Raw genomic sequence first — 144,179 nt, 5'->3', positions numbered from 1 at the left:
AAATGTTTCTGTGTTGTCTGTGCTGCTTTGTGAGCTGCTAATGCAGTCTGTCCCTACCCATGGTAGGACTTGCTGGAGCCTCCCCCAACTGTGGATCTGAGGAGGCTCCTGTCCAACCCCATGTTTTTAAGACAGAACAGAGACTGACCTCAGTTCTTGGCACTCTTAATAACAGGACTCTTTCTGTTTGCTGTTTAGTTGTTGGGGTTTTTTAATGATACCTTCATCTGCGTGTTGCTTGGGTCAGGAGGCGAGCGGTGGCTTGGTGGTTGAGCGGTTCAGCGTGTGCTGCGTGTGTAGCCCTGCAATCTGGCTATCACCACATCTTCTCTGTAGTGCTGGGAATTCCTTGTAGATAAGAAGAACCGAGAGCTGGCAGAGAGGTACCTCCAGGAGCCTCTCATGGGTCAGAGGATGAGAGTTGTGCATGTCCTGGGAGATGAAAAGGCAGGAGGGGCTCTGGAAAGAGGAGAAATGGGGAGGTGGGTGAGGGCAGGCAGTGCTGCAAGGCTGGCAGGGGGACTGAAGCTTTCCGAGACGGGGAGGCATGAGGAGAGAGCAAAGCTGGGGCTACAGTTTGGGGAAAGGTCTGGCATTCTGATATGAGGAGGCCAGTGCTCAAAAGGGCTGTATAGGGGAGGTGGCAGGGAATTCAGGGCCTGCCACTGCAACCAGCAACATCCCAGGAGTCAGAGCTGATGGCCACTGGGCAGAGTGTGGGGGGCCAGCAGCATTTTGGCACAGGAAAGCTGATCCAGTGCAGTGTTCTAGCAGGGAAGGCGAGATATGTGGGGAAAGCCTGACCAGTCAGGAAGTAATGCTTGTAAAACCTGGTGGTAGACTGAGCACTCTGTATCTGAAGACTCAGCCTGCCACTGCAGTGTGTCCCTTAATTAGTTATCCAGGAAAAATACTTCCTTTTGAGAGTATTTCAGAATACAGATTTGGAGGATTTTTTCTTTCTAAGATATTTTGTGTTATTAGAAAGGAAACTGGTGACAGATGGGGCATGGTACCGAGAGGAACTGATCTCTTCCCCAGGTCTGCAAGCAAGCATCATGGAGCTGCAGAGTGATGTGACTGAACTGAGCAGCTCCCCTTTGCAGTCCAGGAGATTCTACTAGTGTTAGGGAAGGATCCTCGGTTGAATACAGGAGTGATTGGAAGTGAAGTACTCACTTTATCAATAACTTGGAGCCTGATCTTTGTCAGATGCTTGTATTATATGTGGCTGATTTGGTGGTGGATCTGACTCTCCCAACCTCTGTTGGGAATTTTTAGCCTATTGCTGGGTGTTGGAGGCAAAGGTTTGCTCTGGAGTGCAAATGGTGTCTGGATGGCAGAACACCAGAAGATTTCTGAATATTTTGCAGCCATAGCTTTCTAGTGTCCCTGAAAAGAAGACAGGACTTTTCCTCTCTGTTTTTTTTTTTGGATACAAAAGGGATGGTGACACAGGTAGGTAAAGGCTTTGGTAGAAGCCACTCATGGAGCAGGAAGCAGGGCTCACATCCCTTGAGTTGAGCTTGTGGTTTAACTAGTCTTGCACTTAATTCCTTCTGTGAAGGTAAGGTCTCTTTGTGTTCTGGCTGTGGAAGCACCAGGGCATCCTCTCCTGTGCCATGTGGTCACAGGCTACACGAGGCAGAGCAAAGGAGGGGATTTGCACCCATAAATTCTGATGTAGTGTTGACAGTTTGCAGCTCTGGGCCTCTATAATTAACTGGGAGAGGTGGCACGCACTCTGAAATGTGGGGTGAGATGAGGCTGTGTTGGACTTAAGCTCCAAGTGAATCTCTGAGGTTCTGTTGGGGGGTTTTGCCAAGGTCTTGGTGCCAGTGTCACCTTCTCTGTGTAATTCCCCCACCTGCTTAACTTGACTCACTCCTTCCTTCTCTCATCCTTTCTTGCTAGATGTTCAGCTGTCCGAAGCTGTAAGTCGGCAGTTGTCAGTATTCAGACTGGATGTCCTGATCTCCAGGCGTTGGCAGCTGGCTAATGCTGGCCCAAAGTGCTGTAGCTATCAGAATTTGAAATACTATTTGCAGTAGCCTTGGTTTAACAAAGCACTTAAGGTGCTTGACTAGGCACACCCTGAAAAGGAAATCTGTGTTGAAGTGCTGTACCTTATCTGGGACGCTTACCTGAGCTGAGGTCAGGCTGATGCAAGGGCTCTCGTTTCTCTGGAAAGCCAGTTTGTCGACCCAAGAATGCGCATTTTTCACGGAATCATTTCAAGGCTTACAAATCAGTGGTGGTGACTGCCGCAGGTCCTACAAGCCCTGTCCCTTGCACAGTGATTGCTGGAGCAAGGCATGTCTGTCTGTTAATCCCAGTCTAACCATTGAAAGACTCCTGAAGGAGCTCAGCATAGACAAAAGCATTCTTTCTCCCCTTCTTCCCCCTCCGGGGACAAGTGATTGTTTTCCTTGCAATTTAGTGCCAGCATATTATCCAGATGGATTTACCTCTGTCTGAAACAAGGTGTACATGTATTTTGGAGGCGATCATTACCTGCTGCCTTGGTTTTACTGCTGCCTTGTTTTGTCTAGACAGTGCAGAGAGCTGCAGGGAACTTGTCCGATCTGAATCCTAAGACCTATTTTATAGGCTGCTATTAAAATACATATCCTCGCACGTAACCATCCTGGGGCCGGGTTTCTTGCCCTGCATGTGTGGCAAGTGCAGAACCACTGAAGAAGAAGAGGCAAGCTGCTGTTCTTGCCATACCAAACCCTATGTGGACCAAGCCCAAATTTCAGGGCAGTCCTTTGGTAGAAGGCAGCTTCATCCTTCTTGGTAGGGGCATTTCAAAACTGAAGTTTCTCTTCCTTTTCTTTGGGCTCACAGAGAAGTGTTTCTCTAGAAACTCCCGAATTCCCCTTTTACTCCCCACCGGAAGGAGCGGTGGGCACAGGCAGGAGGTGGCAGCGGTGGGGACACTGCCTGCGAGGGGAGGCTGGGGGGGTTTGTGGGGGAAGAGGAAGGAGGCTGGGAGAGGCCAGAGCTGCTTCAGAGGGAAAGTGCCTGAGCCCAGTGATTCCTCAGGGGGCTGTGTTAGGCAGGGGCAGCCTGGGATGCTGCAGAGGCACCAGCTGCTGGTGTTTGTGCTTCAGGTGCTGCTTTGATCCTCACTGGTGCCACTCCTGAGGGCCTAGCTTGTTTCGGAATAACCACTTATGTTCTGCTTTCATTGACGGTTTCTTTTCTTCTCTGTCCCTCTTCTCCTCTGCCTTTCCTCCTAGAAATTTCGAGTAGATATGCCAGGATCAGGCAGTGCTTTTATCCCTACGATCAACGCCATCACAACCAGCCAAGACCTGCAGTGGATGGTCCAGCCCACCGTCATCACCTCCATGTCAAGCCCTTACTCTCGTTCGCACCCCTACAGCCACCCGCTGCCCCCGCTCTCTTCGGTGGCCGGACACACAGCCCTTCAGCGTCCTGGTGTCATCAAAACCATCGGGACAACAGTGGGACGGAGACGAAGAGACGAGCAGGTAACCACAGTGGGGAGAGCAGCTGAGGGTGCCTTGAAAACAGATGTACAGGGATTCCCCCCTGCCCCCTCTTGGGATCTCCCAGCCCCAGAAGGGAGCACTGAGGTCTGTCCCCGGCACTGTACAGGTGCTGGGGTTTCTTAGGGTGCCGTAGAGCGTAAGCTGGAGACTGACTCTTAGTGCTGCTTTCTCATCGTGTGGCGAGATTTACCCAATCTTCATCAAACGCTTCGCACCACCGGGCCGCATTGTGGCTCGGTTTCAAAAGCAGGTGAAACTCTGAAGTCGAGCCCTGGGTTTCAATTTGAGTGTCTCTGCTGCTCCAGGCAGAAGAAAACCTCCAAGCAAGCAGAGGACCTTTCATGTAGGTCCTTTACAAATCTGACACCCAAATGACATCACTTTAGGGTTTTCTATCTGCTCTGTGGCAGCTAGCATTGCTCCAGTCTCAATTCGTGTGATACCCCCAGTACCAGCCAGCATCATACAGGGAGGAACAGCCTCTCTAGAGCACCTCAGCTCTAGCAGCAAAAGTCTCTGAATATCCGGGGTCCAAATCCACGTTCCCACTGCAAATATGCAATTGCTTGATCTTTTTGCAGAAGTGAGGTGGGGATCCTGTAAGAGATTTTTCTGCTTCAAACCCGGTGGTATTTTCATAACTGAGATGGGGTGGCTTGTACCACTGCTGCCCTGTGCTCAACCTCCTGATGAGATTATCAAGCCGGCACCCTGGATCTGCAGGGAGGTAGACCAGGTGCAGGCACCTCATCTTCTGGAGATCCTTTCAGCCCTGTCGATCTCTTCTTAGTTGATCTCTTTCTTAGTAAGAAACAGCCTTCCCCAGGGCTGTCTGGTGAACAGCTATTCACACTGCTAGGCTGATTTCTTTTTTTAAAAAAATATATCCGAATAAACTAGATCTCCCCAAATTGTTTCCAAGCAGCAGTTGTGTGGGTTGCTGCAGAGCAGTGTACTGAGACGCACTGCACACCCTCCATACAAGAGCACACACTATTGCGTGAGGGCTGTTTCCAATAAGTCTCACCAGCCCTACTTTTACTTCCACATCATCTGTTTTGATTCACTGTCCGATTATTTTATGTGAAGTTGCTGTCTGGTTTAGACCTAAGCGGTTAAAGTCAGAGTTTAGCAGTATCTCTGCACAGGGAGCTGGTATGGGTGCACTGAGGACCCATTTTTGGGAGGAAGAATGGGGCAGCCGTGGTGGGTCGGTACGTGCCAGCCCTTTCCATCAGCTGGAGCTATTTCCCAGTTTCCTGTGTGCAAGGCTGGTGTCCAAAGGCAAGGAAGGTCTCACGAGAACTGGAGGAATAATTAGCAACAACTAATTTGTTTGACAAATGCTGCCTCTGTGTTCACAAATTGGCCGTGAAGAGATCACCATATTCTCTGCTTTATTTGTTGTTCAGAGTTATTTGCTGAAGGATGCCTGCCAAGCAATTCCTGGCCTGTGGCTTGTTTGCAAGGCGTTCATTGTGGGTCATTCAAAGCCAAGTCCTTTTGATTAGACACGTGCTAAGGCAGTACCCGGGCACTTTACCGTGGCTCTTTGGCTCAGGTTTCCACTGTTGGTGCTTTGAACACCACATCGGAGTGCCTTTTTGGAAAACATTGTGTAACACTTTATGAAAAGAGCCTGTTTGATGAATGTTCCTGACAGTGAATGCACGTATTGGGCTTGGACAAGCTATGGATAACGCGTACAGCAGGGGCACGAAGAGTGCCAAATCCAACTGCTTTCAAACAAGTCCAGCAACCACTGATGGAATATTCCTTTTTAGACCTGGTAAAATATTAAGAACGTCTAGATTAGGGGTTTCAGGCCTGTCTGAGTTATTTTTTTTTTTTTTTACAAGGCAGAGCCTCTGAAACAGATAATTTTAAAGTGACTGAAGGCCCTGGGAGGAGAAATTTTGCTCCCAACATATTTCAATGAGATCTGTGCTTCTGAAGCATGAAAGGGCTCTTGAAAACTGTGCACAGAGGCCCCAAGTCAGCATAGCTTCTGTGTGCATACTTAGTGCTTTGCAATACTGTAGATACTTGTGTACAAATACATTTTTACCCTGCACACATCTGGGCTGGAAAGGGAGTGGGCAGAGCTGTAGAGGGGAGAGTGGGGCCTGCAAGGGCTCCTTACTGGGAGAAATATGCTGCCCAGCAGAATGAAGGTACTCTCCACCCTAAAATGGAGCACTGTGATCTGCTGATGGAAAAGTTTTTGGGCCTAAATCCTGTGTCTTGCAGTCCTAGAAGTGCTTGTGTTGCTCAGTGAGCATCCAGGGGCTCGCATTACATGCAGGTGAAATCACCAGCGCAGTTCAGATCCTGAAAAAAGCAGAAATGAGCAATCTGAATGCCCAGAGGCTGAAGTAAATTCACTGAAACACCAAACATCAAAATTAAGTAGATAGAGGAAGCCAAAACAACCCAGACTGAGGTTAGAGTAAAACTAACAATAAAAAGAAAAGCTGGTAAAAGGATGAATGTCTCATTTGCAACATGTAGAGTCCATGAAGATGTTAAAACCGAAAGCTTCTGTGAAAAGGGGTTTCTTTCCATTCTCTGCTGGCACGTGCTGTGAGACCTGACACTTGCTTTGCAGGGTGTCAAGGTTTCACTTTTGTTTGCAGTCACTAGCCCAGAGCCCCTGCAGCACACACCAGCTTGGTGAGGCTGAAGTCCAGGGCATGAGGTTGATCCCCAGCGGAGGAGGATGCACAGCTGAACGTATGCCCCGAATCCCCGTGGTGGTCTGTTTGCGCCGGCTCCCGCAAGCCACGTGCTGCAGCGGAGAGCTGGGCTGCACTCACCCTGTCCATGTGCTGCTCTACTGGCTCCCCGGCCTTGGCAGAGGCACAAACCTATCTGCTGCTGCGGGGATTTGTAAAACCTTGTCTCAAACCCCAAAAGCTAGGCATAACTTGACCAGATCTTGTGGGCTCCTGCTCACTTCCTCTGTTTCGCAAGAGCGTAGCTGGATGGATTGCTATGGAATTGCTCCTGATTTACATCAGTGAGGATATCAGCTGGCCTCAGGAAGCCCTTGGTATCACTGGAGCCTTGCCTGCTGATGCAAGAAGCAGTATGTTATCTAGCTGAGTGCTCAAAAATCTGAGGTCAGATTTTTGAGTAATATAAATCATTGTTGCTTCACGGGCTCCATGGGAGCTCTGCTGTTTTCCCTGTCTCCCCCTCTACCCCATCCCCGACCTTCAAGCAAGCAACTATTATTGTGTGGGAAACAGCAGATACTTTCTTTCAAGAAAGAGGCACTTACAACATCATGCTCTGGTTTTGCTTAACGTACCACCCAAGTTGTGAAACAATCAGAGCATCTTTTATCTGTTTGGCCTTGGTGCAGATTCACTGTCCTCTTACACAATCTTCTCCCTGCACCCTGCTCCATCTTCTCCTCACCCTTCTGCTAAGATCTAGTGCAGGCAGAGATACTGTGTGCTTTCATCTTCTGCTGACATCAGTGAAGAGGGGGAGTGCTCAGCATCCTGCTGGATCAGGCCTTTTTCCTTTGCGTTGCGGTTAAATCCTCACAAACTTAAAGGAATGCCTTCATCAGATCTGATTGTAGATTTTCTTGGCACTTGCCCACAGCTGTCGCCTGAGGAAGAAGAGAAGCGAAGGATCCGGAGAGAGAGGAACAAATTGGCAGCTGCTAAGTGTCGTAACAGGCGTCGAGAGCTAACAGAGAAACTCCAGGCGGTACGTGCTCTGCATACATTTCTCCTTCCTTGTCTCCTGCCCTTTGGACCAGTTCGAAGGGCATTGTTCTTCCTCCACTAGCGTGTTCAAGGAAGATGCTTCACAGCACACTCTGCCTTCCCCTTCCAAGGCTGCCCAGTAGCATTGCTCCCGCATCAACAGTGGTTGGAGGATGAGGAGGACTTGGGCTTGGAGCTCAGGACCCTAAATTCTCCTTGCTGAGTGTCCAGAATGTCCTAGGAGCTCTCTTTGCTTCTGGCTTCCCAACTAGCATGAGTCCGCTTGACTCTGGTCTTCCATCAGTGAAAATAAAGGTGCTGTGTGCCTCAAAAGCAGGCTCTAAGGACAAAAGCACTGAAGAGGAAGGCTCATCTAAAAGCAGTAGAAAACAAGGCAGATGTTATGTGTACCTATCAAAGCTACATCCTTTAGGCTTAACCTTTCTTTGGGCATGGGGCGGGGGTAACTGCCATCCTTCAGAAAGGAAGCACTGCAGAGACGTGTGCCCTACTGCCGCAGGGGTAATAGTTAGCTAAGACAGAGAAGGCAGGGCTGAGCGTAGGAACCGAGGGGTGGGTAAGGGACTGGTTGAAGAGGAGGCAAGGATGGGTTGTGTTGAAAGAGGCTGAAGGGAAAGCTCCAGTGCTTTGCTCAAGGACCAGCCTGGGGCTGCTTTTATCCAGTGATCTTGTTAACAAGCACAGCAGCAGCAGTGAAAGCACACCAGTGAAATGTGCTTCTGACTAGAATTCAGGAGGTGTTCTCAGTTAGGGGAGGCAGGACATCCTATAGAAATGTCATGACTAAAGTAATAGAAGTGAGAGGAGTGCAAAGTAGGAAGTCATATCCTGAAGGAATGAGGGTGAGTTCTTTGTGAAATTACGAGTTCCTCATATGGGAAAGCACTAATTGCTCACAGATTGACTATGAGCCATCAGTGCTATTGTGACCATGGGAAAAGTAAATGTATTAATCGTAGGATGCATCAAGGGGTACATCCAGTGGAGACAAAAGTGTTAGTCATTTCGGCAAGAGTCAGGCAAGTGTCGGACCTAATCTGGAATACGCGCTACAGAAAGAAACATTTTAGAGATTGCTATACACTAACTCTTGTCTAAGTGAAAAGAATATGATTAGCTCAACACAAAAAACAGTGAGAGGAGATCTGGGTCCTCTCTGCTAAGATATCTGTCAGGCAGAGCAAGAGAGAAGACTGAAGTCACGGGCCAAGACAGAATGGCAGAAGCTGGCCATCAGAAAATTAGGGTGAGTTTATGAGAAGATTATTTGTAACCCTTAGTTTGGTGAAGTTTGGGAATAGCCTACTAGTAGACACATGAAACACAAGATGCTCAACTGGCAATGACCTAGGACCTGCTTGGCTCATGAAGAGTCTGGGGTGTATCTGTCTGTGCCAGATGGGACCTGGACTTGATGGCCATGGTCCAGGTGAGGAGTAGTTCCAGAGCCTTTGGTATTTATTTATTCCCCTTTTGTCTGCAGGAAACTGAAGTGCTGGAGGAAGAGAAGTCAGTGCTGCAAAAGGAGATTGCTGAGCTCCAGAAGGAGAAGGAGAAGCTGGAGTTTATGCTGGTGGCTCACAGCCCTGTGTGCAAAATCAGCCCCGAGGAACGTCGGAGCCCACCATCGAGCAGCCTCCAGAGCGTTAGGACTGGAACAAGTGGAGCAGTGGTGGTGAAGCAGGAGCCTGTGGAAGAAGAGATCCCATCTTCCTCTTTGGTCCTTGACAAAGCCCAGAGGTCTGTCATTAAGCCCATCAGCATTGCTGGAGGTTTTTATGGGGAGGAGGCACTCAACACTCCCATCGTGGTGACCTCAACACCAGCCATCACTCCTGGCTCCTCCAACTTGGTGTTCACCTACCCCAACGTGTTAGATCAGGAGTCTCCTCTCTCCCCTTCTGAGTCCTGCTCCAAAGCTCACCGGAGGAGCAGCAGCAGCGGGGACCAGTCCTCGGATTCCTTGAACTCTCCCACCTTGCTGGCATTGTAATCCCCCTGCAGTCCCCCATTTTGCCAGTGTGTTACATCCACCCACAATACCATGGGGGGAGTCCCCCTCCATGGGATTAGAGACAGGCACAGGATCGTTCAAGCACAAGGGCAGCAAGAACAAGGATGGGGAAGTGCTACAGCTCCAGGAAAGAGAGTGAGGACCAACGCCAGCTCCCTGGAGGCAGGCAACGGCAAGGGTGGGACTGACATGCCAGGACTGTTTGGAGAGGGTGCTGTTCCCTCTGTAGGGACTGCCTATGAAAACCTCTTTGTGGCCATAGTGGACTTGGGGAGCACTCCTGGCTGGAACTGAAGGCGAGCTGCAGGCAGTTGCTAGTCATCCCTTTCCTTTGTGGATTGATCTGATCAGTTGTGCTCTGTGCTTAAATCATTCTGGTTAGTTGATCTTGCAGCTTCTCTCTTGCCCTCTCTCTCTCTCTGCTTATCATTTCCGATGTTGTTGATCCCATTACATTTCATCCAGTTGCTCTGAACTCTAAAGGCTTGTTAGGATCTTTCCTCTTGGGAGCGGCTGCGGGAAACATATAGGTTGCCCAGACAGGAGGGGGACAGCCGGGAGGATGGGGAGAGAGGGGGATCAAGAGGAGCCCAAGAGCTCAGCAGCTTGTAATCTCTAGGCTAGGGCACAGAGACTGCAGGAGGCTCATATGGAAGCCTTTCTCTTTTAAAATGTGGATACGTTTGTCTCCCTGGGCTCCTCAAAAAAACAAGTTAGCATCTCAGGGCCAAAGTAGCATCAAAAGCTGCTGGGCTGGCACTTACCAGTGTCTTTGGCAGGGTTTTACCCTGGTTTGCTGGATATCACGTCTGCTGCTTGTTGTTTACTTTTCCTGGGCTACCCAGTGTCTAGGGAGTATTGCATCTTCCTTCCTATCAGAGCTCCTGACTCAGAGCTCTGAGATTCTCCCCTCCCCTTGGGCATATTTGCAGAACATGCTACCGAAAAAGAGAGGGCACCACGTGTCTATAAATCTAGGATGGAGACAGGCAGCAGCTAAGGGGGTGAAACTAGCTGGTTGTACCCTTGCTGACTTTTTCCTTGTTGGGAAACAAAGCAGCATGCATCCACCAGCTCTTACTGGTAGGTGTTGTTTGCTCAGAGATTCCCAATTCTGAGGTTGAGGGGAAGGTAGGGGGTCCAACCTCTAGCACAGCACAGGCCACAAGGCACTCCTGATGAGGCAGGAGTGGCATGTTTGAAGTGCTGACTTCTTTGAACTAGAAGAGAGCTGTATTAGCCATAAACTCTGGCAAATGATAAATCGACAGCAGAGGAAAATTGATTAGTGTTATTTGCACCTCGGTCTTTGGCCTCTTTTTTTTTTTTTTGCATTCTAATTGATCTGGGGTTTTTGGTGTTGATTGGCCTGAAGACAAAAAAAAACAAAGCAGAGGGCTCTTCCCCTAGCCCTGGGTCCTTGTCTTCTCCAGCCTTAGGGCTTGGCTGCTACTACTAAGTGCTCACAGAGGGCACAAGCTCTCCAGTGCTGATGTTCACTACTGAAAACAGTAACATGTATTCCTACTTGGGGCCAAGCTCAATCCCTGTTGATGTCAAGGCACTGACAAACCATGACCCTGTGCACACTAGGATTGCCCAGCTTGCCAGCTAAGCCACTTAGGGGATGGCTCTTTGGTCCTGCCTGTTGAAGCTGTGGTGGCAGCTATTTATTTTGGTGTGATATTTTCTTGTTCTTTTATATATTTTTTCTTTTTTTTTTTATTTTTTAAAGTCAACTGAAACCAGGGTATTTCTTGGTCAGGCTGGACCTGGAGAAATGCAATATACAATTATAGGGCCAGTCCTATTGAGATGCAAAACTGCTGCAGTTGCCACCAACTCCACTGGAAATTAATAGGGCTTAGTCTTGTGGAAGTGGACTTTTACTCAGAACTGGCTTCCCTCAAACCCTGGCCACTGCCCATTCCTTGAGTTATTTCAAAGGGACACTACTTTTGGCTCTAAAGGTAGACTTTGTTTTTTTTATTAATACTATTATTTTTAAACCCAAGTATTTACCAAACCTGCCAGAAATAAATATATGAGTGATATTTTTGCTTCATAAAGCTGATTGGGATTCTTTTCTTTATTGCTTAAATGCTTACATCCTTATACCGGTGCTAGAGGTTTCAAACTGAGCTTACACGACACGTAAAATTGATAAAGGAGTTCTGTTGTCCTTACATATACATCAAAACTTACTTTTCAATAAAGTAGACCTTAAATTTCCCATAGATAGCACAGAGGATTCTCTTTTTCCTCAGGTTTTATGTAGATTGATATCACTTTAGGTGAAACTGCTGCTTCTCTGTCTCAATTTTGCCAAATGCTTGCTTGGGCCGGTCTAGGTTGAGAATCTAAAGCTGTTCAATAAAATGTCTCTGCCTGTCATTTCCACTCATTTTTTAGCAGAATGCAACACTGACAAGTGGTGAATCCTAAAGTGATACAGCTACTTTTGAGGTTAGCTGACCAGTATTTCTGTCTCCAGGCAGATCAGAAACATCTATCCCTTCTAGGGGTTTTAGGAAGTCAGGTGCCTCCTCAGACCTAACTGGTGGAATAACAAAAACCTACCTTTGCTTTTGGTCACTGAATCATTGCCAAAAGGAGCTGCAGCTGGTCCTTGCCCACTGCCTCCTGCCTGGTCATTGACCTCAGACACAGGATGAGGTGCTCCCCTTTCCTGTCCTGTGATACTGATACTATGTGAAACTGCTTAAAAAGAGGATTATTTTCTACTGTTTGGAAAAAGCCCCTAATACCTTGTGCCTGCCCATTTTGTCCCTCAAATCTCTCAGAGGATGTCTGTGATGGGATCGTTGGTTCCTGGAATTTTGTATTTTGTGGATCAGCCTTACTTTTGTTTGGTTTCTGGCAGCCAGGTACAACTTGAGCTCTGCTGCTGTTTTGGTCTGGCTCTGCATTTTTTTTTTTTTTGGTGTGCTCTTTGGGAATTGATTGTCTTCCCTGTCCCCAAAATCCTCTAAATTTAGTGTCTCCATGTTCTGCATGTAATGGGAGTGTGGGAGCTGTTATAACTAGCGCTGACCAAGAGTTGTTGAAGTCAATAGAAAAAGACCCAGGGAATTTCAGCTGGTATTGGGTCAACCCCCTAGTGACTGGCTCAACAAAGCCTCTCATAACATCATAAATTAATCAATGCCAAAATGGGAGGAGCAGTAGCAGCTGCACTGAAGGAAACATTCAGCTTCCGGGTGATGTTTGCCATTCCAGTTTTGCCCTTATTCCTCTTCCCCCCCCTCCTAGTTGTGGCATTGCCTTCATATATTCCTTTCTAATAGATGTGGAGACTGGGTAAGTCTCAAACTACTTGTGATGTGATGGGATTCGGGACCAACATGCTGGGGACAGTAGCTGTCTGTTGCATTTTTTATAATTATTATTTAAATTATCTGTTTAGTTCATCTGAACCTTTAATTTTGCTGCTTACTGTGTGTAGGATCCACCTGGCCTTCATCCTAAATGAAAAGAAAAAAAAATGAAAACAAACTTAAGACACCTCCCTTCTCCCTGGTCTCTTACTATTTATTGGCAGGCAGCCGTCTTGTGCCTGCTCCAGCAGATCTGCCCGCCACTAATTTAACATCCTCCCAACTCACATTCTTGGTGTTTGGTTGTTGCCTTTTTTTTTTTTCCTTTTTGGTGTTGCCTTTTTTTCCCATTATAAAACAGACTTCTGAAATGTAAGAAATCTTACTATCATGACACAAGTTCATTTTCATTAGGAAGGCCAAGTCAAACATTTTAAGAGGTGGGGGGAACAATCTAAATTTTATTTCTTATTTATTTATCATGTTTACATCTTTTTTTTTTCTGTTTAAGACTTGGATATAATAAAGAAAGCATTAAAAATACTTCAATCTTCTTTTTTTAGGCTAATAATATTTTTTTTTGATTCCTTAAATAAAAGATTCTGGGTTTTGTTGTTGTCTGTATAAAATGTAAAAAGAGATATGTTTCAAAAGATGCATTATCATTCCTCTGTGAACAGTAGGTGGAGTTCAGGACAAATCTCAGAATACAAGATAATAATAAAATCCCATCCTGTTTTACTTAATTGTTCCCCTCCTATCCTGTATGATTAAAGGGTTATTCCACTTTCTTGTTTGTGGTTACTTGATGTTAAAACCATAATAAAATGTGTAGAAAATAGGTATCCAATTGTTTTTGCTCAGTGAGAGGATAAACTGTTGTATATATCTTGATATACTGTGTAGTTCAAAGTAACATCAGTAAGGGATAGTGCATCTTTATTAGAGCGATGTTACTCGTGTCACTAAAGTCTACTTTAAGATCCTCAGATACAGAAAGGGCCTGAATCTGATTCCACTCTCCTGGGGCCACACTGAAAGCATCAGTAGCATTTTGCTGCTGCAAAGCGGGAGTCAGAGGTGGAATCAAGCCTCAGTGATTAATAGGCGACCATGGGGATTACTGAAGGTTTGGGGGCACCATTATCTTTTTTTTTTTCTTCAAAAGTTTTATATCATGGTTTTTCTTTTTTATTGTTTGTCTGCAATGAAATAGTTTCTGCCAAGGAGGTTCTTAAAGATGACTGCTGAAGTGGGACCTTTCTTTGCTCCTGGTGATCTTGATATAGTTCTTTCAGTCCTGAAGAATCTCAGCTCTGAGGCATTCTCTCTGCTGTTGTCTCTTTTCTGTTCATGTTATTTTACTGAATTACAGGCCTACACTATTTGCACTAAAACAAAAAGCTTGTTAGAGAAAGCTTGCTGCTATGAAAGAAAGAACATATTACAATGGTTTTGCTTTTACAATTTTAACTGAGTAGCATTTTGTAGAATAAAATCAATTTAGACTGAAAAGAAAAAATGACTTTTCTTTTTTCCTCTGCACCTTCTTTCCCCCATACTCCTTTCTTTTCATCCAGTTCCTTGGTTGGTATGATATTCCCCTCTTCTCTTTTGGTGCTCAGTTGTAATGATTGGCTATATTGTTGACTATGCTGCTGAGAGTTATGACACTTGTAAATCTCGTTTTAATGACATTGTGGACACTTTTGTATAGCAAGAGCTAACTGGAGTTCTTCTCTCTGTTAATTGAAGTCATTAAAAAGCTCCCTTTGCCATGAAAAATTAAAACCTCGCATGTTCCTTCAATATGAACAAATGGGTACAGCATTGCCAGGTGCCCGGTTGTAGCACATTTCAGGGCTTTTCATAAAAGCCGCTGCAATCCAGACAGCTGTTAGCTGCAACAATGGTAAATGGGGCAGAGGCTAGCAGAGCAGCCCACCTGGGCTAAAAGGCAAATAAAGCGCTAATCCTTTCATCTTGGCTTCAAAAAGGAAAGGGATAGAGGTAGAAAATTCATGCTGAGGTGACTTTTTTTTTTTTTAAATCCATCTCCTCAGCCAGAAGAACTCAAAAGCTGCTCTTAAAACGTGGGCTGGAGAGCAGGGTTGCTTCACTGTCAGTAAGGAGGAAGTTAAGATGGAATTCCCTTGCTCACCTGGGGAAAGCTCCAGCCCTGGAGTGGAAGGAACTCAGATACATCAGGTTGGGAGTGGAGGATGTCATATTCAAATTAAAAAAGAAACAGTGGTGGGGAGGAGATAGGTGAGTCATGGCTAGGCAAGCTGGCACCAGACCAAGCTGCTCCTTACTCATGGACTTCCTTAGGAGTAATGTCTGCTCTGGTTTCCTGCTGTTCCCTTTCCCTCTTCTTTTTTTTTTTTTATTTTTTTCCCCTTCTTTTTTACTTTTTTTCTTTTTTTAATCCCTGTGTTCTCACAATGTCATGGGGAAGGAGATGAGAGATGTTGGAGTAAGTTACATGGCTAGAGTATGAAACTACTTGTGAAGTCATGGGGAATACTGAAGGTATCAGTCACCAGAACTGGGAACACATGCACATGCCTGTGTGAAATGAGCTCAGCTGCCAGGAATCCATATTGTAGGAAAGTTGACACGAAGTCAACATAGGTTTTGGGCTGTAGAGCTGGAGCCAGACTCGGGGTTCCCCAAAGGGTCAAGGATGACAGAGGAGATGAGGGAGAGCCTATGGGAGGCTTTTTCTAAATGTGTTTGCCTTGGTATGGCTCAAGGAAAAAGCAGTTATTCTGGGCGGCGTGGCAACTACAAGCAAATATACCAAAGGACACAGGAGCATCATCTCTTAATATCTATCTCCTCTGGGACTCGGGCATGGAGGAGTCCCCGTTTGATCTCCTGCACACAAGTCTTCTCTAAGGGGAGTGCCTCCAGGATTTCCTGCCTCTAGAAGGGCTTTCCCATTACACTGGTGTACAGAGGCATCCAGCCTCGATTTTGTCAAACCAGCTCCTTTGGCAGCATATACCTCCTCCGCCCCCTCCCAAAAAAAGGCTAACGGGAGGATATGTTCTTGCTTGCCTCCTGCCAACCTGAAGTGCTCCCTAAGCTCCTGTTTGCTGACAGCGCCCTTTGGAAAGGTTTAATATTGCTTGTCTGCAAATGCTGGTGGAGAGGCCAGGCCTCCCACTTGATTTTCTCCCAGCACTGTCTGATTGCAACTGCCTTATATCATCATTAGCTACCAGACCCTGGAATGTCCACAGCAGTTACTGTAACTTGGTTTTGAAGGATAATATTGCACAGCAGAGCAAACTGTTTTCTACCATTCTTCTAGATGTGGGAGGTCAAATTCTACCACATTGACATGGAAATTATGTTTTTCCCAACATCCTCATCTTGTTTTAGATCACTTCACATAGGGAATTTCCCCTCCTCCTGAAACAGGCTCACTCTCCCTCCACCCTACAATGCCCTGACCTTGTGATGTGAGTGAGAGATCTGTGTGTTACCACAGGGCATGCAGAGTCCTGCTGGAAGAGAGATCACCCATTCCTTTTGCAAGAAAGGTTGTGAGGGTCATCTGCGCCAAAACCTCTTCCATCAGGATCAGCATACAACCCAATGATGTTTTCAGTGTGTACAAGAATTAAAAGAGCTCCCCATTCTTTTTTGCCTGTCCCCTTCCCAGGATGTGAGACTGATCTCTGGACTTTCCTCATGGTCACATTTCTTGGTGATTGAAGAACTGGCTACTCTCTCTCCAGACAGCATCTGTGGGTAGCCTGGTCTTTTTACATGGAGGGGAGACCCCGTCTGAGACAGAAAAAGCAAGAAAAAGCTTTCTTTATGGCAAGAAAAAGCCCAAAGGAGTGACCTGAATATATCATACTAGAGATGTGAGTTGTTCAATGAAGGCTTTTGGTGTTTTTTTCTTTCACTTTTTAAATTTGGTCTAGAACCTGGAGGAACACTGTAGAAATTCTGCAGCCAATGGAAAGAATAAGTGTGTGTTAAATCTGAAGAAATCTTAATGGCAAGCAGAGCTGGAGTGGGAGTGTGGGGGAAAGGAGAGCATCCAGAATGCTGGTTCGAAGTGATGTTTCCACTATCATGTGGGAAGGATGTGACAGAGAAAAACAGTGACATAGTTATTGCATCAGATACTCCAAAGTGGAAAAAATGACGCATTTAAAAAAAAAACCCAAACCCATACTATATGGTCCTACTCCTACTGATGTCTGTGTCTCCTGAAATTTCACGTTGTCATAACAAGAGTTTTCTGCTCTGTCTCACCTGGCACTAGTGAGGCAGTGCTTGGCCAGTGTCAGGACAGTGGACAATGCAGATGGATTATCAGCCTGGGTGGAAGCTGCTGGCACCCTCTTATAAGGCTGAGGTTTAAACAAAGGCTTTTCATGCATGTTCCAGTGAGTGAGATCCAGGACACTGGATCTCATCAAGGCTTGCCTTGATGAAGACAGGACAAGGCTGGGAGGAGAGGCTGAGAGAGCTGGGATCATTTGGCTTTGAGAAAAGAAGACTCAGGGAGAATCTTACTCAAGTGTGTGAATACCTGATGGGGGTGGGGAGCAAAGGAGATGCAATCAGACTCTTCCCAGTAGTACCAAGTGACAGGATGAGAGGCAATGCCCACAATTTACAATAGGGGACATGAAAATAACTTTTTCATTGTGAAGGTGGTTAAACACTGGCATAGGTTGACCAGGGAAGTTTGTGGAGTCTTCATTCTTGAAGACATTCAAAACATGACTGCACACAGCTTTCAGCAATCTGCTCTAACTGACCCCACTTGAGCAGAGGGGTGGACTAGACACTCTCCCATGGTGCCTTCCAACCTCAACCATTCTGCATTTCTGCTTTTGATTACACAGAGTCCTGAAGGACCATATTGCAAGCATATTTCTTTCCCCCTTGCATTGCTATCTCATTTGAACTCTAGAATTCCTTTGTACTAAATATCAGCCTTTTTGATGCTGGCTATGCAAGGTCAAACAGATAAGGATTAAGCTGGGAGGAGGATGTCATGGCAGACAAGAATGTAAACTGTTCATCCTGCTGCAGTGTGAGTCTCAGATTTCCCTTTTTATGCTCCATTCCACAGACTAGCATGGGGGAAGAGAGGGAGACAGGCCTTAAATGGCTGTAATCTAGATCCTGCATCCCCCAAATGACTGTGCAACTCTGCAAGTTCACAGGCAGTGCCAGGAACTGTTGCCTACTTGCTTTTTGCAGGCTCTCCTACCATTTTTCCTCTCATAGACGGAAGTTGTTTTTCAAGTTCCCTGGAAAGGTAAGTAAGGATATACTGCTGATGATCCCAGGTGAGCTCGTGGGTCAGGCACCATCCATCAACTGAGCAAAGACCTCCCCCTGGCTCCTCATCCCCTTTCTGTAACCCTGATTGGGCTCCCAGACTCAGGCAAATTCATCAGTGGCTCCCCATGATGACATACACTCCTGCTGGTGATTAGTGATGTGAGCAGCCACAGCAGGAGATGCTGGGTTTGGGCAAGGAGAAGAAATAGGTCAGTTCTTTTCCTTTGGGTAGATCAAGTTATTCAAGCACTGGATGCTCTAATTCGCTAAATCCTGTCTCAGTTGCTTACGTCAAAGTACCACTCTGAAATGTTCTTCACTTAGTTTTGAAACTGTTTGTCTCATGTTAATGAGGATACAGCAGCAGATGCCAGCCTGTGGGCTTAAAAGAAAACTTACATGCCAGAGGCCCATGAATGTCTCTATTAATCCAAGGGGAAAGGTGAGCTCATGACCCCTCCACATCTAAGGCTGCCCCCTGGTCTAGCCAGGCACAGCCCTGTCCTGACACCTCAAAGCCAGGGCTTGGGGTGGGACATCAGCACCAGCAGCAAACAGCAACATAGCCTTGTGCAGCAGCAGTCAGCAGCTGTAGCCTTTGTTCCAGGCCAATGATGGCTTAGAAGGCTGCAACCCTCTGCTCCTCCCTGGCTGCTACAGGTCACAGGAGTGATGGGAGATGTTGGCTGCCTTTTGTAGCCTCCAACTGAACATTGTGTTTGGGAGCCACAAGGACTGTGATTAAATCTCTACTCTGAGCAGTGTTCTGAGGCCATACTGGTATCTAATTACATTCCTCACCTCTGGCAGCTGGGGAAATGAAGAACTGCCTGTGACACTGCCTGTGGTAAAAGGGAGGGAATAGGAAAGGAGAGTGATGCCTTCAAAACATCAGCTTCAGGTGCTTCCCTTGACCTTGGGTGTCCCCTTCTGTCAGCACCTGCAGCTGGGATGGGTGTTCATCCTGGGGTGATTTTCCTCCCCCCTGCTCTTGTTGTCCTGGTGGAGGTGGGGGCTTTGCAGAGGCTGCAGTCGCTTGTGGCTAGGCTGTTCCCAGGCAGCTGCAAGGAACAAAGTTGTACTGTGGTGACACGGAGCAGGAGCTGTACAGTGAAGGTCTTGGCAACTTGAAGTCCTCAAAGACACATCTGACTGTAGCAGTCCCTGATTGCATGGACCTGCCTATCCTAGAGGATCCTCCTGGGGAATTGCTCCTGTAAGTGTGGCTGGCTGCCTTGGTAGGGTAGGTCTATCCTCCACCCCTGGTGACTGGTTCCAATTTTGTTTTTCTTTACTCACATGGCCCAAACTCTTGATTTCCCTGTACAGCTGCTGCCATTTCTCTGTTCCCCAGGACCAGGAGCTGCTCCACAGGCACGTTCCTGGTGACAGGGAGGGAGGCAGATGGTTTCCACCGCAGGGCTGTACAGAGGACTGAATCCTGTGACCCGGTGCCATAGGGAAGAAAGTCATTACTAATCCCTACCATACAGCAGCTCTGCCTGCCCAGCAGGATCAATGGCGCCATCTCGGCCCCATTATGTTGACTCTGAATCAGCAAGGAACGCCAAGGAGCTGGGAGGAGAGGGCTCCTCCCTGTGTGGGGTACTACTGCCTGCCTGTGGGACAGTCAGGTCCTCCTTTCCTCACCCATGATTTTGGAAGCGGTGGTGAAGCGCTCAGTGCTGCTTAGGCCCACAGTCTAGCCCAGACCCTAGAGGAGTACAAGCAGGGCAGAGACCTTGCTGGGATGCATGCCAGGTTCACTAGCCCCAGGATCATGGGGCGAGAACAGGAGCCATACACCCTCCTGGCTGAGGCCAACCAGTTCTTCTGGAAGGTAGAGGAAGTGGATCTTGGAGTCATTTTCAGGGAACAAGCTGGTGCTGGGGAAAGCAGGGATGCTGCAGCTGCCTCCTTGCCCCCAAGTTCACAAAAGGCTGGGAGTACAGCATTTAGAAAAGGGTCCCAGTGAGAACTCACCCATCCATCCCTGTGCTGCTTGCAAAGAAGAAAGGCAATGGCTTTTCAGACTATACCATTTAAGGAGTTCCCCAGCTCAGTGAACCTCAGTTGACCTCAGGGTATACTGAGTTTCCAGCTCAGCAGAGCAGCATTTCAGTGGAAAGCATGCTGCCCAAAACTTCCCTCCTCGCATCTGGGGAGAGGGGGGGCTGCAGGAGGGTGGGCAGCAAATGACAGCACACAGGAAAAAAAGGTAATCTTCATTACTGACTCTCAGATGTTGCCAGATCCCTTCCTAGGACAGATGTTACAGACCATCTTGAATGTGAAGCAGCTTCAGTAGCTTTTGGCAGGCCCTGGGTCAAGGGAGATGGGAGGGCGGCAGGCCCACAACACCACTGGCTGCTGCATGTTGGGGCACAGGAGCATCGCCCCAGCAATGCAATGTTTACAAAGTTGAAAAACATTAATAACATGCACTATGCTCCTCCTGTTGTTTCAACAAGATCAAGGTGTGTACAGGAGAGTGTGTGTGTATATACATGTGCACACACACGCACTCGCTGCGGCTGGCGTGGGATATCGTGCAGTGCAGGATTATTCCAGCCAGGCTGCAGTCAATACTGACAAATACAGTATACGTCCTGTCTTGCCCACAGCAGAGAGGGAGCTGTGGCAGGCCTAACGCTTTCCTCCCTCTTGTGAAAGACCTGGGGTGTTTTGAGCAGTGTGGGGAGCACAGGTCCCAATTGCCTCAGGTCCCAACAGTGCATGGTCTTGCTGCTGCACCAAGCCAGTTGGAGGGGAGCGAATCCCAGCCAAGCGCCTTCCTCGCCGCCAGTTCACCCCTCCATGCTCTGCCCGCTCAATGTGCTGCAGGAGACAGGGGTTCAGTGTAAGAAGAAAAAAAAAAAGAAGAAAAAAAAATAGCATGTGAGATCATATAATTAAAGATGGTATCAGAATGTCTAATTAGGATGACTGAGAGAACTTGGCTGGGAGACGCAGCCAAGAGCTGAGTTAGTGTGTTTGCCAGTCCAAAGCTCCTTAACAGTAATTAATCCTTAAATGTCCAATTGTTCAGAGTTCAAGGAAACACCTCCTACTACTGTACTTTGTGTTCCTGTTAAGCAAGGAGACACAGCAGGGCGTGTGCCCTTATTCTGTAAGAGCGACACGCCTAGGGGTGTTGTTAGGAACTAGACCGAAGGTTGAGTATAATTATTAACTACCTAAGAGTTCCCAGCATTGCACAATTACCCAGCCCGCCTTGCAGCTGTGTGCTCGCCCCATTTGGGTTTTTGTTGTTTTTATTTTTTTCTTTTTTTTTTTTTTTTTAAATAGAAATGCTGAGCTTTAGTGGTGCATATGCAAAAATTATACTGCTCCCCTTCCAGTGTCTGTCATGCCATTGGATGCATGTAGCAGAGGGGGATGAGGACAACATATATACCTGTATACATACTGTATGGCAGTCAGTCAGTGCTCTTCACTGAAACTCAATAGGCTTATTTACATCAGTTGCAAATTTGACCCAGAGATTTTCCCTTTGTTTTGATGCTGTCAGCGACTCTTGCATTAGCATAAAAGCCTTGGCTATTTACTCTTGTGGGGGTTTTCATTCTGTTTGCATTTTTGAGGTGAGTTGTGTTGGGTTTTTTCCTTTGTTGATATTAAGAGAGGGGAAAACTTGGAGGAAAGAAATGTGGGTTTGACATGGTAGGTGAATTGATCTGCTCGTCCTGCTACAGGTCTTCTGCTGTTGTTGCACCCTGATTCAGGGGGTCACTGGGATGGTTTAGAAAGGGTCCTCAGGTGTGGGCAGCTGGCACTGCCTGTGGAAGGCAGGTGGGCTTAGAGGTGCCACTGTTTGGTGCCTTCAGGAAAGCCCAACTCAGCAGAGGCATCACAGCTCACTGGCAGATAGGAGGGGGTATTTGTCATTTCCTCAGGTGCAGCATCATCTTTTAAGTTGTTTCTGTGTTTTTTATCCTCTCCCATCTTTTTTTAATTGACCCTTTCTGGTGGGCGTGGCAAGGGCCCAGCTGGGAGCTGGCTGGCCAAAGTCGCTTCTGCAGGGGATCATTAACTCGGGCGTCAGCCAAGGCCATTTAGTGTTTATAAAACGCAGACAATTAAACACTGTCGCAGCCCTGCAATGCTATAATTGGAAAGCAGACTGTGACGATGTCCACCAAGAGGGACTAGCTCCCCAGCATTGAGGCGGGACGGGCGGGCAGGGCCGTGCCATCCTGCCAGCCCAGCCAGACTCCAACAGAGCCACTCTGTGCAAACGCCCAGCCGGGAGGGTCCTGGCCCTACATGCTATGGATGTGAAAACAAAAGCTTGGGAGGGAAAAAGAGGAAGAAAGGGATTTGCCCAAACTCTGGGGAAGGAAACAGAGGAAGAAAAGTACTTGACTGAGGCCACCCAACAACAAGGAGCTAGCTTGAGTGCCTGCCTGGGTCGTTGGGTTCAGGCTGCACTGTGCCTCTGTGGGGCCATGGTGGGGATAAAAACATTGCTCCCACAGGCATTTTTCAGGGTATGAAGGCCCTCCCCTGCCAGGCCGCCCTTTTGGGAGGGCGAAGGGACTTGTCTTGTCCTGTGGTTGCCACTTAGGGATTTGGAAATAACCATTAACTGAGCCACGGGCCCCAGGGCAGCTTTGGGGTCACAGTCAGTGGGGAGTTGGGTGGTTTGAGCTCTTCCCAGGTAATACTGTACTCCTGCAACCCAGGCTCCACCCTTAGCTGGTCTGGGTACCACAGTACCAAACACCATTAATGGTTGTTTCCCACTGGAGGCTGAATGGCCATTGGGAGCTGCATCAGGCAGCTGTTGAACTTGCTCTCCAGGCAGATACAGGTCTTCCAAAAACTCTGTCAAGTGGAGGAGATGCTGAGTACTGGATTGGGATCGCCATAACCCTGCTCCAAGCTCTGCAACTGACTCACTGTTGCACCATGAGCACATCACTTCACCTTTTTGTGACTCAGAATTTTCATCTATCAATTAGGGATTTATGAGGTTTAATTAAGGTCTGTGAATCCCTTTGAGATCCTTGCTTGAAAGATGCTGTACAGGCATAAAGTGCTGTACGCAATGAAGAAAACAAGAGAAATTAAATGCTCCAGACGAGAGAGAAGAGAGGGCAGGTTTCCCACTGCTTGGTCTCCCAATTACATACTCCTTGTTTGGATGGCAACCTCACTTTAACCTGTGGACAAACGAACTTGTTCACCCCTTCTTGCAGCAGACAGGCGATGACGTGCAGCAGTGTCTTACTCACTGGTTAGCCTTCAGTCATCTTTCCAGAAGTATGAGCAAACTGGGAAGGGGGAAGGGAGCAAGGGCGGGTGAGGAGTATGAATTCCAGAGAAAAGGGAAGTATCAGAAAGCAAGCTAGGATGTGCAAGGGCCTTTATCACTGCTGTTGAGATCTAGCTCTGCATAGTAACAAACAGGAATAGATTTCATCTGTCCCTAGAGGTACGTGCCCCGGAGCAGGAAAGAGTTGATGAGTTACAGCAGAGAGGAAGCAAGAGAGTCTTCTTATGCAAGGCATCTATTTCAGCATCAGAGAGGTGGTAGACTCAAGGAGTCTGAGGAAAATGTTTGAGTTTAGCTAAACGAAAAGTTGTTTCATCTGTGTTCTCTAAGGTAAAGGCCTTGTTTGCCGAAGTCCCGGAACACACTCAGTTTGAAGCTTGTGCTTAAATGTAAGCATAAGCTTAAGGCCTTTGCTGACTGGGGACATGACCAAATTTCCTTAGGTACTTGGTGGAAACAAGTCTAAGAGGTGGGAATCTAGCAGCTGCTGTGAGATTAGCAGGACCACAGAGGTCCCCAGGAGCAACAGAAAGCAGTAATACGTGAACAGCTGTGTTATGCTATTCATAAGGTCAGGTGGACCTGGGGAGGAGTGGGCAAAAAGGAAGCTCCATCTCCAATCTTTATTTTCTCCTTTGCTTGCTGTACAAACAAACCTGTGGAAGCTGGCTCCAGTAGGTGTGGTCTGTGTATGCACTCTTGGGTGTGTTGCTTTGTTGTGTTAAGAGGACCATTCCTCACCTGAAAGCAAATTTCCAGGTTGTCACAGGCAGTCACATCAAAACTCATGACTCCTCCCATCCCCCACCTGCATACCTTCCCTCTTACATAAGAAAAACAGAGCTGCCTGTTGAGATTAAACCCAAACTAGTCCCAGGTCTTGTGTCTGCCTTTTTTCCACACTGGGACCACTCTGCCTGTCTTTCTTCTGAGTTGCCAGGGAAAACAGATGCATGGTAATTGCTGCTGGCTAGAACAACCTCCTGCATTCAGAGTGGCCGTCCTCACTCTCCTCTTTCTATCCCGGAAAAAGCTCACCCAGCCTATCCTCCAGCTTTCCCCAGGGTTTCTTAATCTTCCTGTTGAGCTAGCTGGTCTGCTCTAAACTCCCTCTTTCTGAAAGCACTAGTGCCTCGAATTTGGCGCAACGTTTAGTATCAGTGAGCACTCTTTTGGAATAAAGCATATTAGTGACCTTCTGTGACATACTTATGACACTCCATTAACAAATCTCAAAAGAAATGTTTGTTTTTGTTGCAACTGCAGCATACTGTTGACTCATTATGTGATCCACTCTAATTCCTCCAGATCCTTTTGTGTAGTACTGCTGGTTAACCAATTATTCCAAGTTGTCCATTTTTGCACTTAATTTCTCCTTCCCAATCATAGTACATTGCTGTGTTTTTGTTGAATTTTATCCAGTTGATTCTGAGCAGCTTTTGCCATTTATTGAGATGATTTGAAATAATAACATGCAGATTAACTGTTCAGAAAATCCTATGCACAGGCCCATGCCTGCACTCATAGCTGGTTCCAGAGCCCAGCCTTTCCATCTCAAAAACAAAGGCCTCTAGCACTTGATGGGATTCTTGCAATATTCAGCTGAAATGTCAGAATGAAGCCTGGCAGAGCTGTGAGTTTTGGAAGGCTCTTTCAATGGGAATAAGAGCATCTGTTCAACTGGCAATGGCTTTTGGTCTCCGACCATCTAGCATTGGTTTGAATCAGTTATTTTCTGTATTATTACCAGTCTTCAAAGCATGCAGTCACTGAAAATATGCAAGCTTGAAATTGGCCTCTGACTGTAAAGGAGGAGGCAGAGCTAGTGTTGTGTGATGGTACACCTGGATAACCATAGGTCACGTCAAGAACTTTCCCTCCTAAGGACTGGTGGTATAGCTCAATTGCCATTCCAATTTTTTGCCCACTCTCAGCCAAAGGGTCAGGATACTCGTCGTGTTCAGGAGTGAAAATGCAGGAATTTGGTGTCCTCTGGTGGCAACTGTGAGAGTTACAGTTGGCAAAAGCAGGCGTGATCCTCCTCATGTAGTTTTCCTCTCAGGCCAACTGGCCATGTGCTCCAGGCAGAGCACTGATACTCTTTTCCACCCTGCACTATAAATATTCCTATTCCAGTCTCGCCTCTGTAGTTTCTGTATGCTCACCACTCCTATTTATTTTATGCCTGTTTACCTGCTTCCCTTCCTGGAGTGCTGAGCTGTGTGTGACTTGGGGTTTAAGACTGACTTGATGATATTTGCTTGTCGTTCCCCTGTGACTTCTTTGCCTCACGAAAGGAAATTGCCTTCTGTAAGCATTTCTTCACAGTTAGTAAAGACTTTATCTGCTTACCCTTGCTTGGTCCCTTAGTAAAATAAGTGTGTCTGCGTCCAAAGGCCTTTTAACCCACTCCTCTAAGCACTGAATCTGATACCCTCAGGCTTGCCTCAATGCGGTTCCACTCAGAACTTATGAGCAAGAAGACACAGAGCACCTGGACAGCCCGTGTTTGACTCTTTCAGCCACAAAACAGGTGAGAGCAGCTCAGAGCATTGCATAGATGGTGAACACTATGGTGGGAGGACGTGTTTGGCACAGTTTGTGGTGTGTAAAGTATGTGAAGGGAGCATGCCGAGCCATACGTTCCTGGCACCAGATGCTTCTGCTGGCAATGGACAAAAACTGAGCAACCTCAAGGGCCTTGAAGCATAAAGGTCCGTAAGAGTTAGGTGAAACAGCAGCCAGAAGAGTCAAACAGCCTCATCCCTTAAGAGGAAAAGCAGCCTTACCGCTTCTCCCCATCTCAACCAGTATGCTACCACTTGAGAGTCTTCTCTTTTTCAAGAGCAGCACAAGTATTAATGATGAAAAAGGAATATAGCACAACTGAGGCTGGCTCATTGAGGTCAAAGGGATGTGTTTTCTGACATGTAGAGGCAGGCTGAGAAACGAACTTCTGCAGGGGAGTCTGTTAAACAAAGGATTTTTGGGGTATGCATAGATGGACTAGCCAGTCTGGGACACCATGGCACCTAGACAGGTTGACCCCACAGAGTCTGTGTATTGCACCTTCATGTGGGAAGAGCTTCAGAGAGCACAGGAGCGTCAGGAGCTTTCCACATGGCTGCTGCAATTACAACACTGGCTGAAAACAGAGCCCCTTTGTGGTGTGAACACAAACAGCAAAAAGCTGGCACTGCTTTGGCACTGCATTTGGAATTTTACAGCTTAATGGAAAAGAATGGGAGAAAGGGAATACTCGTGTTTTCACTTTACAGAGAATCAGAACACTTTGAGACTTGGGCTCTAATCCACAGAGGCATTTATTTAGGTGCCTGATTTTCATGCAAATCTTTGAGAATTAGGTATTTTGGATGTGAACATCAATGAACTCACTCAGAGACTCATGGAAAGGGAGCATGTATTTTCTGGTGCCTACAGTCAAATGCCATCACTGTCTATCAGAGGCAGGCAGACTGCTTCCCTTTGCTATCTGCCTTCCTGCCAGCACCACTCTCTCAAGGCTGTGGTAGTGGTGGTGAGCTCTCTGAAGTCTGTGGGTGTAAACAGGGCTCCCCAGAAATGAGCTTTATCTCCTGATCTGATAACCGAGGGGCCAGCTTATGACGAGGCTGCAGGAAGTATCTGGTCCCCAGCTTCTTGCTGTTTACAGACTCAAACTAATCCTCACGCTACAGAAAAGTCGGTAAAAAGTCTTTAGCAGAGGATCTTTAAATCATGGCTTCTTCTGTTCTCCGGATGTTCAGAGCCCTCAGCTGCCTTGCAGCCATCATCAGGCCTCAGAGCTCCTGCCCCCGGCAGAGCAGGGAGGATTTCAGCCTATGGCATGATCTGCATCTTGCCTATGTCAGAGGCCTAGAAGCCACTAGAATAGGAAGTGAGGAGCAGTTTCAGCTTTTGCTGCAAAGGATACACCATGTTTTTGGGACAGGTAATGGGGAATGAGGGACCTGTGGCAGGTATGCAAGCTGCAAAGGTAGGCTGGGCACCACCAGCCTCTCAGCAGCACCGAGCACTATCTGTGGAGGTGGACTTAGTGCTGTATTTTGCCTCAGGTCAGTGGCTGCAGGGCTTGTGCCCTTGCCAAGCAATTAAACAATCTCTGTGGGAGGTTGTGCCCTCCTGCAGGCCCAAGGAAGAAATGTTGAGTTTTTTTCACTTATTAACATTGGATTGGGGTGTTTGCACATAGGTGTTTGCAGGAGACTGCTGCTTCATAGCTCATCCAAGACCTGGGTGTAACTGCAGCAGTGACCTAGCTTATTTACTTACTTGTCGCCATAGCTCAGGTCTCTATAGCAGCTCTGCCCATCTCAAATATCCAGGTGAAGGCTCCAATCACATGCTGAGCTCAGAAAAATTTAAAGTGTTTTTGAGACTTTGTGTTTGCATTTGTTTCTACAAGCATTTTTTAAAGCCATTCTAGAAACAATTTATATTCTCTTCGCCTGCAACTCCAGAAGCTTGGGTTTTTTTCAGGAGGGCACCAAGTATGCAAGCAAGGCATACTTTTGCCCACTTTCAGTAACCTGACCATACACAGAGCGGTGCTTTCCCGTTCTGTATTAGCGTCTGGGTTCTTCTCTTCCTTGGAGGATTTGCGCTCTCTCCAGCAGGTGGTAGCAGCCTCCTTCAAGCCGTGCAGCTCTCCTGCTTGCTGCCGCAGAATTGCTGCCCTTGTCTCTGGCTGCCCTTGGCCTCACTTCATCTCCTCACCCTCCACTGCAGGGCTGAACTTTCCCGTGGAGGAAGTTCTGCTGTTTAGGTCCAGAGTCTGCACTACATTTATCAGCAGAGTGAATCACAACAACAGGAGGTGGATGGCACAATATCACAAGGACACGTGAAATGTCTCACTGTTGTATATGATTTAGTCCCACCACTTTCACAGCACTGTCATGTTCTACACATTATGGAGGGGCGTCTCATAGTGGAACAATTCAGGAATATCCTTCCCAAATACAAAATTCAAGATCTAAGGCCTTGTCTAGGCAATAGGATTAGCTGAAGCAGTGACAGATCACAGACAGGCTGTATCTTCAAAGGAAATAGAAAATCAGTCTACTTTGTATTTCCACAAGAAGTCCTCTGCTATGCCAGTGTAATGTGACTGATAATGCAATAGCATTATCCTCTGATATATATGGCCTCTGCTTGTTAGCAGCCGAGTGAGCTACTTTCCTAACTTATTCAATAAAAGGTTGTGCTTACAGTGACAAACATCTTGGGTTTAATTGGGAGTGGTTGAGTGCTATGGGATTTTTTTGTCTGCTTGTTTGTTTGGATTCTTTTTCTTTTAATATGCAGCCATACCTTCATTATTTGTATTTTAAAACACTAGTCCTACAGGTGAGGACCTAGGTCGGTTGAAAGAGTTTCTGGTTTTCCATATTCTGTATAAGTAAAAGGACTGCAGGAAAGAGCTCTGTTTAACTGAGCAGATAAGACAGAAAAATTCCATTGCTTTCCAAGCTATAGCTCCCATACCAGCTATAAAAGGTGAAGATTTAGATACATTATAAGCCACCTAAAAATTTAGCAAGGGGCCAAGGAATTTGGCCAATATTTTTCAACACATGTTTGAGTACCCATTTGGGTGTTGTTTACTTAAAAACTCTAACTGGGACTTCTGTTTTTGTTGGTTTGCACTGTTGGGTGTAGTCCTGTGTAACAGGTCCTTTGCACGAGAACATGGCAAGGCACAAAACTTCTGCTCCTCACCACCAACTCTACACAAAGCATTTCTGTGTCAGTTGTGTTATGAGCCCTCTCCACCCAGGGCAGATGACAAGAAGACTCTCATAATTCAGGTAGGCTTTACTATGAGAGCCAGCTATCTCCTTGTCCCACCTGAGCAGCAGCAGACACTTTAGGGAAGATAAAAGATGTTCTGTGTTGATCATTAGGTAATCAGCTACATGGCTGCAGTTCCCTTGGTTATTCCTAAATACCATCAACTGGGGTTTGGCTTGTGGCCAGGAACTCTTCATGCCTTCTTAGCTGCATCTAGCTTTGCTCTTGAGGTGATGCAAAAGCTTTCATTATTCTCTGACACCTTCTATATCTAATAGAAAATTCCCTTTGCAAACTCCTCTAATCTTTTCTACCTCTTGCTATTTGCTATTCGATCTAGGAGCTATTTTGATGCTTGGGTGGTGGGAAGGAGTGTGTACAGGAGATTTACAAGCCATGAAGTTAATGCTGTTTTGCTTCTGGAGCATGTCACAGTGTTTAAAGGCTAAACTCTTACTTTGGAGCTGTGTTTTATGGCAAATGTATGAATTAATGCTATCTTCTTTTCCTTGTTTTTCTTTGCATACAATGAGGAGGAGACTTTCTGGGATTTTAAACACTTCCAGCTCTTCAAGAAGGCTGTTTCTCAGACTTTCAATAATAAAAACTTTCCTTTGAGGAGTGAAGCAACCACAAACTCTTGTATGGAATGACAAAACCCACCAAAGGTAACTCCCATCCATGCTGAGACTGTTCAATGCCACCTTGACTGAGAGGTGATAATGACCCTGACCAGCTTCACCTGAGACCTCTCTCATCCTGTCCACGTGCCCGGGAGCTCCACTGCAGCTCAGCCCAGGCAGGGGAGCTGCTGGCTGGTGTGGTGCTGTGCCCTGACAGTGAGTAACCTTTTAAATTTTCATTATTTTACTGTCAAAAGAGCCTGGGTGTCAAAATGTGTTTCAGGTTGTGAGACCCCCAAGCAGAATGAGCTCATGCCTCTCAGGTTTGAACATGCTGATGTGTCTGAGGTGAGCAGCCCCTTGTTCTGGTGAGGCCTATGGTATGTTTTTGCCGAGTTGAGTATGGAGGAATGCTTTCCCCTATGAAGATTCCTCCTTGTATGTTGCTCTGCACAATAATTGTTCACGTTCAGAATTAATGTAACATTCCTGGTTTTCGAAAAGTGAAGCAAACATAAGATTTACCTCCAATATTTACCTTCAAAGAATGTAAAATTTCTATTGTGAAACAACAGAAAACCAAAATAAACAAACCCCCCTTTGAAGGATGAGTTAGACTCCCTGAGTTGGGAGTGTTAGTGGCTTATTTAAGCATTTAAAGCTATTTACTTAAGCAGACTCCAATTATTCATGTAAGAGCTCTATCTGGGTGTCAACGGGCTCAGAAGAGACCAAAGGTCAGGCTGCTGTTTTGTATGAGGACAGCAGGCTGCTCTTCAGAGGTTTGATCCTGACAGTGTAATTGAGGCATAGTGGAGTCTCACTGAGGAGTGTTGTATCACAGTCTAGCTGGCATTTCTGCACACTCTTTGACTCTGCAATAGTGACTGGGCTACTGTGATAGCCTTGTAGCTAGGGGTTTGGAGACCTGTGCAGAATGAGGGCAGACTTACTGGCCTGCTTGTCAGCCAGTGCTCTGTCTTGACAGATACCAGTGAGGCATAATCCAGTGAAGGAAAATCCACCAGAAGGGGAACTGCCTACATTCCATGGGCTGAAGCTGGAGGGGTGTTCTTTAGCCTGCTGCCAGAACCAGTGATACTCAAAGTTTTGTGTTACTTCCTCAGTGCCTCTCTACTTCTTCTCTTGCTCTTAAGGGACTTTATGGTCTGAGGTGACCCATCCCTCACGTTGCCTTACTTTAGAACAGGGTTTCACAGCATACTCCTCTGGCAGCCAATTTAGGCTTTTGGAGTTTCGGTGAGTTGACAGCTCTGGAGTTAGAAGAAGAGAGACAGGCATAACATGAGTCCAGCTGAGGGTAAGGAAGGAGCAGAGGTAGGGAAGGAAATAAAACAAAGAGCACAACCTTCCTCTCTGGGTAGGTGTGGGCTGCTACATAGAGTTCAATTGCCCTTTTTGCCTCAGGAGCAGAGGCTCCTTCCCTGCCTGATAGAGGCAGCCTAATGCCAAATTAATGTGTTATGTATTGCCTGGAAGAGCCTTGACCCTGCTGGAAGCTGACTCATGTGATCTTGGTCCTTAGATTTGCTGAGAGTTGCCCTGCAAAATGGCCAGCTGCCTCTGAACAAGTGAGAGAAGCTGTGCTACTTCTTTGACCCTTGGATGGGCAATGAAGTGTCATTGTCGCTTTGCTTTCCAAAGGTAGAGGCTAATAGGTTTTATGACTGCTGAGTTATCAATTTTTAGGATATAAAGGTGAAAAAAGAAGACAATTTCTTTCTTCACAGTCTAAAGATCCAACAAACAGCAGTACAGGATTATCAATTCGTGCAGGTTCTTACCATGAAGCTATTGTTAGGCGCATTGTTCCTTTGGTTGCTCTCCACAGAAGGTAAGTTTCTAAAGGCTCTTTGAAAATTGGAGTTGTGCAGTATTTGGGAATTTCTGTTTTTAGTTATTGCAAGGTGGGTGTATAGCAGGAGTTTTAGAAGGAGGATTAAGAAAATCTGTGAGTGAAACTGTGTTCTTACATGTGATTTTGCGTATGTTTGATAATTTTTTTGACAAAGATGCATGCATTGGTTTATGCTGTTCTGGGGATGAACTGTGTCTTAGGCAGGCACTAAAACTTTCTGGTGAGAAAAACATCATCAAATAATTAGACTGTGAGATTTGTGCCAAAATGATGCAGAAATCTAAACAAAGGACAGAGGTTTTCTCTGAATTTATAACTATGATCATCTTCTCTTTAGTGATAGAAGATTGTCTGAATGGTTAGGCAGCATCCTGTCATTCAAGGCATTGTTGTTCAGATTGCTGCAAGTTTCAGGGTAGGGGGAGCCTTTTTTCACTATACTGGGTCTCCAAAGTCCATGTTTGGTGCCAGATGCCAGTTTTGTAGGACTGAAAATATTGTGTATATGCTTCAGCTCTCTGCCTGTAAGAAAATAATGATAAATAGTAATAGTGCTTAGCCTTAACAGTAGGCTGTGATGATAAATATCTTCACATATCAGGTGCTCTGATAACTGTTAGGATGCTTTGGTTCCTTAAGTAATGAGAAGAAATTATCATATCTAAATTGGATCCTGTTTCTCCCTCGATGTAACCTGTGGAAGTATTTTAAAATACAGTTGAAATTAGTGTTAAAATTCTCAAAGATACTGAGCTTCTGCAATAGATTTGTGTGATGCAGGCAAGTCCCTCATTGCTCGTGCCTCCAGTATCTCAAACAGAACTGGGTTCTGGTTATTGTCCTGAGTAAAGCCTCATCAAAAAACATGAATTGAACAGGCAGAAATTTTAAATAAAATGTCACACAACAGTCAGGCAGCAACTGTCTCAATCTTCTACCAACCACAATAAAAATAATATAAATTTGCAAATAGCTCATGGTTGAAACCCAAGTGGCAAAAATAATCTCCATATGGAAGTTGCTGACAGTTATTGAATATGGTCACGTAGTGTGGCACAGGAGAGACAGGCTGAGGTGGTCATGGGGAGCAGTATGGCTTCTGTCACCACACTGACCTCTGTATGCACCCTTGTCCACAGAGGCTGCCCAGAGCTCTCTGCTTGTGCCAGGCACATCACCTCCTTGCAGTGGGATCACTGCTGGCTCCACTATACCTGCTGGGCTGAGCTGGCTCTGCATCTACTATGTCAATGACATGGAAAAAAAGATGTACAAGCCAGAAGTACTCAGCAGGGCTAAATATTCCAGAAATAGCTCCTGGATGTTAAAGGACAATTATTCTAAGCACAGCAAGACCCTTCATGAGCGTGCTTTGAAGTTCAGCTGACCTAGGCCTTGTGGCCACCTTTGTGGAAATTTTAGGATAAACCAAAATCTATGTGTGTAAATCTAAGTGTAATCTCAAGGGAAGAGAATAATGTTTACTGAAATAGCTATAGGCCCAACTTTTGGCGCCACAGGCTATTTTGTCTGCTAACACTCTCCACCAAGTGAAGAAATCTCAGCTGTTTCTGTATCACTATGGCAAGCTCACAAAGGTGTGATGCTCCCTGACTATGGAAGACGTAGATTAATGTGAATTGCTCCTTTCTAAGGAGTTTCACCTTGCACATGTTCGAATTACCCTAAATTTGGACAGAATAAGACCAATATATTAAATGTGCTGAAGGGGAAAACAGTCAGAGAAGGCCTGTGGAGGATAGAGTTGGTTGAGGAGATTCACAAGCAGTTCATCAGCTGTGCCTATGAATTCATTGCATTCCACTAATTTCAACAGGTTTCATCTGCTTGTGATAACTAAAAGGTTATTCTAGCATAGCAAAAACAAAGAAAATTTGTTTGGCTGTTGGGATGAGCCTCAACTTGGGAAAGTAGGGCAGATGAGAAAGGTGCCTCCTCTCAGGATTCTGTGGTTTTAGGTATATTTAGTCTTCTGAAACTTTTTTCCTACAGTAAAAAAATATAATTCATTCTTTTAATGTCTTTAAGGTAATGCAGATGATCTGGAAGAATATGGGAAACTAGAGGTAAAGTATGAGTACAGCTTCCTTTTTTTACTATTTTTGACACCTATCATTACTTCTCAGGCTGTTTCTTCCTCTGAGTCAGGCAGAAGAAGAAAAGATACAGCCTGGTGCCCTAAACTGCTTCTGCAAAGAGTAAATGCGAAGTGAATGAGTTGGCAATGTGATAGTACAGCTGCAAGATTACAGTACCTAGTCAGGAAATAAGGTTTTCTCTGAGCAATGTTTGTTATTAGGTTGTACCTCCTGTATGTCAGTCGACTGTGGTTAGCACTTCTTCCTAGATGCTCTGTTGCTCTTCTACAAACAACAAGACTAAACCTTTCCTTGCTCTATAATGGTGCAAAGTATGTGCACCATTAAAGTCCATCAGCTGGGCAGTAGGGAGTGTGTGGGGACTGTGGTGGCCCCTGTCACAATACAGATTTCACCTTTATGTGGTGATGATGGTCAGCTGGCCAGACATGGCCATAGTAACCCGGGGGCAAGGGATTGTCTTCCATATCTCTGTTTAAAGCACTAGATGTTGGGCTATGCCTACAGTAAGGATGTAGGATGGCATTGAATAACGTTCCTAGTGGTACTGAGCTGTGTCTCATGCTGATTGAATAGTATCACTTGCATCCTTGCCTACTCTGATCACCTAGCCAGATGTTGCCAGTTATTAAGGAGCCAGAATTGGTTCATTTTGCTTTTCCTGTTGCATATTGAAGATGTAACTTTTTCCAAAATTAGGTGCCCTTTGGCACATGAAGATGTGGGCAATAGCTGTCCTTATGACCTCTTCCAGATTATGCACTCACTGTTTGCAGCAATCATGTAACAGCATGTGTTCAGCACATTTCATTGTTTGCTCAGGCCCAGTTCTGTGGCAGTTGGTAAGAAAACGGAGCAGAAAGTGTTGTTTTGGAACAGTGGATTGAAAACACAGCTGTCTGGATCTGTGTTCCCATGTGTTCCACCCTAACAGAGGTGTAATTGTTCTTTAAAATTGTTTACATGAGTAAAATCTTGGTTCTGGGTGAGAATGGAGTCATAGGACCCCTTTTTCCACAAATTTCCTGGTTAGATTGAAGAAGTTAACTGTATTTGTTTGTTTATGTCAAAGGCTCTAAGAAGCTTGCAGTTTTCATGTGAGCAGGCAACGTTCCCTGAGACCCTTTCATCTTCAGGTTTGTGTTTGATATTGTCCTTGCTGAGGCTTTCCCTCTCAAAATTATTTGTGAATGGGCTGGGGCAGAAATCAGCTGTTTCGGGAGATGCATATGTTTGGGATGTGACTAAAGTGGAGATAGGCTCTGTAAAGTCCTTTACCTTTTTGTTGTATTCATGATTTCTTTTCTGCTTCACTTTCTTCAGCTGGTAATTGGGGATGCCACTTACTTAAATAATTCACAATAGTGTTTGTTTTATCTTCTCTTGCTTGATGGTTGAACATTTCAGTGTCTCTAAATACCCAAGGTATTTACTGAATACCCAAGTAAAATTTCTCATCCTCTCTGATGAATTTAAAGCCTGAAATCAAAATTATCACGATGAGTATAGACTTCTTACATTTTAGCCAATTTTGTTATGATTTAGTATACTGGTGAATGTAACTTTCTCTCAAGATTACTGTTCATTTTTGGTGGTTTTTTTTTTAACCTGAAGTTGTCTTCTTTTCCTCAGTTCATGCTCTAAGGCCAGCTGACATTAAAGCAGTCACTGCAATAGGAAATTTTCGAAGAGTAAGTACAAGCAGGAAGTGTGCTGAACGTGACCCATTTCCTCCATCATGATGATGAAGCAAGGTGATGCAGTTTGGGGTCCCAGTTAGGACATTCTGGACTTGAATCTTTCCACGAGCATCAAAGACTTCTGGTGAAAAAATGACTGGAAATACCTGCTGTTCAGTGTTCCAGTATACCCTGAGTCTAAAAATAGCCAGCTGACTTCATGCAGGAGGAAATGTGATCACAGTACTCCTGCAGAGAACCATGATATTTGATTAGAGTGCTTGGATGTTCCTAACAAAGACTATAACAGATTGGATAACTGGAAGAAAAAGCTGGGAAAATTCAAACTGAAAAAAGTACAAATTGTTGAGAAACGTGGTAGATTTTAGATCTCATTGAGTGTTTTCTATAGAGACTGGTTTCCTATCTAGAAGGCAGAAGGTCTACAAGGATCACAAAGATTTGCTTCTGATGTATAGATCACTGGGTAAAGTTTTCCTGCTGTTCTAATCTAATCTGCAGCCAGAACTGGATGATCTTTACTTGTCTTAATAGTTGAAAGCCAAATTAAAAACATTTAACCACAATTCCCAGGCTTTGAGAAAGTGTAGAAATGCCTGTGGAGCAAAAATTGATAGCTGTTGCCAGGGCTGCAGCTATGAAAAATAGGGGAGATTCTCCCTTATCACTAAACAACTTTCAGCTTTGAGACGGTATTCATCAAGACATCATACTTTTCTATTAGAAAATCAGCACTCCTGGACTCCTTGTGAATACTGCTTTTGAAGAAAATAATTGTTCTGAATGCAAAGGTGCTTCATCTCTATCAGATGCATGGCCCTTTAGAGCAAGGGCTAATGTCTTTTTTTGCTAGTAGATGGTGCCATAGAAAAGCATAAATGATCTTCTTTACAGGAATGTCTGCTTTCTTAGAGCAAACATATGTAATTGTCTCCTCTTCAAACTCTCTGAAATCAGTGAAGTTCCTCTGTTGATGTCAAGGGTTGCTTTTTTAGCAGACACCATTCTGACTGAGTGCCATGTAAATTATCTGAATGACTTCAGGTCATGTCTTTTGTTGAAAAAGAGTAGAACTAGCTACAGAGAAAATTGGTTAGAACAGCATTTCATTTGATGGCATTTGATTTCAGCTATTTAAACTTTATTTGAAGCCATATGTAAAAAAAACATTAATGAAAGCAGAGACTAAGAAAGGATTACAAGAATATGAAAATACACTGTAATAGGGAAGCTTTGGAAAATAATTTAAATCTGTGACTGATTACAACACAGTGGAGAAGAATATGTAGAAAACAATACTATTTATAACAGGAGTGGAACACGATAGGGGAACAGCATATGTAGGTCTAGTTTACACTTTGTTGCTTAATGTTATTCTTATGGCTTCTTTGTTCACAGACACCAGGATCTGTTGAGGATTTACTCCAAAGGTAACAATAAACTGTTAGTATTTACAAGTGTCATTATACTAATCTATACAGTATCACAGTGCAGGAATTAGGCCCAAGCAATTCTTATTATTGTTTTCTAGAGAGGAGGAGAAAATCAATTTGAAATATAAAGGATTTTGAGACACTGTAACTTTCCCTGACCTTAGGTAACAGAAATTCTTTGTACTTATGCAAGATATAAAACTAACTCAGGGTTGCAATAACCTTGATTAAGAATCATTGCTACATGATGAATCCTAGGTAATAAATATCATAATTCACTAGTTAGAGACCAGAAAGTAGGGATTTATCAAAGCAAAGAAAGAACCCAGAAGTCCTGATACCGTGACCTCTGTTTGACTGATTCCCAGTGCTTCATGGACAAGCATTACCCTGTTTTCTTCCATACCCCCTTAACAGATCTAAATCAATGAATGAACATAATGCTAAACCTTGTAGTTGAAAGTCTGTGTAGCTCTTGAGTCACAGCATTCCAGATGAGGATTTAGCCATGCCCAGATAAACTTTAAAAGGCTAATTTTTCTTATGATTGCATAAACATCTGTGTCCACTTGTAGCTGGGTGTACACAGAGAGGTCCCTGCATCACTTGTGATGTACTTAGGCATGAGCACAAGTACTGCAACATGCAGAACTTACAGAGACACAAAAAAAAATGAGCTCTAAGGCAGTGTTCTTACTCAGCAGTAGCTGATGACATGACAGATTTGGGAAAGAAAGGCCCCATTCTCACTTCCAGCAGCTGCCATGAATACACACTCTGAGATGGAGCATAAGTAACAAGAAATTGCGGCTGTGCTGTAATAGAATTTTTCTTTGAGAAATGGAATAACAGGAACTTCCTGTTTTCTCTCCCCTTTCTATAGCACAGGAAAGAGCTTCCTTGAAGTAAGCGTGAAAACTTTAGCAGGTGCGTCTTTCTGTCACACTTAAAACTTGAGCAAATTGATTTAACAGCTCACCGGCGGGAGCTCCAGGCTCTACTGGGCTGCAGAGCAGGTGCAGCACAAGCACACTGCAGGGGAGTAAGGGACACTTGAGGGATGGGGTAGCTGGGGGACATGAGTACAGTCATCCTGGGTTACCTATGCTGGCTTCAGAGAGACCATCTGGGTAGGCAAATAGCAGTGAAGAAGGCATGCCACAGGCTGCTGCAAGATTCTTAAATGCCCAACTGGGGGTTTTGGGCTGCTATTACTACCCATGATACAGTCTCTTCAGGTGTGTGCTTGCTGCCCATGCTAGCTCAGTGAAATCTTGTGTGAGTTTGCCTGTACAGTGCTGCCATGTGTTTAGGATTTACACTGGGGCTGCCAAAGATGCACCACATCTCTGAATTCATCCCCTATCAGCTGGTTCCAGCTGGCTCTGAAGGCAGCCTTTACTTGTTTGAAGGGCAGTGCAAGTAAAACCTTAAGGTCCACTGAAATGCTGAGTAACATATATTTCCATGATCCTTCTCTCAAAATCATCTTCCTAGTGTCTTAACTCTTCAACATCATCTCTATTTCCCTGTGAAAGGGGTTTGAAACCTGGCAACTCATCAGTTCTTCAGGAGGCTGCCTCTGTAGCCCTTTCCAGTAGCTTCATTTCTATAGCTGCCTGTATTTAAGTCCACCTACACTACCTGAGAGATGGGAATGGAGGTTTCTGCCCTGTGTCTGGAGGCAAACTGAGACATGAAGCCTTCACTTCTAAAGGTGAAGAGCAAAACCAGGAAGAACAGCTGCAGAGGGCCTTGGGCATACCTCTCATGTCTGCCAAAAGATCACCAGACTTTACGTGTCTGGCTGTTTAGTTCTGTTGGGTTTATAATGAAACAGCAGAGTAGCAGTCCGTTGGATGCAGAAATCACCTAACCTGTGTTTTGTCATTCAGTTCTCATTAGCAGTTTTAATCCCACGGTCCTACACCTGTCCCCTCTGCCGGACACAATGGGAGCAACGTCAGACAGTCAAGCCATGTAAGTCTGAGGGGCTTTTGGCTGGGCAGTTTTACAGGTGATTTACAGATTTACAGCTGGAAATGTGGAGGATGGAAACCTTTGATGCTGGAGCACTTCAATGGACACAGAATATGTTCAGTACCAGCAGAGGCTGCATAAACAGTCCAGGGACAGACCCTGCCACTGTCGCCCAATTTCCACCTCTCAGAACCAGGACGAACAAAGCCCAGTGTGTGCTTTGGGGTCTGGATCACCTGCCTTAACATCATGTCTCCTCTTTACACTGCAAAACAAATTTTTGGCTCAAATAGAGTTAGAGGTGTGCCTACCAAGCTGTGTCTGCTGTTTTCTCCTAAGTGCACATGTCTAAAAGTGAGATACTTGAATATGAGCTAATCACCCCAGGCTCTCTGTGTAGCACAGATGTCTAATCTTAACACATTTAGGAGAGAAAAGATTAATCCAACCTGAAGCCTTAAATGTCATTTGATTTAATGGTAAAAAATCAGCCTAAGCTTTACCCTTACTGACTTTTTCATAGTTTCTCTCTTCCTTTCTGCTTTACAGAGACCTCCTGCATCAAGCTAAAGAAATAGTGGAGCTCATGAAAGAGAATCAGGTTTGTTTAAAGCACAGGACAATTCAGAAAGCATGGTGTTGAAGCAGAAAAAGGCAGAAAAGTGATTTAATGCTTTAAACAGCACTCAAAAATCTTTTCAAAACAGAAAATGCTGTTTCTTGAGGTTAATAGACTTCGGTCTTTCTGTGCCTTTCAAGTAAAGAGTTTTGTTCTTGAAAGTATCCTACCTTGTTTACATTTGTAAGAGTGGCTGAAGAGTTTGGTAGGGAAGCCAATATGTTTATTTTCTGTTGGCTAAGGATGTGAGACCTCTGCTAGCTACACTCTGTAACTGTGCCAGTGTTTCTGAGAAGCCAACCCAAAATAATAATTCTTAGTATTTGTCTCTTCAGTTCTTTTTTGGTCTTTTAAGAACATGTTTTCAAAAAGGACAGTAAAGGCCTAGATATGCTTTGACTGATGCTGGTGAGAGCTTGAATTATCACTCATGGCTGAGTGCTTTGTAAATCCCATCCTGGAGTTTTAAGCATTCATTTTTCTTTTATTCATAACCACAAGGCATGTTATTTTGTAAAATGGTCTTGAAATAATGGGAAAATGTAATTGCCAAGGCAATTCTGCTGCTGGCTCTTCACTCTACAGGGAGCCCATCACACTGTTTGTATGTGGACTTGGCATACAGTTTTGTGGAACTGTGTGGTTCTAACCAATGCTCTTCAAGAATGTTGAGAATTGACTAATAAATATAGCACAAACAAACAGGGCTCTAGCTCTCAGATTTTTAACTCCAGTCTATATCCCACTGATGTGATCCATTCTCAGCAGTTCAGGAACCTTAACCCTATTGATAAGCTGCAACAGTGATGGAAAGAAGCAACATCGAGCTTTGTGCTAAGCTGTTCATGCCCATTTTTTCCAATAGAGTCTCCACTGGCAACAGCAATTTCAGGCTCTATCCTGAGCTCTTTGTAGATGTGCATTCAGCAGCATCTGATGATTGTAGCACTTGCTGCCTAACCATCCATTTACTGACTCCTCTAGGGAAAAGCTGGATGGATTGTTGAATGGAAAGGATTGAGATGGCCAGGGATGGGCTGTGGGCTACTGCTTGATCTTACTGATTTAAAGCTAAAGCATGTCATGTGTGAGAAAGGAAAATAGCAAATAGATCTGCTATCCTCCTATTCCTTTATTCTTTTTTTCCTTCCAGTTGATGGACTTCCAGAATGACTGGAAACTAATCACAGTGTTTTTTAGTGCTGAAAATCCATGTTCCTCCTGTGCTTCCACAAAACTGGTAAGCGTTTAGTTGGGTGGTTTAGCAGTCAAGGCAGATGGTTAAGATACTTTCCCACACTCTGCTGTCTGCCACAGTGAACTGAAGGAGTAGATAGGTCTGGGATGCTGGAATGGTTCTATCCGGTGATGTAAGCTCCTGACACAGTGTGGTTTGTATTTATATACATCTATATTTAATTTGTCATCTCAAGTCTGAGATGCCTTAGTGGAACAACTGTTTTCCACCTTCAAGTAGAAAGTTACTTTTTTTCACATCCCTGTCTTTTTTTATATATATGTCAGGTTGTCTATTTGTAGGCAGTTAAATTAGTTCCATGTTATTGTTGTTGGCTAAGGCTGAATTCTCACTGTAGTGGTTCTTAATAACCCTTCAGTACACAGCTCAACACACAGGGTTTGTGACTTATAGACAATGGATAACTTTGTTTTTTCTACTAGTTTTGATGGCATTTCTCCTCTAATTTACAGAAGAACTGCACATTGGAAAACCTGGAACAACTTAAAGCTGTCTTGGATTTCTTGTATAGGAAGGTAAGATGTATTCATCAACCCTGAATAGCTGAATCCTTTGTGTATTTTTCCAGTCTCCCTTACTAGACTAGGGCTGGTACCACTCTTCACGTGGCTTAGAACACCAGTTTCATTGACTCCAGCTCCCTGGACTTGTTTGTTTTCACTAAGTGTTTTACTCATGCTTTTAAAAACCTGATACATGCAAACAGAAAGAAGGGATGGGTAACTGCTCTATTTTGCAACACAAATTGACGTTACCACTCAATCTTTCTTTTAGTGATTTTTAAGTACTTACATTTTTAAGTAATTTTTAAAGTAATTTTAAAGTAATGTCTATGAAAAATGGAGTACATCTGTCTAGACCTGAAAGTCATGCTTAACAGGACTGTTGGTGAAAATAACTGATAGCTAATTACTGGATGTGTGGAACAGGTAGGCAGGGTACAGGCAGCTAACTACATAGTGATGACTTTTACAGACCAGGGAAAACATGTATTAAAATAAGTATAATGGATCTTTTTTTCCTATTATGTGTTCATTTTAAGATCTCAGCCTTTCTAAAGGTCTTCCAGCTGACTGAGAAAAGAATTATCTGCTTATCTAGGATGGTTTCTGGGAAGCATTCTGTGGTGTGTCTTGGTCTGCTAACGAATAGTAGACTAGACAAGGATAGATCACTACTAAAGCAGACTATAAACTGTTTATCCGAATTATTTCAATAGTATTTTCCAATAATTTTGTTTTGCTGCATTGAAGGCCTACAGCATATTCTAAACCTGTTACAGTTTGATTGCGTCAGGCCACAAGCACTTGTTTTTCTCTGACTGACTTCAACAAATGCTGTGCATGGGTGAAGTTCCACCCACGTATTCTCTTCAGATTCTCTCCACTATTATTTCCAGAATTTGTTTATGTGCACTTGTAAAAGTGAAATATCATTATGTAAACAAAAAGCTGCTTTCTGCTTGGGGGAGAGGTGAGGTGGGTTGCATGAGTGCTTGTGCTATTGTACAACATGTTTCATCCCCAGCTTTGCATTGGTATGTTGCCACATAGATAATAGTTCCTAGTTCATTTGAGTTTAAATTAGTTGGCTGTTGGCCATTTTGGTTATGTAAAATTAATTACTGTGTCTCAGTCAAGAAGTCATGGTCACAAGTACTTCATAAATGATGATCCTAGATGGCAGGCACAGGAGCAGGATTCAGGGCAGAATTGGCAAAGATCATTGATTTTATGCAGGCAGAATCCCAGGCTTGGGAATCTGTAGACATGATCTACTGTTATTGCTACTTACTGATCTTTAATTGCAAAAATAGCATGATTAATTTTTACTTTATTACTGCAGGTTCCCAAGGCCTTCGTAAATCTAGTGGATTCCACTGAGCTTGCAACTGCCTCTCCTGCATGCCAAGATTACAGTAATGCCAGGTAGCAGGTTTCTTTAAATTCTGTCTCCTGCTGGTGTTCAGCATATAGCTATATATATGTATTGATTTCATAACTGAACTAGAGTCTTCTGAACAGTTTTTCTGCCCTTAATACAAAAGTATGTAAAAGATTTTAAATCTTCACTTTGTTTCTGATAAATTCTTTCAGAAAGGTTTTTTTTTTACTAGGAAGAGAGTAGGTGCTTTTAATCCTGTCAGGTTGGATAGCATGTTTAAACAGTGGGTCAAAGTGAGCGGAAAAAGAGAAAGCCTTGATGCTGTACAAACTCTGTTCACCAAGAGCTAAAGCATTGGTGTGTTATCAACAGTTTTAGCCACAAATCCAAAACACAGTATGGTCTGCTATGAAGAAAGTTAACTCCATCCCAGCCAGACTCAGTACTGAGATTATGGCCATGAGGGTGCACAGTCTAGCTATCCTCAGTTCTTTATTCACTATATATATACTATTTCTGTTCTGCAGTTCTCAAGTAAAAAACACTGTAGGCACTTCAGAAGTTTAAGTTTCTAGATATCAGTGTTCTCAAAATGAGTAACTGACCTTACAGGACGTTGTTAGGCTATTGGAAAGCTACTACTTGAGCTTAGGATGTGGTAGGATGGATAACATCCAACTTGTCAGTTCCTTATGATAACTGCATCCATCTCTCTTCTTTCCTCAGTACTTTGAAACAAGCGTGTGAGTAGTTTGTCCTGATTTAGTATGGAGTAGGAGTGTGCACATGGGCTGTTATGGTGGAGTAGTTTACAGCTGATGAGATTACACTCCATCTTACTCCACAGTAATTTTTTTTCCTGTGCTCATGGCAAAAGACACCATACATACAAATATAGTCATCCTGAAGTGTTTCACAAGCTTTGCATGTGTACAATCTCGGAGACTTTCTGGTGGAAAGGGGGAAGAGGTCTGGCTGCCATGTAACCATGTACTTAACAACAAGTACGAGCAGAGGAGAAGCTTTCCTTGTTAAAAGTGACTACATGGAACACTCTACTTATTTCTCCTGCACAGGCATTAGAGAGAAAAATGTGAGAAAGGTGGAAAAGATGGATTTAGGAATACAGGCCTTGCAATGCACTGAAGGTTTTAAAAATAAAATTAAATAAATCCGTTTTTTCCTCTGAGAAATTTTTATATTTCCTTTTTTATTTAAGGCAATTTGCTTTCTTATTGTCAGCATGCTGTGTTCATAGCTGTGTTTATCTGGTTGAACAGTTCCACCAGTTTGCAAGTCTTGTGCTTTATTGTTTGGTAAACTTAGCCTCTGGCACAGAACTTCTCCCAGATAAGATCCTCAGCTTTTGACCACTAAGTCCTCATTTTGAACTGTACTTTGAGAAAAAAGCATAAACCGATACAAAAGCATGAAATTTCAGGAGTCCAAGAGGATATCAGTGGTTGACACTCCCAGTCCCATGTCAGTACTGAACTTTAGGCATTGAAGTGTGGGACACAATAATGATTTAAAGTTCCTTCCCTTATTAGTTTCTTACTAACTAGAAGTGTCTGCACTAAAAGTAATGCATGAACCCTGTTTTTAGTCGTGTAATTCTCTTCATGTATTTTATGAGGTCCTTCTGTTAGGCTTGGGTAAGATTCTAATCCTGAGTTGATAATTCTTTCACTCACGAGTAGTGATAATAGCACTTTAACAGAAAACTCTCATTTTTATGGGTTTAGCTAGAGTTCTGGGAAAAAATGAGAATCTGATCCTGGCACGTACTTATTGCTTATATCTGCAAACCCTATAAAAAATTTCTCAAATCCCGGTCCATTCAGGAATTTTCAGCTGAGTATATCTTTGCTGGAACCCGGCTAATCTTACATGTATCTCATGTATCTTATATTGTTCCTGTGTACAGCCTTGGGAGCTCTAAGAGTTCTCCAACCAGCTGCAAAAATATGCAGTATGCACATCTCACCTTGCAGGTCAGAAATCTGACTGAGATTGGTTAGCTGCCCGACAGTGCATAAATCCTTTAGCATATACAACCTTCAGTGACATCGAGCTTCCATCCACATTTCGAGATGCAAAATACTAAGGAAACTCGATGCCAAATACAAAGGAAAAAGTTCCTGTGGGAGTATTTTGATTTTTTTTTTTCAATTTTACTGTGTGACTATAGAGAGGGAAATGTTTGAAAACTAGTGTAGCTGCTATTTTAAGTCTGAGCATGCTGCTAGCTTGTGAGACCCTGTGCTAATCAAATTCTGGCATACTTGTCATCGGACTAGGCTTTCAAATCAAGAAGCAATTCAAAGCTCTGGACATGGAAATATATATCATTCTATGTTTATATAAAAAAATCAGTGTGTTCCATGTAGCTTTCTCAACATATGCAACAAATTAGTCTTCAATATGTGCATGTCAGTGGTTTAAAAGAGTTCATGCTATCTATCTTGTTTATTGAAATTTCATAATGTCTTTAATGTTTTTCATTCTTTTCTGCAGCAATCCAGACAAGAATCAGTGCAATTGTGTTGGTGAATGCTCCACATTAGATGATAGCATATTGAGGTGGTCCTATCAGGTATGGCATCTTCTGTGTTGTTTGGCTCTCAAAGTGCTAGACACATCTATTCATTTTCCAGATGGGACTAAAATGAGGAGTTAAGGGAGGAATAACAGTGAGGAAGTTGAGTAGCAGCTTTTTTACCACATATCCATAATAATCCTGATCCCTTTTCTTACATCAGGAATATTGATGGTAAGTTCTCTCTATACCTGTGTAATCTTAGTATCTCTTGAAGAGGCAAACTTTCTGTTAAGACAGAGACAGTTCTGCTGGAGTTCTTTTTAAACATGTCACATTTAAAAATGTGACATTTCATTGCCTTGCTAAGCTTGGTGCCCTTTCAAAGAAAATTATGGTAAACCAATGTATCTTTCTCACTGTTACAAGGATTTTTCTAGTTGTTGTGTAAGTAGATTTCATTAAATTACTGTCTTTGTTCTCGATTACACAATTTTATTTTTGTGTTTTATTAGGGATGGGGATAATTTCAATTTAATTTAAGCCCTGATGAATTGCACATATATTAGGCTCTATCTGATAGTACTCATCTGATTAAATGTTGTATATTTAGGATGCTTGGGAAAAACTACTGGAATCTGAGAGGTTTGATCGGAGGGATGACTTCACTGTTGTTCTTCAGCCTTCTCTCCAAGAAAGAAATCTGATGCTCAGACTGGTGAGTAAACTCAAGTTGTTTCTTTCTTTCTGCTTTGTGTCTGCTAAGACTGGATGCAATGTTTAGCTGATTTTCCTGTCTATGCTGTGTGTAATGCTAGAAGACAATGGTAGTCAGGCACAGGAAAAACACACATCAGGATCAGATACAGAGGTCCTGAGAGTGGAACTTGCTTCAAACAGCTCCAGCCAGAGATCCTGTGTTTTTTGAATGCTGTGTTCCTGGAGAAATCAAGTTATGGGCCTCTGTAGCCTAGGTCACAAGAGTCTGGAAATTGTCAGTGCTGCTAATCACTGATCATGCTCATGTGTTTGGCAATGAAGGCAAAAAGTGGGTAACGTGAACTATTTAAAAAGGGTTAGAGGGCCAAAAGATAAAGGCATTTGTAAGCTGTGTTAGAAAGTACAGTTATTTCCCTGCAGTGAGATTAATGCAGTTTGGGAACTTGGGAATTGAATTTTTTTCTGGTATAGCCAGTGGAGAATGAGTATAGCTAGTGTTGCCTGGGATGTCAGGCATGATTTTGTCATGAGTGATCTTTAAAGGGAAGTTCAAAGGTAAAGGCTTTCTAAGATCTGGCAATGAAGAAGGAAAATATTACTTTCTAGATAACAGTTCACTTTGAGTGATGTATCAAAATCCAACACATTAGGTGATTATTTGTAAAACAGGTTAATGGTGAGTCATGGTCTGGTTTCTGAGCATTATAATAGCTCCTTGAATTTGAGGTAATTCCATTGCTCCCCTCAGCTCAGTATCAGAACAAAGGGAACTGGAAGAAGAAGTTTGTCTTCCAGGAAGGGTACAGTCTGCTATGTTGCAAACGTGTCTTCTTGCTGCTGGGTCATCTTTCACCACTTTGTTGGTGGCTGATCCATATGCAAATGGCAGACTTCTAACTTTCATGGCACTATTTTTTCTCTTAGTGAATTGCTCTGTTATTTCTTTAGATGCCATTGTATGTCATAGGAGGATTCTTTATTTCTTCTGATTTGTGATATGGCTGCAGGCCACCATGTGTAACCTTCCAAACTCTTCCAACAATTAGGTTTACTTTAAAATTGAGCATGTTCTCTTAAGGCAAATTGCACTATTTAAATGCATATTTTAGCTAGAAAAAGTGTTGCTTATTCCAAATCATTCAAATGATCACACCTGTATGTCTTTCTGCTCTACTGTATGTCACTATTGTGATCATGCTGTGTTGTTGCTGTGGTTTTCTTGTCCTGTTGATGTGCAACAATCATTTACAAAAACGACATCTTTCTGTTTTGACACACCAGTAGTAACTGAGATCATTAATAAGTGGCTTAAAGAGAACACAAGAGATTGATTTTCTTGTGAATATGAATATTATTTTATAGATTAAAAATGTTTGTGGCTGAATATTTCATCTTTCCATACTCTTAATTCTTTTCTCATGCTCAAAATACTTTCTCTTTCAGGGCAAGGACAGTTTGACTACTGCATCAAAGACACAAGTGAAAACTCTGGAAGACTATATTTTCATGGCTGTGGGCCTCTGGAACAACATGGTAAGCAGTACCAGTTTCTTACTGGACTTAGTATGGCTGCCTGGTAGCAACTCCACACCAGCCAGGCTTTGAGTAGCAAGGAGGTGGGGGAAGGAAGACTTCTATCCTCAGCTGTACAGAGAGACTGCTCTTAAATAAAGCTAAATGCCCTACACTCCCAAGACTAATCTCGGTCTTTTCAGTGGCTGCTACTTAGTATGAAGAACTTTTTAGAAACGTTTTCAAAGTAGCCCTTTGGGAAGACTCATGGAGTAAATGAGCTGTGACAGACCCTTCTTTTGCTAGTCTTACCTCTGTGACAGCACAGCACAGGGCAACTGAGGCTCATCCTAACTTGGGATTATAGCAATTATACTCCTCTCTACTCTGTCCTCTCTCTATCCTGCATCCCTGGCACCCTTTACTAATGAGTCTCATACTGTTCTCTTCCTCAGCTATTACTTTTCTGCTGATGATGCTCATAGTAAAAAGGTGATAGACAACCTTGAGGAGCTCTTTTTACTTCCTCAGGGGTTGGATGTCCTGTCTAGCTGAGGAAAGCCAACAAATGGTGCCTTCTACTAGATGGGAGAGATTGTCTGAGGGGAGACATGGACTTTCTGACCCACTCAACCTTGAACACCATGATCAGTTCTATAGGAGGCTGTTTCCCACTGCAGACTTGAGCTGCTGACACACAGCATTTATGTGTGTGATTAAGTGGGTGCATATACAGCTAGAGGTGTTTCATTTTAAAATTAATGGTAGGGGCAAGTGAAGAAATGTGCATTGCTTTTCAATGTGAATGAGACAAAAAGGCAGGCATTTGGAGTTGAACTCAGCAGACCAAAGGAAGATATCGTTGCTTAGTGTATATGCCCTGATATCAGTTGTTTTGGATAAGATATTGATCTTTCTATTCCTTCTTCGAAAGGTTCAACATTTTAAGCTTTTTTTCTAATAAATTTATAACACATCTCTTTTTTATTAAAAAGAATCTATAATGGTCAATTAAGCTTGATTAAATATAAAAGACTTTTTGCTTGTTTTGCAGTCCACGTGTAATAAGATTTTATTCTGAGAGCTGCTGCTATTCTTGTGTCTGTCTAAATTATACTAAGCATGAAGGAAAAAGACTGTACTGCAACTGCCTTTTAGTAAAACACGTTTAAAAATAAATTCTTGCAGTTTGGCAAGTTCTTGTTTCCTTTTATGCTAATTCTAGCAGTAGTAATGCTGTTGTAGCCCTGATCAATTGAAGAATCAGGATTTGCAGGAAGAGGCTTCTATTCAACCAGATGATATATCTAGAAAAATGGTAGTCACTTTAATAAAAGATGTTATCTTATAGTTAAAGTTAATATGACTTTAGTTAGTTAGTAGGAGGCCTTGGAACACCCACGCTGGCTCCAGTTATCTCCTTTGCTGTTATCTGTGATATTCTTTGTGATAATGTCAAAGTTCTTACCTCAGTTCTTCTATCATAAAATAGATTCATGATAGATGCATATTGGCACCTTTATTGTTGTTCTACCTTAGTCCCACTAGGCAATTAGTTTTACTAGTTGAATGAGCAAAGCAAATGCTGAAGGTGAGGTTCCTGAAGTGTCAATTAAACATTTTCTCCGTTTCTGGCAGTTCTCTGTAAAGAAACTGAGTTACTTCACCTGCCTATGTCTGTCCACATCAGCATTGGAGATATTTATCTGGATCACACAACTACAGTCACCCAAACATGACCTATAGGACACTAGAAAGCAATGGCATATCCTCAGATACTAACCGTCGTAAATATTGAAGCTAGTTGGGAGCAATCCACTCTAAGTATGAACATTCAGTTTGCTGTGAAAAGTGGTCCTTTACATCTGCTTAGCATGGTTTTTCCATCAGCAGATTTTTGAAATGAAATGCTGAATATATTTTCAGCTAGACCAGAAAAGGAATGATTCTGGCTGGAAAGGCACCACAATGCCACCAGTTTGCCAGCCCATTTTGTGCCTCTCGAGCAGGAATTGTTTGGGGCCAGTTGAATTCTGTGTTGGATTCTAAGATCCATCTAAATGTGACAACAGATCAGGGCTTATCAGTGGTAAGCTGACATCTGACTTTGAGTCATGTCCCTTTCTGTTACCAGACTGCAATTAGCAGACTTCAGGTGCTTCTAATGGGCTTTGCTTTCATTTTTTTCCCCAAGTCTAGACTATAGCATATTTTTTCTTTTTTTCCTTATGACCTCTTTCTGTCCAGCTTTTAGATTTCAATTCATGCAGAATCCAATACTAGGCATCTTGAATAGTCTTTATAAGGAGTTGTGAAAGTATCATCCCCATCTGAAACAAGTGTGTTAGCTCCGCCAAATCCAGGCTCTGTAGAAGGGGAGAGGGCCAGGATTTATCTTCTGAAGTTCAATAACTTGTGCAGACATAGTCAGTCAACTCAGTCCTGGTTTTCTGCCCTCTCAAATTCTTATACTAAGATTGCAACAAATTCTTTCTGTCCCTTCAGGTGACATTTTTTTATTTGCATCTTCTGCCAGCAGAAGAGCCTTCCTCTTTCCCTCTGCTTCATTTTTCTGTCTCCAAACTTTTTCTGCATAGACTTTATTTGTCCTCCTGTGCTCTGTCCTTGAGCAAGCCATCCTTTGGCATGTTACTCTATTCTTGTCACTTTAATTGTTAGGAGCATTTTGTGGAAAAAGCAGAGATGAAAAACCATAAGCAAAATGAAGTGGTGCTTTTAAGGATGGTTGCATTAGGGCAGTAATCCAGACTCAAGTAGTGAGCCTGCTGTGGAGCCACCAGAACCAGAGCACTGTCATAAAGGAGACAAATACCAAATTTGCTTTATTTCAGAGTTTTTCTTCAGTGTGAGGTGATTCTTCTAGTGAGGAGACAGCGTAGGTGATCTGGAGGAAGAGCAAAATGGGGCAAACCCACATCTTGCCACCGGTGTGAGGGAAGACAATACGAATGGCAGCATTCCCCTCAACTCATTTTCCTGTCTGTTTTCCTGACTCCTCTTTGATTTAGTGGAATATCTGTAGTACAGCTGGCAGTCATCAGAAAGGGATGTCTGTGGGTTGATTTCTTGTTTGCCTGTGATGGTATTCTGCTGTGATGTAAAGGCAGATACGAAAGATGCTTTCAGCATAAAAAGCACTGGCAGGTGTCCTCACCTGATAAAGGTGACTCCAGTTCTACTGGGAAGTCCAGCTAACAGTTTATACTGACTTCTTTAAAAACTAAAGAAAAACCAAGCCATAATGCAGTCTTGGGAACTGATAGGAAGTCAAGATCATGACTTGTGGAGCAGAAACACAGCAGAATGAAACTCTTCCTGCACTCTGCCAGGGTGCCTTTACCTTCCTTGTTTCGCAGCTTGATATCAGCCTCTTTCCTGTAATAAATATCTGCTTATTGGCCAAAGGGCAAAATCTTGAAAATCTAGTGGCAATTGGCCATAGGGCTGCACTTCAGCCTGTCTGAGAAGAAGCTGAGCTAGCAGGGGCTGCGGGCTTGTCCTAGGCAGGGCTGGATATTTTACCAAAACAGTTTGAGCTCTCCAGGAGCGGTGCAATTCATATGCTAAGCACGCCAGAGACCAGTCAGCTAAATGACATTGGGCAGCTTGGAAAAGCTGAGGGAGGTTGGTTGTTTACTTGGACAGCTTTGATGTTTACCACAGAGAGGCTGATTGATTAATTTTGGTGAATGCCTACCATTTTACCAGTGGATGTATATCTGGGGCAAAGCTCCTTTCATGTGTTTTAAGAGCTTCATGTCTTTTACCATTCTTTTGTGTAACAAACAACCAAAAACCAAAACAATCCTATCCTGCAAGCAAGAGAGAAAATGAAACCAGGCAAGGACCTGGATGGGAGAGAACAGCACCAGGAGGCTGCCTCTGCCTCTCTTCTGTGTTCAGGGATTTACACTGACTTAGAACCTGCTGCAGTACCAGAGCAGACTGGCACACCAACCGGCCTGCACAATAGATGTGCTGGAATCCAGGGGAGGTTTTGTCTGGCCACAGTACAGACTTGGCAAGCCATTTCCCAATCAGGACCTTGCAGCTGTGCTGCACAGGAGCTGTCAGTCTTTGCTGGAAGAACAGTGTGTCTGAGCCATCTGGAACTTACTGCCTTCTGGAGAAATTTGTTCTCGTCACCCAAATCCCAACAACATACACGTGTCTAATACTTGTTTGAAATTGATTTCCAGCCAAGAAATCCCCCACTGACCCGTGTTCTGCAGGATGATTCTGTGCTGGAAGTATATATTTTCTTTCAAGAATGTAATTAAATAGCTTTTATTCCTCTTATTCCTTTTATTCCCCCCTCTCTCTCTCTCTCTCTCTCGCATACACAGTAAAGCACAGACTGTTTCTTTAATGCTTCTCTAGAAGAATATAAACTCTGAATTTTCTCATTATTTTCATTGATGCAACAACCCAAATAGAATATAACATTCCTGCCCAGAGTGTATCAGTAACATCAAGCCTGCTACTCTTGTATTTTCCAGTCCTTTCCATCCTGTTTATTATGTAGTCTGCTGCTTCTGGCAGCTGCTGTGGTGCCAAACTGAGCAGACATACACTGAGGGATCTAAACCCTAAGCCAATTCCTCTGTGTGTGATTGCAATTTAATTAGCACCCAGCAAGCTGCCTGAGCAGGTGAAGTGATTCTTTGTGGTATTTACCCCTTTGTGCTGTCAGTGTTGAGTTTTGAATCATTCCATAATTTTTCATTACAATCTCTTTTCCATCTTGTTACAAGAAGGCCAATAAATGTAAATGCTATTAAGCCTCTATGTGGAGCTGGAGTGCATCTTTTGATGTTGCCTAACATGTATGAAAATGTAGATAATGAAACAGTTCTGGAAGGTAGGATAAATGAGCAGCACTTACAGGGTCAGCATTCCCAAAAGCAGAGTTAATGTGTGGATGGAAGTTTTAATGACGATGGGAGGACAGTCTGCACATGTGATGAGATGCCTTGTTTTCAGCTCCTTGCTTTTGTAGGTATACATGTGATATGTTATGCATAGATAAATGTTTATCATAAGCAAAAGAAATTTTTAAATATATATGTTTAAATATATATATATGAGCCTGATGGAAGACTCCAGGCATTAGAGCCTTTGCATTGCTGCTGCTCTCCCTTCTCTCCCACACACAGCATGTGTACAATTTCCCTGTTCTCTCCCTTTCCAGATGCAACCAGTTGGACAGAAGCAGCCTTATGGTGTCACAAACATTGTTCAGGTCCAGTGTCCATCTCAGGTAAAAGGGCTTCCATATTATTTTGAGATTTTATTCACTCTACAGAATTTCTAAGTTTCCAAATATTATTTTTGTTTTCTGAAATTCTTGGGAATACACACATGCCCAAGATATTGTGCTGTTAAAAACTGAGTGTTCTTAAACTTTGTTGACACAGACTCTTTATTTTATACAGATGAAACTGAAAACAAGAACTTTTGAAAAAAAATCAGTTAAATCATCTGTGTCAGGTTTTTTTAATTCAAAATATACCTAGCTAATCTGAATTTAATAATTGCAGGTATGAGATGCATTATCAGTATTAAAACATATGTCACCAATAAAATTGAATCCATGTATTTTATATAAGCTAGATTTTTTGTGATTTGACTCTGCTGCCAAGTTTACCTATTTTAGTTCCTGGAGCTGTCAATAATCCAGTAATATCTTCAGGATCTGAGCATGTCAGGTTCAAAGAGGAGGTTCTTGAATGTTTTTGCATTTAAGCTCTGACTTTAATAATTGGATAATGATAAAATATTACTGGCATCCAAAAGCTTCTAAACAGCAATTAAAACATCAAGGAAATTGAATTATGTGTTTTGTTTGATATTAGGTTTAAGGCAAGAGGTGGTGCTGTGCCTAGAGCATACCTAGGGCAAGGCTTCCGACTAGGGACTTTCAGGTCTAACCTGGTTTACTTCACTAATGCAATGTTCATTCAAAAATTAATACTGTAAAGATTATTTTTTTCTCTTTGAAAATGTAGCCAGAATGCTTTAACATCAGCTGACTCTGTTTCCGCTAGTGTTGGTAAACATACTCTCTTCCCTCTGCAGGAAAATCCGTATTTGTTTACATATAGAAATAGTAACTATTCATCTTCCCTGAAGACATCAAACACCAAAGAAACATCTCAGGTACAGTAGGACTGTTTGCATCTGATGGACTGAGTGTTTTCCAGGGAATGGGGCAGGTGGGTGAGAGTGTGTTATAGCCTAAATAAACAGTGCTACCTGGGAAAACTAAATACAAGGTTCCAACTCTTTGTTTCCATGCTTTACTAAATAGTCAGATGCTTAATAGCACATTTTCTCCTTGGTGGGTTTTATAGAGTAGATGTGTTCAGCCACCCTAAAGTAAGTAAGTTTTGCCTTCACTGTTAAGAACCTATGTTAAACATCTGCATAATAATGTTATTTTCCCTGGGATAAGAAGATAGTGGAAATGGAGCTGTTTAGTCCTACCATGGAGGAAACTAGATCAGATCTGACCAGTGTGTGGGTCTGATTTAGTCTCATTTACGCTATAGTAAAAGTGAAGACTAATGGATTTTTCTTTTTTTTTTTTTCCTGAGGTAGTTTCAGATTAGATGTGTGGAGAAAAACAGCTATGATTGTATTTTTTAAGTAGTAGTACTCTGAGCAGAACTTGATGTTCCCAAGCAGCTACAGATAATGTTCATTTTAATGCCTCAGAACACAGTGTCTAGACCATATCTGCACTCAAAATGGCCTGTTCATCATTGGAATTGTAATAAACATTTCCTCTTATTTTAACATAATGCCATCTGTTTTGTTAGTTGCTTGGGGTGTATGGACCTTTCCACAGGGCAGTGGTACCTACCACTCTGATTTTTGAAAGTAGCTGTAGTGTGGGAGGTGTTAAGGAGGCAAGAAGCACCATTGTTGTGTTTGTGGTTATTTGGTTAGCGGTAGTTAATAAAAAATTAAAACCCCAAAGCAGAACAATGGGACAAGACACACAAGCATCTTTTCCTTAGGCAAGTTAGCCTATGTAAGGAGTTCTGCTGAGAAATTTGGAGCAAAAATGTATCTTTGGGTCTTATTTGATGGTTTCCTCTGGTATACTGATGGTCAGCCTTCACTAACAGTAGACCTTGGGAGTGTTTCTCTCAGTAGGCTCAACCCAAGAGCCAGGAGGCAAATCCCTGGCCGCACATACAGGGCTGCATACAGAGAAGGCAGGCTCATGACCTGCTGGCAAAGGTACAGTTTCGTGCTGGGATATTCAAACACTTTCTTGCAACAAGATGTTCAGAGTATGGGCACACAAAATGTTGCATAGCTCAGCACAGCATGGCACAGAATTTGAAACAACTGGCTGTGCTGTGTTAGTAAGGCCATACAAGTTCTGAGCAGGCTGAACTTGTGTCTGCCTTCAAAAAGCACAGACTGAGGACAGGATGAGCTGGGTAGTTGTATACAAAGTACGTGGGAATTTCATTAATTTAATGGTCTGACACGTAAATGGTTTATCACGACCGGAGTATAGTGAGACTGATGTGAAATCTTGCCCTGTCTGTCTTTGCAGGAGAGAAGTTATGGAACAAATATTCCCTGTACTGACTGGGATCCCTCTGATACGATTCCGGTTTCAGGTAAAGTCCTATGCATTTTTATCATAGGGCTACTTCACTTGATGATAGAGGGACAACAGGAACTGGGTTCCTGTCCAGTCAGGAGAGGAATTCTTGTCTTTGGAATAGTGGTCTCTGTTGACTGTGACTTTTAAGATCCTTTTCGGAACAATGTCAGTAATTGTATAGCAAGATGCAAGTTCTCCCTCAAGGATTGTGAGAGCTTATGCAACTACACTTTCCATGTACAAACAAAGAAGTGACAGTGGAAAAGACAGGAGGCAGTCAAGTCCTTCATTTGCAGAGTGGTAAAACTGTAGGGGCTCTTGTTAGTGCACTCTGAGATGGAAAAAGCCACATGGAGTTCTGTCCTTGAGTCAGTTTTGTCTTACCTGAGAATCTGTAATGGTCCCCAGATATCCGTTCTGTGCTGGCACCAGAGCTGCACCTGCTTTTCAGCAATTTTTGCCAGCTAAAAGGAATCTAAGTAACAGATGCAAGACTGAAACCTTTCTGTCTCCTTTGTCACCGTAGCTACAGCCCAGATGTGATACCAAGAATCATTTCTGGTTTGATGCCTATCAGTGTCTGTGATTCCGAGTTAATGCTGACATTAATGTTAAAAATGCTGTCTTTACAATGCTTTATTATGCTTATCCTGAGGAAAACTTCTTATAACCATCACAATTTGAAGTTTTCTTTCTTTCCTTTTTCCCTTACACCCTTTGTTTTTTATTTGTTAGTTCATAATTTGAAACCGGCAGATATCCAGGTGATTGCTGCACTGGGAGATTCACTCACAGTAAGTAAAGATCACTGGATAACCATCAATAAAACTAGTAATGAAAAAAATTTCTGAATTTTTAACACAGGAAACAGAATACATTCTGTTACACTCTATTGAGCCAAACACGTTTTTCATATCATCTTTTCCATACTCCACCTTGGCTGGCTGATAGGTGATCAGATTACGAGTCTAATCTGAGTGCACAGTTCCCAGTTAAAGTCCACAAGAGTGCCACACAAGGAAGAGATGCAAGACTAGATTGTGCAGTGGCAAAACCAGTCTGCTAGAGTGGACTTACAACGACTGCTCTCGTTTATAGATTCTAGGTGACTCCCAAGGTATTGGCCTTGAAACCTGTTAGTAAGCAGCATGAACAGAAAGAAAAAGTTCTGCAGCTACTTGTGTATATCTGTGTATCTATATGATGTGATAAATATTTATGTGATAATATCAAAGCCTATAAAGCCGTAGTAATTTATGCTAACTAAATATTTGAGTAAAATTGCATTAGAACATCAGGTGTGTCAAGTGTAACTTACCTTGAGATTTTTTTTTTTAAGATTATTCCTGGAACTATGTAAACCTTTTACCCCTAGACTGGATGTGATTCTCCAATTAGTGATGACTGCTTCTCTGCTCATATTATAATTCATGTTTCTTATGTGTTCTGTGCTAATTATCACATTAAATCTGTGTAGTCTTCTCTCTTGGGGAAACTGGGAGAGGGAAGACGTAAAATCACTATACCACTTTTTATTGTGAGGAACATTTAATAAATTATTCATTTAGAACCATTGCTATCTTGTTTCTTCCTTATGTAAGTTTAGAATTATATGAATATTTTGAACATTCTCTACCAATTTTTCCCCATTTGATCTAATCACAAAGTTGATAGAAGAGAGTAATTCACTGAAATAGAGTGAATAAAATACCCTAAGCCCTTGATCTTGAAAACAAGGATCTGTTCTATTTTGGGAGGATGATGTAGCTTGCTTGGTTAATATGCTTTTTAATTCTTTTCACTACGATCAGTGAGAGAACTAGTTACTGTAGCAAAGTTTATTTTCTGAAGATGAACTCCTCTTCTGCTTCCAGGCAGCTAATGGGGCAGCATCCCGACCCCATGATGTTCTGAATGTCCTGGTTCAGTACCGAGGTCTTTCTTGGAGGTGAGTCATAGGAATTTCCCCACAGTGGGAGGAAATCCGTTTTCTTATGGTTTGATTTGTATAGTTGGTTTTTGTACCAAATGGAGGCTTGCAGAGAACGAATTTGACTTCACATTTTGTGTGGAGACACAGGGCTGTGCTGTTAGTCATGATAAATAAAATATTCAAAGTAGTGGCTATCTAGAGTACAATGTAGCATGGCTGGAGTAGACCCGGGATCTTTGTTAAGATGGTTTTTTCTCCTCTCAGAATTGTAGCTATTGCAAAGGGGACTTCAGACCCCAGTGCCATTGCACCACTTGCTCATTCTGTGTTTCTGTCCCTTCTCTTTCTATATCCTGTCTGCTCTTGCCCAGTGTGGCCCACAGCACCCATTTGTCTCATTTAAAATTAGTGGTCTACAAAAAGCCAAATGGGATCTTTTTTTACTGCTGCTTTGTACACAATATTTATTTTCTTGACCCTTTCCCAGTATTGCTTACATTATGCAGGACAGTTTAATTATGAGTCAATACTTTTATGAGTCAAAGACTTTTACATAAGCAGCATGTTGTTAAATGTGTCAAAAAGACACTCTGAAGAAAGGCAATCGTTCATTTGTTATTTTGCAACTGTAAGATTTAACACCAAACCTATCAGGCTGTTTTCTGTTCATCATTTCTTACCAACCTAAACCACTGCAGCTCTAGAAGTTTAAACAGTGACCTTAAAGATCATCTAGTTCCAACCCTCATGCCATGGACAGGGACAGTTTTCATGAGACTGGGTTGCCCAGAGCCCCATCCAACCCGACCTTAAACACTTTCAGGGATTGTTCTAGTGCACTTCAAAATATTCTATTTCAGATTAAAGGGATACTATAGAGGTGTTCTAAGTCAAACATCGTATGTTTTGATCTTTAATAGTAATATACTGAAATTTTTGGGGAAAAATTGTGTACTAGTATATTCTATTCTACAGCATGAAGGAGAGCAAAGAGCACAAAGACCTAATGATGAATATTACCAGTCTAGTAGTATTCTTCCAGCTGAGTCAAAACAGGGCAAGGGGAGGCAAAGGTGTTGATTATACTTATCACTCTGAAATATATGCTGCCAGAACTTTTTGTTATGGGCACAAAAGTTTTGTTAACTGAAAGTAGAAGTAATAAATATTTTAATAGGTACAACAACAGCAAAGAGAGCAGTTTAAAAAAAAATAAATAATTTCTTTCAGCTAGGTTTGAACATATGCCAAAATACATGAAAGAGCTGAGAGGACAGCTAGTGTACAGGGCTGCTAATATGGTTGTCATGATGATGACAGTGTCTCTGATGTCTCTGGTGTCTTGACCCACTGGGTGCGCGCACCAGGAGCTGCTTCGGCTTAGCACAACCACGAGAGTGTGCTGTGTACATGTGCAGAACCCCCAAAAGGGGGCGATCTCTTACCTAGCCCGCCGCCTTACCGAGTCCATCCTACCTTGGAACACTTTTTTTCCTGTTCTTTTTAACAGTGTTGGAGGAAATGAAAACATAAGCACGGTCACGACACTAGCAAGTAAGTGACTTTCTCCATAAATTTGATAAATATCTGGAGCTGTTTATTATTAAAACACCTGCTGTTATAAAAGGAGACACAGAAAAGAGTTACAATTTGTAGCATGACACAACCAATCCCTTTGTGTTTAATGTCCAATGCTGAGTAAAAGTTGCATAACAACCAGACTATAGTATGCTGTGCATGACTTAACTATATATTTTGTAATTCCTAGGGTTTGGTTGCTTCAGTATTCTTCTGTCTAATATATGTTTGGGGTCAATGAAACAAAAATCTTAGCGCATAGCCTAAAGAAACTATTTTGACTGTATGGGAAAGTTGTTTCAGGCAGGAGCAGAATCACATTACAAGATCAGATTTTACATGCTTTTTAAAGGTCAGGACATTTTAGATTGGAGGTGTTTGTAAGGCTGGTTTGTAACCTAAGATCTAGAAGGGAATCTGGGGTCTTTGGGGTTAATACATCTGGGGAGATTGGGCTAAGGGATTTGATTCCAAACCATTTGCAGTTAGAGCATGATGGCATGAGAATCTCCTGCTTGAGTGTAGGGTTACCCAGCCTCACTTACCAGGCAAAATGGCATTGCTAGCCAAGATGATTGTGTTAGGTGATCAGATATCTAAATTCATGAAATTCAGAGACCTTGAAGGCTGGGAAATAGTTGTATGGTGATGAATCTCCATGTTTGTTATACTTAAAGATGTCTGTGTGGTTTTTTTTAAGGTTTCTCCTAAAGCTTTTTAATGGTCTTATGCTAAGGTCTAATCTTTATAGCCTCATTTGCTACCTGCTGCAGGAAGCAACATTACAGGGTGCTGTCTTTTCTGCAGATATTCTTCGTGAGTTCAACCCATCCTTGATAGGGTATTCCACTGGCACTGGAACGCAGAATTCAGAAAATGCTGCACTCAACCAAGCTGTGGCAGGAGCTCGTGCAGAGTAAGAGGAAAACTCTTTTAACTTTACTGGAAATTTGATTTTTTTCCTATAAAACTCTTTTGTGACTAAAAAAGGCCCAAATCCTGGACTTTAGCAGGAGCATAATAAGTCAGATAGGCGAACCCAAAGAGGTTTCTTTAGCCCAGCTCTGGCATGAAGGCCAAGAAATGTGATGAGCACTTTGCAGTGTTTCTAATCTATGTCAAATAAATTAGCAACAAAAGCAATACTTTCTCCAGTATTTTCAACCAAGAAAGACAAAGCACTTTACAGGCACTGATCATTAAGCTTCACATCCCTGTCCTGTTATGAGTCAGAGAAAAGATACCCCCATTTTATAGGAGGTATATTCAAATGCTCTTGTCAGCAGGACCAAGAGTTTGTGTAAAGACACTAAGAGAAAATTGTGGATTGTTTAATTCCTCGTCTGGCAGAGCTGGGAATTAACTAGAGATCACTATGCTCAGTCCTCAGTGCAATTTTTATCCTATTTTTTTTCCATTGGAAATGCTTCTTATAAGACAAATTTCAGTGGCTTGAGGCCTTATAATAACATTGATATATGCACAGATGTTTCAGTGATATATGTACTGTGTGATGCTGGGAAGGAGAAAAGTGCATTTCCTGTATAGCTTGTAAAGGTGTAACTATGCAGCATTTGCAAAGTGGTCGAGTGCCTGTTGGATGCTAATTATTATATCTTTTTTTTTTTCTTTTCCCATCACTGTCTCAAAATATAGCCTATTTTGGGTATCATATATTTCAATCAATGAGAATTCAACTTTCTCAGGCGTTTTTAGCCATTATATGAGGGTTGTCCATTCATCAGCTTTCCTCCTTGCCCTGCTGTCTATGCAGGATTCCTTTTTTATTTTCATTATTTTACTTTTGTGATTTTACTTTTATTTTTAGGGATGTTCCTCAACAGGTTAGAAAACTGGTGGACCGCATGAAGAATGATACTGTGAGTTTAACATGTCATTAATATCTCTATAACAAAGTTACATGGCTTCATGATTTCTAACAGACCAACAGCAGATGCCAAGAGTGAATGCCAAACATTAAAGCTGTAGGTACAGCAGTGTAATCCTTCCCAGTAAGGACTGTGAGTCAGCACAAAATAAGCTATAACTTTCTCTTAAATGAATTTGTACCAGCATGTGATAGTTACTATCAAACACAGATAATTGTAACCTTCTTATCATTGTTACTGGAAGTGGCTATAAATTCAGTGCTATTGCTTCCCCTCCCAACCTATGTCACACTGTCAGATGATAGAGCTTTTTCTCTGTGAGGATTTTGCTGTGTTGCTATTAATTATCTTGTAAGCAGATGGTTTTACCAGCAATAATGATATATGCTAGGATGTTGAGGGCAAGCTTTTCAAGTAGCAAATCATGTGGAGTGAACATGTGAAGTGAGGAAGGGACTTGTTTTCTTTAAAAATATTTTAGTCCCTTCTTTCATCTAGTCATCAGCTGATTTTTGACTTACATATTTGTTGTTAGGAATTATTTGATTAATGGTCTGTAAAACACACATTAAGCTGAGGATTGCTTGCATATTTTTCACCTCAGCTCGTGTTTGAATGTTTGCTATTTGTAATTTGACAAATGTGCTATGCAATCACTGACCTAAGTTACATTATAATAGTTTGGCTTTCCAATTGTGCATTTGGAAAGCAGCCAAAAAGCCTTCAAGATAACTCTGTGTACATGTCTAGTGTAAATACTCTGGTGCATACATATTGGCAAAAATATTTGCAGTACCTTTCTTTTTGGTTCACCTTCTTGTAAACAAGATTTCGATCTGATGGCTGTATCTGAAAAGAGATTAAAAGGAATAGCAACTAACAATGAAGGGTTGGATGGTTTTCATTCTAACAATTCACGGCCTCTAAGCACTATTCTGTCATATTTATCGGCCTGAGAATGTTATACAACAGAAATCAATGCAAACACCTTTTATTTAAATAGTAAACATTTTTATTTAACTAATAAACTTCTTTCTGGTAGAGGTCATATACCTTTGATTTAAGAGTTCCTTTTTTTCCACTCTTTTTAGAACACCTGTGTTTTAAAAGGAGGAAAATTTTCCCCTCTTGTAATTTGGATAAGTACGTTTTGACACCAAACTACTGAACAGCACGTTTACTAGCTGGGATATGTTGCCTCCTGAGTTTGAAGAAACATGTTTTTAAACCACTTGAGGCTAATGTTCTATTGCTGCTTTTCTTACTACTGTTTTGCAGTGAAATTAAAGCATTAGGATAGTGAGCACAACCACCACTACATGGTACTAAGCATATCTGAACCTTTCCTCAAAGCTAAGAAGGTGTTTATTTACAGTAGCATAATTACCTTGATTTAGTTATCTATCCCTTTGCAAAATCTGTCCAGAAGAAAAAAGTGCTGTAATTTTTTAGCATTACTGTTAGAGTTAATATTGCCCCACTATTCTTTGCAGTTTGTCTCACAGCAAGACTAAAATATATTGCCCTCCAGGGTTTTCCAGCAGGATAGCTGCATTATTTATGATACGGTAAACCACAAACCATAATTTTTGCAGTGAAGATATATTTCTAGAACTGCAGGAAGAGTCACTCTGTATACACAAGATATTACTAAGAAAAGCATATAGACAGATTTTGAGCAACAGTTTTCTGAAGCAAATAATTTTACATGATGCCACTGATATTGTAAACCTGGTTTAGATCATAGCACTTTGTACATCTTCAGTCATGACTACCAACTTCTTTTTGTTCTGGATGCTTAGAGGATGATAGCCAGGTACCCTGAGAAATGGGGAAATTGTATTTAGCGTGTTGCCTGCCTCTTCCTCCTTTTCTTTTTTTTTAATTAATAACTTTCATTCCATCTCCTTCTGTGTGCAGAGAATAAATTTTCAGACTGACTGGAAGCTCATAACACTTTTCATAGGAGGAAATGACCTATGCAGATTGTGCGAGGATCCAGTAAGTTCCCTGCTGCCTGCAGCATGAACTAGGCATAGGATTTTTATGCATTGCAGGGGTGAGAGGGAGGAACTCAGTGGGTGAGACCAAAATAATTTAGGTCTTTATTGTGCAGCTCTGGAATGTAATTCAGCTCTGGAATGTAATTGTACTGAGACCTTCAGATTGTCCAACCCAATGTTTTGATAAAGTTAGCGATATCTTTAGAACGCCTGTAAATTACATAATTGTTGCTACTTTGTTTTGCTGTTAACTAAGGTTAGCTTTTTGTTGCATAGCCACTTTACTTCCTGTGGATAAAAGGTTAAGAGTTTTTGCTCCTCTCTGCCTTGTGCACAGTCACACTCCTAAGTCTTACTTGATGCTCTCTTACCATTTTCAGTGCTATGGGAAAGGTTCTAACCACAGCTCATGCTAATGTAATTATATATAATATAGTATACATTGTAGATGTATATAATATACATACTGTATCTAGCCTTTGATATGTGTGATTACAGAGGAGGTGAAAGGCTGTGGCAGACTCCTCACTTAGGGATGAAGGTTACCTACTTACAAGCAGTTGAGCACATACTTTTCATTTTGCATGATTAATTTCAAATCAGGAAAAACAGCAAAGCAGCACAGTAAGATGGTTGTAAAACAAGGAGGGAGCAAATTAAACATTCCTACCTTCTGCTCCTGACCCAAGCACAAAATGGTAGTTGCACATAACTGGGGTGGATGGCAAGAGATAACGTCTCCATCCAAAGATCACACTGACCTTTATGTTGCACAAGTACAAATAGCACCAACCACAATGCTCTTGGTGAGCTGTGGTTTAGGAAATGAATGAGATCTGAGCTGTCTAGTTCCATAGAGTTGGCAAGTGGGGCTCGTAAGGAACTTCTCCTTGAAATTAAATGAGAGAGAAATAAGGCTGACAATCAGACAAGTGTTTCTCATAAGAAAGTTTATTTGACTGTTGAATAGTTCCTCAAATGAAAAAATAAATGTTGGATTACCTGAGACAATAAAATCAGAGGGCTTAAACCACTAAAATGGAACAAGGAAATTTTGGCAATAAAAGTATTTGAAGTCATTTCATTCTCAGATAAACACCTAAATTTTGCCAATTGCTTTTTGTGGGAGGCAGGGAGCATATGGGAAACATGTTCTTATATTCCATATAGCAGAAGCAAACTTACTTTTACATAAAGTGTTCTCTCCAAAATGTGGTCCCTTTTAGTGATTTGTTAGCCATGCTTTTAAGACCAGCCCAAGCAAGCCTGGGGATTGAGGATGTTGTGATATCTGATAATATCCCCTGAATTTTCACCCTCACTGGTATCCAGTGACTGCTAGATCTTTTCTTCCAAGTGAGAGAGCTGTGATGGGAAGGAAGAAAAGCAGAGGCAGGACAGTTTTACCTATGACTCTGTTGACCCAAGAGTTAGAAACATCAACACTGCTGTGAGAGACTCTAGCTAGTCACTGTTGTGCCTATCTCTGTAAACTGGTAATAAAATTCAACCCTCTTGCTTCAACAGGCTCACCATTCTCCTGAAAACTACACCTATAATATACAAATAGCTTTGGACTTACTTCACGAAGAGGTAAATCAAACTTTTCTAGTATGTGGGAGCAGGGGTTGTGTTCTGTTTCCAAAGCAGTCACTGATTATTGATTAAAAATTTGTTTTGTTGGTTTCATCTGCAGAGCACTGCTGTATGCAGAAGTGCTTGCTTGCAGGAAAATCTTCATGAAAGGCAAAAAGGGCTAGAGAAGTATTTTACCAAAAATATTTACAAAGGCTGGAGAAGTATTTGGTTCTAGCTGATGTGCTGTGGATAAGTAATGTAAAAAGTATTGTAAAAAAAAGTGTTGTAAAAAAGTTGAACAAACATGTTATTCATTGACTAGAAAATACTTTGCTTGTTCATTAAACTGCAAATAAATATGGTTTTGTGGTCATTAAGAGAGAGATTTTGATATTCCACATAAGGGTAAGAATGATGAGAGTACCTGAAGAATTTGCAGGTGTCTGAGTCATGCTGAGACCTACAACAACTTGTTTGGCCCTTTTTGAAGCCATCATTTTCAGGTGACCAGCCATCAACATTTAAAATAGAACTAGGTAGTGCAGGCAGAGGCTGTAATTTAGTATTGCATGTGTAGGGGATTAATTATTGAGAAAGTACTTTTGGACACCTCTGTTATAAATAATGCAAGCTGCTTGAATCAGCAGGCTGCTGCCCAAGGTTTGCTGTGGCTGTGCAGGAGCAAAGGCAGCACTCTGTGCTCCAGGAGTTTGCTCTGAGTTTGCTTATTCTCTTGGCAGGTTCCACGGGCATATGTGAACCTGGTGACGATACTACCCATTGCAAGCCTCCGGGAGCTGCATGCATGGGAAAACAATAGCTGCCCAAAGCGGCTTATGAGGTTTGAAGACTATCTATGTTGCAGCTCTCATTTTTGCTCACAGAAGGCTGCAAGGTCTTCTTGGGAAACTTTTTTCTTAAAGTGAAAAGGTTCTAGTATTTCAGACCACCAAACACCTTCCTCTGTGCATGTACCTACATTTTTATGTAGGTATATGTAGGTACATTTTTTATTTTACCTACAGCATTCAGAAATACCTGTCTGCCTGTCACTGTCTCTGTGTCTGAGCCCTGCTGTTACCACTTTTAGTGGAGGTGCCATTTTAATGACTCACCACTTACCCTGCAAGTGAGTCCAAGCCAGAGCAGAATGAGCTCAACTGTGCGCTCTTTGGCAAAGATAGAGAAGACACTAAGACACAAGGTTTTCTTGTTTTATTTGCAGATTTACCTTTCTGCAGTCTTTAAACTCTCCCTCTTGCTTCTGTAGTTTTCAATCTCTGTAATCTCATTGCTGATTATTAGTTTTATTGCTAATCAGTCTCTCAAGTAGATGTCAGGGATGCTTAATCATGCCACCTGTTGCATTATGGTTCAGCAGTGGTCCCAGGTCAGTGTGAGTCCACCATTGAAGTGGCAGGTCTGCACCCTCAATGGACTTTAGGTCACTCAGGTAGGGTCCTGCATGTTCCCACAGACTTGCTTCTGGCAGGACTTGCTTGGTTTCAGAAAAGCAAATCTCTGCTTTTCTGGACAGACAGGGAGAATAACCTTGTCCTGTGAATGTAGACAGCCACTGAAGGTGGTTTTAAAGGAGGAACGTATATGCAACCCTCTTGCTCTGATTTAAGGGCTCTCTTGTGGCTGTCAGTGGAAAATCAGTTTTGAAACTCAAACTGCTGGTGATCCTGATAACCATTTGTAGTTTTGCTTTTTAGCAAAAGCTCCTGGCTAGAGCACACAAGTATCTGAAGGCCCTAATCATTGGACAAGGGTAGTTAGTGGAGCCTTTAATATTAGATTACCTCATGATAATTGTAACCTTTCCCCATCATTTCAGGTGCCATGCTGAATTTAACATTTGTTTGTCTGGCAGCAAGCTGAATTTACAGGGTAATAAGCAGACCTTGTGTGGGATGATAAATGCCATTCTATCAAGTTGAAGAAGGACCTGAAGGAGGCTTTTGATCTTGAAAGCTTGTTTTCTTTTTCTATGACAATAGCAAATAGCCTAAAAAGAAACTATGTATGTCTCTGATAATTTTGCCTTGCTTATGTTACTGAAACTTCTGAAAACACAATTTAGATTTGTATTGCCTTTCATACGGATGTACTGTGGAAGTTAAATCTTTTGTTAGTTGCTCTCCATTAAGACAAGTTTGGAGGTAGTAGGGATCTGTGTATACTTTACATGTATCAACCGCATCTCTATAGAAGATGTTTCTCTAAGAGCTCTCTCAGGGATGCTTTACTGTGGTCATATGTCAGGATTTTTTAAAGGAGTCCTTTTTCTCGATTGCATTTCTCAAGTAGTAATGCGGCATGCCCAGGAAGAGCAAGAAAAATATTCATGTGCTAGAAAGTTAAAAATTTCAGGGAGGGATAAAGGTGGCCAATACGAGTTCACAGAATCTTAAAATTGTTCAGGTTGGAATAGCTCTGTAAGGATGGAGATTCCAGCGTCAGTCTCGGTGACTCCCCATGAAACATCCTGTTATCTCTGACTCTCTCAGTTGATTAGAATGGATTCATGAGAATTCAGTCTTGAAGGATGCTTGCATAGTTCTGCTGAAGCAAACCATGTTGTGCAGGTACACCTGTGAACAGTTTTTGTGGGGGGTTCGCCCCAGATGCCAGCCAAGTACACAATACAGCCCCTCAATCACCCCATTCCAGCAGCATGAGGGAGAAAACAAGGATTGTGAGCTAGAAAATTCATAAGTCATACTAAAGACAAGTAAGCCACTTAACAAGTATCATCAGAGGCAAAACAGACCTGATTTGGAGAACTTAATTGTAGTTGTTGTCCATGATTATAAATGTTTATTTAGCAATTCAGGTATTGGGAAATAAACGAGTTAGGCAGTTAAAGCTCCTATCCTCCCTCTTTCTCAGATTCAGCTTTGTTACAAGCACTTCTCCCTCCACCCTTGTTACTGCCATAGGGTACCCCCAGCCCCTTCAGTGAGGCATGGGTAGCACAGGGGGTCTGGATCTGGTATCACTCTGCCACTCCTTCCTGCTCACTCTTGTCCTGTGCTCTGAAATGAGTCCTTCAGAAGTGTGTGTGTCCACTGGTTGTGGTTCCTTCCAGGAGTGCCTGCTCTGCCATGGAGCACCTCCTCCTCACCCCTGGTGTTCTCTCCTCCTCTCCCTCTCTGGTGTTTTCTGCTGTTTCTTAAGTGGGTTTTCACAGAGGCACCACCCTCTTGGCTGAGAGGCTCAGCCATGCCCTGTGGTTGGTTTGTTGAAGCTGTGTCCAGCAGTCAGTGCTGGCCTCTCCTCACAGAGGTCACTCCTCATGCTGAAACCTTGCCATGGGTACCCAGTACAGTTTTTGCTTTGGAGACTTTTCCTCTCTTTATCTTCATTAATTTATCCCTAATAAATGTGCTTCTGCTCAAGAACTGAGACTGTGCAGTAACTCTAATGAGATCTAATATTCTCATTGAGTGGCCTTTCAGAGAAATCCTTCTCAGAGCTTTTAATCCTGTAGCTTGTCAGCTTGGGAAGAGGGGGAGAAAAAGAAGAGCAGATCTCAGCACCATGCTCTCATCCCACAGGATCCTGTGCCCTTGTGTCATAACCCCTGAGGACAACTCCAATGATTTAAAGATGTTGATCTACTTTAACAGAAGGTATCAGGTAAGGCACATGGCATTTGTTACAAGTTCAGTGTCATCCTCCCATTGACCAAGGGACCACAGATGGGCTAATATTTGGAAGTAGAGGACAGTTGCCTCTCATTTTAATGATATATTTGTAGTTGTGATTAAAAAAAAAAACGAGTGGGAAATAGGAGTAGGCTCAATATCTTTGCAACTCTATTACCCTAAACCAACAAAACAGATGAAAAGAAAGCCATAGAAAGCCTTTACAGAGCCATACAAAGTAGAGTATGTCAGACAGTGAGCAGTTTTTTTATCATTTCTGTTATTGGAGATCAGATGAAGTCAAACAACATGTTAACTCAGGAACAAGCTTTCAGACACGGCATGTCAGGCAAACCGAAAATGCTTTGGTGGTTCTGGAAGATCTTTTTGACAGAAAACCTAATTACTGAGCAGGCTGCCAGTCCTTGTCAGCCAGTCAGCCATTCCTAGGTTGTCTCTCTGCAAAGAAGCCCAGGGTGCATGTCAAAAAAAGGCAGCTGCACTGACTGCCTAGGGCAAGCCAGAAACTGTGGCCACATCTGGGAGTGGGAACTCCTGGGTGAGATGTAAATGGATGGAATGACTTGATGAGATGAACACAGAAAAAGGAATGATGACAACTTTTCTTTGACTCTTTAGGAGAGAACCCGCCAGTTAGTGGAGAGTGGAAGGTATGACACTAAGGATGATTTCACAGTGGTTATGCAGCCATTTCTGACTAATATGGACATGCCAAAAACACAGGTAAAAACAACCAAAAATACACACCCAAAATTAAATCCTAGTGCAATTCCCCTGAGTTGTCAAAACAGTCTTAGCAGATTTTTTACCTAATAATAATCATTACATTCAGTTAACATTCGAAATTGCAGAAAATGTTTATGGCATAATGGAGATAATAGGCAACAGAAATAGAGACCTTACAGACAAGATTTGGGGCACTGCAATTTAGTTCAAAGTTTTCATCAGGGAGCACTTGCTCTATATTCCCTATGCATCAACAAGTCCTTTCCAGTACTTTGATAAATGACTTTTGGTAGGAAAACCCACGTGTTTCAAAACACTGTAATGTGTGATTCTCAAGGAAAGTAATAAACACAATCAATATCTGTGCCAAGGTATTCTGTACTCGAAGCCACAGTGATCTCTATTCCTTATTACTTTGGAAATCCTATATTAAAAAGCTTTAAAAGGCTTCTTAGTTCTGAGTTACTAATGTTCTTAGGCCTGGTTTAATTCTCTTGTCCTCAGAGGCCTTTGTGGCTACTTTGATTAGAAGTCAACTGATATCTCGCTGCAAGAGAGAGGGCATAATGCACAGCTTGTTGCATATTTACTGTCTCTTTGACAGCACCCATCTTATTCTCTAGGAGGGGTGGCCAGATGATTCATATTTTGCCCCAGATTGTTTCCACTTCAGCCAGAAGACTCATTCCCAGACTGCACGTGCTTTGTGGAACAACATGGTAAGATTTTTAAAGGTTGTGTTGGTCTCGCCCTGTTTACTCCATCCTGCCCTTGGCAGCAAAACAACCCCCAGGGAGCTACTAGGTAACTAGCCATTTCTCTTCTCAATTGTGTTTACAAAGGCAAAGAGTGATCATATGAAGAAAGGTCACCTGAATTGTTAAACCAGTCATATCAAACCAATAAATCTCAGGGTATGTTAAGGCTGGGGGTGTTGGGACTTCCCTCAGGGAGATGCCTGTCAGGCACATTGATCAGCAGGTCACATTCACGGTATATGGGAATTAGCCCTTTCAGCACTCAAAGAAGCAGGGCATGGAGGCAGCTGCCAGCATTGGTGCATTGCAACTGCAATGGTCTTGCTGTGCTGCAGAGGTGGTTCCCAGTGGTTGGCAACCCAGCATTACCCATTGCTCTCTGACACTAATCTGCTTTTCTTCTGTGCACCCTGCTTTTTCCCACAGGTGGAGCCCTTAGGGGAGAAGACAGATAATCAGCGCATAGAGGATGAGATCGTTCTCAAATGTCCAAATGCAGTAAGTTATGAGGGTGTCCGTGTTTATATGGGGGTGCTAGGGGTGGCTGGGAATCTGTGTGAGCCTTTACCAACTGCCTGCAGTGCTGTCTCTGTGAGCGGGCTCTGCTCTTCCCCATATACTTTGCGCCACTGTCACCAAGAGCAGTATGAACACTCCCCCATGAGTTGGAGGGCAAGCTCATCCCAGGAGTAAGCTTCCTCACAGTCACACGTCACAGTTGGCCAAAACACAAGGGAATGGTGTTTGGCCTACCTAGTCAAGATTGTTAAGTACCCACACTGACTGACAGAGCTTCAATGGGGGGAATAGAGCAACGATGACACCAGTCAGCACAGCTCTGTAGATGTCACTGGGGCTGCCTTGCAGTGGGACCACAAGCTTCTTGTTAACCACACACAGAAGGGTCCTATGCAAATTGTCTAATTTCTAGCTGTATAAAAATATAACCTTAGGTTTATACTGTTGTTACAAGGATTTTTAAAAGGCCTTTTATTTTCTTTCTCTCTTTTTTTTTTTTATTTTAAATCCCTGAGATTTATTTGCACCAAGCTACTAATCATATACAGACATCTGAGATATGAAGTTTGGAGACTGGAAATCTCCATGCATCTCTGATGCTTTGCATTGACTCAGATTGCCTTGTTTTGTAGGGTGTGCCGTTCCTGAGGACGTATAAGAACAGTAATTACACATACCCTAACCAAACTCCAGTAAGTGCTAACCTCACCATCCCACTGTTACTCTGCTGCATCTGTTCCTGTATGGTAACCAAATGAATCATTTTCTGCAGCACAGGTGAAATCAGTCTTTGGCCGAAGGGGCTTGGGAGGCTGAGTGCATGGTGCAGAACAGGGATGCACTCCCTGGGTTAGACAAAATGCATCCAGAAACTCCTGTAAGAACACGTGCTCAGACAGCAGTTATCAGTTATCAGTCCAGGATGCTGTGCTGTTCTGAGCAACACTGAATATGACTGTTGAATTGAGCAACCAAGACCTGTCTAGGTTAATTACATGATAAAGAGGCTCTGGTTTATCCACCTGGCCTCTGCTGGGAAGATCCTAGTTAGTACTGACTGTATTTGTTAGCCAAATGCTATTCAGTTTTCTTCTTCTCTTTAGAATTATGGAAGCCAGCTGCCATGTGAGGACAGGTCCCCATCGTCCCCTCCTGCAACTTCAGGTAGTCTTGCCTGTTTTATGTTAAGAGATTGAATTACTTCCAACTGTTCTTCAAGATGAGTGTTAATTTTTGCTGAAATGACTGCTGGACTGTGAAAAACACTGCTCAGAAAGGACATGAGGTTTCTCAGCAGCTACTTAAGAGATACAATGCCATGCTGTCACATAAGGTAGCTGTCTGACTAAGTAGCTCTACTGAACTCACGGCCAGTAGAGAACTTCAACGTATCTTGTGATAAAACCCAAATTTGAGTGCTGACATAGCCTATAAGTGATACCACCTAAATCTCATGGAATGAAACTGTAAATTCAACTTCATGCATGTTAGTGCAGTATTCAGTTTTTCAAATAACTTCATATTGTCTTCTCTTTAGTCCTCTTATGTCTTCTTGCAACTTTAATATACTATTCCTGCTTTGTGTAATTCTGCTTTATTTTACTGTCACCTTGGTGCTGGATGTTGTTTGCCACTTTTTGTTATTTGCTCCTTGCTCTTCTGTCTTTTCAGTAGAAATGTTAGCCATTGACATATTGAATAATATGCATATGTTGCTGCTACAATCACATGAGATGAGCTGGAAAGAGCTCCTGATTTATCACTTGGGTATTGCAAAAGCAACGTGACAGAGCATCACAAGGCACAATGGCATATTTCACAACAAAAAGTAGCGAAAAAGAATAGTTATTTCCTATCCAGGTTCAACTGCATCTCTTTCCTTTGCAGTGCATTCCCTAAAACCAGCTGATGTGAAAATTATAGCAGCCCTTGGGGATTCTTTGACGGTAAGAAGATAGTGTTTTTACTATTCCCTTGCTAAAACTACAAACATGTGCCTGCTCTGGTGGAGAGGAAATAGCTGTTATACCTATAAGCAAAGATCAATTCATTCATGGATGACAATAAATCTAACAGCTAGAACAAGAAAGAAGGTGTCAGTCTTCCAGCACTCTGTTCCCCCCCACACATATTCACATGCTTTTGAACTTATGCTAAGACACACACAAATCCTTTGAAGAGGTGCCTATGTAGTTTGCTGAATTGGAGACAGAAGAGATCAGATGCTGTTGAAACTGATGGGACATAACACAAGGCTTAGGTTACTGTGCTTTTCAAAGACTTTTCTAAATAGGAATGGACTGATGAACCTGCTCTTCTCCCTGTGTTCTTTCAGGAACAGAATGCAGGGGTGTTGAATAATAGCATTTTATTTATTTGAGCATTAATGAGTTAAGGATGTATGGAGTGAGACCCCTCTGACTTCATGCATTTCAGAAGATACTTAGTCTGATTTTCTTTATCAAGATGTAGTTCTTACTGATGATGATTATTTTTGGTAGCCAGGAAGGAATATGTCTCAAAATCCAGACATTCTGTGTTCCAGTTATGTCCTTCTGTCTAACGTTTTCATACTGGTCAAGGACTGAAATTCTACAGCCAGGTTAAAGGAAACACTGGACAGAAAGATACAATTGGAACATAGGTTTCTCTGAATCTGAGCCTTAACAACAAAGACATTGTTTGTATAAACCATGAAGCCTTTACAACAATCTTGCAGACGTATTGTCACAACTCCTATGCACAGGAAGCTACTGAAATAAATAGAAGCACTTGAATGCAAACCTGCAATATCCACAAATAAAAGATATTCTGTATTTGGTTGTGGTTGCCATATTGTAATATCCAGAACCTGGCAGCTGTTTCTGCTTCTAAGTATAGTCTATAGGAACTGGGAATAAAATCTGCTTTCATAGAATGTGCAGTGATGTATTGCTGTCTGAGAGCTGCATTTGGCCTGTGTGTGGTTATTCTGATCACCAATATTCTCTTAACTCAATAAAGCTTATATATATATAAGAAAATGTAATAGTGTGGTTTAATCTGAAGTAGTAGCAAATAGTCTACCTGGTCTTGTGCTGTACTGAAGTACAAACCTGTACCCAAATTTAGAATGAAATTACAGAATCACAGCTGAAAGGAAATACTCTCCTTCTGAATTCTGAGGTGTTTTAGGAGGGATGCATCTGCTAGCTTGCCTCTTTCTTCAGGATGAGTGTAGAGAGTGCTTCCTCCTTTCTCTAGTACTGCTTTAAGTCTTTCCATTTAGCACAACACTTTTCAAAGTGGTATGTAGGTATTATGGTGCTTCTTTCTGATATATGTTTGTTTTCTCTTGTGAGTTCATATAGTGTTTCTTATCATTAGCTGAAAAGTTTCATCTGTTTGACTAAGATGTCTTCATCATTGTTGAGTAATGCAACCATAAAAGAGTTATTTAGCTCATCTAGACCCATAAGAAGAAAGTCTTTGTTCCACAGCTCCATCATACGTTTTGTGTGTCATATATACAATATGATGCTTGTAAATAATTACAAAAGGTATTGTTGTGCTCTTCAGGAGAAAGGTTGGGGAAAAGCCGGATGCCTTCTAAAACTTCAAAAGTAAACAAAACAACTATGTAATTCTATTTAAATTAGTAAATTGTATTTGTTACATGTTCGTATTACAAATTACTATTGCATTAGTAATTGTGTTTTAATTTCATTTGGTTAATGAAAAATAATGTCCAGGCTGGTGCAGGAATTGCCTCAGATACTCTTGAGGATTTAGCCACTCAATACCGGGGACTGTCTTGGAGGTAAGTCTTCAGCCAAGGTGATGAAGAGATGTGTATTCTTTCCTGTAAATAATGCTATTCTCTTCTGCATGTTTTGGGTCTTTCAGCTGCTAGAAAGTTGAAAAAAAAGGTTGCTTCTCAGGCTGGAGTTTCTTGAGAACATGCATCAAGATCCAGGATTTGTCAAAAAGGTGGCTTCACAGAAAATGTTTTCAGCAGTGGATTTTAAGTTAGCCTTTTGATTTCTCTCATGCTTTTGTTTTTGGCTCTTTGCAACAGTTTGTATTTCTGTGTCAGGATTTCAAGTTGGAAATCTACAAAACTGCTGAAAAATCACTGAAACAAACAAGTCAGATCTAGTAGGTTTTGGAACTTCTCAAGTTTTCTATTTCTGAACCTTTTATAGTACCATGGAAAACAGTTTGTTTAACCAGAAGACTTTTACCATATGCTGCATATAGTTGTAAAAGACTTAAGTTGTTTCACTGTAGTGATGTAGCTCAGTTGATGCTGACTGAAGCAGCTCTGTGCTGTACTAATACTTCTCTGTAAGCCAGGGTGTGGCCTCAGTATGTCCTCAGTCAATAGGAAAGCTGGAGAGAACATATCCATCTTCAGGAAGAAGGAAAAGAGAGTGAGGAGCTGCTGTTGAAGCTCTCTTGTCACCCAGGGGCTGTCTGGTTTTGGTGTTGCCTTAAAGTGCCTTCGTGAGGCTGGAGTTGGCCTCAAAGCTGGCCTACTAATTTACAGTACTTAAGGGCTTGATCTTTTGAGTATGCACCTATCTCGGGTATTTTTCTGCCACTTGGTGAATGATTGACCATACCCTTCAACATCTGCGAGATCATGCAATCCTTCTGACAAGCATCTTCACCACTGAAACTGCAGCCATTCTACCCAGTAGCATTTCCACTTTTGTCCTCTCCATGTATTCTGATATATTGATAGTTACCAAATTAATCACTCTTTGCTTCTTCCCATGATGTGTGGTAGGTTTTCGCTTTGCTTATTGTCTGTGTCCAGATAAGGGATGAATGACCAAGGTTTCTCTTTCTCATTGTAGTATTGGAGGAGATGAGTCGTTAAAGAACGTGACAACCCTACCTAGTAAGTAATTGCTTTGCTCAATATAATTGGCAAAATTGAAGAAACACAATGGACTGATTTCTGATATGTTTACAGAGACCTCTTAAGTATCTCAAAGCTGGTTTAGTGTAATTTACAAGAACTACTTTTAAAAGAAACAATATTCTAGGACTAAGGAATAAAATGTTGCCTTCGTCAGTGAAGCTGAGAGGAAGCAGCTAGAAATTCCCTTACTTTCTTTTCCCTTTTCCTTTTCATCTGCTTGGAGAGTGTTATTTGAATTTCTAAATAAGCTTGCTATGTCCATGCTTTTAATAAATATTCCATCACAGTTTTTTCCAAAAGAAATGTTTGCATAGAGTAGGCCTCTTTGGTAAATAAAGCTGCCTACTCATACATGTAACCTGAAGGGAATAATTGTAACTTTCTCTTCACTGAAACATGCAACTTTTCATAGCTCAGTCTATTGTTAATGTAAAGCCACTTGAACTTCAGTTTGGATCAGCTGTAATAATAAAATCCCATTTGAAGAGGACCAGTAAACTGTCCTTTTATGTGTTGACCATTATTTTAAGCAGAATGTAACAAGAATATAATTAGAATAAACAATTAATTGATTCACTGGGTCTTATTACATTTGACAAAACCTTCATTAAAATATGATTAAATTCAGTCCTTGAGATTAAGATAGTTTTTACAGTGTACAACACGGTCATGTTCACTCTCAGCTATGAATTATCCTGCCAACTTCCTTTTGGAAACTGCTATGGAGATTGTGGTAGAACTTCATCAGAATCACACATCTGAGGCTTTGTTCTTCGCATTTGTCAGTAGTATAAGATTTTGCACAGCTGTGAAGCAGACCCAGATCTTTTAACTGAAAACAAGTTCCTGTTGGGCTGAAGGACCCTTCAGGCTTGCTTCACAAAGTCAACATTGTATGACTGAGAATTTTATTTTAGGCTTTAACCACTACAGCATGAGAGATAACTACAGACAATAGTCCTCAATTCTGCTCATCTTGTCACTGGTGACAGTGCAGGGCACTGCAAGCACGCTGCTGTCTGAGTCACTGCCAGCTGGTGATCCCTCTCACCACTGCTTGGTGAATCCATCTAGTTGACTGGCAGCTGCAGCAGCTGTGCTGTGCTGTCAGAGAGCAAAACTATGGCAGTGCTGCTGTGTGCTAGTCCCTGTAGGCAGAGAGCAGATGTAGTCATTTTCCCTTCATTGCCATCTTTGTTTTTCAGACATCTTTCGAGAGTTCAATGCTACAATCATGGGCTATTCAACTGGCACCGGGAGTGAGAATGATTCCAACGCATTCCTTAACCAGGCAGTTCCTGGAGCAGCGGCTGAGTATGTAGCTTTTTGTTTTACATTTGTAGGTGATGGATGCTTCATCTAATTGCCTTTCAGCTGTCTCGTGTGCTGTCACAACTTGCTCTGAAGAGCAAGCAAAACCAGTCTAGTTGAAAATTGGCTCAAAACCTGTTAAATGTATGGGTTTATTTCATAGCAGAACTTTCAAATGAAACCAACAGTCCTGGTTATGAAATCCACAAACAAGAAACTGGCAGAAACTGTTTGGTGGTTTCTACTCTTCCTCTTCAACATTTATTAATTTGTCCATTTATCTGTCAATAAATCCCTGAGAACATGAATGTTTTCAGAAATTCAGCATGTAGTGAATTGATAAGGAGAAACTAGGAGTAAAAGTAGATTGAATCATCCATAATTCTGGCTTCAGGTTTCTGGATAAGGAAGCAACAGTGAACAAGAGAGAAGCGAGGAAAAAGCAGCCTCAGTCTAGAATATTAAGAGAATTGCTAATGGTCATACATGGGTTTTGGTGCATTGCAGACCTGGTGCAGTTGCAGCCAGTTCTGCCGGTATAAAAGGGACTGTAATGTCTTGCAGTCATTTGACTTTGGCTCTTTGCTTTTAGTCACACCTGAGAGGCTGTATAGTTGTTTTCCTATACTGCTTATCCTAGAAATCCCTGGATACTTATTGAAAGTCAGTGCTGTTTAATTAAGAAAACAGATGGCTGCTTGAATTCAGTCATAGTTTGGGCACAGGTTCTGGCAGACCATGCCTGGATTTGACATTGTGAATTGATATTACCCAGACCTTAATTTGTTTGTTTAAAGAAAAATTCATCTTGCTTCCCGAAGGGGTCTTGGAATTGAAGTTCAGAAGCCAAGCGAGGTGTTGGAGTTTGCTGTATCTAAGCAAAGATTGTTAGGATTTGTCAGGGGTTTTTATTGCTCTCTTGTAGACCTTGAGCAACTTCTGACTCATTTGAGCAATTTCAGTAAATGCTTGGATTTCCTGTCAGAAATAGTGTGCTAGGTGCCCTGCTATATCCTACTGCCCCCATAACTGAGGGAAGGCATTTTGTTTCCTGGTGATGACTAAACGTATCTGTGTATGTCAGTGAGATGTGCATCAGCCATTAATGAGAATTTATTAACATACTTCTGTATGCAGCATATATCCAGATTACCTTGAAAGAATGAGATAGGTGCCTGTCTTGTATTCTGTATCAGTTAAATCCTAAACAGGCTTTTTGGAGTGGTGGGAGGACTTGAAACAGGACACACAGCCTCTTAAGTCACCATTATGACTTAAAGCAACTTGCATCAACAGCAACTGAAGCATTAGTATTAAATAGTTATTTGTTAGCTGTATGAAATGAGTCGATGGATGTTAGTCTAATGAAGAATTGCCTACTTCATCTATAACAATTAGTCTTCTCTCTTCCCGTGCAAGCAACTGGACTGGATAAACATGATGAACTGGAGCTATCCTTGTTTTGTAACCATATTTTGTAAATATTCAGCAAGGAGATATAGACAACAATTGTGCCAGATTTCTGCTTGTCTTCTATTGTTTCTCTGTCTCATAACTCTCTGTAGAACGCTCTGAGATGCTTCTTTAGGGGGTTCTGTTCTGTCGTATTTTGGCTCTTGAGGTACCCGAGAAGAAGAATGTGTCCTCGTTGACTATTGAAATGTATTGCAAGATACGGAAATATTTCTCCTGCTTTAGGTATTTGGCCCTGGAATGGTGATGATGCAATTAAGCATTTATTCTTCATCAGCCAAAAATATCCATTTTCTAAGGATTCATAGGGCAAAAAAGTCCACCAGCTAATGCTGGTATTTAAGAGTTGTTAGCTGGCCTGTCTTGCTTTATGGTGCTAATCTGGGAGGTGCTTTCCAGAGGTGCTGGAACCTTTCTGAAATCAGATAATTTTGCAGCCTTACCAGCTTTTGGAAACCCCTTTGGTATAAGGGTTTCTTAAAATAAAACCCATGGCTGCTCTGAAGAGCTCTTTAGTGAACTTGATGGCAACATAGTAATGCAGGTCCCATTCAGCAAAATATTCCAAAGTCTATCTGCATTCATTGCTAAAGGGTATAAGTACATGATAGAGTTAAGGATAGATCTGAAGAATGTTGCTGAAACAAAGCCTGTCTGAAACCTCTGATTTCATATGAAAAAAAGGGAAGTTAAGGAGAAAACCAGTGATAGGAACTGTGAATATCTGTATTTCCCATTAGAAAACTGCTTCCATTGATCAAGTTCTAAATTTGGTTGAAACTGCAGTTCAAAGATGGGTGATTGCTGGCACTATTTCATTCAAGATGTTGTTAGATCTTACTGACTGCATTGGCCCAGGATACATCAGCACCTCACTGACTGCATGAGAAATCAAAGATGTTGTGGACTGTCAGATCAATAAGTGGTGTTTTCCTCTGGATCAATATTGAAGTCAACGCCCTAGATTAGGGGTTTCCACAGTAAGAACAGAAGGAAATTGTGACCACTTGTGGCTTGCGATAGGTTTGGAATATAAATAAGTAAGTTATGACATTGGACAAGGGTAACTGTGATCAGAACTATTACATGCCTACAGTGTCTGTGTCACAAGTAGGTGTCCGACAGGGCTCATTCCCCAGTAGATACCCTTATGTCAGTGTTAGATCAGTGTTCAGCTGGAGGAGGGTGGTGAGAGGTATCTCTTTTTTTACACAGTAAACAAAGTATTGCAAAGGAGAGCTAGACTCTGGTTGCCATACAAAACAAGTGCCACATTTATTGATGTCAGCTGATATGCTCCCAGAAATGATAGACCGTCAGTGAGAGCCTGGAGGGAGACGCAGCTCATTGCATACTACAGAGCTACCTGGAAGGCCAAAGCTTTCTGACCACATTCCCTTTATGCACATTTGAGGATCGAAGTGTAAGGGCAGTCAAAGTAAGTTGAAGTGCTCAGCCTAGGTAACCCAAAATTCATTGCACTTGGGATATATATCTGTGTGTATATATATATAAAAAAAGAGAGAGAGACTGCCTATCTGGCTATTGAAAAACAGCGAGTCTGTCAGCTTGCCTGAGTAATCTTGAAAGTTTCTTTGATTTTTAATTACCCTGGAAAAGTTGTGTGCACAGAGCTGTTACACATAATGGAAAATTAAGTATTGACTCTGGGTGTGGGCTACAGAAATGAGGGAGGGGTGCACAATGAACTCTGAAACACCTAAGCTTTGCAGAGGGATGTTGCTGAAGAGGTCAGCTAAATATTGGGACTGGGCATTCCCTTGTTTTAGTCTACAAGGAATAGGTTGATAGCAGCCTAGTTCTAAACAGGTCATCTGCTTACAAACATTACCATGTCTGGGTTTTCAGCTGTTTTAGGTACTAAGCACTGTAATAGGAGCTAAACTTATGGTTCCAGATTAATTACTGAACTTGAGTAAAATCAGTGTTCAAGTTCGATTTGGTGTTGATTTTCTCACCAAAATGTGATTTGATCAAGTAATTTGTTCACAGCAACATAAGTATTGTACTGTCTCCTCACTCAACATTTCTGGTATCTGCAACTTGATTTAAGGTGTCTGAAGAATGCTAATGTTGATCTCTCAATACGGGTGTTTCTTTCACTCACTAGTTGTCCTTCTTTACAGGCACTTACCAGCCCAAGCAAGAAATCTCCTGAGACTTATGAAAACTGATGATGTAAGTTGTTTGGAACTCCTTTAATCTTACAGCATGAATAGAAATAGGTGTTGATCGCATGAAGGATCCACCTGCAATGACACCTCATGCATATCATAAAGTCAAAGAAATTCAGGCTCAATTTTTTCTTCTTTATTGCACAGAGAATTGACTTCAGTGCTGACTGGAAGATCATAACTGTGTTTATTGGAGTCAATGATTTGTGCAACTCTTGCAAAGACCCTGTGAGTAGTAGAACTGGTTAACTGAAACTGTAGTGGGACTGTAGTGCCAATGTAGAAACACATCAGGGGAAATCTATGGAACCTTGGCAGCTTTCACAGAGATAACGTGAGTTATATATGGGCTGCTGTATGTTTTGGTGGGGGTTGTTGCTGACAGTACCGTGATATAAAATGTTACCAGCAAGAGAGTAGGATGGTTTTGTTTTCTCTGGCTTACTCCAGGGTCAGAACCACTATCTGTGCTACTGTCTTTTGACATGAGCAAAAAATGGAAGGGAAGAAAAGCTTCACTCCTCTGATGCAGAAATTGCTCTGCTGCTAGCATGGCCTCTTTAGACATCCAAGAATGGTAGTGGTAGTTCAAAGCAGTACAATCCTTCAGTTGTCATCACCCCATAACTCACAGCTAGGGACATGCTAGGAACAGGTAAAGGTATGTATAAGAGGACTTGCTGCAGTGCTCAGTCTTACTTGAAGTTTATGCTTCTGTGGATTGTGGAGAAGCCTTTAGGGCTGCCATAAGGAGATCATGGGAGTTGAGTGGGCAGGTGGCAGGGAGAGGCCACCTTTCACTGCCAGCTCTCACTTTCTTGCCTTTAATGCTAACTTCTCATGAGAATTTTCAATTCTCCTGCAACCCCTTCTGCTTGCAAAATTTGCTACTTTTGCACAAGCCTTGCTAGGCATCTTTGCTGCTGCTGCCAAGTTTTATAGCTTTATTTATAGCTATGACCTTGACTAGCAATGATTTCACCTAATTTTATGAAAGCTTATCAGCTGACTGTGAGCACACTTATGGGGGCTTGGTTTATACTGTTCAGCATGCATTCAGATTGGGTTCCTTCCTGCATTTTTATGTGAAGGGCCCAGTGGAGTTGGGTTAAATATACTGCTGCTCAAGAAAGTTTATTTTAAATCCAAAATTTCACCAAACCTTTCTACATTTTAGATTGATATGCTTAAAATCCCTGATCTCTAGAAAGAAGCAAGAACATTCTACTAACCACAGTGTTGTATGGCAGAAAAGGAAGTGAATTACTGTGATTCTCCAGCCTCCCAACCTAAATGCCTTAGCAGTAATCTCTTCTATTTCTATCAGGAACACTACTCAGCTGAGAATTACATCAAAAGGATCCAAGAAACTCTTGATATTCTGCACAAGGAGGCAAGTGCTGACTGACTGATGTTTGTTTGATTTTGTGCATTTTTTTTTCCATTCTGGTACCAAACATACACCATTGACTTCTACTACAACATTTTCTTTTGTCTTGTCTATCTGCAAGTAGTGAATGCAATCTGAAATGACAATAACACTGAACCATGGTGTAGGAAAAGGATCAAAAGCTGAGCTGGGGTATTGTGGTGGTGTGGGGGGGAGGTTGTTGATTTTTCATTCTTTTTATTTTTTTTTCCTTCTAACAGTGGAGAAAGGGAAGGGTTCGGTTCGGGAATGGTTCGACTTCAGGGTAAAATAAATGCACTGTGGGCTTTGTAACCAGTTTCTTCTAAGCTAAAGTCTGACTTACCTTTCAGGTTCCAAAAGCTCTAGTGAGTCTGGTTGATGTGGTGGATGTCCTCTCTCTGAGACAGTTATTTGTGGATTCTCAAGTTCAGTGCCCAACTTACTTAGCAGAGTAAGGCTTATTTAACTTCCTTTTGTTCCTGAGCTTACTGCTCGTGATGATAAATCATGTTCTTATTCTATACTTCTCTCATAATTTGAATTAATGTTCAAAGGTAGCAGCACAGTCCTATGGACTTCCCATGCTGTGCTTACATCATGACCCTGCCTGATGGCATTTCCTTCTCTTGGTTTTGACCCAAGTGTTGTCGGAAGAGCTGTGTATTTTTCATATCTAGAACTGTCCATAATGTACACCTCACTGAGCTAGGATTAAATTTTCTGATACAGGGTTCTTCAAGATGGGGTCGAAGTCCACAAACATTTGCATTTGCATGCCTTCTGTGGGAACCTGAAGTGTTTGCAGAGTAGACAGGTTTCTCCTGTTTCAGAGGCTTTAGTGCAATGGGTAATTTGCATTATTTGCTGACCTTCTAGACAGGGACAAACTCTCTGTCTTGGGAATGCAAAAGAAATTGTTGATTGGAAAGGTGTCAGCTCAGAGGTGACACAGACAGTACATTTCAAAGACCTGTTTTCTAGTTCCAGGGGGACTGATGAGCAGCTCTGTCAGTCTGCAGGGCCTTTGGATTCCAGGGTGTAATTAATGCAACAAACTATCCTCTGTGCCACGTGCATTACTTTGATATAACTGGGTGTGAACAAAAATTACTTAGAGTAGTATCATTGATGTGACACAGAAGATAAGACTAAGGGTTGAGATCACAATAGCAAGAACAATAAGATGTTTTCACAGAAACATGACTTGTATGGGTTTCCTTATTACTCCCATGACATGAGGGCATTGGGTGGCAAAGAGAGACATCTGCATTATCAGATGTCTAACTCTCTCTATTACCATTTTCTCTCCCACAGTTATCTGTGTAGCTGTGTTTTCACAGGAGAAGAAAACTCAGAAAATTTAACGATGGTGAGGGAAGCCACCAGAGCTTACCGGGTATGTTTATCAAGAGTGATACAGTTACTTTATTTCCAGTTGAGGTGAGATCTTGATTACCAAGCAACATATCATATCAGTATTTTACACAAATGAGCCCTATGAACTAAGCAGGAGGTTATTTGAAGCTATCCACAACACCATGTGACCAAAACTAGCAGCAGAACTCTTCAGAAAAATTCAGTTTCCTAGTAGTGAAATGAATAGGCGCGAGTTTAGCCACCAAAATCCTGTCCCTGACAAACTGTTGCAGTATTGTGTTCCAGCCTTCTCAGCCACTTTGCAAGGCACACCTTTTGCCAACATCTGTGGCTATTTCAGTTTACAAGTAAAACTTCCTTTTTATTCTCGGGCTTTCAAAAAACCAAACCAAACAAACCAGTTATGATGCAGAGATGTTGCTGGAGTATTGGTTGTGGTTTTTTGTTTCTTGCAGCTTGGCATTCAGAGACTAATAGAGTCTGGCAGATATGACACTCATGAAAATTTCACGGTGGTCATCCAACCTTTCCTCCAAAATGTGGAGATTCCTCTCGGTCAGGTATGGTATAAAATGACTTCTCCATTTAAAGGATTAAGTGTGAGTATCTAACCTGTAGAGACTATATGCAAAATAGTGCTTTTCTTATTAGAACTTGTTGCTTTTTGGTATAGTACAACAGATTTCTTCATATCAGTTCTTAGTTTTACATATTATGCTGTTGAGATCAACTACTGTTTTGGAAAATGAATCAAAACTTGATTTAAGAGGTTTGTTTGTGTATGTTCTTAAGGATACATAAATATTTTTCTTTCTGAAAATGCAATATATTTAATAAAAAACAGAGTTATTAAGTTACAGTACTTATAGCAACATAGCAGAATTGCTCAGTGACTACAGCATCAGCTCCCTTTCATGTCCCATAACTCATTCTTCTGTGTCTGACAGAAAGAGAAGTTTGCCTATGATCTGATGGCAAAAAAAAGTGGTTTTATGTAGTTCATATGTATATGTTTAGGTATGTTTCAGTTCCTTGAATGGCAAGTTCCAGTAAACTATAAATCTAGTAAAAGTCCCAAATGTTCTCTAAAACTGAAACTGCATTTGCTAAGTTTCATATTCACCTGCACTTCCTCATCTCACCTGGAACTAAGAGCAGGTGGGACATAATACTGAGCAGGGATTACTCTGGTATAATTGAACTGGACTAATCCTGAAAATGTTCACAATATCTAGTGAAAGTTTGAAAAGTCCAGATGCTGCTACAGACAAATTTGGAAAACTGACTGAAAGCTTCACAGGAAAAAACAGGCCTTTTTTTTTTTTTTTTTTTTTTTTGTGTGTGTGTGTGTGTGTGAAGCTGGTGCCTGTGAAAAAAGTCATCCCTAGGGATTTTGGTACTGAGCATAGGGAACACAGAAATAAAAACAGAAGAAGCAAAATATTTGTGAACTTTTTTATAGTCTCACAAGCATTAGTTCAGGTTTTAAGAAAGTTCAAGATGCTGTTTTTCCTTTTTATCTCACGCAATGTTCAGATGTTCCTGAACTGAAAACTGTCTCCAAACTTGGCAAAAGATATGATATAGATGCAGATTTTGGCATTAGGTCTCTAAAAAGCAAATCCAACCACCACAAATCAAGACCTGCTCAAGTTTTGAGGAAGGACTGCTCTGACCAAAAAAGTTATGTCAGTCATCTCTGGCCCTAATCTCAGTACTTGTGTGAAAACCAAGATATTTGTGTTGAAGTACAGCTTTGCTCAGAATGGAGACTGCACTGGTGTGCTCCATCAGCCTGGCTGCCCTCCATTGAACAATTACTTGCTTCTTGCTCCTTTCAAAACTCACAGCTGTGTAAAAGCAGTTGGGCTCTGTTCCTTCTGCTAAAGCCTCATAACATGCTTGTTACCACATAAGGGTACTGCAGAGCATAATGGTGCCTGTTGCCTGTGGTGCCAGTTCTGATGACATGCAGAGGAGAGAAACCCATCCTTATTTCAGAACCTGAAGAGGAATTGCACACGTAACTGAAAATGGTGGGTTTGCTGCTTCTGCATCGATCTGCCCATGGAGGCACATAATTATCTCTAGCTAAGTGTTTCTGTAGCTCATGGATCTGCTGAAGTACAGTTTGTATCACCAGATAATCATGGGCCTTTCTGCAATGGAGCAAGGAGAACAAGTAGGATTAATGTCTCATTGCTGACTCTTGTTCAGTCTCAGCAATCCCAAGCTGGAACTATGGGGATTCTTCTATACTCCAATGTCCTTTATGCTTTCATTTGTAGGACGGGCATCCAGATGTCTCCTACTTTTCACCTGACTGCTTCCATCCAAGCCAGAAAGGCCATTCTCAGCTTGCCAAGGCTCTCTGGAATGCCATGGTAAGGTGACAGGCCTGCACATAATGAGGTCTTTACCGAGAGCTGACTACCATTAAAATGATCTCTGCAATAGGCATTGCAATTAAGGCCTGGATAGCACTGAACCTGGTGTTTGTGTCTTCTTAGCTAGTCAAATACCCTCTGATTTTGACACTGCTCTCAGCCTAGAATCTCCTGGTTCTTAAAGTGTGTGGGGAGGAGAGGGGTGCTGTAAGTGCATGATCACAGTCATTTGTGACTTCAGCTGAGCAACTTCAAGTCTGCTTCACCAGCTGTCATGAAAGGCAGGATAGCATTTAATAAGAATGATGTTTCTATGGGCTGGGATGCAAAACCACCAAATAAAGAATTGTAACTGCATACATCAGTTTAAAATGGGTTGCTTAGAAGTTTGTTTTGAATCTATGTGTTGTGACTGTCTCATTAAGAATTGAAGTGGCTTTAATTCAGTTCAGTTTTACTACTTTTGGAAATGAGTAAAACTCCATAAAAATAAGTTGTTAAAGGTTGCTTAAGCAAACCCATTTTAGTTAGCATTGCAGTGCAGGGGGATGACACATGCAGTTGGAGGCAGTATCTTAGATCCTGAATATAATTTCTATATACTTTGGGGTAATATCTTAACAGCTGACATGATTGCTTGCAATCATCAAGCAGTACCTCTAATTAGATTTGGTTTTATCTTCTACACATAAACAGCCTTTTGTTGGAGATGCCATCATGCAGCTTAGCTATAAAAAAATGAGGCACTCTTAACCATCTTTTTTGTAAGAGAAGAGAGTTTACGACCTTGCTTCCTGGCGAAATTCCAAGGTACTTCATGTGCCTGCCAAAATCCTCCAGGAGTTTAAACTGATCCCACTGTAGCTTTCCACTTCCCATTTTAAGCTTCTTTCTAGAGTTGCTCTTTTGTTATGCAGTTGCCATGTTCTTTCTGAGAAGTAGTTGCATTTCAGCCTTGGGTAAATCAAAGTATGTAAATACAGACAGCCTTATATAGATGTGACCGGTATATTTAGTTTGGTTTGGATTGGAATTGTTATACAAATTTAAGATGAGCTGACACAGTTATAGAATAGGTTCTTTTGTCTTTGTTTCCAGTTACAACCTGTAGGCCAGAAAGCTGACTCATTTGATTTCACGGCTGACATCGTCCTTGGCTGTCCAGCTCAGGTAAATATACCCACATCATGGAAGCTGGCTATCGGGAGGCTGTGCGTGCTTGTACTTGCTGCAGAGAGCAGAGGTTCGGTATATCTGGAACAAATTTACTTAAAGCTTTTTTCTCTGCTTACCTCTGAGTGGCAGGTGCTCTCATGTACCTGCTTTGCTGTCCTGTTGCCCTTTTGCTGTGCCATGAATACTGATTGATAACATGCTGATTTGTGTGTTTTCAGTTGTAGCAGAGGTGGTGTTTTGTTGTTTGTGAAATACAGAGGTAACTCAAGCAGCAAAAATGAGAATATGCTGCATTAACTTTCCTATCCAAATCAATGGGGTTTGGGCACCACAGCAGCTCTGAAAAATCCAGATTTTGTTATCTCTTGAATTAGTAGCAGGTTGGTTTTCCTGGTCTGATCCATAGCAGGGATACTTCAGACTCTTTGGAAGCTGCTTCTATAGTTACAAAACAAGCTGCTGAACTTGCAGTACAGTTGCTAGGTATCGGTACATGGAAATGACCACTGCAGGCAGCGATAATTGGCTCCCTTTCTTCAGCAGTTTCAACAAGGAAGCTGAAGAACTGAATAGATCAGGGAGCTGAGTTGTTCTCTCAGTTCTGGAGACAGGTGTTCAAGTTATATGGGAAGATTTTGTCCATATTGTGTCCATCCTGTCAGAAAAGGATTATCTACTGAGTTATTAATCAGCATGTTTCAGAAGTCCTCATATTCACTCAAATTGATCACACTTCCTTTACCCAGTAATCTTTCCAGGTAGCTTAAATTGTAAGCAACTTCTTCAGTGCCAAATAATGTGGATTTTATACTTCTTTCCCTTCATCCACTCTTATTCAAAGATGTTGCTGTTCAGAAGTAGGCAAAGAAAAGTTTTATATCCCTTGAAAAGCTATATCCCTATGAAAAGCCATTGTTTGCAGAACTGGTAAGATCACAGTACTTTAAAAAAGTCATTGATAGAAGTGCCAGTAGCTATGGAAATTTATTTGTTTGAGGTAACTTCACGTACAGTAAAAGCTTGCCTTGTAATTTTAGTGATTTTTAAGATGTCCTTATGCAGACACTGGAATTTTTCTTAATTGCGATAAGTGGGTATCCAGGTGAGATTTTCTAGCCTATTCAATGTACATGTCTTCCTCAATGCATGCTGCATTGGTAGGGCAAAAAAATAACTAAACAATCTCTACAGCCTCTCTTAGAGGAAAGAATGATCTTTTGAGCAAGTAATCTTTCATCTCCCTTCTGCTGACACGGAAGATCTGCTCAGGTTTGTCTAGACTTTACACCAATGTCTCTTGAAAGGACTAAACAACCTTTAAAGTCTAATTGTGGAAGGTTAGGATAGGAAAATGTTAAACTGCAGTTGGCATCTGGCATATATAATTTTTGCCATAAGGTTCTAAACACAAATTTTGCGAGTTTTAAGGAAAGAGCATGGTTTCAAAATCCAGATTCCAATTTTGCAACTCAGGCAGTTACTTTCTTGGTGATATGATGCCTTGATATCACTTGCTATGGTTTGTGCTATGTGCTTATTGCCTAATTTCTCTTGTTTCTCTTATTTTTATTTCCTCTTTCTCCAGAACAAACCATTCCTGGGAACATACAAGAATAGCAACTACACACCTGTGGAGCCCACTAGTGAGCCAATAGAGGTGATTGTTGCATCTTTTGCTACATTTTAGGCAAACTGTGCAAAGCTGCATCTGGTGACTGTTAACACATCATACTGAATTTATAGATTACATAAACTATTACCAATTTTTGAAAAGGAAAATCTGTCTTGCATTGCGCTTTTTCCTTTGTAAACAAATGTTTACCTAAAAGCCAAACAAAATTAATCATATTAGTGGTGCAGTTGTATAGGTAAGTAACCTGGAATGCATCATTAATTCAGATAGCAAGTTCCACACCTTATGGAGAAGTTAGCCTAGACTCCTAAACCCCAAACAGAGTTCAGGAGGTGTGTGAATCATACTCTCAGGCACGTGAGTAACTAAATCTTAGGGATGGTTCTGTGCAGGGTCAGGAGTTGGACTCGATGATCTTTGTGGATCCCTTCCAACCCAGCATATTCTGTGATTCTGTGATCTGAGGAAGGTTTAGGTATTCTGTTCTTGAGCCACTGCACTTCCATATACTCAAGTAAGCTTAACCTGTAGAGGGCAGTCACCTTTACATATTGAAAATGTGACTGAATACAAAGGTGAGAGGAATCCCATTTTCAAAGGGTCTCAATTTCCACCATGACTGAGCAACTACCACGAGGTAGATTAAACAAACTGCAGAAACAAACTTTGTGTGTAGGACTTGAAGAAATGGAGCCATTCTTTATTGGCAGTCAAAATGGGCTGGGATAGTTTGGCTTACTGGGTGTCCTCATGACTAGCCCAATTATCAAAATCTCTGTGTGCCTTGAGGGTTACAAAGAGCAACAGTTACTGTTTTAGCAAGCTATAGTTTGCAGGATTGCAATGGGATTTTTATCTGTAGAGCTAGAGTTATACTTTTAGTGGGTTATTCTTGCACTTCCACTGAATCTCAACAGCAACAGCTTTTGAAGTGATAAAGGAAAGGAACAGCAGAGAAGGAGTAAAGGAACAGTTTCCTCTCTGATCTAAAAATAAGCCCAGCTGTCTTTTCTAGCCTCTGCAACCAGACTTCAGTGGCTGATAGAGGAGACTATTACACCATTTTTTGCAAGAATAGATGAATTTGTTGTGATGTTTTTTTACCCAAACCATGCTTTCTGGTCCATGTAGTTTTACTCTGAATGGCAGAATTGTGCAATCACAGAATAATTGAGGTTGGAAGGGGCCTCAGGACATCCCTTGTCTGACCTCCTGCTTCAAGCAGGGCTGGCCCTTAGATCACTGTAAGCAGCTGTCTTTGCTCTTGCAGGGACTGGCCATTATAACAATTGTAGTTTTTCCCTTGCTGCCTTCTTAGCTAGTATTGTTCTCATTACCAAAAAGCATGGGTGGCACATTTCTCTGCTATCTCTGCTGGTGAACCAAGATGTTCTGCCGTGTGTGATTGATTCAATTTCTTCGGTTGGTGGAATACACATAATAACTATTATATCACCTATATAAATGTATGGTAAAGTACAATTATTTAGAGCCTGACAGTTTTCTTTACTGAAACTTTTAAAACTTCAAAGTTTTTTCAGGGAAAGCAAGCCCTTTTTGAAAGTTTCTGGGAAAAGAATGGGTTCCTAGCAAAGTACATGGGGAATGATAATATAGTAATAAAATCATTAAGGTTGGAAAAGACATCCAAGATCATCAAGTTCAAACTTTTACCATGCCCACTAAACCATATTGCAAAGTTCCAGGTCTACTTTGTTTTTTGGACACTTCCAGGGATAGTGACTCCACCACTTCCCTGGGGAGACTGTTCCAGTGCTTCAGCACTCTGTCAGTGAAGAAATTTTTCCTAATATCCAACCTAAACCTGGTGCAACTTAAGGCCATTTGCCCTTGTCCTTTCGCATGTTACCTGGGAGAAGAGGCCAACTCCCACCTCATCACAATCTTCTTTCAGGTAGTTGTAAAGAGCATTAAGGTTTCTCCTGAGCCTCCTTTTCTCCAGACTAAACAACCCCAGTTCTCTCAGCCACACCTCATAGGACTTAAGTTTCAGTCCCTTCACTGGCTAATATAATAATACATTAATAATATAGTACATTAATATAACATTATAACTTTGCAGAGAATTTTATTGTTTGGTTTTTTTTGGTATTTTTGGGGGGGGTTTTTTTGCATCTGATATCTTTCAAGACAAAGCAAGACTTCAGACCTGGAGACCCTACCTTCTAGGTCATGGACAAAATCTCCAGACTGTAGAGAGAAGAAAAAATAATCCTCCTTATGGAACTTTGTCATAAGCAATATTTGGCGATGAAGTGTTTTGCCTTTGGAAAAATTTTATGCTTTGGCTAGAAAATGTCAGCAAAAGTAATTATTGTTTGGATAGTATTCCACTAAGAGGAGGAAAAGGCTGTTGAGCTATACAGACACCAAACTGGGATCTGTGTCTTAACTCGGTTTTGCCCTTCACTGTACAACTAAATCATATATGAATTCTGTATTATCTTTTAACCACAAGGTGAAACAATTTTGTAACTTGCCATTTCAGAACTGGGGCAGTGAGCTATCATGTCCTGAACAGTCTCCATCTAGTCGTGTCCCAACATCAGGTGAGAAAGAACTCCTAAGCTAAAATCAAAAAGAGGAAAGATTTAATCTTTTGTTTTTAAAAACAGTAAGATGTTGAAATGGCACATCCTAGGTGGAAAGTAAACAATAAAAGCTGGTATATTTAGCAGCAAAGGAAGAAAGTCTGTCTTGCCATATGCAGTAAGTTCTTCATGACAGCAGGTGTGCTCTGTGGATAAATGTGATCACATTTATCATACTCATGTATCATTTATCATACAGCAACATGGCAGATTAAAATTACCTAGGAAGGTTAGTGGCTCAGCAAGGTGGAAATGTTGCATGTATTTGGAAGGTTTTACAGGGAGATTTTTAATTAAAATACATTGATCTATGACCCAAACATGTAGACCAGTTAAAAGAGATGAAATGTATGCATCTGCAAACATATCTAAACTGTTTCCATTTTTTCCTAAGCTCTTTTAAATTCCAGCTTTCCATGTTAGTTCAGTACACTGATGCAAGCAAAGACAAGAAGGTATAAACCTTTTGTCTAGCTGACAGACAGAACTTGAACCTCATTCTCCCTAAAAATGCCATCAGATTGGAACCTAAGACTTGCATCTTTATTCTGTTAAACAGTATCTCGTCAGTTGTCAGTAATCCTGCTTTTATTCTCCCACTGTTTTTTAGTACATGAGCTACGACCTGCTGACATCAGAGTCATAGGAGCACTGGGAGATTCCCTGACTGTGAGTACTGCAGCATTCCCATGTTTAGAATAGAAAGAGCAATTGCCAGTTTCTGCCTAGATGTTGTCACATCAGGCATCAGCAGATAGAAAGCAAATTGCTTTGGCTTGGCAAAGCAAAACTCATCTACCTGGTTCCCTTTGCAAAGAAATAGCCTGAAGGGATATGAGTGACACTGGCAATTGTGAAATCTGGTAATGAATAATTCAGGCCAGGACAGAAATGGGATCCCATTCTCTATTGCACACAGTTTATTCAAGTGTTTTTGAAAAGGGAAGTGGCTGCCTTATAGGAATAGTCTTTTCTGACATAAAAAAAAGACGGAAGCAATTGGAATTTTTTGTGCAATGACAGATTTTGCTGAAAATTCCCATGAAAATAATTGATTGCAGAATGAAGTGCTTCTCACTTGAGATAATTCTAAAACCTCTATATTTCAGAATTTTGCTTTCAGATGTTGCTTCCTAGATTAGACATCTTCCACTTAAAACTCTGATGTATTTCAAGTGCCAAGGAATGCAAACTGAAAAGAAAAAATTAGGCACCAAAAGAAAAAAAAACAACAACAAAAAGCCCCAGAAAAGAATAGCAGGGAATACGGCAGATCTGCACTGAAGTTTTCTGAGAAAAAGTTCCAGAATTACACAGCACTACAGAACTGTTCTGGCATGGGATGAAAGCAAACATTTGTGTCAACAGTTCCCATGAATTTTAACTCCTGAGCTAAACTGATGCTCATTCTAGCAGCTTCAGCTCCTGTTGAGCTCAGAGGGAGTTGAAGGGACTGAAGCCCTTAAATGATCAGGCTTATTTTCCAGGCTGGTGTACATGTCTTTATTATGCATCATGGACCTCCTCATTAGCTTTGAAACTGATTTTGTCTGACCTGATGTAATCCTGGCTTTCCCCCCTGCTGCTGAGCTTTGAGCTTTTCTTAGAAGACCTCAGTAAAGACCTACAACTCTCCCTCCTATCCATTGCAATGACTCTTAAACTTAATTGCTTTATTTCCTCCCCCACATCTAGTGCTAGACATGTGCACTAGCACATACCTCTTATTTTAAGAATTTAAATTCTTTTAGTAAGGGCCACACTATGATGCTGGAGGTCTCTGCCTTGAGCTGAGCAAGGCAGAGTCTCATATTGTCATTATTCATGCAGTTCCTATTATTTGCCATTGCCACAGCAAGGTGTGATTAGGGGTTTTATTAAGTGACTTATCTGGGAGGCCAGAAAAAATGACAGAGCATTTCCCACATGGGTACACATGCACACACTTCCTGCACACAAAGTACATCAGCAGCATTGTGTGTTTTTTAGTGCACAACCATCCCTGGCACAGAAAGACTGCAGCAGCAAAGTCCACTTAGGCATTGATTTTCCTCCTGGTTTTTCCCACCAGATCCCTGAATGCAGTAAGTGTCTATGGCTGAGTTGGTAGCATGGCTTTTTGAAGAATACAAAATCAAGTGAAACCACTAATAAACGATAAAGCTATAGAAGAACCCCTTGATGGAGGTCTGTCCCAGTCCTGGGAGCTAATCAAATTCATCACAAAGGTCTTTGTTCTGATGGTTTTATGTATTTATTTGTTTAATTTTGAAAAATAATAAAGTTCATAGTCCAGGAAGGAAGGCTGTTCTCAGTCTGGATGCACTTGGGAGATTAATGAAACTTTGAGCAATTTAGTCATGTCACTGGCTAGAATGCATCTGTTTGACTTAGCACCAATGCACAGTGCAAGCAACAGATATGCCAACATGCTTATCTATATTGGCAAAAAAAGGCCTGTCATCAAGCCCTCACCAAGACTGTATGTTAGACTAGCAGGCTGGATCCAGGAGAGAAAAATGGATTTTACACCAAAGATTTGTTTTCTTGGCAGATTAAAAAGCATCTCCTCTGATTTATGTACAGCTAAAACTGGCTGGGAATTTTTCATCAGTGTTTAGGGCTTTTTTTTCCTGGATTATTAAGTCTCTCAGAATCATCTTTCTTTGGGAAATGCCAAGATGAAGCATTTTCCATCAGAAAAATCCAGACAAATACAAAGCAGTTGATGTTAATCTGGGTCCCAATGGGTTGCTAAAATAGTAGTTTTAAAGCCTTCTGTCCTTGACCTTACACTCTGATCTCCTCCGATGCTCCGTGGTCTACCATCTGGATGAGTTGCTTTTGCATATGAGGGGAAGCCTGCAAAATTGAAGCATGAGAGATGCAGGGCTGCCCAGAGGCCAGCGCGTGGTGACGAATAAGGACATGGAGCATTTATTCTAAAACTGGGATATTGCAAAAGCTTGGCTGCTTGCAGAGTAATGTTACCAAAATTGTTCAGCACTTTCAAAATTTGATGTGTGTCTTACCTAAATTTGTAGGACCTTTTTCCTATTGCAATTTTGTAATTGTTCTTTCTGTTTTTTCCAGACTGCAGAAGGAGCCAAAGCACCTGACCTAGAAACAGACTGGAGGGGACTTTCCTGGAGGTGAGAATGCTCATTTTTGTCTTTCTCTATTTTTGTCCTCCCCACACAGTTAAAAGTGTGTGGGTCACCTGGTGAAAATGCAGGGGTAGGATGCTGACAGCAAGTATTGCTTGGTAAGGATTGGAGGAGTCAGGACTGGAAGAGATTCTTGTGGGCTTTTTTGGTGTTTGTTTTTGCAATTGCAAAGTGGACAAAGACCATGCACATCAGAGAGTATGAATCCCAATATCCATGCTAGAGTGGAAGGAAATTGTCTGCTTCATATGGGCAGGCATATGGCTTATAAGCCTTTGCATGTGTAGATATTCTTTTCTACACTCTTTCTTCCCCCCTTCATATTTATCTGCAGACATAGATTATTTTCGGGAGGGGCTGCCAGAAGTGGTGTAATGGTGTAGTGGCTACGCACACAGACAGCTTTTAAATAGTAGAGGCAGAGGATCTTTTCATAATCAGCATTGCAGAATTGCAGATAGATGGTTAATGAGCATTTCATGCGGTCTCTTCTATGCATAACTGCACATAAATGTAGTTTCAGCAAGGTACTGTGTAGTAACTTTAGTGAGGAAATATGCTCTTGTATGGTGGGCATCCCAGCATTTTCATGTGAAAAATCAGTTCTCCAAGTATGCTCTCTTCCCAGCCTGAAGGCATAGCTTCTATCCTGGCTGATGCCCTGCTTTATTTAATGTGAAATATCCTTTCACTACTTTCCCTGAATTCTTGTGGTTTATCTCCTTATTATTTGAAATTAGTGGGTTTGGTGGAGGTTATTTCTTCCTTCTTGGGCTGCTGTAACAACATATGGTGACAATAGGACAGATGGTTGCAGGATTAACTCTACTTGGTGATCTTGTTTTTTCCCTTTGTAGTATTGGAGGTGACGAGACCCTGGAGATCCAGGCTACTTTACCTAGTGAGTATCATGGAAAATAAGCATGAGAAAAGCAGAAGTTGAGTATTACACTGCAAGTCTTTTAAGTGGATACTAGGAAACACCTGGAAATGGTCATTCTTTCCTTGCAAACAGTGGGGATATTATCCATCTTTTGTAGATATGAGCAGTTCATATGAGTCACAGCTGAAACCCAGACTGACCTGATTAGCTGTAGAGTCGATTCAGCCCCTCCACATCACAGGACATGCATGTGATTGTATCATCCTTTTGACCAAAATTATTAGGAATAAATATGCTGAAGGTGACAGAAGTTCATGGTAGTCCTACTCCTCCCTTATTTTGTGCTTTCCAGTGATTGACTGTAATGGCTGTGTGCAAATGAAGGGTTATGAGACAATTAGCAGTCCATCTAGGCAGGGTTGGTGACAAGGCTATATTTCTTCCTGATGATTTCAAGTTTCTATGTAGCAGTGAAAAAAAATCTAAAAATACTATAAATTTCTTGCCCTGGTGTTCTATGTAATTGGTCCCTGTAGTTGCCATAGAAACCATTAAGTGGTCAGTGTGACAATAAATTGGAAAGGACTTGATTTACGATGGTTGATCTATTTGTATGTGATCCATGCTGTGAAGCAGTTTGACAATACCTGACACTGTTGGTAATAAAATCTGATATGCTTTGTCTTGTACCATGCACTGTGTTCAAAGAAAAACAGAAGGCGCAATTCATTTATGCATTATAAATGAGACTCTATAAAGAGGTTTCAGACATCACTACAGGCACAGTAACAAAAACAGTGCTCAGGCATCATGCTTCCCCACTGAGGGTTTCAGTGAAATCTAGAAAAGTGAATAAAATTCATTCTCTACCATAAATATTATTATCTGGGAGAAGCGAGACGTAGATGACCATTTTCAGAGTGTTTGCTTCTGGTATATGAAAGAAAGTAACCACGAATACTCTTTATTACAAATACACTTGAATTCAAGACTGGTGAGTTGCCTGGGACCTCTGCATCCCCTGGGCCACCAGACCCCAATTCCTCAAGTCCATGGAGAGAAATAGTTTCAGTGATGAAATTAAGGCAGTAACTAGAGTCTCCAAAGCAGGTGTGCCTGTAGCTTCTATAAAGTCACAGTGAATAAGGAGAAAACTCAGGTCCATATTCTCACTACTCAACTGGCTTGTCCTTCTGCAGGAGGCAATGCTGCTGTTTGTGCTGTGAATGGTTAAACACTGTGTTTTTTCTTTTTAAGATATCCTGAAGAAATTCAATCCAAACCTCTTTGGCTTCTCCACTGGCATTTCTAAGGAAACAGCTGGATTCAACGTTGCAGAGAGAAATGCCACAGCGCGGTAAGCACAGTCACAAAGGAGAAAGGGCAAAGGAGTGAGAACTGATGTAGTAGCAGGTTACCTTTGAGACACATGTCAAGGTTGAGTTAATACTGGTGATCTACTTGTACCGAGCATATTTCTGTGATCTCATATTTTTGATTGTGGGTTTGATTTTTTTTTTAAATGCAATTCAGTGTTTGGGGGATTTATGCGCCTATTTTTCTAAATCGGAGACAAACTTTCTTTCTTTATTTGATTTCTGCCCATAATTTCTGAGCCAATGCCTTAGTTATACTTCTAATTCTACCAGTACCTTTTTCTGCCCAGTCTTCAGTTTGCAAGTCCCTGATTCACTGCCCCAGGAAATATCTGTAATGAGAAAAAATTCATGTACATCTCTCATTTATTCCTTGATTTCTGGGAAACGTGGCTCAAACTAACAAATAGAAGGCCACTGCTACACTAATGGCATTAAAAACTATCTCTGTTTGCAGTGCAAAGGAAAATAACAGAATGAGCATCTAGGAATTAATTCCTTTGTCTTCCCAAATTAAAAATCTGCTAGTCTGTTAAGAACCAAAATGTGTAAGAGTTTGTATGACTGTGCAAGGGTTTGTATACACTGTGCCTGCTCCATGGATACTCATGCAATTTGTTTCCAGGACTTTTTGTGACGCCTTTAACAGCCCTTAGATTAGCTGCAAGAGAATTTTAGGATAGCTAGCAAAGCCTGTGTAGCTACTAAATATTTCACGGGTGCCCCAAGCAAAGCTGACTCAGCATGATCAATATGGTTCTGGGAATCCAAATAATGTAACTGCATTTGTGTGAGTGCTGGAGAGAGGCAGGGCTTATTAGCTCAAGCATAGTCTTCTTCTGGTACATCAGGAGCTCGTTTCCAGCTGGTGTCTCAGCATGGTTTGTGCTTTGGCCTGTGGACATTGCATCCTGCCCAGAGCTGGACTGGGACTCTCTAGCCTGGCAGTCCCACAATAAAAGCAATATCTTTCAGCCATAAAACAAGACATAGGAATTTAAGGCCGGATCAGAAAGGCTGGTTACGTGCCCAGCTTCTGTGCAAGCACCAAACTGCCCCACTAGGTTTTGAAGGGACTAAACTAAATGTCTCTGTGCATCTGAGTGTTAGTGCTTTTTTCCAAACAAAATGCACTTAAGCCAACTCTGAGATGGGAAGAACTCATACCAGTTGCCTGCCATTTGGCAGCCATCCCAGCTGAAGTCCTTTCAGATCAGATTATTCACTTGTGCAACTTGGTCCTTCAATGTTTGCTCATCCTTTTGAGGCATCACTTTCCTTATACTGACTTCTGCTGATCCTAAAATTCCCTGAAATGAGGAGTGGGAGATCAAGAAGATGATGTGGTTTTGGAGCACACATATAAAATCTTCTGTCCTCTCCCTCTAGCAATATGCCAGCCCAAGCACGTGAATTAGTGGAGCTAATGAGAAGCAGCTCGGTAAGTGGAATTTGGGCAAACCTTCAGTGGTTCCGTGGTCTCTGGGAAATGATTTTAATTGATGGGATGCTCGAGTCATGAAGAATGCTTTATTGATGAAAGAAAAGTCAGTGTCCTTGTCTCTGCTGTGCTTTCCAAGGTGAATGTGCCAGATGAATTAGCCTTTAGTAGATTATAATTTACCTATACAAATCCATGCAGATAAGATGCAAACACACAAGGCAGAGACTAATGTAGGGTGCAGTGCAACCAGAAGATGTAAGGATGGGAGTGAGGAAGAGAAGTCTGAAGGTTCTGGTGAGATCACAGGACTGCTTAGTTGAGCAGCAACATTCAAAGTGGAGGTCATAAAGTCTGAATGTAAAATTGGTGGAGCAGGTACCTGCAGACCAATATGAATCACACTATTCACAATACTGGGAAGAGGGACTACTGCAGTCTTTGCGGGAGAATAAGCCATCTGAAACTCTGGTTTTGAGTAGGTAAATAATTAATCAGTGACCAGAAACCTCAGAGTTGGATGAATCCCTATCACATTACAATCTCAATCTTTTAGGGAATTAGTAGGGGATCTAGTATTGTCGACCACTCTGCTGTGCCAACTCCATTGAGGGCTACAAAGGGAACCAAAAGAGTGACTTGCTTTAATTTGGTGGCTGCTGCTGCAGTGTGGGGTGGGGGGAAGAAATCTGTGAAAAACCCAAGGTTGCCCTGCGCCAAGTGTTGGCTGAATTTGCGTGGATGACTGCCTGGGTGTGAGCTCTTGGTTCAGGGAGAGCATTCCTTCTAAGAGAATAGGAGTGCCTGGTGCTCCTTGGCTCAGACTGAATGGGAAAGGAAGGTACTGAATAAGCAGGGTTTGTCAAAGCATGTGTTTCTCCATGCCAGCATTCTTGATGGATGCTGCATGCTCACCCCACTGTCAGTTACTCTGCATTACCAATTGTTTGGCAGAGTGAAGGGAGCTGGCGTAGATCTTCAACAGAATAGAAGAGGATCTAGAGCTTTGTTTTATTCACAGCTTTTTATGCATTAAAAAAAGGGGGAGGGGGTGTGTCCCTGCCCCACTGCCTCTTCACTAAAGGCTTTCCAAGCAAAGTGCTTGTTTAAAGAGGAGAATTCAGACCTGTGGGTGATTCCCAGGCCCTCCCTCTATTTGTGGGATCCTTTCGCAGATGTTTGTTATGTAAATGCGCCACACTAAAAATAGTTGCCTTTGATTCCTTTCTTTGTACTGAACGTTACAAAATGTTTTGATGAGATCCAGCTCTCAGCAGTGCCTATTGTTAGCTTGTGGTGACGTGGATGCTGCAGCTGCCCTTATATGAGCTCAGTGAAGTCACCAGCCTCCCGGACTCTTCTATTTTAATACAGTTGTCTATTCCCCGGGGCACCCCTCGCCCCTTCTGGCCATGAGGTAGTACTTGCCCAGCTGGCAGGGATCCCCAGCAGCTCCAGTTCTACAGCTTCATGAGTCACTCCAGCCTCCACTCCCACACTGCTTTATCCCCACGCTGCCTGCAGTGTTCAGCCATGGCTGGCAAGTCTCTCCTGTCCATCCCTGTCCTGAAGGTAACTTTCATTTAGGGACGCTTGCTGTCACAGACACATTTCCATGCTTGGTTACACTGACAGATCTTGTCTGCTGAAGGGAATTTTCTCAGAAAAGCCAAGGTGAATTGCACTAGACTAGCAAACAGTTCACTCTTTTCCCCTGGAGAGATGCTTTTCTTTTGCCCACTTGACTCAGCATACCTCCTTTGTTTTACCCTGCTGTCTGTGCCCCATTTAGCCCCATCTGTGAATGTTACCTCTCTATGCCTAAGCAATGGATGCTACAATCCGTTTGTTTTATGTGCCACTAGAAAATTAACTTCAAGGAAGACTGGAAGCTGATCACTGTCCTTGTTGGAGGCAGCGACCTGTGCCAGTACTGCTTGGACAAGGTTTGTATCTCTGAATTAGGCATGCTTATCCAGGTATTTGGCAGATGACCAGCCCTGGAAATATAACCTTTCTCTCTCTCAGGGAGCCAAAGTTCCTGTTTGTTTAAAAAGCACTTAAAGTCCAGCTCCTTTCATTTGTATTGTATCAGAAACAAGTGCACAGCTTTCAATACTGGGGCACTGCAGCTCTGGAGAAACGCATTATTTAAAAATAGGAACCTGCCCTATATTGAACAAAATACCAAGAATAAACTCCCTGCTTAACTGGACAAAGCAATCAATGTGATGTCTTAGGAATGTTTTTGTGGGACACAAATGAAGTTTTCTGGAAAGCATCTCCACACAATAATTACTAAGAATGCTTCAGAGTGACACCAAAAGAAATAATATCAGTTTATAGAGAAAAAGATGTCTTTTCTCTAGCTTTCTGTGGTCATTCCCTCTGAAACAGTCTATGTGACACAGACTGGAGGTCTGGACCCCAGCTTATTGAAATGACCAGGCACTGTTCTCTGTTTTGCTCTTTTTCCTTTACAGGCTGCTGCCTGAAGCCTTTGTCCCCTCAACTTCACCTCTATAACTATAGTTACAAAGTTGTTTTGCTTATGGGTTTTGTGGGGCCTGACTGCCTTCATCTCAATTTCCCCAGATTGGCAGTTTGGGAAAAAAGGTATCATTCTATTCATAAGGCAATCAAATCTGTTCTGGGTCACATAAAAGACAACACAAAATCCAAAGATGTGATCTATATAGTCATTCATCAGGGAAAGATTCTGCCAAGGTAATTTAGGATTTTCTGCAGGGATTTGGGCAATATATTAGTGACATAGAAACACAAGCACTATATAACCTCTGTACATGTGGCAATAAGTTTCTTGATCTGAAAATACATTTACCAAAAAAGAAAAAAGGAACATTGAGTTGCTATATCCTTCTCATGGACCACCTTCTTGGTTCCTGAAAAAAAGACTGATCCAATTTTTTGTTCTTTCTTTTTAACATAGGAAACCAATTCAGTGCAAAAGTATGTAAAGCACCTTCAGGACACTCTGGATATTTTCTATGAGGAGGTAAGCTTTTAAGATATCCTAGCAAGCTATGTTCCTGGCAAGCACACTGACGTTTTTTCCACCTCTGGTAGACTGTCAGTGATTATGTTTCATACAAGGTCATCTTTCAAATAGCTGGAGTCATACTGCTCCTCAGTGCTGCATTTCAACAACTGTATTAGCTAATGCCCTGAGAAAGCAGGCTGCAGTTTCAGGAAAAGTGTGTTTCGCAGTACTTGTTCTGTGAACAAAACATATATGATCCTACTGCCAGTTTTGGTGACTAAACCAACCCTTACACAGTTTCATCTGCCTTTGAGCAAATGGAAATGTCCCAGGGAGTGAAGCAGCATTTCAGCTAGTTTGTACTAGCTGCTGGAATTTTTTTTTGGCTGACATCCACTGTGTGTGCCCCTCCCCTTCTCTTTATACATCATCCTTTCACATGCCATTGGCTGCAGTCAGTGCAGTTTGCACTGACTCCCTGACCTACGGATGGCACTTCTTGCTCCCTTTGTAGTGGTATCATGTTCTGTTATTTGGTATGTCTGGTTATTATAATCCTTGCAGCTTCCAAGAGTCTTTATCAACATGGTGGAGATGCTAGAGTTTTCTGGACTGCGTCAGATCACAGCAAGCTCTTCAGGGTGTGCTTTGACAGCAAAGTAAGTGAGCAAAACAGGTCTTTGCCTTTAAAGTGATAATTTTTTGGCTCAATCTCAATTTCTACAGTAGGTATCCACACTGAACTTTCCAAGCTACTTGCATCGCAGCCTTTACCTGATGCACTAGTTCCCATCAACTTCCTATGACTTCTTCCAATACTTCACCTAAAAGGCATGCACCTGTAGATAGTGGAGTTATCACTTCTCAGCTCTAAGGCAGCATGTCACAGCACAAGCCAACATATAACTGTTGTACCACTGAATTTCAAAGCCTTTTTTGCCCAGCCATTCTCTGGTCAGCAGCATAGGCTGACATCCCTGATGCCTCTCCTTGTACCCAGTGCTGCGTTACCTATGGCGCAGGCTGGGCTGCATACAGCAGAGTGCACAACAGGGAACAGCTTTTCACACCTAATGGAGGACACCAAAATCCTACCTCAAAGAAGGTTGAGGGTCTCATTTTGGAAAGCAGCAGTGCCTTTACAGGAGCCAGAACGGACATGAAAAGGCTCTTTAATCTAGCAGTGAAAGGTATAACAAAGGCCAGTAGTTGGAAGCTGATGCCGAATGAATTCAGATGAAGTTAGGCACAGATTTTTAATAATACAAGTGATTAACTACTGGAACACACTAGAAGGGAAAATAACAAATTGACTGTCTTGCTTGATGTCTTCATATTCATTCCAAGCACATTCTTAGAGGATGCGTTTCAGTGAAGCACAAGTTATTACCTCTTAATATAGGAGTAACAAAGCAAAACACAGTGATTCAAGGACTCAGACTACATGAACAATTTGTCTTTTTCAGCTTTAAACTTCAACATCTGAAGATCTGCTGTAAGCTTATTTGTAGGGTGTGGTTTTTTTAACATCCTAACACATGTGATTTCCTGCTAATATGTGGCATACTACACACTTTTGTGTTTGACTCAAGAATTGTGGATCTCACAGCTTTTACCAGCTGTGACAGGTGTTCATTTTGAACAGTCAGTAGGGATTTTTTTCTGAAATATCTGTCCATTTCTAAGCCAATGAGGTTGTTCTCCCTCTACATGTGAGCTTTGAGCACCCATCCTGAGCTTCTTGATGTGAAGCACACACTGCTGAAGAACTGCAAATAAGCTATTCAAGACTGGCTTTTAATTCTAGTATTTCTTTCATTGAAGGGAAATTTGTCCATGTTTCTTAAACCCTGAGGAAAATTCTCCTGAACTACAAGAAATTAAAAGAGTTAACAGAGATTTTCAGGTAATACTTTGATTCTGTAACTGGTCATCTTCACTTGTGTCTCTTTATATTGCTTCTCTCACTACCCTTCCTCTCATGCATATCCTCAGCAGGATAGAGAGAGGTAACCTGGAAATAGCTTGGATACAGCCTAATCAAAACTCTACCCAGATAACCAGATAGTAGCAGTCCAAGTCTTTCCACGTTTCCTAATGATTTGTCCTCGGTTCTGAGCTGGATGCAGATCAAGACCATTTATGTTTCCAGCTGCTGTTTCAACAGCTGAGAAGGAGTTAGTGATGATGGCTGCTTTGCTGATATGTGTTTGCCTGTTATGAACCCAAAGAATAGCTCACATGAATTAACATGTCATTGCAAGAGTGACAAATTACCCTGCTTCAGTTGCTTTGTGGTTACCTTTAGCAGAAAAAAATAACTAAACCAACCATGGGTCAGCTTGCTATCTGAGAGTAACTGTTCACGGCCTTAGGCATAAGATTGACTCAAAATTAAGAGGCTATAAATAGCTATTGGAGTGGAAGCTTTTTCCATTGATGTTCTATGAATACAGGAATCACTGTATCAGATCACATTGAGTTATCCAGTCCTCCATTCTGGCTCTGGCAGCGGATGTTGTCCAGCGAATCTGACAAAGCTCAAAAAATTCAAAAAAATGGATAGTGCTAGTATAAGCCTACTAGAGGGGTCATTTTCCTTAACTATGGAAGTGGGATCAGGAATGTTTTGAGATATGATCAGGAGCACTACAGTTTATACCCATAAGATGGCAAGTAATAATGAGATGGGGTTTTTTGTCCATCTCAATGTCTGTGACCATAGTTTTTGAAAGTGGCAGGTAATTCTTCAGTGTTTAAGTTTTATTTTAATTCGAGCACACCTTTCTGGAAAATCAAATGCACTTCAGCCTCAGGTTGGCATTCTGAACTCATTTGTCACATCTAAAAATTTTGGTCTTATTCCTTTTTTATAATTCTTTGTAAATTTTAATCTCATTGCAGTTGTGTAGCATTGGTTTCTATGAGTAAGGATTGAAAAACTTTTTTCCTTTTTTTCTTTTAATTAAGCAGCTTTATTAATTTTTTTATTTTTATATTTATTTGAATTAACTCAGCTTCTTTTCCTCATGAAAATCTCTTAATGAACCAAATTGTTTTCTTAGCCATTTTCTCGACTGCTTTATAACATTTAACTGGATTTATACTAATAATTCACGGCTTCCTACACTGAAAGAAGTGTAATATGCATGTTTTTGATGGCTGACAAATCCAAGATGAGCCTTGCAAGTAACTTTTCTGTTTCCAATAATTACACTCCGTACAGGCTGAGGCCTTGCAGCTGATCAACAGTGGTCGGTATGAAAACCGTGAGGACTTTGCTGTTGTCACACAGCCGTTTTTCCGAAACACCTTGTTGCCCCTGGATAGCGTGAGTCCTGTTTCTCTTTCCCATTATGTAAGGGCCAGTGTCTTGATTTCTTTTAAGTCAGTAAGATCCATGCCACAAGGACTATGTTTTCTTCTCTTTGCACAGTCTAGCAGCACAGGGTGGAACCTGTGATAAGAGGTGACAGAGGAGAAGCCAAGGAAAGACTGTGCTACCTGTGAATCAAAATAGCTTTAGGAAACATTCATAGTTGTGTACTCATTAAACCTAGGCACTCTGTCTCCCTCTAAACTGCATGTTGCTTCCCCTGTTGAGGGGGTTGATTGGCACTCAATTTTCTTCTCATCTAGGTTATGGAATATGTTCAGGATTTCTCCAAATGGAGACCAGCACTTGAATGCCTGACTCATTCCAACCTGGAAACAGGAAACAGCCTTTGAAACCAAACACTGATTCTCCTTCTTTTCTCCAGCCTTAGTATTATGTATGCTGAGTAGTTAAGGATACAAATATTCAGCATGAATCCTGGTCAAAACCACCCAGTTTTGCATAATACTGATCTTTTTGTCATACCATCCCCGTTTTTTTCTGTCAGCCTTCAAGTTTGAACAATGGTCACCATAAAGGTATTGATGAGGTGAGGCAAATTTCTCCTGAGACATACATTTGCCACAGCTGGATAAGCCCACCATTTTTATTGTTGCCTGAAATTCAGCAGAAATTTCAACACCTGAAAGGTTGTAAGTCTGAGTTATGGAAGTTTAAAAAGCCATAATAAGTAGTTTTCTATCAGTTCTGTACAAAGTGGAGTGTGGGTCAATGGCAGTGTAACAGCTGTGACTGTTGTTTAAAGAGAAGTTTAGTTTTGCTATGAAAATTGCTGTGTGAAATTGAGCAAGCTGTGTTACACAGGAGGTCTCAAGGTGCAGTAATCATCCCTCAGTTAGGACTACCTAAGTTGATTTGCAGTGTCAAAATATGAACATATTGCCTTTAGGAAGATAACCAAAATTGTGAAGCGGGTATACCAAGTACAGTACAATATGAGATATAATATGGCAGATCTCAAAGATTGAAATGTGCTGAGAAATACATTTTTGCTTTTATTGCAGACCAGCAGGCCAGATCTGAGTTTCTTTGCTGCAGACTGCTTTCATTTCAGCGTAAGAGGCTATGCTGAGATGGCCATGGCTCTCTGGAATAATATGGTAAGAGGCTACAACCCAGTTCCCTATGTGATTGTGGTAGCAGTCCCTACAAAGATCATGATAAAGGTGTCTGAAACAAAAGAGCAAGGAAGACATAAAATTTATATCCTAACAAGGGGGGGGCTGCTCAATTTTAAGACTCTTTTCAGTCTGCATTGCTTAGGAACACAATCCAAAGTGATCGTGTTGCATGAAACAGTGTAGGTCTTTGCTCATTCAAAATGAGAAATCCTGAGAGTCTTAAGGTAAGAAAAAATTCCTTTGTGATTTGGTAAATAACTTGCATTAAAGCAAAAAATCAGCCTAGTTAAACATTCGGTCCTGTAGGTTTTCTGAAAATGTCTGTTCAATGAGCTTGCCCTTCTTCAGTGAATTCTGTAACATTTAACAGGAAAACATATATGTGACTGAATATTTGCTGCCATTAATAGTGTGGACATGTTGTACCACCCACTCCAGTATCTGAGATAACTCTAGTAGAGTCGCTGAAACTAACGGGGGGCTCATCAAAACTGTGATGCCTCTTCTTGTAGTCACATTCCTTCCGTCATTTTGGGGAAAATGATAGCTTTTTAACAGCATTGGAAGAGTGTGTAAGAGGCACATGCTAGACTTGATAACTCCAAGATCACAATTGCTTTCAGGAACATGTTTCCCCATGCTGGAAGGAAGACTATGGTGTTTTCATGCCACAGCAACATTTACTTCTCTTGTCTCATAAACACCAGTACCCAAATACATCATGCAAGCAGAAATCCTGTATCCTGGTTTGTACAAGAAACAACCATAAATGGAGGGGAAATTTTTTCCATTGAAGTAAAAGTTTTAGCAAGATAAGAAACTTACAGGATACCCCAGAATAAGCTGGAGCATAAGGGCTGGGAAACACAGGGCAGAAATCTTGCAGTTGCCCAGTATGGCATAAGGAGCTGTAGGCTCAGGGTTATAGAAAGCAGTGGACATACAATGCACACATGCACTTGGAATAATCGATTTGTGCACATGCAGCAAATCTGCCTGTTTTCCATCAGCCTTCCCTGTATGGGACTCCAGATGACAGCAGGGTGGTAGGCTTCACTGTGTTTCATAGCTTAAACAGGGCTAAAGGTGGCCCAGAAACCCCAGGCAAACGTAGAAAAAAATTGAAAAAACATAGAAAAAATTGAGTATGGCTGAAGGTTTCAAGAAGAAAAAAGATGATATCTGGACATATGGTAGCCTTAAATTGGGTTTCTGTTGCCATGTGGTATTCCTATTGGCCATTACTCATTGCTGAATCACCATCAGTCTTTTTTTCTCTATGCCATCGGAGTTTTATTCTGTCCAGACTGTCACTCAATTCCTACGCATGTAAGGATATTGACAGAAGGCTTTCTACTGCAGGAGGGATCAGTGTCCTACTGATGTGAAGCATAACTATTCCCTCCCGCAGGGATCTGTTGGTGTATGCCAACTGAAGATATTACTGTTTACTATTTAAATCTGGTTCTTGTAACACATCCCTGCTTTTCACTTGCAGTCCATGTACGGAAAGGCTGTGCAAGCTTACAGTAAGGCTGTATTGTTTCCCTGTTCCCTGAAAAGCTCGGCAGGCTGTAGCCTTGTGGCCAAATGACATGGATTCTTGTTAGTACACATAAAGGGCCAAACTGTGCCTGGCCACTGTGTGGGTATACAGGGATCGGGATGGCTTAAGGAGTCTATCCCTCACCATGATGTTCTTTGCCCCTTTTGCTTTGTGCAAAGCCAAGCGTTCTCCTGCTCTCTGAAGTCAGAGGACTCTCTAGTCCTAAGGGGCTTCCACTGGTCCCAAATCCACCTCTTCAGTTCTCTGGCCCAGGTGAAGGGCACATGGACTCTGCGTGTTTAGCTCGTGTTCTGCCTCCATGCTTGGCACGTGCTCTAGAGGAGCTGTGTGTTTCTTCGAGAAGTTGTCCTGTCCGCTCGTGGACTTGGGGTTACTGTCATCTTCAAAGCTCAGAAGCTAATGCTCCTGAAGAACAGATTGCATAGAGATGAAGTAAGCATGGATGGTTGCAGAATTTTGCACTTTATCATCTTTCATCTGGGCTCTGTGCCAGAATCCTTACCAAGTGCCCTGGCAAGGGAAGTGTTACAATTACCTACAAATAACCAGTCTCACGGCAGGCAGAATGCTACAAGACATGAGCCACACATCTTACCAACAACCACATCAGAATCTGAGCTGTTCTCTTTAAGATGAAACAAAACTAGCAGTTTCAGTCTTCACTACCTTAGCTGGTGGGCTGGCCAAGGGATTAGGACTCCCTTACATCACTAGACAAGTGATGTAAAAGTCCAGCAGGAACTCATAACCACCAGCAAAATCTGGCATTCTGTTTTGCTTCTCATCTTCTCTTCACCAGTTAGCTTTCTTCCCTTCCCTAGTCATATTTTAATGTGGTTCATCTCTTTTTATTTTTCAGTCTGTACTACCTTCTTTCTTTTTTTCCCCTTTTTTTTTTTAACTGAACTAGAGAGAGGAGGTATTCCCAGTATTTCCATATGGGAATCCTATGGATAGAAATCGGTTTTTTCCATGTTGTGTTGGGCTTGTTGCAGTATTGTTTCTTTTCAGCATACAGCTGACACTTTAATCCCTTGAGGACAGTAAATGCCTGTATGGACAATAACAGAAGCAACAGCAGTCCTCTGTGCTATATTCCCTGAAGTGCTGGATGACAACTCTGCAGTTTCCTATGGGCCTTGAAGTCATTACTTCAGGCATGTCCATACAACAATTGTAAACACTTCAGTTAACATGACTGAGCAAGCCTGTACTTGTTAGTTTAACTATGGTAGCTGGTGGTATGTGCACTCCTAGCCAACCACAGCTGCTCTGCTATTAGCCTGGACATATTTTATGCTGAGTTTGAAATGGACTTGAGGTGAGCCTATGGTCAGCTATTGCAATTTAGCTGACAACAGATAATATAAAAGGCTCTATTTAACTCACTTCTTGCAATCTTGTGAACCCAGCCTCAGCTATAACTCCCAGGGAATTTCTTGTCTGAGTGAAGACTGCAAAGGTTGGCACCATCTCATTCTGTCTCTGCAACTCTACGTCATTTCTGAAGTCACTCACATCGCCATGACACCTAGGCATCTTTCTTTAAGTAATGTGCTAAGTAACATGTCTAACATCTATCATGTGGGGTTTTTTTCATTGTGGTTTATACTGCCATTTGAGATGTGCACATGGGAGAACCAGATATACAGTAAACCACCTTGTTTAGCAGAATATTTATGTGGTATTCAGAGTGATGCAAAAGGAGGAAAGGCTTCTCCTATTCCTTGCTTCCAAGGGAGTTTTTCTGCAGCCAGTACATCAGATTCTCAATGTCTTCAGTTCATGAGGGTTAAAATGTTTGTGAACATTCCCATGCACCTTCTACCACATTTCTTCATTACTGCAAGCACCAAAAGATTGGATAAGAAGTTGTAACTGCCTAAGTTAAGAGAGTCTGAGAAGGAAAAAAATTCATCATTTACTGTTGCTTTTCTCTTCTTCAGTTGGAGCCAGTTGGTGAAAAGCAGACTTACAACAACTTTACCTATGACAGATCAAAACTCAAGTGTCCAAACCCAGTAAGTAAAGGCCAAGGTGTCCTCTCCATTAATTACTTCTACTTTTCTCCTTTCTTCTCTTTAGTAAAGCTCTTTAAGAGAGTGTGTTTGTGAAGGCTTTAAATAGCTGAAATATACTCCTATTTTGTTAGAGACAGAGAAATCTACTTAAGATTTAAGACCAAAAAATTATCCTCATTGCCAGTTGATTTAAGTCAGTTCTAATGAGTCTATGTATTTCCATTTGGTTGTCTGCAACAAGCAAATTAGGAAATGATGCCATCACTCCTGATTCTGAGATGGCTCCTTTTTTTTTGTTCTAGGAACAAAAAAGCAGGCAATAAAGCAGGAAAGAGTTTGGTCTAAGATAGAGAGAAGGCAGCAACAGCTGATTGTCTAAAGATCAACAATTCCTTTCTGGGAAGGTGTAGTGGCATATTGTTGGAATGCTGCCTGTTGAGTGATCTGTGGTCAATAAAACCTTTGCTCTCCCTTTGTAGGAGAAACCTTTTCTTTTCACACGGAGAAATAGTGGATTTGGAAATTCAGACCTCAGCTTGGAGAAATCTGAACCTTCAGTCCCCTACTGGGCTGTCATTGTGGCTGCAATAGCCGGATTTCTGTTGGGTTCTTTACTCGTCTGCATTGTGTCACGAAGAAGAACCAAGAAGCCCCAACGTAAGACTGACATAGAAAAGAACATTAAAACAACCCCTCTATAACACAAGTCGAACAAACATCTTTTTCTGGCTGCTCGTTGCTGTGACACAGAGTAGCAGAATAAAAAAACCTGTTGGATATGAATGAAGCTTCTTGGTTGCCCAGGGATTTTTGGGCCCAATAATCTTAGTAAGAAATGTACTATAGAGTTAGCTTCTGCAGATCAGTCAGGTGGAGGATGAAGTTCTAAGTACATTGTGGTTTAACTCCAGCTGGCAAATAAGTACCACACAGCTGCTTGCTCACTCCCCCCACTCCCCCTCAGCGGGATGAAGAGGAGAACTGGAAAAAGGGTTATCTCAACACATGGGTTGAGATAAGAACAGTTTAATAACTGAAATAAAGTGAAATATAATAATAATAACTGTAGTGAAATGGGAAATAACAAAAAAGAGGGAGGAGAATAAAACCCAAGAAAAACAAGTGACGCACAATACAACTGTCATCACTCGCTGACTGATGCCCATCCCATCCCCAATCAGTCATCGGCTCCTCCTGCCCTTCTTCCCCAAGTTGATACTAAACGTGATGAATTATGGTATGGAATATTCATTTGGCCAGTTCAGGTCAGCTGTCCTAGCCTGGTTCCCTCCCAGCTTCTTGTGCTGGCAGAGCATGGGAAATTGGAAAGTCCTTGATTTACAGTGAGCACTACTTAGCAACAACTAAAATATCGGTGTGTTATCAACATTATTCTTGTACTAAATCCAAGATGCAGCACTGAACCAGCTGCTAAGAAGATTATTAACTCTATCCCAGCTGAAACCAGGACAAAGTCTTAAAGCTTTTTCATCCTGGGGTGCAATTCTCTGTTTTGTGAATATTACTCAGGATGTCAATCGCTTGCACAAAGCAAGAAAACTTGTTAATGCATCTTGGCACCTTTATTATGCATCTGTCCTTTTGTCTTTTAAAACTATATTTAACATGTTAGATACAAGTCCATGATTGCAACCTGGTATTCCCCAACAGCAAGATGTGAGATAAATAGCAGCTGCAATTTCACATTAGATTCCAGCAAGACCATTGAGCTGAAGGTGCTAAGGTGATTCTACAGGGGCAAGTGTAATGCCTTTGAAACATCTTTAGGCCAGCTTCTGAGCAACTTGGATCATCCCACATGGCATCCCTGGTGCAGTGCTGGGCAGCACAGATAAAATAACTGCACCCTCTCCACTGCCTTGGACTCCAGGCTCCATCCATCTGGGACTGGGTGTGAAACTGGGCCATGCCCATCACTTCTTCTCCTGGGGTAAACAGCCCAGGGACAGGCCTGTACCTTGCTGCCCACCACTGTATGGCAGCTGGTTCCAGAATGACTTTTTCTATGATAAAGGAATTTCTTCACTGGCATGCAGTACAGGGTCTAAGCAAAAATGAGATACCTGCTTAGCTAGCCTCGCTTAGCATTTGTGTTCTGCTCAGGTCTCCCAGGTGGGAGACTCCATGGCTGTTCTCCAAGGAAGAACTTGCAAAGTTGGTTTTTTTGGTGGGTTGTTTTTTGGGGTTTTTTTTGTTTGGTTGGTTTTTTGTTTTGTTTTGTTTTTTTTTTTAAATTCTGATCAGGAGTTCAGAGATCATCTTTCCTGGAAATTAGATTTTCTTTGTTTTATATCTGCAGGGCAATTAATATAATCTGTTAGTACAAAAGATACTTCACAAGTTCCATGTGATCTTGTTTTCCTATATCTTTCTTATTTTCTGTGTCAAATACTTTACATTTCGCTTTTATTGAAGCCAAAGTGTGATTTGCACTGGTGCAGTTTTTTTGTGAAGTGCAATACATTTCCACTCTAAAAATACAAATGAGCAGAAATTTAAAATGTTTCCAAGAAGAAAGTGTTCTGGGGTTCCTAAATCTACTCATTTTGCATACAGAAGGTATTTAGACTCCTCTTTTTCCATTTCACTCCTGTCATTGTCCTTGCTAAGATAAAAAGATGTGGGTAGAGTACAAGTTATATAGTCAGGTTTCAGCAGCTGTAGCTCCATTCACCTTTTCTTTGATCTGCTCTCAAAGGTTGGGCTATTAATAGTAAGACTTTTATTTACCTAAGTCTTGTCCACAGATGTGTGCCTGGGAGATCTATGTGCAGCCAAAAATGCAAAACAGAACCGCTTTGCATCTTTTTCCAGTGCAGCACAGGCTGCTCTTCCTGTCCCTGTCTTCACTGTAGGTCATTAACTATCTCCCTGATCTCCCAACTGATGATATTTATTTTGCTCAGTAAATGAAAACAAACACAGCCTCCAACTTGCAGGAGACAAGATTTACTGTGTTCCAGTCTGTTCTACAGCATCTATGCCTCAGACACATTGGAAAATAAACGCCTCACAAGTGAGGAATCTGAGCAAATATCCAGTGGATCAAGAAGGCTACAATCTCCTCTCATCCTTAAATGTTGTTCTTGTAACTCCTCTTCCCTACTGGGAGCTTGGATAGCCACTGCTCATACCGCTCTTGGCTTGAGAAGAAGTAAAAAGATAATAGTTCTCTGCCGAACCTTTCCCCAGTACTAGATGTTTCAAAGGAAACTCAAAACAGTAGTTCAGTGCTGATTGACCTTTTAAATCATGTGTGTATGCAGGAAGTGGGGTAGGGGTCCTGGAGCATGAGTTAGAGCTACTGCAGCCTCTCACATCAGGTTTGTCCTGCCTAGAGATCGGTACAAGTGCATCCTGGATTTCAGGTGGTGCCCCCTACTAGAATAACTAAACATACCCTTTCCTCACTTAGAAAGCTAAATTTTGTTCTGAGCTTCTAAAAGCTAAAACATAAGTGCAGTCGGTTGAGAAGTGAGAGGAAAGATGGCTCTTAGCTTAGTCACTATTCTGAAGGATTCTAGGGTGGAAATAATTCTTGTGCAGAAGCCTGGGTGATTCTGCTTTGGACTGTATATACTTAGTTCCCTGTAGTATGTAGCCCTGTAAGGAATGCTGCTTTTACTGATGCTTTTGGGAACTGAGAAGCCATCAAACTTAAATTATATTGGCTCTGTTCTGCTAATGTAACAGGAGACTTTTCCCCTAGTTTCTCTAACTGTAGTGTAGCTTTAATGCAGTAGTACAGCAGGAGCTGGAGCAGGAACTGACGGGCTATGATTTAGTCTATGGAAGTATCTTCTGGCATCTTTCTTCTGTAGACTGAAGTATGTGATGAACTGACTGACACTTAAGAAAAAAAAAATCAAGAATCACACAGTTTGCAGCTGCTCCACGAGCAAAAATATTTCCCTGAAGATGTTCCTGCTGAGCATTCCCTCCATGCTTATTAAAGCACAGGTAACATTAACCTGGAGTGAATGACAAATGATTAGGTCTGGATCTTTGACTGCATTCAGTATCACATTAAATCAAGAAGTAATCTCTACGTCTTATCTGTCAGTTGTCCATTCCTCCTTTTTTTTTGCCCTTGATTTCAAATGCCTTTCTGGCATTTTGCCTCAGTGGACTGCTGCATAGGCCAGATTGCCTACTGATGCACAAAAGAAGAGAGGCTTAGAAGGAACTTCAAGTTTGTAGGGAAAAATGCATGAAACAGATACAGATGCCATCTTAGCCCAGGATTTTGCTTTGGCCAGTAGTGGTCTTGCCCGTCACTGAGAAGCACCTCTTCTGTGTAAAGAGATTTTCTAACATTCTGAGAGAACAAGCTTTGTGAATGCTTCCTCTGGAGAAAAGCCACAGCTCAGCCTGCATGAGTGGTCACTGTCTAAAGGACCTTTGGGGGTTCTGGCCTTGCTATTCAGCTCAGGTTGTCACAAAGGATGTTGCGGGTAAATTTTGTGCTGTTCCCTGGCCTTAAGAAATAATCTGTTCTTCAAACAGGGAAGTGATGGAGCCTGACAAGTGTTGGCAAACATTTGCCTGCAGCTTCAGCAGTTCTGGAGCTTAAGTTCTGGCTGCCTTTTTTGCTGCTGATGGACTTTCTTCTTGTCATGGTAGAGTGTCTGTGTTTTGCTTTGTAAGGCCTAGGATCAGTTTGCCCCAAAATCCAGTTTAGGTGCCCAGAGAACTTAAGGAAAAGTGGAAAAATTCAGAAATCTGCGAGAATTTTGTGTGGCTTTGGAGATTGTTAAATATTTCCTCCAACCACCTTCTAGTTGGTGAGATGTGCTAATGACAAATGACGTCATTTTAACAGGTAGTCAGTATGTAATTTCCTGGGACATCTGGGCAAGAATTTTGTTACTTTAAGAGGTATTTGGCTAAAATATTGAGGTGAAACAACCCCACCTGAAAAGAGGGGTATGGAAAAGCTCTGGATTTTTACAATTCTGCATTTGTGTGATTCATATTCCCTGAGGTATTTAAAAAATTTGCTATTAGAGGATCATAGGTTTGCAATGTTTGCTCTTTCCCCTCCCTTTTTTTAGAAGAAAGGTATCTGGGATTTTGGGACAAGCAAGACAAAAATCTATCCATAAAGTAGTTCATAAATTACTTAAATGAAACAAGTTTTTTGGGTATTATAGATCTTTAAGCATGACAGGAAGGGATGATCCTATGAACCATTGTGTTAAAACTAATTCTGTCCCAAGTTTGCTGCACCAGGGACCTGAGAAGCATCTCTAGCACTAGGAGTTTGTAACAAAAAAGGGAGTAGTGGAAGAAGGGAAAAAGGCTGGCACATATTAACCTAGAATATTCTCAGTATCTTCCTTGTAACTGTACTTGCCATCACTTTGCTTTGGTGGACACCAGAAGTTCCTCCATCTTTCTGAGATCAGTAGATTTCCCTTTTGCATTTTGAAACTCAACACTTTAAACACACACCTGAATAAGATTATTAACTTTAGCTGCTTTTCATGATACTCCTAGCACAGAGCAAAAATTGTCTGGGTTTGACTATTGGAGAGAACAGTAGGCCAAGGGAAAAGACAGAAAAAGCCCAGAGCTTGAGCAGTTTTAGAAAACAAATCAAATAAAACACAGATGAGCTTATTTAAGGGGTGGTTGGTACTACTCACTGGCTAAAAGTTGGAGGAAATTTCCCTGTCTTTCCATTTCTCTGTAACTGTCATTCATGACAAGGTTATAACTACATTAAGTTACATGGATTTTACTGAGAAAATTTCATTTGCTGAACTGTCTGGGTTTCCCTTATTGCAGGCCTTCAGCAGGATTTTTAGAAGTTGGGTATGGAAATGTCCTTCAGATGAAGTATGGGATCCATGAATGTGTTTCTGGGGTAGGGTGTTTGTAGTTTCCAGGCCTTCTGCTTCCTTACAAGGATTTAATAGTCCCTTTGGACTAGTGGTGCTGCAGGGACGAGGCTCACTGAGAGACAGTCAGGGATTTCTGCCACTGATCCGTGGGCTGATCATGGAGTGAGTTATTTCAGCTGGAGAAACCAATTTCCAAACCTCTGAGAGTGCTTTCTCACTGGTGTAAAATGATTATGGCTGTTAAGAAAAGGGGCCCGAGATCTTCAAAGTGTCTCTATCATAACCATCAAGGATTTTATAAAAATTCCTTTCAGTGTTAAAAATTAGCCATGAAGGAAAACCCTTTAGCTACCATTTGTGTTGCTTAGGTGACTGGAAACACCACCTGAAGGCCCCAATGGGCTTTGGTTGTGACAGGAGATAATCCCCAAAGTGACAGTGGCCAAGGCTGCTCAGCAGTGGTTCAGTTTAACAACAGCAGGGGAGCTGGGCCTTGGGCATTCCAGAAAAATATGTTTAACACCTTCACAGTGTGTGGATGAGGCAGAAAATACTTCCTGTGTTCTTGCACCAACTCAGTTTTGCAGTCAGTACCTATGGTTAAAGACACAGGAATCGACTGGTTCAGCAGCTTTCCACCCACAAGGGATTTACCTGCACTTTCAAGGTTGCCCACAGGTATCCTCTGAATCAGCTTTCAGATCAAAGTAAAACACAGGAGTTAGGAATAAGTAGAGAGGACACAGCTTCTCTTGTAGATTAGACAACAGAAATTATGGGTGCATCTTTTGTAAGTTTCCAAGACTATCTTTCTGCTTGGCTCTCTCAGCAACCATCTTGTATAGCACAAACTTCAGCATAGACTTTGGGACCCTCAGAAGGCTTACCTGTCTGCAAGTAGACCCTCAGGGGCCTGGAGTGCAGCAGCTACTTAACATCTCACAGCAAAACTGAGTGACTTTATCAATCATGTAGTATCCCTGAGTATTTGTCCCAGACCCTCTGGGGATCTGAGGTGCTGACATACCTAGGCTGTGAATCCCAGACAGCCTCAGGTGGAAGGCGGACAGTGAGATGCTCACCATAGGCAAGAAAAAAATACATCTGGGTAGGGGTAAAAGCAGAACTTCAGGTGCTTTTTAAGTCCAAAACCAGAGTTCAGCATGTACTCTGAAGGAATGATATGGGACTTTGTGGAAGATAGTTAACAGGATTAGACATCTGTATTGCATCACTGCATCATCTGCATAAGCTTCTTGTGCATCTGGGCTGAAAATTATACAAATGCCACTCAGCCTTTGACATAACATTTATCTATCACGTACTTGTTTTGTGGCATGAGCTGACCTTTTCCTGCTGCTGCTCTTACTGCAGTAGTCAAACAATCTCTTCACCCTTTCCCCTATCTGAGACACCCTTTTGGTACAGCTGCCAGAAATCTCTGGTACAAGTTAAGTAAATAAGCCAGCATGGCAATTAGATCATTCCCCTGGCTGTTACGTATTCAACAACTAAATACTTATTGCCTTTGTTGAAGCATCATCTGAAGTATTTTACAAATATTTATGAGGGTTACTTGTGTCTCCTTACATTCTTGTGAGATAGCCTTATTATCCTCCAACTAAAGATGATGAAATTTATGTGCAGAAAGGTGAAATTATGTTCTCCAGGCTATGTGATGAGTCAGTGACTGAGCAGGAGATTAAACCCAGCAACCCTGGCTCCACAGACACAGCCCAGTTGTGTAACCACTGTTCAATTTACCACTCAATCACTAACACAGAGAGACTAGTGACTGTGCCAACTTTACTCCTGTTTTCCACCTTACCTTGAACGCAAATACAGCAAAACATCAGCAGTGTGTCCAAGGGGGGAGAGAGGGTTGGGGAGCAGCGAACTCTGCAGTGAGCAGGTCACTGGGGTCTGCCCTGGTGCTCCATTTACACACGGGGCACTGAGCACTTGGCAGTGCTATGGTGGAGGCCCAGGCCGGGATTATCACAGGGTGGGGAATGGAGAGGAGAGGGAAATTCAGCGCTCTCCCATCATGCTCCCACTTGCATTACCCACACCCAGTAATTAGCTCACCACGTTCCACCTCCAGCCTGCAAGGTGCAACGCTGCAGGTTGCACCCTCTCCTCACCTACCTCTGAAGGGATCCTTGCACATTGAACAGAATAGGAAGAGGTAGGACTTTCTGGGATCTAATCTCAGACCTGTTTACATAGTGATGGTATGTCATTTAGAACAGAAGAAAAAAAGATCCTATTGAGACGAAATTAGGTTGCCAAAACGGAAATTTTGTCTTGTGTTGATTGTCTGTTTATCTTTCATTTTTTACTTGATGGAAGACAAATTATGGGGTAAAGTGGACCTAAAATGAAAATTTTCATTTCAGAATGTTATTTCAAAGGCTGTTTAGTTTCAGAATATTCAGCAATGCAGGATGTCTGACTTTTGGCTTATTTTCCAGGTGAAAGCATATAGTTGAAAAATATCAGTATTTGGAAACTTTTGATTTTTTTATATTGCCATCCTGACTTTTGAAATGAGAACTAACACTAAATCATGTCTGAGGAGAAAGAAAAGTTGTTTCTTTTGAATAGTTCCAGTAAATTCAAAATTGTTATTTCAGCGCTTGCAAGGCAGCTTCACTGCAGAGCTAACTCCTGTATTGATCAACATGAGCTGTCTGTACCAAGTAGCTTTGCCAGCTATGGGAGTGACCACAGGCCAAAGCCACTGTTCTGCACAGTCATCATCCATGCTGCTTGACTGTACCAGTGTCGAGCTCTAAAAACAGATTATCAGCAGCCATCTTCAGTAAGAAACCCTGCTGTGTAATTGTTGTAGCAGTTGCAGCATGTGTGTGACCACAGTGATTGGGTAAGCCTTTCCCACTGACTCCAACTGTAGTCCAGAATAAAAAAAAAGAAAGGTATTTTTCCACATAGGGCTGCCTCACAGCAGCCACCATCTCCAGCGAGGATGTTCACAGCTGACACCTTCAACAAAGTGCTTGACCTAACTGGCACTGCCACTGCTGGAAAGGGATAAGAAGTTAAGGAAAAGGGGAGCCTGCGGCACTTCCTGTAGTGCTGCAGCCCAGGGAAGGGAGATCTGCTTCAGTAGGAAGCCTAGTACTGGCCCTGCTTATCCTCTACCCTGAGAATAACACCATGAAGTTGGGGAACTGCTCTTGGGCATTTTCCCATCCAGACCATTTTTAGCAGAAACCTGTAGCTTCCTCCTGTAGCTTTTTTGAGTTGTGAACCATCATGACTTTATATGAAAGCAATTGTGAGCTGGAATGAATCCTCTTGATGGGAAACAAGTTATTGAATCCTGAGATGATGATTTACCCTTGCACTCTCGTTTAGTCCTCCTTGGAGCTGCTCCAGCAGACTGTTGCTGTGACAATCTAATTATGACTTAGTTTGGCCGCGAGCACCAGCTGCCTTCGGCTTCTTTTAACTCACTGAACTGGGCCAGCAGAAGTTAGATGTCTCAGAGCCTGCTCCCCACATAAAACTGAAGGAATTCAGAAGTGTATTAGAAAGGCATTAGCTTCTCCTTTTCCCTCTTTTTTTTTCCACTGGAGCCCATCCAGATGGAGCACAAACAAGGAAAGGATAAATGCAAAGTGCTCTGCCACCCTGAAAGCACGCGCTGACGTCAGCTTTCATGAACTGGCACTTTAATCATTGCATGGGGAATGTTTCTCTCTCTCTCTCTCTCTCTCTGCAGCCTCCTTTTGGATTTCTTAGTGCACCAACATTAGCATTTATGGCAAGGAAGATTTAGTTTCTTTGCTGGTTAAAAGAATAGTAAATTCAGAATGCTTTCACAAGCTGCTAGATGGAGAGCCCTGGAGACTCAAAAGCCTACAGGCTCAGACTAGGTGCATCAAGGGTAGCAAAAGGGAAAGCTTCTTCCTGAATGTATTTCCAGTTGTATTAACAGCTAAGCTGAAAAGCAGGGGGCTAGTCCATCAGCATACACAGAGAAGTTGTCAGCTTCTCCAAGCCAAACTGCACAAAATACTGTGGGGGAGGAAAAAAGTAGATGGCACCAGACAGGAGAGACAGATGGATCAGGGACCTCCAAAGGTCTTTTTGAGGCATGTAAGCTAAATTTTTCAGAATTAAGGACTGTAAATTAGCAGACTCATTTTCTGTTCATGTGTCGTGCCTCAAAGAAGCAACTTGCTCTCTTCCTCTATCCCAGTCTTCCTGAGTGGACTACAGGTAATTGGATTTTGACCCCTTCTCAGAAGAGCCAGGATTGACGAATTCATTTAAGTGTGTGAGAAGCATTGTAAGCCTGGTGAGGAAGAGCTCTATGGAAGTGCCTTTCATTTGTTGCTACCTTTCTGCTGGGATTGAGCATAGTCTACTCCTCTGCATCTACTACTGCCTACTCGTATTTTCTCTATTTCCTGCATGTCCTTCACACGTGAGGGAGCACGTGTGAAGCAGGAGTAGGATACAGCCATCCCTTCTTGGCTGTTTGCCATAGGTGGGCCCAGAGGTGAAATTCTCCTCCCCACTCCCAACATACTGGCCATCACAGCACAGGAGTAGGGGACAGTCCTCAGCAGAGCAATTTACTAAGGATTTTGGTCATTATAGTGTGGGCAGATTACCTCACTATACATGCAGAGATGTGCTGGGGCGGGGGGAAAAAATGAAGACAGATATTAATGATGCTAGCAGGCTATTGTCAATATAGACGCAGTCAGCTGGTCTCATCAGCTGCTTTCATTAGACTGCCTGCTTTACAATGAAGTGGTTTCCTAATTACAGCCTTCACTTCACACCGTGTCCTGTATAGTCCTGCGTCATCAGGTGCTGCTGTTTCCTTTATGCTTGCTGGAGCACTCTGCAGCACAGAGCTGTCTCAGCGTTAAGACCCCACTCACCTGTGTAATTAAAGGAGGATTAAAGATGGATTTGTGGCAGCTACATCCTTATTTTGTAACTCTTGCATGTTGTGGCTCTTGCTTCTTACAAGGCAAGGTGACTAAAGGGTTGCAGACATTTATAACACACATATATGGATGTACATGAATATATACACACACATGTATGTGTATATATACCTCAGTTAGTGATGCATTTCCCAGGTATCCAAAAACTTCTGTAGTGGTATGTAAGAAATGCAGACAAAGAGATAGTGAGCAAGTAAAGACTGTCATTAAAGATTTAGCTAGGATCCACTTTTAGTCTTTCTCCTAGCTCCATCCCTCACACACAAGAAAAGCCAGCATGAAAACTACAGCTATTCCTTCCTGTCAGCCACACAGCCACCATATTTTACTCTCTTATCTTTAAAAACAGATACTCCCTCTTAGTCAGCTCTCCCTCAAGAAAACCAAATTTTCACCAGTTGAGCAGCCAGCAGCTATCAGCTCAACTCAGACCATCACACTACATGAGCTATCTGCTGGAAAACCCTGAGAGTTTTGGGGGGGTTAATGATTAGTTTGATGTGCCTTTTTCTTTTCTTTTTTTTTTTTTTTCATTTGGAGCGCTTGTTTAATGTTAAATTTTAAAGCAATTACAGAGTTGCGGGAGCAAGGGCTGTAGAAAACAGCACCAAATATTGTGAAATTAATGATGTAATCATCCCTATGTTCCTGATGTCAGTCCACAATTTGACTTGCTAATACTGGAACCCTGGTTTTGTTTTCCTGGTCCCTCTCAGTCTGCTGCTTGCTCAGCCATTTCAAAATGCAAAGTTGCTCAAAAGGACCACTCTGCCCCAATCTAATATTTTGATATTGTCCACTGCTTACTAGAAGGGATTTGATGGTATAGCTCTTCCTGCAGTTCTTCTAGCATAGGCTCAACTGGTGCCTACCAGCCTTTTGCTGCTCTCCAGTATCAGCCCCCCCCCAAAGTGAAATAAACTACATTTATCAACTTCATTCTTTTGTCATTAGAAATACATTATAAGTACATTTTTGCTGATATAATGTGATATAATTTTTCAGCACACCCTGTTAGATATTGTTACACTGATTAGAATTGGATAGAAGGACAATAAGCAATTATAGCCATTGCAGGCCAGTAAAAAAAACCACAGTTCCACAGTAATTCAGGTTTTGTAAATTTTCAGTGGTGGTGGTTTCCTGCTTTTACTTTTGGGGACTTTTTAGAATACGTTTCCTTTGTCCACATGAAAACTTTGTTTTCATAACAACACAAAAACTCCATAGGCAGATTAAAAAACATTGCTTCTGCATTATGAACAATCCTAAACAATTATTTTTCAGGGTTTTGCAATGTTCAGATTTATTAGAGTGTGAAAAGAAAATGCATTTCCAACTCACCATTCACACAAGACAGGTCCTACCCTCTAAGAAGCTCTGTTGGTGGCAAATATTCATGATAAACAGGTACCATTTCGTCAGAGCTGGTAGCAGCAGAAGCACTGATGATGGCAGAAGACCTGATACAATTGAGATCATTGAATGTTTGGGTTGGAAGGGACCTCTAAAGTTTGGACCTAGTCCAACTGCTTTGCAATGAGCAGGAATATCTTCATCCAGACCAGGCTGCTCAGAGCCCTGTCCAACCCAACTTTGGATGTGTCCAGTGATGGGGCATCTACCGACCTCTCTGGGCATCCTGCTCCAGTGTTTAATCACCCTCGTCACAAAAGAGGCATTTGCAGTGTCACAATTCTCCCCCACTGTTCAAGCTGTTTAGATCAAAGGCTGCCAATACGTGGGTTGCTAGCACCCAAAGCAGCTTCTGCTCCTGTGCTGCGCCCTTGACACTTCCACGGGGTTCATGGCACCCTTTGGGACCCAGGCCATGGTTACGGAGCTCAGGTGGTTTTTTTATTTGTTTTTTCTGCAGTACTAAGTAACCTCAGAAACACTTGATGACTCCGTTGCAGGAAGATGTTACTGTGTCCTGAAATACCCACCTCTTGGTCCAGGGAAACAGTCATACTCTATGGCTCTGCAACACTATATAATCAAAAGAACTACCTGGCAGGTGACAAGCATGGTGGCTGCTGGTGTCTTGTGGATCTAAATAGTCATCACTAGAAAGCAGTGGAGAAGTGACTGTCAGCATTTCTACCCTTACTGACTCCTGCTGGGTAGCTGATCCTCCAGGGTGACCTCATGTAATCATTCTAAGCTGACCGTGCCAACTTTATTGGCATCTACATGCTGGCGACTTTTATTTCAGAGGCAATAGCAGCTATTCAGCCAGAGCTGCAGATGAGCTGGTAGCTCATCCTGCTGAAGCTGGATTCAGATCTCTCCTAACCTCTTTCTAGAAATGAATGTCTGAAACCTTTGCATCAACCCTATTGTCCGCCTCATTTGTGTTCCATGCTATAGGAGAGAAATCTTTGTTCCCTTCTCCTCACTTTGACTGTTCTGGATAAAAGAACACAAGGAAGAATGGGACCAAGCAGAAGTCAGTCTCGCTGTACATGCAGCTGTCTGTATACTCCTTGCACCTGTTTGCCCTCTCTATTTCTGGCTGTAAAAAATCCTAGGAATTCTTCATCAAAGGTTTTTTTCGTCAGCTATCTCCTAACAGCAGCCAAGATGGCCATCTGTTCATCCAGAGGGAAAAGAAAGCTGGGTATGGTGTTTTCCTTTGTACTAGGGGCTTCTTGCTGTTCCCTGATCTGTGGCCAGAGCTCTTTCTGAAAGTGTCCCCAGCTTCTTCGATCTGGGCCACTACTTGCAGGTTACTGCTCAGGCTCTGCTCTGCGTCATTCCATGTGACACAGTGACCTACATACCTGTCCTTGCCAGTAATGGGTCATATCCTGGCTTTTCTGACCCTCCCTTTTCCAAGGGTGATAAAGAGAGTTCTTTAAGTATTTGGTGGTTTCCACCCACCAGTCCCCAAGTTAAATGTGCTGCTGTCCTCCACCCTTATTTTTGTGTTTTTGAGTAAGAACTAGCTAACCTAAAGGGTTTCCATCCACCCATCTCTGTGGAGTCTTAAATTTTAATCCGTTCACAATCTTAACTAATTGGATTTGTTTGTAGAAGAAAGCTGCCTATGGTTTGACTTTCTGCAGAACAGTTAACAAAAAAAAGGAGGGAGTGAGGGGGAAATAGAAACAAATTACATTAATGAAGGAAAAGCAAACTGCTTTACAGCTTACCCTGTAGCACAATAGGTATAGACATTACTTAAACTTGCAGTGGAGGTTTTGCATGCATAAGAAAATCAGTGGCCTACATGGTGCTTAATATTCCTCTGCCTTTGTAGATTAGTTGTAGATTAGATTAGGGAACAAGCAGCAGCATTCCTGCAACAAGTCACACTAACTTATGCCTTATTTCTGCTTCTAGCACCATTGCTCTACTAAAACTCAGAATGTAAAATAATTCTTCTCTTGAGAACAGCTTGTAAGTGCTATCTTATCTTTTCAGACAGCACTAATGAATTGGTAAATGCAAATAAAAACACGAGTAGCCAGGGAAACCTGAACTCAAGAGGTTAAATAACTAATTTTAGACTTAGGAGTCAAAATCAGGACAACTGTGATAGCTGTACCTATCACACTGTTAGTATACTAGTGCTGCCTGCTGCTATTCCTAAGTCCTAGGCTATGGGATCTCTGCTACAGCTGCATGAATTAGGTTCAGATGACCAAAAAGCAAGTGTTCACCCAAGGAACTGCACCCCTGCGAGCACTCCAACACGACCTAAAATGCCACCACATCAAGAATGAAAAATGCTGCTTACAGCTCATTTAGGAAGGTCTGTAGTTCACATATGTTTTCTGTTTTGTGCCTCAGACTTTCCCCAGGCTGGAGGCAAGTGGCAGGCACCCAGCTGTGCCCAGTTATGGTCAGAGAGAGGGAGGGGGGAAGTTGGAGTTTAAAAACAGAGTAAGAGGTCAGCTGTTTGCCTTGTCTTAGAGATAGGGCTGTGCTCTGGATTTTTTTTACTGGTCTAGCCTATTCTACACACCAGTTCTGTGTACACTGATGTTATGCCACTGAATCTTGATCTCATGAAGGTAAGCCCTGCTCCCTGTAACACAAAGGGTTAGTCTGAGCTTGCTTCCTGCTGTCTCTGTTCCTCTCTGTGAAGGATACCAGCAAAAGGCACCGAGCCTCAGTGCAAATCAGGCCCTGCTGAGCATCAGAGACCTATTTGAAACCATGAGATTTAGGTGAGGGCTATAATGATATCATTTTTCTGAGCTGTTTTTAGGAGTCTGGAAGAACACTGGTCTTTAAATGAACCTCAATTTAATGCATTTAGGACCTCTGTGATTGGTAGTGTCTATAAATACCACTTAAGCACACAATAGAATTTTTAACATACCATTTTCAGCAGGCAGTGAGCCAGGCAGGCTGCCTCACTCCTGCAGCAGCTTCCCTTGGCTCTGGGGTGACCCTCTGGGTGGCATGTCCTTGGCACCAGGGACATACAGCTGAGGGGTTCCTCAGCATCCCCTCCCCCCTTCATTTTAGCAAAATTTTTGTCTAAATAGCATGCTGGGCAAGTGAGGTACACAGGACTACTGGGGAGGGGATTTCTGTGCTCAGAGGACAACTCTAAGTCATGGAGAAAAATAACCCAGAGGGCAGCACAGGCAAATGGGGAAAGTGCCTCCAAGCAAATAGTCATGGGAGGCACATAACAGGACAGAGTGAGTGAGGAAAGAGGTAAAATCTCTTCTCCTCACCCCCCTCCATCCTCCTGCACATATTTCTCAGAGATCTTGATGGCATTATTTATAATATTAATGCTTTTCTTGGGGTGGGGGAGAGCAGGGAGAAGCATTTAATAGGAATCTGATTATATGTTTCTATATTTAAGAAGGGAAGTTTTTTGATGTTAAAGTAGAAAAAAATAGTGGCAAGTACTTAGCATAATCAAGTGATTAAAGCAGTCTTTTACTGGTATGCTTGTAAATCATAAATTCCCATTGCAGAATGGCTCCTGTGGCATTTTGCCAATTAACCTTTGCGTGCTTTGATCTTGTTTTGACTCCAGAAGTTCAGGCTGTTCCCTGGCTTGTTTAGCGGTTGCTGTTAACAAAACATTTGCTGTTTGAAATACACAGTGCTTAGCATCCATGTATTTTTTAGCATTCAGGTCTCTGAGCACATGCAATATTGATGTTTTGTGGATCATAGAAAAAGCCTGACTCATTAGTGAAGAGATATTAAATAAACATCCCCAAAGAAAGCAAACAAACTCAGCCATTACGAAGACTATTTTTCAGCCTGAACTGCACTAGCAGAGGCATAGGAAATGAGAGTTTAGTGAACTGGAGAGAGGAATCGTGTTATGTTCACACAGAGCCAAGATATGTATCCCCTGCCTACCTTGCAGACTGACACGGCAATCAGCCGTGAGGTGCAGCTGGGAAAACTGGGGACCTGCTTTGCTTGCTGTCCTGCCTTTCCCAGAGGTCAGATGGTGAGGATAGGGCTTGCAGGAAATCTTCATGCCTGGTGTCTGGCAACAAGCAGCCAGTAAACACAGCCTTTCTCCAAAGCCCTGCAACCGTGATGGCTGATGTGTGCACAAGACCATCCTCATTCCTTCTGGGTCTCATCCAAGTTCTGCCTTTGGCTTACTCCCTCTCTTGTCTTCACCTTTTAAGAGTATAACGTGTAATATTGACCTTTCTCCTTCCCTTCCATAGGCAGTTCTGTGGCCAATGGCTGAAAACACTAGTTAAAACCAAAAATACTTTAAAATAAAAAACTTGCCACAAGCATTAAATATTCTTAAATAGGTTGGATATATATTTTGCAAGCTATGTGACATTTATTACTTATAACTAATGACTATCTGACAGTTGAGAAATATGAAAGAGAATTTTCTCTCCATGTTCAGGGACTCTCAGTTCACATGAGTCAGTCTCAGTCTGAAGTCTAAAAAAGGTCACTTTGCAATCTGTAAGTAGCTTTAAAGCCTTCACAGGCCCTAAAGCATCAGGCTTAGCCAGTGGGGGAAAAAAAACCCTCCTGGTACACGGTAGCTCTGACAGCAGAGAGCTGGAGAAGGGAAAGAGCTGATAAGACTGCCATCTCCTGCTCTTGATGCAGGTAGAGGAAGGACAGCAGAAGGTTTTCTAGAGGAAAAGCATATGTCTGATTTGTCACAGCTTCAGCTAATAATTCTCACATTTATCTATTCCAGGCTCGTCTCCAGTTGACCAAATGGAAAACTTGACATTGCCTTATGGATACATGAAACAGTCAAACCTGTGAGTAGTCCTAGCTCCACAGAACCTCATACCCTCTCCTGTCTTCTGTTGTCATTGCTGCCTACGTATCCTACCACTCAGCCACCAGCACCTGTTTTCTGCTGCTCCCAGTTAGACCCACATCAGCCAAACTACACCACAGAATTTCTTTAAATTCAGATTTAAATTCAGGTTTTCTTTCCATCCAAACCTCCAGTACCTACCTGTGAGGAAAGCGAGAGCCCAGATGTCTCCCGTAACACAGAAAATGCCAGAAACACATTGAGATGTCTCTCAATGCACATTAATTTCCTTTCCCTTCCTCATAAAACCCAAGCATTATGCTTTTGTAAAGATGGCACCTGAAAACACAGTTCCTCAAGACCAGTTTCCCTGTGGGGGAGATGGACAGACACCCCTTCTGCAAAGACTGGAAAAAGTTACTGTGTCTCTTGACTTCCCACGGGAGCAGCTCTCCACCTGTTCATGTCTGTAAGCTTCCCCCTGCTCCATTTGAGCTGAGGCAGCAGCAGTGTTTCCTTGAGCTTCTCAGCTGGAAGATGAGCCCCCAGGCCAGGTCACATGTGAACAGCAAGCCATGGGGCAAGGCTGGAAGCAGGTCATTCTCCTTCGATCAGCATTTGGATCTGGGGCTAAACAGCTTGCCCCTGCTTATTTGCCATAACCACCTTTGCTTGCCCACCTCCTAATAATTAACTTCTCCTCGAGTGGAGTTTCCCCTCTGTCACCGTACACACATAAGATGATCTGGGACAAAACCCCATCTTGCCACCTCCCTCCTGACTGCCCATCCTTCCTTTAAATGCCTTGCCAGGCTGCAAAGCTGGTGCCAGCTGTTAGCACTGGACTGTGACTAAGGTTCATTTTCTTGCACAATAGAATGCTTGGGTTCTTATTACCTAATTTCAGCCTTTCTGCCATCTACTTCACTTCTCATTTTCACATTTAGTTCATACACCCATTGGAAGTGATTAGCTCTTAGAAGTAGGAATTGCTAGTCTGGTTTCCTCAGGAAATAAGGTGATCATGTTCTGTACATCCTCAGATAACTGTTGAATACACCAGTTGATTTAATTTGGCTGCTGGAAAGCAGGCTCAAAGCTAACTGAATTTCTGAAAGTTTTGTGTAAGTACACAGCTAACTGGAGCAAGGAGGAACCCTGAAGTCACACACCAGAAAGAAAAGTATCAGATAAATTTGGACCTTAGTAGATACCAAAAAATTCATAAGTAGTTAAGTGTCAAAAAAAAAGTGCCTCAGTTTGTACCTGCAAATGACCACAAGAGACAAACCCATAAGAAATCTGGAATCTTCTAGTGCTTGTTGAACTACATTTAAGTTGCTTGCACTACGATTGGGACAATAGTTTTAGATCCCCGAGAGGGGCTTCTAGTGTTACTACAGATCATGAAAAAAAGAACTGTAATAATAGTTATAAAGGCAGATAAAGGAGATCTAAACACCAAAGGCTTATCTGACACCTGCAGAGCACAAAATCTCACCCACAATTTTGTTGGTTTTTTGCTGACAGTAGATCCTAAGTCCTCACCCTCACCCCATTCCCCTTTCAGGGGCAACCTTAAAAGTAGCCATATGACATGCAGACATGTGTAACCCTACTTGCAAATGGCAAATGACCAATCTAAACCTATCTCCAGGTTTCCAGCTCCTGACTGCTTACACAGCAAAGGTGGTAAGCACAGTACTGAAATCAGTGTGAGGTTTTGCATGGTGACACATGTCTGCCCAGAAGTAGACAAAAGGGAGCATTTAACCACAGATTAATTCTATTTTTTCTGTAAAAAAAGGCACTTTTCCACTATGAGCCCATTCCATAAAAAAAAAATTTAAAAAATGCTTATGCAGCAGTTTTGCTGACATGTTTCATGCAGTAGTGCCATGCTACAGACATAAACATCAGTGCTTAACTTACAGATTGTCTCAACACCTGGAAGGCTGTTATAGAGACAGGTTTAATAATTAATTGCTATTTCTCTGAGACAATGTACCCTGAATCTCTTAAGGTGCATATTGCACACGAGGTAACAGGAGGAGTAGGCAAAAGAGACAAAAGCATCAGGAAAGATAAAAAGACAGATCAAATAACATTATCCCTCATGTCACAGTGGAAATGGGGCTGTATCAGCTGATCCTGCATGGAGGTTGCCTGGAAGTGGTTCAAAGTACTTGAGGTCAAAATACTTGTATTCCAAAGTTGCTTTTAAGTAAATGATATATGGCTGATGGCAGGAAAGATGGGAGTAAATCAATTCCTTGATGTAACTATGTTGGGTTTATGTCATGGCACCCTGCACAGCTAGGGATATGGAGAGGTTGTTTGATAATCAGAAAAATATGGTATCTGAAAATGATGCTGAAAGATCCCTACAGGAAGTGTTTTCTGTATGTGCTATATATTTTTCTCATCCATGTTTAGCACTACATTTTTCTGTGAAAGCTATAAGCCTAACAAAATTGAATGCTACAATGAAGTGAGAAATAAGAAAAAATGTTAGTCTGCTGTTCTCCTTAGTGACCATGACCCAAAATATAAATGTGGCCTGTATTCTGACAGCAGAGGAGCATTAGCACCAATTTCTATTGGTGTCTGGAGCACCTTCCCATGTCAGTTGCCATCACTTACCACCTTTAGAGGGGGCCTGTGTGTTACGATGGGGGTACTTAGAACACAGCTAATGCCTCTGTGCACACATGTACTGGGGTGAAGGTTGGGGCCCTGTGAAGGAGGGTGGCAGGCAGGAGGTGAACTGTGAGTGTAGGCCAATCCAGGCCTGGAGTACAAGTGGACTTCTGTCAGGGTGGACAAATGGCATGTTTCAAGGTGCCGTGGATAAAAGCATCAGATGTGTGTGTAGGGAAGGAAAGACCCCCAGAGACCTGTCAGCTGCACTTTCTCCAACTAATGCTTATGTTTTTTAAATAACTGCAAATGCATAAGGGATTTCAGCTGTAGGGATATTAATGATGCACCGCCTTAATTCAAACCTGAGCACAGGTACAAGCACTGCAAGGAAAGGGTATCTGATAAAGTGGATGAGCAGCACACAACAGCTGATGGCACAGAGCTGCACATTCTGCGCTGTTTTGCAAACTCCAGTACTGAGTGTAATCTTACCATAAAAGCTTATTTGTCCAAATGCATATGTTTACTGGTGTGAACATTCTGATCTTAATGGAATTGATTAAATGAGTGAAATTATGAACACATTTAAGATATCTACAAGGATAGGACTAGCTGATGGATGCCTGCTGAGCTGGGTTTAGGCTGCTGATGATCAGTGTGTCTTTTGTCATTGAGCAAATCCCACTGACATCATGGGCAAGATGGAAATCCTCTTTTTCTCATGGTTTTTATTGCTGAGGAGGATCTTGATTTCCATGAGTCAGATAATGTCCTTTGGTAAATGCCTTTGAAAAATATGTTTCCTTATGAATTGAAGTTGGGTCTCAAGCTTCTTTGACAAGCACAATGCACAAATTGAAATACTAATCGTGAATCTGTGTTGTTAAATTACTGGTACAGACGAGTCTGATGCTGTTGGGCTCATTTTCCCAGTGCTGCTGCAAAAGGAAGGAACTCCTAAACTATAAGAGGGATTTAATAGAGGAAATTATTTGGGATTACACTAGCCTCTGTATGATAGATAGTTGCTGAGGAAAAGCTCTGTTAGCAAGCTTCCTCTTGTATCCAGATCCTCAAAGTATAAGTCACCCTAAGCCAACAAGTTACTTTTATCTACCCGAGTTTCTTACCCTGTGCTTTATAATTTTGGTAGCTTTCCTCTGTTAATCTGCAATGGAAAACCGGCCTATGCTGAAGCACAGTATTTATCAAACAAGTCTGTAAATCTCTCCTCCATAAGACTTTTGAACTAATTCATTGTGCTTGGTGTAGATATTTAAAGATATGTAATGGCAAGTTGCACGTGAAGAAGCAGTAGGAGCAAGACTGAAGTGTGTTTGTGGAGATGAGGGAGTCGCTCTCTTGATTGTGAAAAGCAGCAAATAACTTGTGTGACTTCACAATGTCTGCGGTTTTAAGCAAGTTCTGGAACATGCAATTGTGAAACTATAACTGGCTAGTAAGGATTTAACCCATTTCAATTTTTGTTCCGTCTCAATAAAACAGATTTTTTCCCCTATGTCTCCCTCAGTGAAAAGTGCTGGCACTATTACTATCCACAACTGTTCCAGCACTGGTGATAACATTCAGCATTTGCCGAGTACTTTACATACTTCCAGTGTTGGAAAAACATTGGCTCATTAAATCTTCCAGTATTTTTGTAATAAGATCAGTCATTAAAATTGTCTTTACTTTATGGGCAGGAATGGAGAGTTTAATTGACCTAACCATAGCAAATTAGTGGCAAAATTTGGATGGTGCTATTGATTTCTGCATATCCTCTAAAGACTCATGAAAATTATATTCCTTACTCATTCAGCTGAATAAATTTGAACTTTCTCTTAAAAAAAAAAGATAAATAAAAAGGGTAGTGTTGACCTGGATCCAGTGGCTAGTGGGATTTTAAGTTTCTAGCATGGATTTTTTTTTTCTTCAAAACTTTTTGATACTAACTGTGAGACACTGGAAAATTTTTAAGGCTGTTGGGTTTTCATGTCGTACTTTGCTAAGTCTTTAATGGAGTAGCAAATCCATACCAGAAGGAGTTAGGGGACTTTGCACATCAGTGTTTGTAAAGCACACCGTTCCTGATGTAGCCATGGAGGAAGCTGCCCAGTGCTCTGGCCACTTTGCCATTGAGTCACACAGTGTGTGTGCTGTGCCAAGTGGTGCTAACAGCACGGGAAGGGGAGTATGGTCCTCCTCAGGCCTGGCAAACCTACTCCTATACACTGAGCTTCATGGATGGGAGGGCTTAGGACAAATCACCCTTATTTAAGTCACAGTTGCCCTGGGTAGGCTCCTTCTTGCACCCTGAAACAACTGCAAACTACATTAAAACAAAAAATACTTCAAAGTGTGGGAGCACTTCCAAATCAATACAACCTTTTCCAACTACCCATCTTGATGTTTTCTGTGAAACATGGACCTTTAAACTTTGATTGCCACTCCAAGGCCATTTGTATTTCTCACTGAGGCCTGTACAATGATTCACTTTTTACTACATTGCCACTGCTAAGAATGGATCATCTTTAGAATTCGATTTCCTCTGTGGAGTTTTCTAGGAGCTAGAAGTTGGGTGATTAATTTTATTGGGACAATAAATTTTAAAGAAAGGAGTATGTCATTCTTCAATGATACTTCTTTCTGAGATGACAGCACAATAAATTATAGGCATACAGCAAATTCCTAAATGCAGTCAGTTGACTTGTGCTGGGTGGATGGAATAAGAGCAATGCCAGTGAGTTGGGTCACTGAAGTTATGTGGAAGTTTTACCACTGCTTTAAGTCAATTTTGGGTGATCCACTTTTGATAAAGAGTTGAACCTAAAACCTCACACTGAAAAAATTTTCTTTTGTCGAAGTCAACTACTCTGCGTGTTGCTGACAAATATCTTCTAATGTACCATAGTTTAAAAATTAGGGTTTGCCTTTCTAGATCAAGCCATTAGTCACTTAAGATTTTCATCTTTTTAGCAATAGGACAAGGGGGAATGGCTTTAAACTAAAACAGGGTAGATTTACATTAGATATTAGGAGGAAGTGTTTTACTGTGAGGGAGGTGAGGCACTGGAACAAGTTGACCAGAGAAGGTGTGGTTGTCCCATCCCTGGAAGTGTTCAAGGCCAGGTCGGATGGGGCTCTGAGCAATCTGGTCTAGTGCGAGGTGTCCCTTCCCATAGCAGGGGGCTTGGAACTAGGTGATATTTAAGGTCCTTTCCAACCCAAACCATTCTGTGATTTAGACTTGAATAATGGTCAATGTCTGAGGCTTCGAAGCAAAGAAAGGAAAAACATTAGGAAAAAAAGATAACACAAGAAATCCCAGATGTCTGCTACTTATGTAATGATAGGGACAGGAAACATCTGTTCTGGCCCCCTTGATTTTTCAGCTTCCTTCTTGAAGATTTGCTTATTCATGACCAAAATGCAAATGTTCTTGAATAATAAAATCATGTAGCCTCTTCTGTTGCTTTTCAATGCCCTGTACCCCAGCATCAATGTATTGATGGTATATTTCATCAGGGATGCAATGTGGGCAGTAAACTGCTATGGCTTGGGAGGTGCTTCAGAAGAGGGGGCAGGAGATGGAATCAGTAATCACATGAGCTGTCCCACTGCATTTATCCCTTCTCCTACCTTAATTCATGGATACTCTTAGGTACCTGGTGTGCCTCTTGGGGATAGTCCTGTGCAGGGCTAACAGTCGGACTCAGTGATCCTTGTGGGTCCCTTCCAACTCAGCATATTCGGTGATTCTGTGATACTGTGTCCATCAGGGACTGTTAGGATCCCCTACGCTGAACTGCTTGTGTTGTACAGTTTAACCTTGTAATTCCTGCATTGGACCAAACAACCTGTGACTGTACGAGTTTGTATTTTTAGAAACACCATTAATCCTGATTTAATCATTTCACATCATGGAGAATTCTGAAAAAAAACCTTGGCAAGACATTCACTGGATTTTCCTAAATGTAGCCAGGGTGATCTGCTCAGGGTGATGCTAGAAGTTGCTAGCTAAGGCCAGGGAAGAGAACCAGGTGAGTGCGCTCCCAGCCCATGCCGTCAGTATAAGAAATCCTTCCACTCCAACATCCACAAAATGTTCTCAGTCAAACTGAAATACACAATTTGTCCTTCTAAAACCATCAGGTGTTAGTTTCATTAGAGCCACTGTATGTGAGATTCTGCTGTGGGATCTCTTACCGTTTTGGACTGTGTTCTAAGGTGAAAAGATGCTCTTCACAAAACTGACAGTGAAAGTAAGACTAGGGTTCAGAAATGCTTGACTGTTTTTGGTTCTTTATATGACTGAACAATTAAGTACCTGAGATGCAGTCTTCTGTAACATGAGACATTCTGGACCTGAGCAGGCAGAGGACACACCTGCTGGCTTCTAGGACCCCCTAGCTTGTTCTATTCATACTTTTGACAGAATTAACCAACATAAGGCATGCTGAATGCAAGGCAGGTACTGATAAGAAAAAACAGAAATCTATTGGTACTCTTGCTCTTACTCAGGCAGATTTCCACTGTTTCTTATGCAAAGCTATCATAATTTAGCTCATCAGCTCTGCTTTTTAAACAAACATAAACATGTCCTCTGTCCTTTTAGGGAGCATAATGTGTGTTCTTAAGAATGTGGGCCACCGGTTTTGAAAAGAAAATCTGCTTAGTGGCCCAGATATTCATAAAGCTCCTAGTAAACATAGAGATGAACGACAGATGTGTAGATGCAGTTAGGAGGAATTGTTACAGGCGTGAGTTGTTGTTTGTTGCTGGCATGTGCTCCCCTGCTCACTCACCCCACTTGCAGTGTGCCCTTTGTAAGGTATTTGCTGTTCTGTGGTTTTGTTTTTCTGGCAATGTCCTAGAGAATCCTGCTTTAGGAGTGTTGTTGTTGAGGAGGGAATTAATCCTGTTCCCTCGGGTTCCATGGGGGCTGGATGCATTTATTCTTCAGTCCTAGTAACAAGTGTTATAGGGTGAAGGTCTTTGATACCAAAGCTAATAAGAAAAGGAAGAAGAAAAGTAAGAAGGGGGTATCAAAGACTCCATTTACTTATTATAATCCTAGCTTGAGAACCGCTGAACCGGAGCCTTCCTTAAACCCTGTCAGAGAGGTTTCCTTGACAGAGCTACAGAAACAGCCAACATGATATGGTTGTGGGCACTTAGTTTCTCTGAGACTCAGGCAGTTTTTGCTGTCTAAAGGCACGTACAGTATTTTAGCAACTTAACAAAATGAAAAAAACCAAAAACCAAAAAACAACTAAACTTGGGATTTTTCTAATTTAATTGTTGATTAAATGTCTTTGTCCAAAACACCACCTCAGGGACTCATTATCCACTTAAAACCTCAAATCTTTTTCACACTTATGAATTTGAGTCTAGACTAGCCCACAATTTTGTGTATATAGTCAAGGTTCTTGAAATAATTTTTTAACTTCTATGTTCACCCCGTTGAAATAAGTATTGTTTCTTTATGCCAACTTTATCTTCAGATAATAATCCTGACATACTCTCTTCACAATCTTTGAGTGTTTGCTGCAGAGAAACTTATTCTTTCTCCTTGTTGGCTTCTATATGGTTATTTATTAAATAGGTTATTTAACCTTATGTCACAGCTCTTCCTTGTTAATGCCCCTGTATGTTTGCCACTATTCATATTATTTCTTCATATATTCTCTATGGTAAGGCCACAGCTAGAACCCTGTTTCTGGAAGAGGAGCTCCCTGAAGTGTTTGTCCAGCAGTAAGGTTCTTTTGTTGACACCAAACCTTGAAAGAAAAATCTCCTTTTCCCCTACCTCAGACTGCCCTTGACGGGCCTTTGCTTCTCTTGGGACCTGCTCCTCTGTCAGTCCCCTCCCAGGACTGTAGGCTCTTCATTCATGTGCTGCTGTGCTGCAAAATCCCGCTTTTGTCCTCTTCTCGTTGCGAATTTGGTTGTGGCTCAGAAACAGAGAAAGCCAACCACAACCACTTTCTCCATGAGTTCACAATGAATCTTAACATAATATGTTGGCACCAAAGAAATTAACTTCTTTTGAATGAGACAGAATAAAAATTAATATGAATCTTACCTGATAAAGTACTTTTCTGTTTCTGGAATTGTTCTTCAGGTCTTGGCATGTTTTCGATTTGCCCTTCTTCCAAGCCCAAATTCAACCCAGGTGAAATATTACATTATGATCATCAAACTTTTACTTCAGTAAACTTTCTTCCTTGAAGCCAGAGTTGTTTCTGTGTTTCAGCCCATTTTATTCTCAACTCTAGTCAAAAGTACCAAGTCTTCTTAAAGTACACAGAACATATATTTGTTCCAGTGTAAAGCCAGAGTCACTAATGATCATGGAATTGCTCATTGACAAGATGGGTGTTTGCAAGAGAAAGCACTATTTGGAAAAGTTGTGTTTTACTTGAGTAAACCCCCCAGCAGGAGATCAGGCTGCTAAGCCACTGGAAAAGTAGGGTACTCAGCAACAGATAAGCTTTTGGGAGGCTAACTGTAATCAGTCTATTTGACATTGAAGTCAGTAGATCAATAGGTCCCTGCACCTTTTCCCCAGAAAAACAGTTCTTTGCTGAAAAAATACCAAGTAAATGGTAAGAAACTGCATACTGCTGTGCCTGGGATGAGATGTTTGTGATTTTATTTCATGTTTTGTGTGTTAAAGGCTCTAGGTGGGTGAGAAGATGTGTGGCACCACATTAATGTGAAATAGTAATGGCAGGTGCAATGATGGAAAAGGGACACTGGAACATCTTGTTTAAGAATATCAAAAGTCAAACATGGTGCTGTTTACCACTCTGACTTCTGCTGTTCAGGTTGATCCCAGCACGGCCCACAAGCCAGCCCTGAGCCATGGCCCCCACGCTGGATCTATCGTCACCCCACATTCTCCAAGGGGAGATGCAAATCCTCCACTTGCCCAGGCTCTTTCCCCAGCTTGTCCTCAGGTGTCTTACAGCACTGAAAACACACCCACACCTCTGTTGGCATGCATGCTCCAGAGGTGTGCCACAAATGGGGAGTTTGGCCAGCAGCCTCGTTCACGTGGGTTTTGTGTCCTCTCCTCCAGCCCACACTGGAGCAGACTTGAACCACTGGGGCATTACGGCTCACATCCAGAAACTCAGGGCAGGGAAACACAGAGTTTTATTCACGTTTGGAGGAGTTTGAGGTTTTTTTAATCTGTTGTTCAAACATTCAGTGAACATTCATAAAGCTCATACTCTCAAAATTATTTATTATTACTTTTTATTAATAAATAATTCCCATTCCTTTGTCATATGGGAAGTAAACTGCTTGGACAACCTAAATACTCAAATCGGGTTGCAGAATGTTTTAATTAATTAGTTTCATTAATCACACAGCCTGCTCCTGTTTGTGAGCTGAGGAGGAGTAAAAATGGCTGTTCTTAGCAATGAGACTGCACCTGTACTTTTTCCTTCAAGACAGTTAAAAAGGTGTTCTGTCCATGTCTCGTAATATGTAATGACAGGTGTACTTTTTATTAGGTTTTTGTCTTACAGTTTAACATCATTAATATCTGGTATATCATTTGTTGGGGACACATACCTTACACTAGCAGGAGAATATCTTATATGATTTACAGAGGCAAGTTAAAAGTTTGCAGTGAAACGGGAATTCTGTGACTACTGTGGTATGCCTTGTTCTTATCTATCAAAGGTTAAGAAGAACAGAAATATCTGAATTTGAGACTGGATTAATGAATTCAAACACAGAAGAAAAAAAAAGAAAAGAAAAAACTCCACCCAACTTTGAAAGTACTTTCCCAGCAAAAACACCATAAAGCACTATAAAAAAATCCAAACCCATGTGTTTTACTCCAATGTGCTGTAAATTTAATGGGGAAGTTTGAAATCTGGTGTAGTAAAAAAGTGGAAAAATCCAGCGCAATTAATTTGAGAAGCATATTTTTAACTTTAAAAGATGGAAGATTTAATCTATAGTAGTCATATTTTAGAAATATACGTAGTGTTCATAAAAATCTTCAGGCTTACATCAATGTATATAAACCTGTTGGGATACCTCCTTTGCAGTGTATGCAGTGGTAATTGCTCTGAAATCAATGACCCAAACTCTGACAATTTGCACTGGCTGCAGGTCTGCCTGAGCTCATTTGTCATACCATAGGTACAGAATGGGCAGTGGTAAGACTACTTCCCATGCAGGACAATTGATTCTCCACCCTGATCAAAAGGGATTATTCCCACAACAGAGTCAAAAGAGATGATTAATCTGTGCACATTGTTTAGTCCAGGGTCTTTGTATTGTGGTCAGCAGCCCATCAAAAACCTGAGTGGGACACACCGCCTCTTCTCCCCTTGGCTGCCAGATAACAACAACTTTTAGGCACTACTCGTCTGGTCCAGATTCACACAGTAACCTGGAGATAAAAGATACATAACCACTAATGAATCTGGAATTGCCTAGTTCCCACTTCTACAGTTCAATTATACTTGTTAAGGCTATTTACCAAAATTACACAGTATTCTTTGAAGACAAAAATTTCTACTTTTCACAGGCGTCATTCCTTATGCCCTCTCTTGGAAAATTGCAGGTGCATTATATAACTGCTAGGGGTGTTATTTATTATTATCTCCACTGGGAAATCAATTGGTGCTGCAGAGGATAATAGCAAACACTTAAAGCAAAGAGGAGATGATATTCTCCCATGGTGATACTGATGACACTGATAGATGGTAAATAGATGGTCAGAGAAACCCTACTGTTAGCTTGGCAGGATTGACCTTAAACAGTTACGTAGGCTCATATACATTTTGCTTTCAGTCTGCCACCAAAGCAAAAGCAATGGGTGCAGTAGACATGGAGGCCGCATGACAGCATTGATATTGCATTGGCATTGCTTCTGTTTGTATTTAGAAAAAATGTTCTTGGGTCTGTTTGCTTGAGTAGTGAAGCAAGAATTTCATTATTTCAATGTGAGGCTCTGGCCTGAAGTGGTATAGCAGCTGCTAGTTCTTCTCTGTTTTTGCAGGCAAAAAACAATACTAAAATATATCAAACTGTCTGACCTCTCCCCTGGTCCTCTGAAAATGTCAGCCACTATGTCTGTTGAGTATCCCATGACCAAAGGCTCCACTGCACTCCTGGTTCCTGGTTTGGCCATTCAGTTTGTCCTTTCCATAGCTTTCAGTGCTGGTGTGATCTCTCCAAGGATTATCTTTACATAAAGCCCTTCAGAGGTCACAGTAACACGACAGACTTTCTTTGCCTGACACAGTACAAATGTATCACAAGCCATAATATCTGACTAGGATGAAGCACAAGTCCTATCTGTGGCAAGTAGGAATCCCCTGGTATTTTCTGTAATAAAGATGCAATGCCCTAATTTAATTCCATCTCGGCTAATTACATTGTCTAGTCGCATTTGCCAGTGCCATCACCAGGATGGAGCATTGTGCATTTACTGCTTTGATTGTTGCTAACAAATTGTTTAGCTGTCACACTGTTGGCTAGTGGTAACACAGGATGATCATGGACATTCACATATCTGTAAAATAAGTAGAGCTGATTGAACAAGTTCATATCACACTGCAGAATTAATTGCATCTCAGAGAAAAATTAGGTTTCTCCTTTATTTAATATAGGCCTGAATCTACTTTCTCTGAATTCAGTAGCAAACTGTGAGTAATTCCAGGGCAAATCTGGTTCCAGTCCTTCATTAGCAGATGGACTTTGGATATCAGTGAGTGAAATTTGAACTGTATATGGAAGATAGTATTGTCTTTCTGTGGGATCTAATAAACAACTTTCTGTGACTTCTTCAGGTCCTAGCCTTGCCAATTATAAAACCTTATGTCATTGTTTTCTGAGGAGCAGCATTTTCATTTTTGAGGAAAGCTAGCAACATTCATGTGCAAGACAATTAAAACACGGTAGACTATTATAAATGCAAGATTGAATTACTGTCCTTTGGGGGAAATTTATCTGAGTGTGCCTGATGACATCCTTTAGCAAATGACACTCAGCTGAAAAGATATATTGTCATTTGTATTGATAATCTACTAGGTTAATGTTTGAAAATAGTTTAAATTAAACAATTAAAAAATTGTAGGGAGTCTGAATTTAAAGATCAAGTGGAGTATCCATCAAAGTAACAGACATTTCTTTCTCATTGGTGTCTCAGATATGTTTACTGTTCATGTTATCAAAAAAAAATGGAAAAAGCCTAAAAGGAAGAATGACTCAGCACACTTAATTGAGATCACAACCAAAGTAACAGGTGTCAGAATAAGTATGTCAAAAAGCCAGTGAAAAATCAACTGAAATAAAGCAAATTTCACTCTACCACTATTAAAATTAGATATAGGCAAGTTGAATGATCCTTGTCCAAGCACAGCTATGCAAAAGTCAAATTAGATTATACCACTCCACATACATGGTTAGTTAATATGTTGCTAAATGGGACTTAACTTCATCTCTGATGACTATTCAGTTGTGGTCAGCATGTTTTAACAAATCTACCTTGATTTTTCATAACTGTATTTAAAGCACAGTAACATCTGGCTGGGTAGACAAGTTTTCAGTTTGCACTTGAAGGCTTTGTGTTGTGTAGGGTGATTTTTATGACATAACTACTTCAAGAAAAGCCCTACAGTAGACACAATTACACTGGAGAGGGGCGAAGTGGTTTTGATGTTATGGCTTATATTGCTTGCCAAACTGGAATGCATATTACAGGCAAAAAGCATTCTAATTATGTGGGAGGAGTTTACCGGCAGAACTCTACATGACAAAATTTTCAAATGTAAATGGTAGCTAGGTGCTTATTTAATTCACTGTGTCTTCTAACCACTTAACAAAGTATAATTTGTTTTCCAAAACCTCCTCTTCCCCATCCATGCACTGGGTGTGACTCTTACCCAGTTCAGAAGTCAGCAGCAGGATGCCAGCCCATCTGAGGGGGAGGATCAGGCCTGCTCCTTTAGAGAAAGGCTGCACTATTGGCATTCCCTCACTAGCAGACGGTGGTATAACAAGAAAAGCAACACCCTGGGAAATACAAAAACGTGCAAAAAATTAGTCCTTGTCCTACACTCTTCTCTGCATAACTGACAGCTCTAACTTCCTTACTAATCAGTGTGTGGGTGCACCTGGGACAAAAGGGATTTAAGAAAAGTGTGTGAAATGTTACCCGGACACCAGGCAGGCTGCACACTGCAGAGTGCAGAGAGCAGGTTCTGCCTCACACCACAGAGCCGCCAGCTCTGGCTGCCATAACCAGCCACAGGAGACTTTTTTCTTGTCTGTGGATGGGCTGCTGGACTAGACTGCATCTGTGTGATGCTGTGGAAGGAAGCCTTACCAGCACAGGTTGTTGAGAGCTTGGCTCATTCTTCCAATTCACAGTGCAGATTTGCCCAGGAAGGCTGGGCAGGAAGTCAGGTTTAAAGGATTACAGCAACTGGACGTTACTGTACCTGCCTTTTGTTTTTTTGACTGTTGTCATCACTATTTCAATAAGCTCTGCATTTACCTTCTCCACTCTCCCCTAACCAAAAGAATCCAACATCAAGTCAGATGTGGAAACACCTGGTTTGTACTTTTTCTTGCACCTGGGTTGAAAAGGGCAAAGGAAAAAAAAAAAAAAGAGAGAGACGGAGAGAGAGAGAAAACTGTAAGATCACGTTCCAGAAATATTTTGGAAATCCACAGGCTTAATGAGAGAAAAGAACTAAATGCATGAATGTTGTCACTGGCAAGCCATCTGGAACATGGAAGCAAAAAATGCTTTCAAAATCTTGAAAGTAAATGATCATGCAAGGCACAGATAGTCCGTTCTTGAGGCAAAAGGTGTTTAATTAGAGTGAGAAAAGTCTTTGTTCTAAGTAATTAAAGGTAAAATTCCACAGTAGATGAGAGAAATCCAAACTCCTTAAACATTTGACAGTTTTAAAGAGAAATCTGAAAGGGTTCAGGCATAAACCTGCAAAAGTAGAGGTAGAGGAGGAGCCCAGACTGCCTGCTTAGGCAGCTCTGCTGAGACATTGCAAGGGCTGAGAAGTCAGTCCCTGCCCATTTAGGGTGATTCAAAGCACTCCAGTCAGGCTCATAGGCATTCCCGACAACCACAGAGTAGAATAAGCAGACTCCAAAGTGTGATGAAAAATGCCACATGCTGACCAGGGAGCTGCCTTGAACTAGTTGGGCAGTCCTTACTCTCGGAGCTATTAATGGATTTTATATTAGGTGGCATCTTCTTTACATAGGACACAAATAATTCTGGCATCAGGGACAACTAATGCAGCCAAAGGAATGGTAAGCTCAAGGATCCTCATGAAACAGAGATGTTGAGGTATCAGTACTGACCGTGCAGGACCACCCCTGGACACGCTCAGAAATAGGACTGCAAGCACACGGAGGACATCTCAAATCTGAGATTTACCAACCAAAGCCTTCATTTGGAGGTTGATAGGGCAATTATGGGCATCACAGTTTTGGAATTTGGCATTGTCAGAAGAAACTGTTTAGGAGTGAGACACCTCCACAATTTTGGAGGTCTAACTATCAAGATGTACACAGTACAGGGACTGTTTTACATGACAAAAAGTTTTAGATGATAAGGTTCAATCTCCTAAGTGAAAAAACCAACCAACCAACCAAAATCCTAGGAAAAATCCTCAGTGTGCTGAAAATGTTCTTTTTTCTTTTTCATTTGTTATGGGTACCGCAAAGTCAGGTATTAATAGTACAATCTTTTGATTCCAATTGTTTCCAATAAAATCCATACTTCACAACAAGTTTTGCTGAATGAAAGTCATGACTAAGCTTCAATGAGTTGGATTCTACTACAATTTTTAATAGCATTTTCCAGTTTAGTACTTTCTCTCTTCTCTGTAATGGTTATCATTATAAGATTATATGCAGATTTCCCAACAAGAGGATTTCTTACCACTCAGAGCTTTCCTACAGAGAGGAATATTAGCAACATTTTTTGAATTATACTTTTGACACAATTATACAGCTACCAAGTGTGCTGCATTTCTCCTCATTAACAAGCACACTGATGTTTGTTAAAATTTGTTTCATTTGGTTTATGGATATAAGAGAGGACACTGTCAAAAGCTCTGTCTTTTCTCAGTGCTGGCCAAGCCAAAGCTTTAAGATTCCGTTCCAGCTTCTCACCAGCATGTGGGAACAGATTCATCATCATCTGCACAGGAGCCTAAACCATTTCCTAGCTCATTATTTTAAAAGGCTTTCCACAAGTGGAATTGTGATTACCTAGGACTATGTAGTGAAAGCTAATCAACTAAAGCAGGTATCAAATGGTATGAAAAATACACAGATGGTTACCAGAAATCTTTCTATCCTGGTGGAACAGAAGAGCTAATTTATATGTTAGCAAACAGCAAGTCATATCACTGCTGTCTGAAGAAAAAAGACAAATGTTGAGTCTTATCAAAGATATTGCAGCAATATTTCTGACCCTCGGGAAAGAGTTAAAACTACCTGGTGGTAGCTGAAAACAGCCAATTACAGTTTGCTCTGATCAGAAAGCGCTCTTTTGGAAATCCCTACAGGGGTAGAGGACTGCAATGCCTGTCACCCTTTTGACTTTGGACCGTACACAAAATGCAGCCTTGTCCTTTTACTTCTGCTCCTGTGAAAGTCATGGAAGTGTTTGTAAGAAAATGTTTTCTTTTCCAGTTGTGATAGAGCCTTGGTAGATCAGCTGAAATTGCCTGCATGTTCTAAGCTTATAAGCATCATCCCACTAGAGATGTGTTCTTGAATGTTAAATTTAGGCTAATTGGAGGCATATCCTTTAATTTAGCAAGCTGAGGTTACTAATACAGATCAAGAGCTAAAAATTAACCATGGAACTGATGTATGCTAAATGCTTAAGTGATATCTTAACCTATAATTATACAAGTTCTGTTAATAGTGAATAATTCAAATCTTCAGGGATTTCAATAGTCTAATGGGTTGTAGTTATTTTGAATTTACATTATGGTTGCTAGGTTTCATTAAAATGAGCAAAAGGCTGTGTAGCATAGCAGAAGAAAATTGGTGTTTGAAGTTATCACCCAGAAATCAAAACACAAAATTTAAATTAGAAGGTGTCCAAGCAACACAATGACACCAAAGCTGAGTGCTGATAATGCAAGTAGGAAGACAGTGAGTTTGCAGGGAATACTAAAGAGAGATGGCACTACTAGCAGCACACTCTGTAACAGCTATGCCTTGAATTCTGCACTACTGTATGTAAGGAGTCCAAAACATATTACAATTAAGCCTTACAATTATGATTAAGCCTTGCTATGTTCTTCTGAATTATTTAAATTTTGTTATCACTGATTTGCAGGTGGCAGGCTGAGGCATGAAAAAGCACATGGCTTATCTGGAGTCATGCAATGACTCAGTAGGATGTGAGAGCCACAGCTGGGTGGCTGCAGCCTCCTTGCTGACGGGTACAGTTACACCACACTATGGCTTTAGAGGCTCAGAGAGCCCCCTCCACCAGTGGCCACTGCCAGTTTCAGCCTCATGCTGCAGTCTTCAGCTGAACTGAGACACGTGTCTTTGGGAGATGTGCTGTATGTCATATCACTCAAAGCAACACGGGCTAAAGCTTGTGCTTTCCGGAGAGCCAGAGGGAGTCGTTATTCATATGGATCACTGCGGACATCTGACTTGCAAGGCAGTCCCACAAACACATCAGCACGATGGCAAGGCATTGTCATGGAGCGGAGGGACAGCGGGAACTTGGAATGACCACCTTCAGCCAATGCTGCCACCAAAGAAAGCGCTGTGTAGCCAGCCAGGGCCACATGTGTTTCTACAGACCTGCGGCACACTTTTGGGGGGCCATGGTGTACACCCCCCAAACTGAAATGACAGCTAATGGCCTCCTCTGAGCCAAGCCCACTGAGGCTTTGAGAGTAAGTCTAGGTTTTGCTGACTAAAGACTTAAACCTGTCAGTGTGACTCATTGCTACTAGTCACAGTGATGTGGTTTCTCCCAGCTCCTGCTCTTCTGAGCCATGCTGTATGCAAATGAACTATTTTTGGAACAAGAGGGATAAATTAGATTACTTGATAGATAATAAAAATACCACGTAAGTTAAAAGGAATGAGCAGCACTTGTTAAAATTTGGTGGAAGTCAAGCTGTCTGACATGTTTTGATATCTAAATTTGACTTTAAATTTCTTTTTCATTCTTCTGGAGCGTACTGTAAATATATAGTGTCTCTGTTTCTTATGAGCAGAGTAACAACTAAAATAAATGTTCTTTTCTACCTAAAGATTAGCTATTTCCCTAACATTTAGTTAGTTGTTCTTGCTACTTTATCTAAATTCAAGTTCAAATTCCACATTTGTATATCATTTCAGTTTCTGAATCTAAATTTAAGTATCTGAATTTCTCTAAAAAGGCAAAAATGGTGTTTTGGTATTGCTCTTTTGGGTTTTTTGGGGGGAGGTTTTTTGTTTGATATTTTGTTGAGGTTTTTGTAATTTAAACACATTGAAGCTCTGCAGTTTCCATGTTAGTGAATAAGCCATGAGATGAAAAGTTATAAGTAGTTCTTTCTTTTACAAAATAGGTCTTCTCGACAGCTCCTTTTTATTTTATTCTGAATCAAAGTAACATCTTACATCTCAGTCTGAAATACATGTATCCATTTTGCAATGTGTTGCTAAATCTCTCTAATTTACATAAGAAGCAACAGCAAAACTCCACGTAAGTTGTGTTAGTTAAATTATTATTATTATGTAATTACATAATGAAGAAATAGCAAATTCAAACTCTTAAAATGCTGATCATGAAGTATATTAAATTATAGCATTGCCTCAACTGCAGGGCAGGTGTGCTCAGTGGCACACCCTCCATCATGCAGAGAATGGGACAAACCAGAGCACAACACAGCTCTTCTCTGGCAAACTGAAGGAGATATTGCAGGCCTCTGCTGTGTCCTGCAACCAGGACTAGAGGTGCTTTAGGACTTACATTTGTAGGTCTTAGAAGAAGAAATACCTAGTGATTCACAGTAAATAATACATTTCACTAAGTGATCCAGAAAATTGATGTGCTTCTGTGGGAAGGTTCACCCTGAAATTGCAAGTAAATAGAGATCCTTCCTAAGCCTCCTTTTATATGCTGCAGATGACAAGGAGTCAGCAGGGTCAGATTTGGCTTTGGAACATGTGCTGCAGACATCAGTGACTACAAGGCCCGAAGCCCCTGTAGCCTTGCCCTCCAAGCTGAGTACCTCATCAACCTCCCAGTAGTCCAACAAGACACTTTACCTATCAGAATCACATACTTTAATAATTCATTGGTTGAAAACCACTTCCAGATTGATAGA

At 41.8% G+C, this 144,179-nt stretch overlaps 2 protein-coding genes across 2 annotated transcripts; both read left to right on the top strand.

Moving 5' to 3' along the window:
• Positions 1 to 2,993: 2,993 nt before the first annotated feature.
• FOSL2 (FOS like 2, AP-1 transcription factor subunit) lies at positions 2,994 to 9,867 on the top strand. Its single transcript, XM_008932894.2, has 3 exons — positions 2,994 to 3,500; positions 7,137 to 7,244; positions 8,748 to 9,867. The coding sequence occupies exons 1-3, from the start codon at positions 3,261 to 3,263 to the stop codon at positions 9,255 to 9,257; spliced, it is 858 nt and encodes a 285-aa protein (XP_008931142.1). The 5' UTR covers positions 2,994 to 3,260; the 3' UTR covers positions 9,258 to 9,867.
• Positions 9,868 to 38,742: 28,875 nt separating this feature from the next.
• Positions 38,743 to 108,932, top strand: PLB1 (phospholipase B1). Its single transcript, XM_018085052.2, has 52 exons — positions 38,743 to 38,786; positions 39,336 to 39,387; positions 40,559 to 40,645; positions 41,116 to 41,178; positions 42,509 to 42,591; positions 45,065 to 45,143; positions 45,700 to 45,804; positions 47,250 to 47,339; positions 52,531 to 52,599; positions 53,418 to 53,498; positions 54,913 to 54,979; positions 55,702 to 55,760; positions 56,841 to 56,914; positions 58,410 to 58,453; positions 59,285 to 59,393; positions 60,306 to 60,357; positions 62,287 to 62,367; positions 63,897 to 63,962; positions 64,688 to 64,788; positions 67,511 to 67,592; positions 68,240 to 68,344; positions 68,971 to 69,066; positions 69,532 to 69,603; positions 70,257 to 70,316; positions 70,728 to 70,788; positions 71,512 to 71,570; positions 73,356 to 73,423; positions 74,466 to 74,509; positions 75,739 to 75,847; positions 79,465 to 79,516; positions 79,660 to 79,740; positions 80,840 to 80,905; positions 81,274 to 81,374; positions 82,238 to 82,319; positions 82,756 to 82,860; positions 84,589 to 84,684; positions 85,786 to 85,857; positions 87,449 to 87,520; positions 90,006 to 90,066; positions 90,719 to 90,777; positions 93,202 to 93,260; positions 94,133 to 94,176; positions 95,416 to 95,515; positions 96,924 to 96,975; positions 98,841 to 98,921; positions 99,926 to 99,991; positions 100,541 to 100,635; positions 101,801 to 101,882; positions 103,203 to 103,307; positions 104,378 to 104,473; positions 108,008 to 108,082; positions 108,562 to 108,932. The coding sequence occupies exons 1-52, from the start codon at positions 38,758 to 38,760 to the stop codon at positions 108,781 to 108,783; spliced, it is 4,071 nt and encodes a 1,356-aa protein (XP_017940541.2). The 5' UTR covers positions 38,743 to 38,757; the 3' UTR covers positions 108,784 to 108,932.
• Positions 108,933 to 144,179: the final 35,247 nt, after the last annotated feature.

The sequence above is a fragment of the Manacus vitellinus genome, unplaced genomic scaffold (genome assembly GCF_001715985.3).
Source record: "Manacus vitellinus isolate BGI_N305 unplaced genomic scaffold, ASM171598v3 scaffold_8_pilon, whole genome shotgun sequence".
NCBI classification, from domain to species: domain Eukaryota; kingdom Metazoa; phylum Chordata; class Aves; order Passeriformes; family Pipridae; genus Manacus; species Manacus vitellinus.
Note: the sequence above shows the minus strand (reverse complement) of the source record. Positions and strands in the feature narration are given on the sequence as shown.

What these genes read in the sequence shown, in the direction of transcription:
- FOSL2 (XM_008932894.2), top strand. Translation starts at nt 3,261, where the DNA reads ATGCCAGGATCAGGCAGTGCTTTTATCCCTACGATCAACGCCATCACA. An exon ending in GGAGACGAAGAGACGAGCAG is followed by an intron (nt 3,501 to 7,136) that starts GTAACCACAGTG and finishes ACTTGCCCACAG; the next exon opens with CTGTCGCCTGAGGAAGAAGA. An exon ending in TAACAGAGAAACTCCAGGCG is followed by an intron (nt 7,245 to 8,747) that starts GTACGTGCTCTG and finishes TTTTGTCTGCAG; the next exon opens with GAAACTGAAGTGCTGGAGGA.
- PLB1 (XM_018085052.2), top strand. Translation starts at nt 38,758, where the DNA reads ATGGGAGCAACGTCAGACAGTCAAGCCAT. An exon ending in CAAGATTACAGTAATGCCAG is followed by an intron (nt 42,592 to 45,064) that starts GTAGCAGGTTTC and finishes TCTTTTCTGCAG; the next exon opens with CAATCCAGACAAGAATCAGT. An exon ending in TACCGGGGACTGTCTTGGAG is followed by an intron (nt 73,424 to 74,465) that starts GTAAGTCTTCAG and finishes TTCTCATTGTAG; the next exon opens with TATTGGAGGAGATGAGTCGT.